Below are 144,179 nucleotides of genomic sequence, written 5' to 3' on the forward strand. Positions count from 1 at the left end.
AGTACTTATTGGTCTTTTTCTACCATAAAATCATAATATACTGTCATTTAAAGAGATTCAAAAGAAAGTAAAATTGGTTAACTGTAAAGATAAAATTTCTACTTTAATTTTTTAAAATTCAAATGGGCATTTCCTCCCATTTATACACTAGATGGAGCCATTTGCTTAAATTGGTTTTAGAAAAATTGAAAAGGTCCCAACTATTCCTGAAAATGGCTTCATCATGTTTCAGCTCCACTAGCACATGGAAATCCAGGAGCTTTGCTAGTTTTTAAAGATGTACTTATCCTAATAACTATGATGTACCTCACTGTAGATCTCTCTCTCTCTCTCTCTCTCTCTCTCTCTCTCTGTGTGTGTGTGTGTATGTGTGTGTATGTGTGTGTGCACGCACATGTGTGTGTTGGGGGATGTGTACATGTTTCCTGGGTTAGTGCAGTCATGCATGCAGTTGCATGCTCACACACATGTGGAGATCAAAGGTCAATGGTGTCTTTTCTCAATCACTCTTCAGCTTTGCTCTTTGAAACAGGGTTTCTCACCAAACCTAAAGATCATAATCCAGCTGGACCAACTGGCCAATGAACTTTTACATTATGCCTATCCCTGTCTCATTCCTCCCCAAAACACCCCACATGGACTCCACTATTGTCAGTGCAACAAGTGTTATAGACTCAAACCACAGCTGTTATTTTCTTGAATCTTAAGGAAACCAACTCAGGTCCACATGCTTGCATAACATAGCAGGCAGTTTCCCAAAAGTGACATTTCCTAGACCATCATTTTAGTTTTTTTTTAAACTTTCCTTAATGACTAATGATAGTAAACATGTTTTAAATAAGCTTCTTAGCTCACTTTATATCATCTTTGCCAAACTAACTGTCCAAATATTTTGCTTATTATTTATTGGTTTCTTAATGTTGAGTTGTACAAGTTCTTTATTTTACTATGAGACACAGAAATTCCAGTCTGTTGTGTTTCTACAAGATAAATAAAACCATATGTCTACACAAAGATCAATGTGCACATGTTTTTGACAGTGTTATTTATATGTACCCAAACATACATAAATAAAATTTATACATAAATAAATAAAAATTGCACATCACCTAGACAGAAGACAAACTGTGCTTCACACACAGCATGGAATAGTAACAGCAAATGGAAAGGAAGAAATTGATTGACACAAGATGGATCCTCAAAGTGCAATGCTATGAGAAAGAGAGTTAGAAGGCCTGGGCAGTCTAAGGGACCTCTGACAGTGGAACCAGGATGTATCCCTGGTGCACAGAAGGACTTTGGGAGCACATTCCCCATGGAGGGACACTCCCTTAGCCTAGAGACAGGAGAGAAGGCCTAGTCCCTACTCCAAACCACTTGACAGATTTTGTTGACCCCTCCTGGAAGGCACCACCCTCCCTGTGGAGTGGGGGGGGGATGTGATGGGAGGGTGGATGGAGGCATAGATGAGTGGAAGAGAAGGAGAGAGGGAGGAAGGGAAGTAGGGAACTGAAACGGATATGTAAAATAGGATAAACAAATAAATAAATAAAAGAAATTAGGCGGTACATAAAAAGAGAGGGGAAAGACTCAGAAACGGTCTTCAAATCATTAAACAGTATTTTTCTAAGCTGAGCCACAAACAGATAGGTACACAGATGTGTTTAACATTCCCCATTGATGGTTTCTCTAAAAAGGGCAAATTCCTAATAAACAGTCACTTACAGCTGGCATTACACTGGGGGCTTTGGCCACCTTTGCCTTTGTATGTTATCACATCAAACTGTGAACCACTTCAACAAAGCTTCCCCAGTCTTAGGAAGCGGAACACTCAAAGCTTCATGTACCCTGTGCTTATAAACCAGCCTGCTGGGTCTTCCTCAAATGTAGCAGCTGATGTCGAAGTGTTGTCTAAAGAAAGGTGGCACTAAGCACAAACCATTCAATGCAGTTCGAAAGGCGATGAGTGTAGATCAATAATGAAAACAGCTGTACAGGATTCACTGTCTTCCAGAGGTACTCATTGGCCTGGGGAGGGACTGGGAAAGGTACAAAATTGCTCTTAAAACTGGGTGGAGATTAACAACTCACGAATGCATAGGCATGGAAGAAAATGGTGTCTACATTCTACAGAACCAAGGAGGTTAGGTATAGATTAAGGCACTAGGGAAATAAATTAGATCACCATAGGAAAGAGAAATGGGCAGTTATGAAAAGATGGGGATGGTGCTGGAATAGGAGGCTCAAGTGAAGAGACTGAGGTGGAGGGAGAGGGGCATGGGGGAGGGAATAAAGGGAGAGACAGAAAAAAATTAAGGTCCATTGAGAGGTAATGTAGAAACCTAATGCAGTACCAACTTCCTAAAATATAAACATTTGTGTAGGTGATCAAAATAAAATCACCAAATAATTGGGGAGAATGACCCCTAACTGGTCATTTCCTGTTACCAAATGAAGCTTCTAGTATTGAAATAGAGTTACGTCTAATTGAGGTTTTGGGCAACAGTTTCCTATGGGAACCCCCAAACAACCCAAACTGTTGTCAAGGCTATAGATTGTTCTCTGCAAACTAGCAGCAAGTCCCAGTTGCTGACGACAACACCTAAACAGCTCATAGATCTTGGAAAGTCAAGCTGATGCCACATAGAGCTTTTCACACATATGTGCAATGGTCTTTGGTACAGAAAGGTACACTGCACACCACCAAAGGAGAAAGGTAACACTAATCAAGCCAAAAAAACCTTTGATTTACAAAGGTGTCTATTCTGCAATGTATGTTAGGACAATAGTGGTACAAAATTTGTGGCACTAAACAACCAACCAACAGAAGATGGAACCTGTACCTGAAGCTGCTTGTGTGACCAAGAACCTAAGGCTAGATAGGCCAAGGACCTAGGATAAAACAAAATTCTACTGTTGTGAACACACACAAACACAGAAGTAACATAGAGTCACTCCTAAAAACATTCTTCTATACTCATAGATCAATGTCTTGCTCAGCCATCATCAGAGAAACTTCATCCTGAAGTTGGTAAAAACATATAAGTCCCACAGCCAGACTTTGGGTAAAGAGTGAAAGCCATCATAAGAGTCAGTCTCAAAAAGGATGTCTCCATCAACTCCCTGGCCTTGGGGCTCAGGGATCCCCATGGTAGAGGAAGAGAAAAAGTATAAAAATAAAATAATATTAATTAAAATATTATTAAAACAGAAACAAAGAAATCAGATAATAGAGAGGTGCTCTAGACATACACAAACAAACAATAAAAAAAACCTATGTAACTATGTAAGCAGAGCCTTAACCATAAATTTCCAGTAGTTAGTCTACAGAGATAAGACTTCATCAACCTTTTAAGACTGCAGGAAGCCGGTCAGTTCTGAGAAGATCTACTTTTGTCCACTTTAAACATGTAGATGCCATAAAGGATGCCTTGACTAGATATGATGATTTTTCCTTACAGTCACAAATCTACAACTAAAAATGGTCAATTACATCAACAAAAAGACAGGTCATTCTATTTATAAATTTGCAAAAAACACTAATTTTATGAAAACTATAAATATTTAAAATTTTTGAATTGTATTTTAACTTTCTAGTGTGTATTGCTTTCTTTTTAAAATATTGTGTGTTTGTGTTATACTGAGTGTTTGTACACATTCATGTGTGTGTTTGTCCATGTATGTGAGTCTGAAACCCACCATGCATGTACATCTGATGTCAAAGACAACCTTAGATGGTGATCTTTGCCATCCTCTTTGGTTGAAACAGGGTCTTTCCTTTGTCATAGCTGCATGTGCCAGATTTCCAGTGATTCTCTTGTCTTACACAATAGGAGTGCTAAGACTACAGAGGCAGGTCGTTATGTCTGTCTTTACATAGATTATAGTGATTCAAATAAAGATCCACATGCTTGGGTGGCATTATATACGTTCCTCATCTGTCCAAATTTTTAAAGAAAATATTATTTATTTGCTAATCTGTCTTATCTAATACTGAAGTATTTTTCTGGGGCTACTTCAAAGGCAGTCAAATTCATTTTAAGCAAAGGAGGTAATGAGTTTTTATTTACAGTTTCCTTCTTTATCATTTGCTCTGGGTTACTGTGTGAACCAGAGTATATACTCTGTCATAGCACAAAGCCAATTTGTCTTCAACCTAAAACTCAACTGTTAATTTTTATTATAACTTTTGCATTCCCTTGAAAGTCCTTAATGCACTAATATATATGACATGCATATTCAAAGAATCTTACTGTTATCATTTTAACATCATCTAACTGTAAATACATATTCAACCCCTAGCTAGATTGAAGAATGCTTAATAGCTATAATTTAATAATTTAAAAGTAATTCTTACCAAAATCTGCATCATACATGTAAAATACTATTTTAAAATCCTAATCTGGGGCTAGCAAATGGTTGGGAGTGTGGGGTGCTTGTCCACAGAGCTGCCAATCTGAGTTCAATCCCTATACCCCACAAGCTGTCATGAGAAAACTGACTTCTGAGAAATAATCATGCGTGAACACAAACTGTGCCCACAATAAAAATAAGAAGAAAATTCCTCATTCATAAAACACAATCAGAAATTTTTCATAAGAATATTATTTATTGTAAAAGTGAAGATCCACATCAGTACTTTTCTGCTATATTTTCTCTTCTGAATTATGGCCTGGCCACGAATCTTAAGACATCTTCAAAGGACAGACTGCTGTCCTTAGAAGACAGACCCTCACAGCTTCTCCAGTCCTGCAGGTTAAAACAAAAAAGTCAGTCAATTTTCACATAAAACTAGGTTATAGATTTCTCATACTGCATGTTCAATTTAAGGAGTGTCAGTACAATGATTATTTCCTGTTCTACCCTGTCTATTGCCTGCTGTGGTCATCGATGGAACCACCCTTCCATGTGAAGCCACATAAGTTTGTAACTTCTACTAGTGAGACAACAGTGAAAACTGGCTTGTGTGTTCTTGCCATAAAAAAAAATAATTTTATCTAGTATTTGGAAAATATAAGGAAATGCTGCGTTGTAATATATGAAAAAATAAAATTTCTTTAGAAGAACATTTTAACTTGTGAAAACTTCCATATGTTGATTGATATGTATTGTATAATTGCAAAAAAAAAGACAGAGTTGTGATTAAATATACACTGAAGAATAAAGTAAAAAAATTAGGGAATCAATTCAGGTAATAAGCCACTGTTAGTAAAATTCAGGTGAAGGTAAAATATAGAGAAACATGATTAAATTAAATTTTATGTCATAAAAGGAAAAGCAGAAAAAAATGTGTAGTGCAAATGTTCTGGAGCTTTCTCTGTCAAATCAAAATGAATGTAATTTTGTATCTTAAAAGGCTAAAGTAATACTTTACATGATTTTAATTTTTAAATTTTCATTATATGATCTATAGTGAGAGATGTGATTTAATTTAAAGGTTTATTGAGAAACAATTATTGATATTCCAAATAAAAAGTAACGAAAATAGACATTAGGGGCTGGAAAAAAAATGTTCTGTAATAAAAGGAAGTAGCTACCAAGACTGGTGATCTTAGTTCAGTTCTTCTCCACATACATGCTATGGCACACACATACAAACTCATACACACACACACACACACACACACACACACACACGGGGGGGGGGGTGGATGAAGAATCCTATGTGTTGAGAGGACATGAAAGTAATTGGGGTAATGAAGGGTAGATATGATAACATTTTATTTTATACACACAGGAAATTCTCAGAAATAAAGTAGAACATTTTAAAATAGACTCCCCAACTGCCTATGTCAAGTAACTAATAATAGAGCCTTGAAGGGTTAAAATGTGTATATTTCCACATTTCCATCTCATGCTAGTCTTTCAAGTGTTATCTTCTTATTAAAAGCATTAAGTGTACTTTCTAATTTTAACTCTAACACTAACTATGTAACTGGCTGGTTTGATTTGTTTTACTTATTTATTTTTTTATGTCACAGGAATTGGGCTACATTCAGTTCCTTAACATTTAGCAATGTCTGAAGTGGTTTTTGGTTGTTATATCTGGAAAGTCTGATTGCAACCTGATAAATAAAGGCAAGAGATTCAACTTAGGTCTCAAGGTGCAGAAATACTGCATCACCATAAGTACAAAGCACCAAGGGCTAACAATGCAAGCACCAGAAAGCTTATGAAAATGGAAAGGATACTATCCTACTTTCTTGAGGACACTCATGACTATCACATATTCATTTTGATGTTTTTATGTTTGTTTGCTGCTTATTTATTTATTTTTAAGCAGCATTACTCCTTATCAGAGAAGTTTCTTTGTACAGTGAACAGTGGTGGTTAACCCAAAAACTTCCAACTGGCCAAAGTGTGGAGAAGTACCAATGGAGTGTTCAGCCACAAGTGGAACATCTGCATTGTACCATAAGCCCCACAACCAGGCTCGGGACCACCCTGGAAGAGGAAGCAGAACGATAAAAGAGCCAGAGGTTGGGTGGTTTAAGGGGGGACCATAGTGAAAAATGTCTTCATAACATAACATGACCACTGAACTCATGAACGTATAGCAATGGTGGCTGCCTACAGAAGATCAGTAACCAGTCAATATTCCAGCATGGCATGGGAGGCGGTCCATGAACCCCATCCCTAACTAAAGAGCTGTAGACAGTTCATGGCTTCTGGAGAGGGGATCAGTCTTCTTCAAGGGTTGAGCTTCTTGAGGGCCAGTCATGCTCTCGTGGATAGCCTAACATACATATGTGCTGCACAAATTGGATCGGAGCGGTTATTAAATAAAAACAGAGGGCAAAATATTTGACAGGGGGCATACGGAAGTGGGAGCTGAAAATGAGAAGAGTTAAGAAGGAGACTAACAGGGGACATAAATATGGTCAAAATATCTTGTATTCAATTCTCAAAGAATTAACAAAAATCATTTAAATGAGAATACAAAAGTATTCAGTGTGCACTCTGTACTTCCAGACCCATCTCCCCATCTCACCCTTAGAAATTCAGCAGGCCACCTGGTGCACTCTTTTCTGCCCCCCTTTCCATGCTCCCATCTACCGTATACCCCACAGACATTCCACGTGTAACCTCACTCCTCCTGGTCCTTGCTTCATCCTAGCCCTAAACTCCAGCAGGCATCCCCAAATAACCCACAGGCCACTCCTTTGAGAAAATGAGGTAGGCTTCCCGGGATCTTCTCTTCCAGTCCCTTACCCCAGGACCAATTTCTCAATCGCATCCCCTGATCTGCAGCGAACATCTGTGACAGCCTTCCCTGCCCCCCCTCCATTATCCCATCTTCTGTACACCCAAATGATCTTCCTCTTATTACCTCTTTCTCCCTCTTGTCCAGCCCCCCAAGCTAAGAAGGCATCACCTACAAACCAAAATGCTGCTCTTTTAGAGCAGCAGAGACAGGACAGAGATCCTCACTTCTTTCTTCTCCAGAACCAATCTGCTACTCTCACACCCAGCTCCTTAACAGGCAAACTGCTTTTGTCTCCCTCTCCTCTCTGACTCCATCCCCAGCAGATCACAAAGCCTTTCTCCTCCAGCCTTCCTTTCCCCAGCTAATCTCAATTTCTCAGCCTCTAACTAAAAAGCCATGAAACAGGTAATAAACAAATCCTTTAAAGAAACAAAGGAAATATAAACAAACAGTGGAGCATAATGAATAAAACTGTTCAATTCCAGGAATTGGAAGCAGAGTCAACAAAGAAACCCAAACTGAAGGAATTCTGGAAATGAACAATTATGGTCTTCACAAAGAAACCACAGAGGCAGCCTTTGCAAACATAATAAGAGAGGTGGAAGAGAGAACACCAAGTGTTGAAGATACAATAGAAGAAAATGATACATAGGTATAGATTGACCAATGGAAACAAAGTGAAGACCCAGACATGAATCCACAAACCAATGGGCACCTAATTTATGATAAATAAGCAAGAAACACTCACTGGAAAAATGACAGCATCTTCAACAAATGGAAGTGCTCAAACTGGGTGTCTGCATATAGAAGAGTGAAGATAGATCCATATTTATCACCCTGCATAAAACTTAATTCTAAATGGATGAAAGACCTCAAAATAAAACCATGTACACTGCAACAGGAAGAGAAATTAAGGAATAGCCTTAATCTCATTGGTGCAGACTTGGAAAAGACTTCTTAATCAAAATACCAATAGTACAGGTACTAAGATCAGCAATTAATAAATTGTACCTCATGAAATTGAAATTTCCCATAAAGTAAAGGACACCAGTAGTGAGACAAAGCAGCAGCCTACAGAAAGGGAAATTCCACATCTGATATAGGAATAACATCCTAAATATATGTATATTCCAAATAAATAAAAAGAAACCTCAAGAATCTAGATGTCAATAAACTGAATGATCTTTGGGATGGAGATGGCAGCAGGTGAACTGGCCCAACCCCTTAGAGGAGAGCTCGCCCCTGAAATTGGGGGAAATGACCTCACTGGGGAGCACACTACACATGACCCTGTGGTCAGAGACACATATGAGACCGTGAGCACAGGAGAGTTTACCCCTACCATGCTTCTCCTTGACCGCCATGCTGTGGCATGGGTGAAGGAAAGACGCCTTCTCCCCTTTATCGCTGGCTAAGTGTGGGAGCAAGGGAGCTGGCCCCAGAGTCACAACAGTGAGGGAAAGTAACCCTTCCCCACACCAACTGTAGCACACAGGAGACCAGACACTGCATCCCTCCTGGACAGCACACTAGAGCTGATTCTGCTGTCAGGGATGCCAGTGAGCCAGCCCTAAATGCATGAGAGCAAGAAAGCTGATCCTGCCACCCCCCCCCATATTCACTACAGTAATCAGGTTGATGTTATACTTCTTATTATTATTATTATTACTTGGTTTTGATTTTATGTGAGGTTGAGAGGGCACAGGGCAGATTACTGGGGATAGGAAGATAAATGGAATCGGAATGTATAATGTAAAATCCATAAATCGATAAAAAATGGTAAAAAGTGATCCTGTTGAAAAATGGGGTAGAGATACAAACATAATTATAAGGGAAACTCAAGGGGCTGAAACACCCTTAGCCATCAGAGAAATGCAAATCAAAACTACTTTGAGAAAGGATCTTACACCTGTCTGAATAGCTAAGATCAATAACCCAAGTGACAGCTCATGCTTGGAGAGATGTGAAATATGGGCAATGCTCATCCACTGCTGGTCAAAATGCAAACTTCTACAGATAATATGGAAACCAATATGGCAGTTCTTTAGAAAGTTGGGAATACCCAAAGGACGCTTCATCCTCCCACAAGGACACTTATTCAATTATGTTCATTGTGGCTTTATTCATAATAGCCAAACACTAGAAACTACCCAGATGCCCCTCAACTGAAGAATGGATAAAGAAAATGTGGTACACTTACACAATGGAGTATAACTCAGATGTTGAAAAATATGACAACATGAAATTTGCAAAGAAATGGTTGGAACTTGGAGAAATCAACCTGAGATAAATAACTCAGACCTAGAAAGATAAATATGGTATGTTTGCACATATATAAGGATAAATGTTAACCAACTACAATCTGTAGACACAAAGAGGTTGTCAGAGAATTTTTATTGCTGTGAAGAGATACCATGACCATGGAAAACATTTAACTGAGGATGGCTTACAATTAACAGCTTTAGCTCATTATCATCATGGCAGAAATCATGGTGACATGCAAGCATACATGGTACTGGAGAGGTAGCTGACAGTTCTACATCCTAGTCAGCAGGCAGCAGGAAAGGGTAGAGTGATAAGAGGCCTGACTTGAGCATCTGAAACCTAGAAGCCTACCCCCAGTGACACACTTTCTCTACCAATGCCACACTGCCTCCAACAAGCCACAATTGGTAGTGACACTCCCTATGAGCCTATAGGGCCATTTTCACTCAAACCCTCACAGAGGTTATATACAGAAGAAGGTGTTGCTGTGAACAGATTTTGTGCAGTGAGCAGGGAACTTATGGGGATGTGAAAGTGAGGATCAGGTGGGGAAGGGAGGAGACTGTTTAGTGAGGGAATGTAGGAAGAGATGGCCGGATTTGTGGGCACTTGGGGGACAGTATTGAAAGTCCATAGGGCAGTAGAAACTCCCTTAAATATAGGAAAGCAAATCAAAACACGTTTCCTAATCATAGGGAAATCATAATTTGCCATTCTTGTCTCAAGGGGGTCTATGATTTTTCTATCCACACACTGGCAGAGGGGCCCATTTCCAAGGACAACTACATACAACTCACTGAACACAGAGAAGTTCAACTAGTGCCTACATGGAGCCTTTATTCCTATGTTCTGGGGTCTTTGGTCTGAGAAGGTACATTGTAGGCTACCAAAAGAGAATTGTAAACACTAAACCAGCCACAGACACTTTGGCCTACAATCAGTCCTGTCTGCAAGATATGGTAAGGCAATGATGTCATGGAAATATTAAAATAGCCAACCAATGTCTGATTTGACTTAAGGCCCACACCATGAGACAGAATTCATGCTTGACACTTCTTGGGTAAAAAGAAACAGAGACTAAATAGCCAAGAGACCAAAGGTAAAGCAAACTACACTGAACTTTAAGAAAGTATAAATAAAAGGACTCCTATTTATATTCTGCTACACTCAGATATCTGTGCCTTATTCAATCGTCATCAGAGAAACTTCCTCCTGCAGCAAAAGGGAACAGATGCAGAGACCCACAACAAGACTTTACTCAGAGAGAGCAAGATAGACACAGACAGAGCCAGACACAGAGAAAGACACAGACAGACAGAGAAAGACAGAGAGAGTCCGTGAAAACGGACAGCTCTAAATAGGTGTCACCATCAAATCCCTCCCTTCTGAGGCCCCAGAACCCAGAGAAAGAGTGTAAGAGCCAGAAGCGATAGAGGAAACTAGGAAAAGTGTCCTCTGCATCAAGTGAAAAATTTATATGAACTCAGAGGCTACAGCAGGAAGCCCAGGTCCTACACATGTCAACACCAGGTCCTCAATCTATATTTTCAGCTTAACATTTTTGCAGGACATCTGAGTATATGAAGGAATGTCTCTCTGATTCCTGTGCCTGATTTGGGGGGCTCTTTTCCTTCTGTTGGTTTGTCTTGTCCATCACTGATATGATGGTTTTTCATCTTATTCTATTTTTCATGTTTGGTTGTTATCTCACAGAAGACTGCTTATTTTCTAACCAGAAACAGACACAGATGCATCTGGAGGGGAGAGGAGTTGGGAGGAGCTGGAAGGGGTGGAGGGAGGGGGAAATGTAGTTCAGGATAGATTATAGAGAAAAGAATCTATTTCCAAGAAAAGGCAAAAAAAGACCTACAATATCTTTTAAGAGTTAAAAAGTATATGTTTCATAATAGCTTCAATAATTTTAACACAGACTATGTTATAATGCTCATAATAAAACTTATAGGATTACATGTGGCCCATTTTTCAATGTAACTATTCACTATTAATGTTTTCAAAGTTATCAATATGATATTCCATTGACAAAGAGAAAACATTCAGTTCTTACCCAATGAAGAAATCAGTTAGAAATTACTGGTTTTTCTTTTGTACTTTCTTTTTCTTTCATTACAGGATTGACCAGGTTCTCATTGCTTGGCTTAACCACATCATCAAATTTGTAAAGGGCATGAACACCAAGAAAGGATGTGGCTGATTGTAACAAAATACCTGAATAAAAAAAAAAATAGAGTGCAACTGTATCTTTAACAAAAGTTTTTTTTAAAAAAAATTCTATTTACCTCAAGAAAAGATATATAGTTTACTTCTAAAAGTATTAACTTCCAAATTACAAATATAATTAATATTACAAACTTATTTCAAATTAAATAGTTAAAATGTTTACAATTTTTCAGTTTGAGGAGGTCCCATTTATTAATTGTCGATCTCAGTGTCTGTGGTACTGGAGTTATGTTCAGGAAGCGGTCTCCTGTATCAATTTCTTCAAGGGTACCTCCCACTTTCTTATCAAGGAGGGCCAGTGTGGCTGGATTTATGTTGAGGTCTTTGATCCATTTGGACTTGAGTTTTGTGCATGGTGATAGACATGGGTCTATCTGCAGTCTTCTACACACAATCATCCAGTTGTGCCAGCATCATTTGTTGAAGATACTTTCCTCTTCCCATTGTATACTTTTAGCTGTTTTGTCAAAAATCAGGTGTGCATAGGTGTGTGGGTTAATGGCAGGATTTTCGATTCAATTCCATTGGTCTACCTGTCTTTTTTGTGCCAATAGCAGGCTGTTTTCAGGACTATAGCTCTGTAGTAGAGCTTACACTTAGGAAAGGTGATACCTCCTGAAGTTCCTTTATTGTACAGGGTTGTTTTGGCTATCCTGAGTCTTTTGTTTTTCCATATAAAGCATTATCCTTTCAAGGTCAGTGAAGAATTGTGCTAGGATTTTAATGGGGATTGCATTGAATCTGTAGATTGCCATTTTTACTATATTATCCTACCTATCTAAGAGCATGGGAAATCTTTCCATTTTCTGGCATATTCTTAAATTTCTTTCTTTAAACACACAAAGTTCTTGCTATATAGGTCTGGGACCTCCTCACACTGAGAAGCTTCTGTAAGGCAAAGGACACAGTTGACAGGACCAAAAGGCAGCCCACAGACTGGGAAAAGATCTTCACCAATCCTACATCTGACAGAGGGTTGATCTCTAAAATATACAAAGAACTCAAGAAATTAGTCAAAAAAAAAAAAAAAAAAACACCAAACAACCCTATTTTTAAAAATGGGGTACAGAACTGAAGAAAGAATTCTTAATAGTGGAAATAAAAAAGCTGAAAGACACTTAAGAACGTGCTCAACATCCTTAGCTATCATGGAAATGAAAATCAAAACAACTCTGCCCAAGTTGGAGCAGATCTTACTAAGAGGTCCTAGTTGTCCAGGGGAACAAAATGCAAGTGCTTTGGGATCCTGACAGCTTCAAAATCAGTCTCAGAGGAAAGCCATGGAGACCAGTCTGCAATGTGCTGCTAGGTTGGAGGCCAATAAGACAGTTTCAGTCTGCAGGGGAGGCCAGCAAACAGTTGGCAGGGCAGTTCCATCAAGGGAAGGCTCTGAGAAGCGGGGGAGCCGTGGCAGGCAATTGTATGAAGCTGTGAAAGTGAATCCTAGATGTCAGTGGAGACTACAAGATTTTGGAGATGCTGGAGCAGTGAGATATCTACTGGAGTGAGCAGAAAACATGAAATGGAACAACACATACTGCTATCAGCAAAGACGGAGAGTTAAAGCCATCTAAAACCCTTGACACTTGCAATGGAGCTTTAAGACTGACATTTTCCCTCCCAAGTCTTGCTTTGGTCTGTTATTTCCTCACTATGTCCCCATTACCCACACTTCTAAATAGTACTGTATATTAATCTGTTGTTACAAACTGCAAGTATATCATTGGCTTTTTGACTTTGTGTGGGACTGCAATTAAGGGAATGCCTTGAATCTCCGAAGAGACTTTGGTCATCCAAACAGTGTTGGGCCTGGTGAAGTGTATGAAGACTTTTAAAAGTAAACTAAGTGCATTATGATGTAGCCATGAGCTTATGTAGTAGTTTGAATGAGAAAGTTCCCATAGGTTCAGGGATCTCAACACTTGCTTCCTGGTTATTAGCGCTCTTTGGGGAATGGACCAGCCTAAATGGAAGAAATGTATCACTGGGGATGAGGCAGGGACACTGCACCCTAACATCTCTCTCTGCTTTGTGTTTTTTCAACAAACAATAGCTCTGTAGCCAAGGCAATGACGTGTGGAAATACATTTGGAAAAAACTAAGTAGTTTCATGAGATTCTCAGTAACTGAAAAATAACATATGTCTAATATTACCATAAGAAGAGAAAATATGAAGTTTAATATTCAGAGAGACATTTGATGATGTTATTTACAACTATAATGATTTTTATTCTAAGATACATAATATTCAATATTGTAAAACTGAAAATTTCATAAAGGAAATAAATTTGGATCGATAAATGTGCAACCAAAATTAGTTAACAAATTGAAATTATACTAATAGTTACCATTTCTTAAACAATAGCACAGAACTCCAGTGCATTTTGCACAAAACTACATGGGTTAAGATAAATTACATACTACTACTTTATAAATATTCCCTACAAAATTGTATAAGCTCTCACTTAGCAAAAAAAATATTTATTCATGGTTAATTATTACCTTGTTAAAAACAATTTCAAATTCTAAAAATCATTTTATTTATTTAGATTACACAACTTGGATCACTTACATAGTCCCATCACTATGTAGACCATTTTTGCCTTATTGTAGATCCAACAACGTTCTTTGATTCCACATTGATTAATGTTCCAGTAAATGCAAGCCTGAGATGTTGACAAGTTAAAAACCAGTGGTGCAGGGATGGATCCTATGAAACAGTCAGTGACTATAAGTTCTTTATAAAAACACTTTTGACCAAGGTTAGAATAACTTCTTCTTAAGACACACACATACACAAACATATATGCACACCGTGCACACGCCCCACAGGATCCTCTAAACACATTTTTAAAAATTCTGTAATAGTGTTTTAGACATTGGATCATTAACTCTGTCAATCAATATCCCGAACCCTGCATGTTTACAAATGTCAGTAGTTTGAAGTGATTTTATAATTTTGTCTTTGTTGTTGTTTACAAGGTATCTTAAAGCAGTTGTTGAATGTGCATGGAATAATTTGGAGGACTTGTTTAGAACAAAGACATTAAACTGCATGACTTTGTGACTTCCAGGATCTTTTAAGATGAACAGCTATGATATCTTTAATGAGTGAAAATGACTTGATGTTCTCTGATTGCATTCTGATGTATATGTTTCTCTTCACTTATTCCTGGGGAATATATTCCAAGATTCCCCAATGGCTGCGTGAAACTGATCATGGCTCAGAACCATACACACACATACACAAGCATGCACACATACACATTAGTTTTGGGCACACTGTGATGCTGTCAAATTAAAACACATTGTCTGTTTATGTCTTCTATTTTTATTCATCTTACAAACTGGTGAGATTTCATAAATCTATAAGTCTTAGCTTTGGATCCATCCCCTGTTTCTCCTATCTTCCATATCATTTCCATCTTTTTAAAAGTTCAATTCATTCTTTCATATCCCATGAGTTTTATAATTCCCTCTTATTTCTTCATGAAGCCTCCCTGGCTCCTCTCTCTGCTGCCCCATCACGCACTTCCTGTCTGAACACTTGCATTGCTTGTGTTCACACTGTCTACTTTGTCTCACCTCCATTCTACTATCTCTCCTTTCCAAATGCATCCCATTGAGCGGGTGGACATTTCTAGCTTCCACAAGTATGCTAGGTTAACATGCAAATTGTGGGAAGCTAGGATCCATACACGAGAGGAAACATTCAGAACTGTGTCTTATGACCTGGGTGATCTCACTCAGTAACATTTCCTTCAGTTGTATCCATTTGCCTGAAAGTTTCTAAACGTCACTTTTTCTTTTCAGATGAGTAATATCCATGTATTGTGATGTATGTATATCCATATATACATCTATACATTCATTGTGCACTCATTAGCTGGTGACCATCTAAGTTGACTCCATTCCAGGTTGAAATGGTTATAAAATTATTGAGTGTGCAAGTATCTTCGTAATAACATCATTTCCTTTGGTTATATGCCTAGCAGCGGTGTATCGGGGTCATGTGGTAAGATCTACTTCAGAGTTTGAACAGAGTATTGTTCAAGACTTGTATTATTAAATGAAAATGTCAGTGCCAAGTATAGTTTTCCTCTCTTTTGGTTACTAGCCAGGGAGGGCTTAGAGGCACCTGAAGCAATATAGTCTGCTGTCAGTGATCATAGTGATGATAAGACCCTGTTACTGAAGAAACCACAGGGACACAGAAAATAACGCTGTCTAGCTTACATAGTGTTATAAGGTGCGATGCAGCTTGATGGAGGAGAAAAAAAAATAAAACAGATCTTACTTAGCACCATATCCTGCTCCAGGACCGACTTACCAGTCTGGTAGTCCCTACAGTGCAAAGTGGCATGACTTTTTATAAGGTCAACCAATCACTCTCTTATTAGAATCTGAGTCCTCTTTGAATGAGGAAATTCATGAATAGTGCTACAAATTGGTCAAAAACCATAACTGGGGAGAAATATTTTAAAGAACTCATTTTGTTTGCAGCAAAAAGGAGTATGAAATTACATAGGATGTTTTGTACAATCTTCAGAGTTACTGATACGAGATAATGAAGATATTTCAGGTCCAAATGCATGGCTCTAGCTGATGCAATATAATTGATGCATGTTTTGTTTAACACGATGGCTTTTATTTCATTTAATTTCTCTCTGTATTTGACTGGATCCTAAATTTTTCAAAGTAATCTATTATTAATTAGACATTACTGTTTACTTTTAGGTTTAAATACATATATAGGTAAATTTATATGTCAGAAACAAACAATTTGGTACATTGAAAATACATACCACAAAATCTCCAAATTGTGTAGGTTATACCCAGGCTCAGTGAATTTAAATGGGCAGGTGCACTTCTGAAAGCAAAAGTAGCAGCATTACTTATGGTTGGGACATGCTATGTTTATGTTTTTAATATATACATATATTTTATACATAATTTATTCTACAATTCTTCAGCCTATAGACATCTTTCCACTTTCCCATTCCTTCATTCTCAATACATCAGATCCACCTGAGCCTCTCTTTCCTGAAATGGCTCAGCTCTTTTACTCTCAATTTAACTTTGCTCAGGCTGACAGGCACAGGATTGTTTAGAATTTGTTTCGCATTTGTGAAGTCTACTCCACACTTTCCTAGTTTGTTTGTTGTGGATTCTGCACTCCACACATTATGTCAGTAATGGTACCTTGAATGAAGAAGAAAGTTCTAGTCAAGTCTTTGTCTTAAGGCTTCTTCTTCATAGTTACTAGGGGTGACTGGGTGCCACAGACAGGTGCCTTCCTTACAGGTGTTTCCATCCGACCCTCACTCCCTTGAGTGCAAGGTGGCTGGGCACCACACCCTGCAATGGCATTCCTTACATACAACCTACATCTGGTTACAGCTTCATTCAGCTTCACTGAAATAATGCTGATTTCTGAGTGTTTGCTCTTCCCTATGTTACCTGTATATTCATTACTCAAAACTTTATTAAATGGCATCATTTTAAATAGGAGGTGCTCACCCACAATAACGCAAACAACTCTAATTAGTCTAGCAAGTCACGCACTAAAAGAGATCCCTGAAGAAGGGGCTTGTTGGGAAGAAGAGAAGAGCAGATTAAATAGTAAAAAACAGCTAAAATGCATTATATTTTAGTATGAGAGAGTTGAATAATAAACCAGAAGATCTGTGTATTTATCACTGATTAGATAAAATGTTGAAGAACGTAAATGATGTTCAGCTATAAGTCAGTACCTTGTAAAGAACCTTTGCTATCTATTTCCTTGTATCAAATCTTTAGACACTTTAGACAATGTATTATGATCTTTGCATTATTCTTTTAGTCTCTCTTTCATTAATTGCAGCTCAGAACTCATGTCTTTATTTCTTTTCTGTATTTCTCTTTTTCCCTCTATCTTCCCTCTTTGCTTTGCTCTTTCTCTTTTTGTTGTTTGATGTTGCTTTAGGCTGTCTTCTAATTCCCTTTAAGGCTGACCTTGAACTCTTGATCTGCCTGTATCTACCTTCCCTATTCTGAGATTAAAGGCAAATAACGATGCACCTAGTTTAGGTACTGCTGGAAAGCAAGCCCACTGCACTTGCCAGGATAGTTTACACATTTCTGTCTCTACTTTTACTCCACAGATAATTGAGATGATTCCAGAAATGTACTGTTAGGGTTTTTTTTGTTTGTTTGTTTGTTTGTTTGTTTTTTGTTTGTTTCATTTTGTTAGTTAGATTTTACAGGATAATTAGGATGCATATATACTTGTTAAAATAAATTTAAAGTAATGTCCTTTTATTCCGTTCCTAGAATAAAAAAAATGTTATGTGAACTTAAAACATTTTGTACGAACAGGTAAGTAACAATTGTTGGATCAATTTAGAATAATAAATTGAAATTGTAAAAATGCTGTATTGTTTTATGGATGACTCTAATGTTTGCTCATAGCTGAGTTTTTAATGTAGAACTAGAGATAAATACCCATGCCAATGAATAAACTTTACACTCATCTCTCTGTTAAAATTTAAAATTTTCCTGTTTATGGAAAACTTCAGTTTGTTACTGGTGAATAGATACATACCTATATTTTCTACAAAATTAGAAAGTAACATGTGAAATATAAAATTGTATACACTTGTTTTTAAATTAATGTGAGAACAAATATAATATCGATACATGTTTTGCAAATAATGAAAAAATAAAAGTAAAGGAATTATAACTATGTATGAATTTTAATGTTACAAATTCCTTCTCTTTATGTTTAGAGCTATAAAACACAGGAAGTCATTTGCTGTAATAATCTGAACTATTTCTAAATGTTTCTTATGTATTAAGTAAACAATAATTACAAAAATTACATACTTACTGGAGAATAGTCAGGGTGACAGGTATACTAGGCAAATTAGAAAAAATTATTGAAGAAAAGAAAAAGGCAAAAAACAAAGGTAATGCGTGACACTTGTTACTACATTTTCCAGAAACGGCATCAACAAAATCACCTTCAGTATCTGCAGTTGTCAATCCTTCTTTAATGCAAGAACAATTGTAGTATGTCTGTGAATATTGAACATAAAAAAACAGTATTTCAGAAACATGAGACAATAGCTTTACTATTATGAAAATAAAAGTTAAATCAATAGCCAAAGGGAGACTGCACAGTGTTTTGTTTATGTTAATAATTTCTAATTTAGTTATATTAAAATATAATCATGTCATTTTTTTTCTCTCCCACTGCCCCACTCTAAAGCCTTCCGTGTGTCTCCCTTTCAAATCCATAGCCTGTTTTTCTTGATGCAATTTGCTCAGGCAGTATCATATTATTTGTGTGTATGGTTTTGAGGCTGACCATTTGGTATTTGACAAGGAGAAGATGTTCCCCTGCTCTCAGCAGTCCATAGACAGGGCCTTACTATGTAACCCAGGATGGCCTGGAATTCAAAGATCTGATTGCCTCAGCTTCCAGATTACTGGGACCAAAGGTGTTTTAATTGCAATCATGTCCAGTTAGGACTGCTGAGTTTTAATGAATGTACTCATGTTAGACCTGCCATATGTTAGTTAGAAATTAAATACTAGTTGTAAATCAGAAACATTCTACATGTAAATCAATTACTTTATAGGAGTGATGATATATAGTCTAGGTGGTGCATTGTTTATGATCGAATAAAGCTTTTGTGAAGGATCAGAGGGCAAAGCTAGCCAGAGCTATAAAAGCTGGGCAGTGGTGGCACACAGTTTAATACCAGGACTCAGGAGACAGAAGCAAATCTATCTCTGTGAGCCCAAGGCCACCCTGGGCTACATTCAAGTGAATCAGTCTAAAAGAGTGATAGAGCTAATGCCTTTAATTCCAGCACTAGAGAGGTATTTAAGAAAGAAGCAAAGGGTTTCATGTAAGATTCAATTTCCAGTCACAGGGAAGAAAGGATCTCCATTTCAGCCTTGGAAGAGGTAAAAGCTACTGGCTGGCTGATCTACTTCTCTGATCTTCAGCTTAAACCCCCAATATCTGTCACTGGCTTTGTATTATTCTTGCTACAATGTGTAGGTGTTTGTGGGTATATAATTGTTGTAAACGAGGAAGAGTTCTACAAATTTAAGAATTCATCTTATGGATTTATCAGTGGATAGGGCTATAAATTAAGAGCAAAAAGGGTATGCAATGAATAATATTCAACTATATCCACAATTTGAAATATGAACAATATCCTAACCATGAAAGATTATATAACGATGTTATTACTTTGCTTTGTGTATAATCATGGCATGAGTTTTATTAAGCACAGTAGACACATTGTTTCTGAGATCAAATATCTCAAGAACACACAGAACAGCAATTGTAATCCCAGCCCTGTGGAGAAAAAAAGCACACACACACACACACACACAAACACACAAACACAAACACACACACTAATGCTAAAAATACTTACACAGTATTTGGAGATTGTCTTAGTTAGGGTTTTATTACTGTGGAGAGACCTGATGATCATTAGTCCATTATCATCACAAAGAGGCATGGCACCATGCAAAAGAACATGGTGCTAGATGAAAAGCTAAGAGTTCTATATCTTGACCCTTAGGAAATGAGAAGTAAACTAAGTACTACATGGGGAAGCTTGAGTATATTAAACCTCGAAGCCTGCTGCTCCGTAGTGGTACACTTCCTCCAACAAAGCCATGCCTACTCCAACAAGGCCATACATATTAATATTGTAACTCCCTATGAACCTATGGGGACCAACTACATTCCTACCACCATAGAGATGAATAAATACTATAGGAATTTATTAGGCCACTTAAAATGCACAGAGTTACAAAACAATAATTGTAACAGAAAAAAACCAACAAAGTAAATATAATGAGAATAAGTTTAAAGATGACCTGGGCCTGAATGGTTAAGAAAATAAGAGTATAAAGTTACATCAGCCTAGCTGATGAATTAGTAGACACATTAAATAACATAAAAAAATATCCAAGGTAAAATTTTCACTCTGCCAAAGTTATTAAATGTCTGTGTGTCAAACAACAGTTTAATTTGAGGGAATTTATTGTAAACAATGTAACAGAAATCAGTTTGTTAGTTACAGAATATTCTACTTAGGAATGCAAGCAATTACACAACAGAAAAGAAAAATGTTTATATAATGCATGTGTAGTTACTATGAAGGAAAGAAAAATGCTAGGCAAAATTGTAGGTTGTATTTGTGGAAACACCCTTGTACTTAGCAGAATCGGAAACTGCAGAAATGGTGGAGAGCTATGTGAGAAGAAATGTAAAGAAGGTATGGAAGAGAGTTACATTGCAACCTAGACAGACGTTACAGATGAGAGAACAGCAGCCAATCATAAAGCAGTGATACAGAATATGATTAAGATTTTCAGTGGCAAATCATAGGGAAGGCTAGGACAGAAAGGACATGCAAGAATCAGAAAACAGAAGACAGGGTGTAGTCAGGTGGTTCCAGTACTCAGAAGGCAAAGGCAGCTGTCTCTTTGTGATTTTAGTACCACCCTGGTCTACAGAGTGAGTTTCAGGAGATCCAGGGCTACACAGAGAAACCCTGTCTTGAAAAATCAAAAACAACAATAAAACCCAGGATGAATCCAGCCTTCTGTTTAAACCAAAAAGCACACCTCAACATCAAGAATAGCTATTATCTAAAGGGAAGGAGTTGGAAAAAAAAATGAACAAAAGAATCAAGTTGATATAGCCACTTTAATTTTTAACAAAATGGACATCAAACCAAAATTAATCAAAAGCAATGGTAAAGGACACTACATAATCATCAAGGGGGGGAAAACAACAATGAATGGCATTTTAATTCTATATATCTATTCCTTTTCCCAGAGACGGGATCCCACTGTGGTAAAAGAAATACTACTGTAGCTTAAAACATATACTGACCCTCATACATTTTAATACTCCACTGTCACCAAAGACAGGTCATCCACACAGAAGCTAAAAAGAGAAATACTGGAGCTACATACCTTATAAGCCAAACGAACCTAACAAATATTAACACTCAAATAAAAAAGAATGTACCTCCTCGACACCTCATAGAACTTACTCCAAAACTGACCACTTACTGGGACAAAAATAAAGCCTCAGAAGATACAAGAATCGTATCGTATCAGACCACCATGAAATAAAGCTGGGTATCAAAAACAGAAAGAACAAAAAGCTTACAAACCCACTGACATTTCACAACTCTCAGCTAAAATGAAGCATGGGTCAAAGTAGAAATACAGAAACTGAAGACTCCCTAGGAATCAATGAAAATGACTACAAAACATATCCAAACTTATAGGACACAATGAAGGTGGTGGTTAAGAGGAAAGTTCATACCATTAAGTGCCTACATAAAGATTTTATACTAACAACAGCACACCAGAGAGTTCTAGAACAAAGAGCAGTAAATACACCCAAGTGGAGTAGGTGGCAAGAAATTGTCAGACTGGGGGTTGAAATTAATGAAATAGAAACAACAAAGAGAACAATAAAAAGTATCAGTAAAACAAATAGTTGATTCTTTGAGAAAATCAACAAGATAGAAAAACCCTTATCCAAACTAACTAAAAAAGAAGAGAGAATTTCCAAATTAGTAAAATCAGATTTGAAAGGGGGATGTACTCAACAGATAGCAATGAAACTCCAAGAATCATAAAGACATAATTTAAAAATGTGTACTCTACCAAACTAGAAAAACCAAAAAGAAATGGATGATTTTCATGATAGGTGCCATTTGCAAAAGTTAAATCAAGGTCAAATAAAACATTTAAATTTATCTTTAACCTCTAGTGAAATAGAAGAAGTCATTAAAAGTCTCCAAGCAGTGGGGGGAAACAGGGCCAGGCTGACAAACTCACTTATTCCTCTCTCCTTCGGGAATGCAATAAGAAGAATGCTCCATATTAATGATTTTGCAATGATTGAAAATTAATGCAGCATGCCACAATGGATGAAGACTTTGAAAGCAAGAGCAAAATTAAATCTTCCTTCCAATTGTTTGTCCCTGGTATTTGTCACAGTACAGAAAATCCCAAATTGTGTCCTGTAACTGGATGTTTCTTTCCAGCCTGCTATTGAAGTCCCATGAGCCCCAAATGAGCACACAGAGACATATATTAATCACTAATCTGTTGGCCTATGGCTAGGATTTCTTATTGGTTCTCTCTGTCTTAATTGTTGATCCATTCCTATAAATCTATGTATTTTCATGTGGTCTTGTCTTACCGGAGAATGCCTGCACCTGTTATTCCTTTGGCGGCTGCGTGGCATCCCTTTCCCTGGCCTCTCTGCCTCTGTCCCCAGCATTCATCTCATCTCCTTGCCCCACCTATTTTTCCTTCCTGGCTATAGGCCAAACAGCGTTTTATTCATCAACCAATAAGAGAAACGTATATACAGAAGAACATCTTCCTTCAGTGTCCTTTCAGTGTTTGGATGAAACTTATCTCCCAGATAACATCCCCTGCCCAATGAAAAGTTTCAGGCAGAAAGAAATAATAACACAATAGATCATAAAATATAAGAAAATGAACAAATCTTGACAGGAAGTAATAGTAACAGTGTGTGCCATTTAAAATATATAAACACATAGGAGTAGCACCTTGCACAGCCACTGTGGCAGATCCTCCTGAAGCTCAATATACATCTACCACAAGATCCAGATATACCACTCGAGCATATACCCAAATATGTCTACATCCTACTACAAAGACACTTGCTCAAACATATCCACTGCTGATTAAAAAACAGCTTAGATGTCTATCAACAGATGAATCATACATTGACACAATGAAATATTACTCAGTGATAAAATAAATCATAGAAATTAATGCAATGGCAAGCAAGTTACAGTCTGTAGACTCATAGAGGTTAGCCAGAGAGTCAGGGACTGGGAGAAGGGGAAACAGAATACATAAATATGGATTAATGGGGTGGGAGGAGCAAATATGGAGGATGAGACAAGAGAGAATTAAGGGAGGGATTGCAGGGAAGGTCAGCTACTACTTAGGGCATTTGAAGGCTCACAAGCAAACATTATACAGTAGAAATTTCTTAAAATATAAACATGTTCTCCCCTGTCCCCTTCTCTATCTTCTGTGTCCCTCCCCCACCACCCCACCCATGCTCCCAATTTACTCAGGAGATCTTGTCCTTTTTTTCCTCCTTCTCAGGGCGGGGGGTTGTATCTTTTTCTTAGGTTCCTACTTTTTTCGTAGAATTTCTGGGGTTGTGGATTGTAGGCTGGTTATCCTTTGCTCTACGTCTAATATTCACTTATGAGTGAGTACATACCATGTTTTTCTTTCTGTGTCTGGGTTACCTCACTCAGGAAGATTGAGTTGGGGGAAGAACATAGTAGGAGAGCAAGGAAAAAGATAGCTTAACAGAGGGAGCCATTTTGGGCTTAACAAGAAATGTGGCACTAGGTAAATCTCTAGAATTCACAAGGATGACCCCAGCTAAGAATCTAAGCAGTAGTAGAGAGGCTACATTAAATGCCCTTCCCCTATAATGAGATTGATGACTGCCCAAATGCCACCATAGAGCCTTTATCTAGTATCTGATGGAAGCAGAAGCAGATATTCACAGCTAAGCGTTGCGTATAACTCCTGGAATCCAGTTGTAGAGAGGGAGAAGTGATAAGCAAAGGCGTCAAGGCCATGCTGGAGAAACCCACAGAAATAGCTGAGCTGAGCAAGTAGGATCTCATGAACCCCAGTCTGACAGCTGGGGAACTAGCATAGGAGCAAAACAAGCTCCCTGAGTGGGTGTCAGTTGTGGGGCTTGGGCAGTCTATGGCACCTCTGGCAGTAGAACCAGTATTTATCCCAGTACACAAATGGACTTTTGGTACCCATTTCCTAAGGAGGGAAACTCTCTCAGCCTAGATACACAGGGGAGGGCCTAGGTCCTGCTCCAAATGATGTGACAGTCTTTGATGATCTCCCATTGGAGACCTCACACTCCCCGAGGAATAGATGGGACTGTAATGGGTGGATGGTGGGAGGATTGGGGGGATGGGAGGGAGAGAGAACTGGGATTGGTATGTAAAATAAGATTTTTTTCAATGTAAATATAGTTAAGATATAAAAGAACCTATATCAAAATAATAATAATAATAATAATAAACATGTATGAAAAAGTCCCAATGTAATCACCAAATAACAAGAGGTGACAAAGTCCAACCTATTTATCCTTCACCTCCAAACCAATCTTCCAGTTCAAAAAATTGATTTCACATGGAATTTTTGGCCTAAGAGGCCCCATGAAAACTCCCAAACAACTAGGGCCATTTCCAAGGCAATAGTTTGCTCTCCACAAATTCTTGGCAAGACACTCTTTCTGAAGACAACACTTACAGGGTTCACTAAATGTAAAGAAATTAGCTGGTGCCTACCTAGAGGCTTCACCCCTATGGAATAGGACTAATGATCATGGTACTATAAGGTACTCTCCAGGTCACCAAAGGAGAAAGTAAACACCAATCCAACTATAATTCCTGTGACCTACAATGGTGAATTGCCTGCCCATTCTATGAGATAGAACAAATTCCCCACACTTCTTAGTGGTTGTGAATGTGTGACGTCAGCCACAGACCCAGGGGGAAACCTAATATTATAAGGAACATAGCCACCAAATGACTCCTAATAACAATCCGATATACACATCAGGGTCTTGCTCAGCCATTATCACAGAAGTTTTTTTCCACCAGTAGATGGGAGAAAATACAGACAACCATGTCTATGCCTGTGAGCGAGGGCCCTTGGCATATTCACTCCTAAATGGGATGCCTACATCAAGTCCCTCCCCTGAGAACTCAGGGAACTCTGCAGAAGAGGAAGCAGAAAGATTTTAAGAGCCAGAGGTGAGGGAGTACACCAAGGAGATAAAGTCTTCTAGACACAACAGTACGGTTGCACAAATGAACTTACAAAAGCAGTAATAGCATGCAAAGGGCTGGGCCAGACCACTTTACCAGCTCTGAAAGGGAAAGTAGACACTTACCCATACTTGACCCAGAGGCTATCCCAATTGACAACCACTTGTAAAGGAAAACATAGCTATTTTCCAAACAAGTCTCATTGGGCATTCAAACTACTCTCAGTGGAAGACATCATGCCCATCAGTAGATGGCCAACACACACACACAAACACACAGACACACACACACACACACACACACACACACACAGAATGATATTTTGGAGAGTTGTTGCTGTTATTGTTTTAGTCTCAGAATACTTTGGGGAATTTAATTATTTACTTGTCTATTTTTTTTTACACACAGATATTTTACTTACATAATATGGTTTTCAATTTTGTTTCTATGGGTTTTCTGTATGTGTGAATGAATGTCTCTCAGTATCTATAAATGTTTTTTGTGCTTTTTCTTTGGGCATTTTTCTTCACTGTTTGTTTTTCTCAATTTTGGTTTGTTTTTTTTTATTGCATCTTCCCATTGTTACTATTATTGTATGCCTGCTTGTTCTCTAAAGACAGAGAAAAGGGAAGGTTGCATATTTAATTGGGTATGGAAGTGAAGGATCTAGTACGGACTGTACTAGAGGGAAAACTGTAATCAAAACATGCTGTATGAAAAAATTGATATTCAATTTACAATCATTAAAAATGAAAGTATAGGCATGCCTACAAAAATTAAATATATATAAATGAATAGAATTTAGGAGAATATTCATTTATTATAGCCCTTACCATGCAACAAGAGGAACCGAGTATGAATACACTACACCCATGGGAAAAGTAAATCTATAAGGCTAGTTTTATATGGTGGATCCTGAAGATAACTGGGCATTCAGCCTAATCACACTAATGCGCTCCACATCCATTGACAGATCCTGTCTTAAAAGGTAAAACAGAGAACTGATGAAGAGATTTATCACCAGCTTCTAGCTTACACACACACACACACACACACACACACACACACACACACACACACTGAACTAATTGAATAAACAGGATGTATATATCCTACATTCAAAACAGCTGGACAAAGCAGCCTTACAGACTACAGCCAGGATTTCTGCATCTTCTTTGAATCCCCCATGACAGCGCCCCTTACCAGCAGGAAGTAGTTTGGAAAGAACGATGCCCAAATTCCCAAATATTGTCTATAAATGTTTGTTTTCATTTAAATGGACTTGGTTATATAAAATAAAAAAAACTATACAAAGTTAGAAGAAATAGTTTAAAGGCTATCATAAGTGTGGTGATATCATTCTGGAACAAACCTGTCAAAGAGTCAGAGAATGGAGCTTGCCACTAGTTAACCATAGAGGTCTAGAGGTCTGTACAGACAGGCAGCAAGTGTCGTAAATAGATGGTCAGTAAGAGGATATAAGCAGGCACAAACAGGAAATCGCTGTCTTCTCTTCGTAGAGGCTTAGGAGGTAAGGTCTCTCTGACCTCTCAGCATTTCCCTTTATATCTGACTCTGGCCTTCTATTATCTACACCAATTAAGAACTTCATTTTTACACCTAAGAGCTCCTTTCTGTCCCTAAAAACATTTAGTAATGTTTGGGTCACCCAAGAGAAAAATCATAATTCATTTTAAAATAGTCATTACAGTTTACATGCCAAAAATGCTTTTGTAAATGAGATATACACCAATAGCGTCTTACTCTTACTGTATTTCACTCATCTGGATCCTCCGTCAGATGCTTTTTATTTGTATGACTTGTCCTATCAATTTCTTATGTAGGATTATGTTACAAATTGAAATGTGAAAGAAAAAAGTCTTCTTAAGTGTCATATACTGTCCTATTTGTACTAGGTGGTTTTATGTCATGACTTGATACAAGCTAGAGGCATCAGATAGGAAGGTGCTTCAACTGAGGAAATCCCTCCATGAGATCCAGCTGTAGGGCATTTTTTCAATAAGTGATCATTCGGGAAGGTCCCAGTCTATGGAGGACAGTGATATCCCTGGGCTGTTGGTCCAGAATCATGCCCTGTTTGAGTTCCTGTCCTGACTTCCTTAAGTGATAAATAGCAATGCTGAACTGTAAGCCAAATATACCCTTCCTTTCCAAACTTGCTTTTTGGTCATGGGTGTTTCCATGTCAACAATAAAAACCCTAAGATACTTGACACACATTTTTCTGCTCTGCTTTTCTTTTGCTCTCCTGTACAAACTGTGACAGAAAGCCATCATTGTCCTTTGGCACCTAAGAGATCCCTTAATGCTTTGGGTGACATGTAAACTAGCTCCTCCACTGATAATACAACTTAGGTCTCTGGTAAGCTAGAGAACCTGCTGACAGAAGTTCTCGGGTTTGCTATTATCTTTGCTATCTTACAATAAAAGCCAAAGAAGATAACAAAAAAGAACCCGCCAAAGATACAAGATCATAAAGGAAAGTCCAAGGGTTTTTATTACAATAATAAATAAAAACAAACAAACAAAAAGAGTTAGCCTCTTGTAGGAGCATAAGGTGTGATTTCAAAGAGTCTACATTAGTAGTATGAAGAAAAGACTTTTTGTTTGTTTGTTTGTTTGTTTGCTTTAGTAAACGCAGTGTTTCTCCTTAGTTTTGTCGAAAGCATTTTGCTGTTTCAGTTCTTTCCCACGTGACACTAATGCGGGTTCCACACATTCTTCAGTTCCATCCATATCAAAGTTTTTGAAGCACATCCTTTGTTTTTGTCAGTTTTGCTTGAGAGCAATTATTTCCATCAAAGATGATTGTCTTTCTAGACAACTTCTGGCAGCTATACTCTTCACTGAAAATGTTTCATTTTTCCCCACTTCTAAGTACACAGCGTGTGGATATTTTGTAGAATCTTTCCATATTTTCAATGGATTATGAATTAATTGTGCCTCATAGAGATATAAGAAAATTATGAAGAACTCCTTGAGATGAATGCTCCAAAGCAGGATTCCCCACAAAGGAGAGCTCAGTAGTGATACTACATTGAGCCTCTCGATGAGTCAACATTTGCTGTAGGGTGACATGACAGGTGTCTGCAGCTGCACTTACATAACTTAACAGAGTAACAAAAATAAATGGGTACATGTATAAAGCAAGGACTTACAGTAACTTAAACAACTTGTAAAGATGGGAAACTATAAGAGTAATTGTACTTTTTTATTCCATTTAAATTTCTCCCATATTTTGAAGACTTAAATACCATTTTAACATACAGAATTTTAGGGGTGATTTTTATGAATGCCAAAATCTCTCTTATAATACTTGCTTAAAATGAATATTAATCAATAAATATACTTATTTATTGCTCTCTTCCCTTCACAAAAACTAGGAAAAAGAGAGAAAAAAACCCACAGTATTTTAAGTACCTATACCCATAATTTTTTTTTTACTAATTAAAAGGTAGAAACTGAAAAATAATGTAATTAGCAACTATAAAATGTTCATGGCCAGATAATTCAGTCAGTGAATTATCCACATAAAAAGTCCAGCATGGTAGTGTGCTTGTAACTCCACTCTTGCAAAAGCAGAAATGTGTGGATCCCTGTGAACTAGTTGGGAGAGCAGCAAGTTGGTGAAAGACTATCTCTATTCTCAAGCTGGACTGCTCCTGAGGAATGACATCAGAGATGGTCCTCTGACCACCACTACTTCATTCACATATTTTGAGACTGAATACTTTATCCATTTTTAAATACCAAATGCTGTTGCCATCCATAGTTGTGCATGCAATCTTCATGTACACACACATGAACACATGCACCAAAATGTGAACACACACAAAATCAAAAGAGATAGAACCCCACAAACTTAGACAAGTGGTAGGAAAGGCAATTGTTCTCTACAACAGAACAAGGACTATGGAAAATGAATATATTCTGGGCATTGGCAGGAAGGAAAGAAGTAACAAATTTCATGGACATACCATAAGATATATAACTAGAGGTTTAAGGTATATTCAATTCAGTTAAGTCATATTTCTCTCATGTAGAATGTGGCTCTGCATGTTCTACATTATCAGATATCTTCCATGAAAGCCATGTATATATGGTAAGATCTAGTGCACAATCATAGAAAAAAGGCAGTAGGTGACTGGATTCGACACACACCGCTAAAAAAAAAAACTTTACTGTAGAGCAGAAATAAGAGAAACTGCAGGAAAGCACAGAGTAAGCACATTTGAAGGAAAGATGACTCACACAATGGCACTGGGCAACCTTTTGGTGTGTGAAAGATTGTGTTCAAAATTCAGTGAGGCACTCAGAAAACATAAACTAGCTTTGCCCTCTGGGCTGCTAAGATTACAAATGAGGAAAGTATAACAGAAACATTTTAGAGAGGCGTAAGAGTAGAATCAAATCTTCTAATCATGGTCTACAAAGTGAACATGGTCCTGGAGAAAAAGGTGCAAGATTAAAAGTTACCTTTTCATTGTCTAAATTTTTAGAAGCCTTGCAGCCTGCAAAGCAGGGAGAGAAATATTCAGTGTCATCTCTTCCACAAATGGAAGCGTAGATGGAGCTTGGGCATTCACATTTCTCATTGCATGGAGCTGTGAGGTTTCCCAAGATACCTGACCTGTGAAGTTGAGATGAAATAAATTTATGACACTATGATTTAAATTATTAATGGAGACACTAAGATATGAACGAGAGCTGCAGATATGCTCATTTCAATAATTACTTTGTCACAGATTTACTGAAACATACAAACACAATAAAATACAAATTTAAGGGTGCACCACTTGGTAGTCCAGGAGAAATAGCTTAGCTCTGTACAGCACTGCCTGCTTATCCAGAGTACCAAAATCCCATTCCTAGTACCTTCAATTCAGCTCACAACAACCTGTTACACCAGTTGTATGGAATATGATACTCTTTTATGGTCTGTACAAGTACAGGACACCTAAGTGGTTCATATAAATACATGTCAATGATATTTGTTTGCTCTTACATGGACATGTGCTTCCACGATTCTTGTGTAATATTTAAATTGTGTGAAGGGTTTTATGTCACTATTTTAGAATTATTTTACACGTGTGTTTGTCTTGCTTCAACGTATATTTGCACACTGTGTGAGTATATCAACTACGGAAGCAAATTTTGTCATTAAATTCATAAGAACTAGACTTACAGCACCCCTCCTCAATGTGGGTGCTGGCAACAACACCTGGGTCCTCTTGAGCCACCTGTGTGGCTACCCCAACCTTTTTGAAAGCTTTGCTAGAAATTATCAGTTTTCCAAAGAGGTTTGTTGTTAGGACCACAAAGGTCCTTGTACTCACAGGTCACCAGGGAAACCAGAAATGTTAAGCACACAGGATTGTCCTCTAAATGGAATGGACTTATAACCTGTTCTTCCATCCAGAGTGCTGGGAATTGGAGGTGATTAACAGCCCTGTGATCTGCATTCTCCATCATGCAGGCTATATCAAACTCTCACAGGATCAGAAGTAATCCAAATGGATATTACCTGTGCAGCCAAGAGCTCTCCCAAGCTCCTACAACTAGAACAAGAGTGGCTAATAGCCTATATGATAGCCACATCTTCTATATGACCAAGGCAATACCAAATCCTTCCTTAGGTCATTACGATAGCATGGGTAACCTGTCTCTGTAACCTATCTTCTTGGAAGAAATGGCATGTATTCTGAGTTGAGTTTCAATGAAATTATGCTTCCTTTTGTACTGGGGATCCTGTCATACCAGGAAATTGGGGTCAGCATATTTTAACACAGTATGATTGAGGGGAAAGTTTCCAGGTTGACAAAAAAAAAAATCCCATAAGAATGGAGAAAAAATAAATCCCAGTCAATTATTTAAGAAAATGGGGAAGGGGAGGGAAGAGGAGAGGGGGGTGAAAGGAAAGGGGGAGTAAGGAGGAAAGAAGGAGAGGAGAGGAGAGGAAAGAGAGAGAGAGAGAGAGAGAGAGAGAGAGAGAGAGAGAAATTAGAGACAAATAGAGGGAATTTCTGCCATACACAAATTGGCAGGGCAGACAGAATGAGCTCCACAGCTGCTCAGATCCCAGGCCAGCAACATGGGTTCAAGGGCTGACCCTCCTGCATGATTTGACCAAAGCTCAGCGCTCTCCCTCTGCATGCCCCCTCTCAGTCCTTCCTGTGTAGAGCCCACTAGTTCAGAGCAGCAACACCTGAGTTCCAAGCAATGGCAGATGGAGCTCAACTAACTTCTGCATGAGCCAAGATGAGGGTGTCACAGTTTAGTTTTTTGTTTGTTTTTGTTTTTCTCTCATGGCAGGAATAATTCATGTTCAAAGGTTCCTTCATGTGAGACATAGAAAAAAAAAACACTAAAAAGTGGCCAACTTCTAGTGTAGATACAATTCTGAGTAAGACATAATGCCCTTAATTTGCTTGATGCTGATTAACATTCCTTAGGTATTGATCATTCAGTTTATAAAGGACATTCCCCTCTCCTGATCATCAAATTCGTACTTAAATGAGTGCTTAGGTTCATGCTAGATAAATTAAAACACAAATTAAAATTTTTATGACTAAGTAAGGTGGCTATCCTCTTCACTACTTGACACTACTAAGGGTTTGACCCTGCTCTTTAAGTTGCTTCTTCGAGATTCTTGGTTAAAATCTACAAGAAATTTAACATGTAAAACACAGCAGGAAGGTTGGCGGTCATTATTAACTTACCTCATGTACACATAAGCGCATGAAGGATAGAGATACAGAAAATGGAAGCCAACCTAACTTGAGATAAAATACTGAAGAAGGGTTGTGAATGTATAAAGTGTACAGTTAATGGAGATATTTGTAATGATGAACTCAATGGAGTTTTGTCAACAGAAGTTGGAAAGGATGGCATGTGAGTAGCTTGAACACAAAAAAAAAAATGGAAAAGAGACAGAATGGCATCACCGACCCCAAAGTTTGATTGATATTGACAGAGTTGGTCTGAACTGAGATTATCATTTTCATGTCTTTGAAGTTCATTCCCCTACTTGCATGACACCTGCCGGGTCCCCCTCAGTTAATGATTGTATTTCTGCTAGTGGTATACAGGAGACTGAACTGTTCTCTATATTTCTCTGTAACAGTATGAGCTCAATGACTTAGACATTCTGATGTAGGAACAATAGTTACGATTGTGATGTTAGATTCACATTTTTCTAGTGACTAATGATGATGAATTCATTTCTGCATATTTGCCATCCCTGTGTGTGTATTTGATGAATGTATCGTTTCGGGTTGTTTGTCCCTTGTTACGTTATTTTTCTTATTATTAGGTGTTTTGTATGATCAGAAACAAATGCTTTATTTTATATATATTATTTTCAATCATCTTTTTAGAATCCGTGGCTTGATAAAAAAAAGAAATTCAAGTTCTTGAAAGCCAGGAATGATGGCATACACCTTTAATATCAAGATTTTGGAGACAAAGACAGAGGCAGATGGTTCTCTGTATGTTCAAGGGCAGCTTGGTCTATATGGTGAGTACAAAAACAACCAGGTTTACATAGTGAGACCCTATATCAAGCACCTCCACCCCACAAAAAAGAAAAACAGAAAAAGAAGTCCTTGAAAGGGCATATTTTAATTTTTATGAAGTCCAACTTGCAATGTTTCATGGACTATGTGTTTTGTGACATGTGAAAGAAATCCTTGCCAACTTCAAAATCAAAATGGAATTTCCATCACATTCTTAGAATATTATATGTTGCATTTATACTTATGGTTCATTTTTAATCCCTCTGTACAGTATGAAGTGGGGATCCAAGGTAATGTCTTTACATATAGGCATCTAATGGTCCCAACCAAATAGCATTTTTACATCTTTAAATTATTTTTATTATATTTTATTTGTGAGTATGCATGTATCTGTATAAGAATACCTCAGTGGTGTGGGTATCTTCAGAAACAAAGAGCATGTCAGATCCCCTGAAGCTGGAATAACTGTCATTTCTCAACCAACTGACATGGGTTTCTGGAACAAACTTCAGGCTTTATGAGAGAATAAATACCATGCATTCTTAACCCTGAGCGATCACTCTAGCCTTGAAAGTAGTATTTATATATGATGTTTGCTCTTTAAATACTTTGTTTTTGAGATTATAATACAATTACATCTCTCCCCTCCCTTTCTTCCCTCTGAACCGTACCCACTCTCCTTCAAATTCATGCATTCTTTTTACATTAAATATTATTGTATTCATATATGCATATACAAAAATATCCCTAAATATTATAAAGTTTGCTCACTCCATATAATGCTGTATAGATATTTTAAGGGCCAAGCAGTCAGCTAATAGCATTTTTGTAAATGGCTCTATAGTCTCTACTTCATTGTTCTGCCCTGGCAAGGATCAACAACATGAGTTCCTACATATAAAATCTCTCCATTGTATTTCATTAATGCACTTTTATCACTTTCTCAATTAACATAATTCTACAGTTCGTAATGGAAGCAAATAGGGTTAGTCTTCTAATTTTGTTATTTTTTATTTTTTGTTCTTCTAGGTCCTTGAAAATGAATGGCAATAAGATTTTATTACTAGCATCTACAAAGGACAGCCTGATGGGATTTTGTTGTCAGTACACTGAATACATAGCAGAAACTTGGAAAGAAGTCTAATGCTCATAAAAAATGGATTCTCCTGTTCAAGAACATGGGGGCAGCTTTACTTTAAAAACTCTCTAATTATTTTCTTCAAGATATTGTAATAATCAGTAATTGGTCTTCACATCTACTTTATATCATTGATAATAATATTGTAAATACATTCTTTTATAATTAATATAAGAAACTCATGTTCTTTTATAATGATGGTATTTCTACTTGTTTGTAGGAAGCTTTTTCTGTGCTGGTTTAAAACTCCTAGCCATGTAGTAATTATGCAAATGGACAACCAGTGAGCTACAGCTCCAGTCACAGTGAATCATGGATCCTTTTATATTTAGCTTCTATTATGTAACTATCCTAAACACAATATATTAGTTCTAGTGCCTTTTATTTTTTTTAATCATATTGTCTTTAAATAAACTTTTCCTAGTAATGTTCATTCAAAATGCCCTTTATTTTTCCTTAGTTAATTTAGCAAAACCTTCTGTTAAATTTGAAAAGAAAATGTTGAAAATAAACATCATTGCACTTCTGACTGGTTAGTGTTCCATCCCCTGAGTATACTCTATCTCATTTAATTTCAGCCTAATATACATTAGACCATTTGCAAAAACTAAAACAATATGAGACTGAATTCTGGGTTTGATAAACTACTAGGAAACTCATCTCATGCATGAACAAAACAAACTATTACTTTCTTAGTGGCCACAGCCACTGAATTCGGGGATGGGGCCTTTTGAGATCCCCCCCCCAAATCCATGTTGGAATATTTTGTAGAGATCTTCTTTCATCAGCCATATTGGTAAGACTTCATGAGTGGAGCTCCCTGTCATATATAAAGGATATTATCTTATATACAAAGTGAGATAGTATTCACTTTCATTTGCTTGTCAGATGAAATAAGTAAGTAAATAAATAAATAAATAAACTCTAAAGAATGGACAAAGATACAGACTCACTTACTGAAGGAGTTGGAAAACTCCTAACTAGAACATGAGGAAAATTAAGAAGTATAGAGTTGGGATCTGACATATACTTTTAAGAAATTTGTCAAATTATAGTGTGTAAATTCACAATAAGTTTTCAGTTCTATTTGGTGCTGTTTTGAGCAATAAACTGGTTCAGAATAATTAAAGCAAAACAAGACAAAACCTTGAGGTCACAGGACCTTCATCAGCCCTCATATTTCTCTAGTCCATCTTTTGTTCTCCAGTATCACTGTCAACCTTTCTACACCTGAGTCCCTTGGCCCAGGAGCATCACCATTCCCTGTGAACTTACAAATTCTCAGACATGGAAGCAATTGTAACAATGGGAGGCAGCAATCTATGTTTGCCATGTTTTCTAGGAAATCTGATATTAAAGTTGAGAAACAATAGTTTTTTAAAGATAAAAATATAAGCATTCATAAAAGAGACTATACCTAATGCACATAATCCTGAAGTCCAGTCTCTTATATTGTGAACAGAAATCTCTTACCTCCCCTCATTTTTCCTGTGCTCTTTCAACTAGAAAGAAACATTTTCATAATTTTTTGCATCAAAAGATATACATTGATCATGTTTTTCATGTTTATAACATATCATTTATTCATACAATAAACAAATGTATTCATAAACTTAAAGATAAATTTTATCTTTTTGGTAAATTCTATCTTACTGTAAGGCAGAAATATAAATCCTATTTTTCCTAGCATACAAGATTCATTATACATATATAGATCTCTTACAGACTGGAGGATTATGTGAAATTGAAAGTGGTGCCTTAAATTCTGTTTCCAGTTGAAAAGGAAATTTCCCAGGAATATATTTTTAAAACTTGTAACATTGTTCTTAGGTCTGAATGTCTGCTTTACATACATTAAATTTGTAAGTATTCATAATGTATCACTGAGCTAACTATTTTGAATCTCATAAAGATTTTAAGGAAAGACAACACCACCATACTTGTTTAGGCTTCAAACAAAATTTTATCTCTACCAGCTGAATCCTATGACTTGGTTTCATTGTTGTGGTTCTTAAGGGAGTATATTCTACACTCATGACCTTTTGTTTGTTGTTCTGTGTATGTGTGTAGACTCTTTGAGGTATGTGGAAATCTTTACTAGGGGAAAAATAACATAATTCTACTTTAATTCAATTTTATTTGGTGTTTTGGTGACTAGCTTCTTGAGATCTTTGTATATTTTGGAAATCATGCCTCTGTTCGATGTGGGGTTGGTAAAGATACTTTCCCGTTCTGTGGGTTGCTATTATATCTTGTCAACTGTGTCCTTTGCCTTACAGAAGCTTCTCAGTTTCAGGAGATCCCATTTATTTTGAAAAGTTATCCTATGAATTATAAATAAATTTCAAATACATTTGTAAAGAAGTGCTATGTTCCTAACATTTAGTATTTATGCATATGCAGGTCAACAGCACTATTGCCTAGGCATTGAGTAAGTAACACTTATTTTATTTGTAATAAATTTGGATATTTGAGCAATTTATTTGGGAATTTTATTTGTTTATTCCCCCCCAAAAAAATATTAAAGATGAAAATTTTTTCCATTTTTATGTTTGCTGGAGTGAGGAAGCAGTTAATATTTTTGTGTTCAGAAATTTTTCAGTTGACCTGTCATTAACACTTCAATCTCAGACTTGATTTTTTTTATTTTACAGATATTTCTCTCCTGCACAGTACAATTCTTCCACAAGATTAAAAGTTTTTGTGCAGAATATGATTTTAATTTTTTTAAGTTTGAAATTATCATTTTTTCAGGTACAGATATATTCTGTCACTATATCTATGAATTCAATACCTTCCTCTAAGTCCTTAGGATAAATTTGTAAGAGAAGTGAAGTTAATGGATAGCTGCAGTAGCAGTATCAGTTTGCTGTAGGCCCATTGCAGTTGAAAGAACTACTGCTATCTTTTATCATTTCACTTGCTTAATTCTTTGACTTTCATTTGTGTTTATGCTATACAATATTTGATATTAATCCAGGCCAAGCCCTTTGAGCCTTTGCATATTTAAATTAAAATGTCCGTACGCATGCTTATATGTAGTTTAAACTCATCCCTGATGCCTCCAAGAATGCAGACAGATCAGTTCAAGAACACACAGTCAAATCACAACACATATATGCTAATAACATCTCGTACCTGCTACATAACTAGCACCAAGTTTTAGATTTGATCCTAAATCATTTTTGAATACATGACAAGCCTCTATGTATACATACCATTAATATGAAGAGTAAAACTGTGCTTTATATTTCACTTACATTTTTAAAAAAAAAATCTCAGACTTACATAAATATATATGATTACCAAAAATATCTCCCTGATTATGATTGAAAAGTCTAGTACGCATACATATTTACCCATCATAATCTTCATTGATTCCAGCAAATTTCACAGTTTCACACTCTACAAAAAGGATTAACACAAAAAGCACAAGTGCTACAGTAGATGTCACCACTGTAAATCTTAGTTTGTTTTTACAGTTCATTTCCAATCTGTCAATAATTAAACCTCCCACAAAATGGCCAATGGCAAATCCTGGAAGTATAATCAAGCCTGAGAAAAGGAAAAGAAAATATTGTTATAAAGTTATCTGTTGAGAATACAGAATAACTACACATAGGTGACACTTCCTCTAATCAAATACAGGTTTTGAAACAAAGCAAAAATATGAAAAATGTGGAATCTGAATACGTCTGAACTTCATAATATTTAGGGTACTATGCATCGGGATGGAGCACTAATAGGTCTACTGAATTAGGGGAGATTGGTGATACGTTGTTACTGCACACTGGACATGTAGTGTAATCAGGAATGTAGTTCATACCACATAGAAGTTAAGATCTGTTTTATTGAGAGATATTATTACTTAGCTGATTGAAGTATGGCTTATTGAAAGACAAGTGAAATAACAGGCTTTCTCAAACTATAAGCTATATAGTTTGAGCTATATAAGTATATAAGCTATATAAGTATAGCTCAAACTATATAAGTATAAGCTATCACTTTTCTACTTTAGTGTAAATACGTAGAAAGAGGAAATCACAAGAAGAACATGAGCTGGAAGAAAAGTAAGAGGACTCAGAACAAAAAAGTAACCTCACACACAACTACAATCCAGTGTATACCAGAGGATATAGAAGAAATATGGAACTAGAAGAAATGATCCTGAGTGAAGTAACCCAGTCACAAGAATATAAACATTGTATGTATATAAACAGTATGTACTCACTCAAATATGGATTTTAAACATAGAGCAAGGAGTCACCAGCCTACAACCAGAGAAGCTAGAAAACAAGCAGGACCCTAAGAGAGACATACATGGTCCCTCACAGAAGGGGAAAGGGGCAAGATCTCCTGAGCAAATTGGGAGCAGGGAGAGGGAACTAGGAGGAACAGAAGGGGAGAGGTGGGCATGAGGGAGCAGGAAGATTGGGTAGGGGAAAAATAGAAAGGAACAACAAAAGAGATACCATAATAGAGGGAGCCATAATAGGTTTAAAGAGAAATCTGCCACTGGGGAAATGTCTAGAGATCTACAAAGATAACCCCAAGTAACAATCTAAGTAATAGTGAGAGGCTACCTTAAATGTCCTTTCCCAATAATGAGATTGATGACTACCTTATATGCCATCCTTGAGCCTTCATCTAGTAGCTGATGGAAACAGAAGCTAAACACTAGCTGAACTCCTGGAATCCAGATGCAGAGTCAGAGAAGTGATGAGCAAAGGGGTCAAGACCAGGCTGGAGAAACCCACAGAAACAGCCGACCTGAACAAGGGGAGCTCATGGATTCTAGTCTGATAGCTGTGAAACCAGCATAAGACTGACCCAGACCCCTGAACATGGGTCTCAGTTAGGAGGCCTGAGAAGTCTATAGTCCCTCTGACAAGGGAACCAGAATGTATCTCTAGAGCAGGAACAGACTTCAGAATTTCATTCCCCATGGAAGGATACTCCCTTAGTCCAGAGACATGGGAGATGGCCATAATGACTTGACAGACCTTGATGATCCCTCATGGAAGGCCACACAGTCCCTGGGGAGTGGATGGAGGATGAGATGGGGGAGTTTGTTTTTGGCATGGGAGGGTGGGAGGGAGAGGGAACTGGGATTGATATGTAAAGTAGGAAAAACATGTTAAAGAAAAGAAAAAGAAAATTGTCAGGGGGGACCCTAAAATTCAAAAGAGAACAGAGAAAAATACCAATAACAGCACATGCATAAGATTAAATCATACCATAATGAATACATACAAGTGAAATGTTCCATAAAAATGCAAAAAAATGAAAGAAAACATGTTGTAGAATACTAATTTAAGATGTATTACATTTGTTTATGCTGTTGAATACAGCATTCTTTTATGTCGCATTTGTTTAACCCTGTGTGTTACTGTGCCTGGTTAAAACACCTCATTGATCTAATAAAAAGCTGAATGGCGAATAGCAAGGGAGGAGAAAGGATAAGCAGGGCTGGCAGGTAGAGAGCATAAATAGAAGGAGAAATCTGGGGAGATAGGAGGATGCAAGGGGCCAGTCACACAGCTACAAAGCAACCCGGAAGTAAGATTTACAGACGTAAGAGAACATGAAAAGCCCAGAGGCAAAAGGGAGATGGGATAGTATAAGTTAAGGAAAGCTGGCAAGAAACAAGCTAAGATAAGGTCAGATATTCACAAATAAGAATGAGCCTCCACGAGTGAATAATTTGGGAGCTGGGTGGTAGGCCCCTCAAAAAATAAAAGAGGAAAACATTGAGTTAGAATATCTTCTTTTTTCTTTTTCTTTTGATGGAATCTTTGTGTGTGTGTGTGTGTGTGTGTGTGTGTGTGTGTGTGTGTGTGTGTGTGTGTTTCATATTTTACATATAGATCCTGGTTCCCCCTCCATCCATCCCTCCCTCCATCCCTCCCTTCCTCTCTCCCTTCCTCCATCCCTCCCTCCTTACATTTTCCCACCCTCCTATGCTCCCCGACCACCCTCTCATCCCATTCCCCACCATACTCCACAGAGAGGATGATGCCTTTCAGGAGGGATCAACAAAATCGGTCAAGTCATTTGAAGTAGGGACTAGGCACTCCCTCCTGCCTCTAGGTTAGGGGAGTATCCCTCCATGGGGAGGGTGCTCCCAAAGGCTTTTCATACATCATGGATCCATCCTAGTTCCTCTGTCAGAGGTCCCTTAAACTGCCCAGGCCTTTTAACTGAGACCCATGTTCAGTGAGTCTGATTCAGTCCCATGCTGGTTTCCCAGCTCTCAGTCTGGGGGTCCATTAGCTCCTCCTTGTTCAGGTCCACTATCTCTGTGGGTTTCTGTAGCCTGTTCTTGTCCTCCCTCTCTGCATTTGGATTCCAGTTCAGCTCAGTGTTTAGCTGTGGGTGTCTGCTTCTGTTTCCATCAGCTACTAGATGAAGGCTCCATGATGGTGGATAAGTTAGTCATTGATCTCATTATCAGGGAAGGGCATTTAAGGTAGCCTTTCCACTGTTGCTTAGATTGTTAGTTGGGATCAGTCTTGTAGGTCTCTGGACATTTCTCTAGAGTCAGTTTTCTCTTCAAACCTATAATGGCTCCTTTTTTTATGGTCTCTCTCTCTCTCTTCTCTTACTGCTATCAGATTGCTAAAATTAGAAATACCAATGACAACTTATGCTGGAGAGTATGTGAGGATATGGAGAAAGGGGAACACACCTCCACTGCTGGTGGGAGTGCAAACTTGTACAGCCATTTTGGAGATCAGTATGGCGGTTCCCCAGGAAAATGGGAATAATCTACCACTCTTAGGCATATACCCAAATGATCCACATCCATGCAACAAAGACATCTGTTCAACAATGTTCATAGCAGCACTATTTGTAATTAGCAAGAACCTGGAAACAACCTAGATGCCCCTCAACTAAAGAATGGATAAAGAAGATGTGGTATATTTACACAATGGAATACTACTCAGCGGGGGGAAAAATGGAATCTTGATATTCACAGGAAATGGATAGAACTTGAAGAAACCATCCTGAGTGAGGTAACCCAGTCACAAAAAGAGGAATATGGTAATTACTCACTCATATATGGATTGTAAACATAGAGCAAATGATCACCAGCCTATAATTCACACCACCAGAGAAACTAGGATACAAGGAGGAACCTAAGAGATTCATACAAGATCTCTCACAGAAGGGGAAAGAAACAAGATCTCCTGAGCATATTGGGAGTTGGGGGTGGCTGTGAGTGGAGAGGGAGCTAGGAGAAAGAGAAGGGGAGGAGAGGAGAGCATGTGGGACCAGGATATTGAGTCAGGGGGAGGAATAGATGAGAGCAAAAAAAAAAAAAAAAAAAAAGACAGAGACATTTTCTTTTCAACAATTGTGTGTTGTGTCTCAATATTTAAGTAAAGCTTCAGTTAAGTAATTTATATTGCAATTTCTTCTGGTTATAGCAATGTTTGTCTCTTCCTATATTATATAAGTGCAGACATATTTTTTAGATAATTTCCCCTATCAGCCTTGTTCATATTTACACACTTAAAGCTGAAGCGTGCTGCCCTTTTTTCTAATTCATTTGCAAGCATAGGTCTTTATAATTCAAAGTGCCATATATGATAGAGATTGTATCTCTGCCTTCAGAGAAGAGACAAGTTACCTTATGATTTTAGATGACAAAGATGATCCTCATTCCAGAACTAAGAGGGAAAAATGTCTTATCTGATGTAATAGTGTCCCCTTCTGAAGCAAAGGACAAAAATGACTAGTGACCTAATTTTTAAAAGGTTGAGTTCTCTATCTTAGGGTTTGATTTGGCGTTTTATTTTGTTTTCATCTTCTATGTTACAGCTCACTACAAGTATAGATATTGCCTAGTCTCTTTTCCCACCACTTTTGGGAACTGTAACTCTAGAAAAAAAAAGGGGGGTACTTCTTTTAGAATTGTTGGACAATGAAGCCTCACAAATCTCCCAAGCATCACTGATGACTGCCAATTTTCTTGGTTACTCACTGATCTTGAAAATAAATCCATGTTGTTGAAGACATCAAACATTTGAATTATAAAACACGGACCAGTCAAACTGGTACTGACATGGACAATTCAACCCTGCTGGCTAGCTTTCATTATGTACAAGTCTCTAGAAGTGCTACTCGAGGAGCACAGTAGTTATCAGTCACACCCAGCTGTTATCCCCGAGACCTAGAATAATGGCTGTGTGGAAAGATGTGCCCACTGCTATAAGAGTAGGATGAATGCTAGGGAGGAAAAGAGCCACTTTCTGAATGCACGGAAGTCCATTCACCAAGACAAAACTCATGCTTTACACTAGTACTGAGCAAAAACCCTGTGTTTAAGCAGGCCATAATCCCTACGAAAGAACCTGCTGCTATTATTCTGCTAGTTGGATATAGTATTAAATCAACTTCTAATGATGTATTATTATTCCATTGATTAATGCATCTCTCAACAAACACCGGAGAAGATTCTATCTACTGTAGATGGTGATTAGCACAGAGGCCCACAATGGCCAAGACACAGAGAGACTAAAGAACACTCAGCATGGAATGGAAGATATACGCCGCAGCCCCTCTTCACAAGGTTTGGGGGTCACTGGGGAAGAGAACACGGAAAGAGTGTAAAAAGTCACACAGTGGTCTTATGAATACACCGAGGCGATGCGCGTCTGAAAGCACAGCAGTTGCAATAGTATCCACAAAACCTACACAAGCCCAAGTGAGACCATCCTAGAATGATGATAGGAAATGGACAAGAACACTGAGTCCAAGCCATGGAGAAACTGTTAGCTAGCTGCTTGGAGTGCTAGATAACATATCTCTAATGAACATATCTTAAGTTATCAGCAGTTTTCTCTTAAGAGTCTACCTTGAGGCATCACCAGGCACATCACTTCCTTGAGCTACAGCTCTCTGTGACAGGTAGTTTTATGAGACAAAAGACTCTGAGGAATGGAGGAAGAATCTTCTAGGAGACTTTCTCACACAACTAGAGGCCAGTGACTTTCTACAGTGGGCAGCTTCTCAAAATGCAGTATAGTTTACTACAGGATGCTTGACAAAATCAGAGTTTTGGCATAGAAGACTGAGAACTCTGCAGAGGTTGTGTTAGTTGAGTCTGAAAAAATTGCTAGAGAAACCAAAATTGCATTAAAGTTCATCTTTATAAGCCACGGTAGACTACTCAATTGCTAATATATCTATTATACCTGGGTGGATGCATCAGGATACTTGAAAAGACCAATATGTAAACATATGCGGAAACCTGATGCTGGAAAAGGAAAATCTACTTAATAATCTGCTTATATCAAAGCTTCTGAACTTGTGAATATTTGTTTTTGTTTTCCCCCATATACTTTCTGTTCATTCCTTCTTACCCTTTTCTGGCCTTCTGTATAGTTAAGCATTAATGTATGTACTCTTTTTACTATGGTTTCACAGGTTACACTAAATGCCTGCTTGGCATTTTGTTAGTTTCTTTTGTTTTGTTTTTTATTTGGTTGCTTATTTGTTTATTTGTTTATTTGAGACAGGGTTTCTCTGTGTAGCTCTGACTGCGCTGGAAGCCAACTTGGCTTTTTATAGGCTAAAATGAACATTTTTTTTCACTTTTCAATTATTTCTAGAACCTTTTAATATTTTCTTTTAGAGTTACTATTTAGAAGTCTTTTAAAGAGCCAAATTCTCAGTACGCTTTTAAGGACAGACACTGATGCTTCCCCATGGAAACCCTTAACCTTCCTGGGGAGTAGAAGGGAGTTGGGATGGGGGAGGTGTGGGAGGATGGGAGGGGGAGGGAACTGGGATTGATATGTAAATTAAGACTATTTCTAAATTAAATAAATTAAACAAAAAATTGTTAATAATAGCAATTCCTTTTTGCTGTCAAAACAGAAAAAAAATTTACAAGTATGAATTAAGGGATATGAAAGGGCTCCTGCCTGCATTGTGACATTGTTTAGAGGTATTAAGATGAAATCTAATGTAATATCTGTTAGTATAGTAACAAGTGCATGTACATGAACAGTGGCATTTAAAGAATGAAGAGTGCCAACCACAGCATAATTGCAATGCATAAAGTTTAAAACAATGTGAATCTGAAAAATGTAGTTTCTGGTGAAAGAAATAGAAGATTCCATAGGACATGATGTGAATAGTTTATAGAACATGACCCACAAGAAGAAAGATATAGAAGCAGAAAAAGACAGGACACATTGTGGCTTGAGAAGCCTGGCTTCCTATGAAGAAGGGGAAAGGAAATAGGCCTGTAGACTGCAGGCAGGAAGATAGTGATCAATAGAAACAGAAAAGTGAAGTTTATGTGTTAAAAATATTGCTGTGGTGCAGCATGTTCATGTGTTTATAGTTTTAGTAAGTGGCATCTAAGTACACTTTACCTGTGTATTCTGCTTACATTACATATTTCTTAAATATACATATCACACTTAAATATACACAGTGTGGAAGTATAGAAATCTGCGCAGTAAGAAGGAAAAAGAATCTACCTGTGAGCATATTGGCAAGTGAGGGTGTTAACAAAAACTGATTTTCTAAATAAACGGGCACAAATGATGTAGATCCCCTAAAAGTCAGGTTCTCTGTGGTTTTGCACAGTGAGTAACATATCAGCAGCGGGTTCCTCAACAGACACTGAAACAGAACAAATCACATCACAATGATTTCATGTCTTCCCATTCCAACGATAAATCTGCAGAAGTGGATTCCTATAGATTAAAAAGAGTTACGTAAACAAAGTTATATAATTCTATAATAGGCATATTCCATAAGAGATTTGTAATTTGGTTGTTCTATACAGCAAATACAACTTTTATCTCTGGATCCACTAGCATGTTGAAAGTACTTCTTGGTGTCTAACTGGGTACACTCATGATTTTGTATTTACCTGACCCACTGGATGAGAACTTTCTAACTTTGTGTCATGTGATTCCACTTTATCTATTGATTCCTATAGAATCAAATATCTATGTCACCTTCAACTCCCCAGTGTCACAAACATGGTTACAATAAAAATCCCTATGCATACTATTTTGATCTCCTCTGAATTGTATGTTCTTGGAAGACATTTTTGGATATTGGGGATTATGAGTAATTTATTTCACTTGTTGCTCCAAAATTTTCCTCCGGTTGTATCTTTTTATAACGGCACCTCAATATCTCAGAGTCCAGTTTATACTCTCAGATTCCTCAGAGCAATTGCTCAGGTTTGACCCTTGCAGGCATGTACCATTACATCACTAACTCACTGAACATGGGAAGGTCTTACAATTGCCAGCAAGGCCACGTATGAGTGTTCCGAAAACTATCCAGTGATAACACAAAGGAACCTTGAGATAATTCCATCCTTCAAATCGTGAGCACTTTGGTCACCCCATGTGCTGCTGAGAGGAATAAAGCTTCATACAGTTTTGCACTAGTAAGTAAAACAGTTCTCTGTCACACTACTACCTTTTTTCATGCAGCAACAGATATGTGGCATAGAACATATAATTAGAAAAACTGATACCCTAACCTTCCAAAATGTTGTCATACAGAAATACAAAAGATAGTATTTCCTTTGTGATTTTATATTTTCAAATATAAATCTGCATTTTGGGGGGTCTGCAGAGGTGTCAGTTGGCAAACTGCTTGCTTTGTTCAAGGACCTAACCTCAATCCCCAGAACCCATGTAAAAACTGTCAGGCATAGTGCCACACATTCATATCAGTGCAGAGAGATGGTGATGGCAAGTGTGGTCCCTGACACCTACTGGTAAGCTACACAGCAAGTAGCAGTCTAGCTAGTGTGTCTCAAAAAAGAAAATAAACATGTATAGTACCTGAGAAATGTCACCTGAAGTCTTTTAACTCCACACATATGTGTACTCATTTGTATGTGAACCTGAACATATGTGAATACCTACATACATACACATGCATAAACACACAAACTTGTGTGTTTCATCATATAATTTAGAAGTTCAGTTTGTGTTCTATTCTATTACACATCCTTATAGATTTGATAGTTTTTCTAAGAATGCCCTATTTGTTCTAAGTATTAAATTCATTATTTTTTTTCTTATTTTACATATTGATTCCAATTCCCTCTCAAAACACATCCATTTGCTATATTTCATTCCTATTTATAGCTTTTGGGTTACTCCATGATGGTAGAGGGGTTTGGTTAAAAAATGAACAAGTAGGACATTTTCTTACTATTTCCTTAGCTTGATGGCAAGTGATGGAAAAATCCTTTGCTGTTCACATGGTGATTTTTTTTTTATGGAAATCCGAGGCCACCAGCACATTTCCCATTAATTACCAATCAATTGTATCATTGCCTTGTGCTAGAGGACCTGGCAATCCTGTATGGGATCTGATGTGTGAGTCCTATTACTGATACATTCTTGTAATTGTATAAACAATGAAGTAACTTCTGTACACAGTCTCAATATGTAAGACAATTCTTTATGCATATTGAGATTCAGCAACTATATTGAGAGGTTCTGTAAAATCTCTAAGTACCATGAGAATGGCATACAATTCTGCCTTTTGTACAGAATTATAAGGGTTTTGAACTACTTTATTTACTTTTCCTGATTTATATCCTGCCTTACCTGATTTGTTTGCGTTAGTGTAGAATGTAGGAACTCCAGAGATTGGTGTTTATCTTACAATGTGTGGAAGGATCCAAATTGTCTTCTTTATGTATTTGATTCTTTCACTTTTGGGATAATTGTTGCTAATTGTTCCCAAAAAGTTACTGCAAGCTCTCTGCCAATATTCATTATCATTCCTTAAGAAGAAAATTTCCTCATTTGTTAAAGGTAGTATAATTTCTGCTAGGTCCCTTCCTGTCAGTTGACAAAGTCTTAATTTACCTTTTAAAATCAAGTCGGAGATCTTTTCTATGTATGCTTTTAGTTTTTTGTTCTGTTTATGTGGTATAAATATCCATCCTAATATGATATCTTCCCTCTGCATCAAAATCCCTGAAGGATATTCTCTAGATGGTAATATAATCAGAGCACAGACTAGTTTGGGATCCACATGGTCCACGTGTGCTTCTAGTATCCTCTTTTCTACCCATTCTAATTCCTTTTCAGCTTCTGCTGATAGTATCCGTGGACTATTCAAGTCCTTAACCCCTTTGAGGGCCATTATCAAGTTTTTCAAATCATGCCATTCTACTCCAATAATGGTCTGTAGTTGAGAAACCTCTCCCAGTAATTTTTGAATATTATTAAGAGTCTGGTAACAATCTCTCCTGATCTGTACTTTTTGTGATCTAATTTTCTGTAGACTTATTTTATATCCCAAGTAATTGATTGAATCTGTTCTTTGTATTTTTTTCTGGTGCAGTTTGTAATCTCCAGTGAGGTAAAACTTCCTTTACTTCCTCAAACATTCTTTCAAATATTTCCACATTAAAATCAGCCAACAATATATATTCTATATAATGGTAAATTATGGAAACTGTTTATGAATTATCTCCAAAGGATTTTGCACAAAATATTGGCACAGGGTGGGGCCATTTATCATTCCCTATGGCAAAACCTTCCATTGATATTTCCTGACTGTCTGAGAATTATTGTAATTAGGTACCATGAAGGCAAATTTTTCTTTATCTTTTCCTTGTAAAGGTATAGAGAAGAAGAAATCTTTGAAATCAATAACTATAATAGCCCATTCTTTAGGTGTCGGAGAAGGCAAGGGTATTCTAGGCTGTAGAGAGCTCATGGGCTGGATTACTTTATGGATGGCTCTTAGGTCTGTAATCATTCTCCATTTACCAGATTTCTTTTTTTATAACAAATACAAGATAATTCCAAGGGCTAGTGGATTCTTCGATATTTCTAGCATTTAGCTCTTTCTGAACTGGTTTTCTAAAGCCTCTAGTTTCTCAAAGGTCATAAGCTATTGCCCTACCCAGACAGGTACATCTGTTAGCCATTTTAAGGGTAGGGCTTTTGGTTCCTTTGTTTGGCACTTGTGTTCTGTTTTTGTACAGCGTGGATATTTGGTATCTGTCTGTCTTGTATAGTACTTTGTAATATTTTTTCTACAATCATGAGTTCATTTAAGGTGCACATCTAACTGAGGAGGAATGTTAATCTGTGTATTCCATTGCTGTAATAGATCACAACTCCATAAATTTATCTCCATACAACCACATATGGTCTCAACCTTCCTCTCTACACTTTCGGTCCTATACATTCAATCCATCTCCTGCTCTGTTTTACCTGAGATAGGGTTCTGAACCCTAAGAATTGAATATTTACCTCTTGCAGGGGCCATCTTGGAAGCCAAAATTTACTAGTTATGATGGTCACATCAGCACCAGTTTCAAGGATCCCTTCTACCAATCTGTTATTCATTCTCACTTTTAATTTAGGCCTTTGAATATTTATAGAAGTTTGTCAAAATATATGGTTTTTGTTTACTCCACTTTTGTTTGACTCACCTTCCGTAGATAATCTGTCATCCAGAGCGGTATGATTATTTATGATAGGCACTAGATTTTTTTTAATCCTCCTGGGAAAGACTGACCTCTGCAGTGACTGAGAATATCCACACCCCCTTTCCCAATTGTAAAGGGTTTCCTTGCTTGTCTCTGGTCAATCTACATTCATTGTTCCGGTATCAGCCTTCTCCACATCTTCTACATAATCCAGAAGGCTGAGGCCTTTTGTTTGATTCATTCCTAGAGTGTTATTTCTAGGAGTGCTTTGCCTACAATTTCTTCTTAATGTCCTATCCTACCACAATTAAAACATCTGGTATTTTGATGTCTTTTCAAACCTTTGAAGATTGCTTTTCCTACCCAAGCTTCAGTGCCACCATAGTTAAGACATCTGTTATCTTGTTGTCTTCTCAAACCTTTAGATATCATTTCTCCTACCCAAGCTTCAGTGTCATGGTGGATATACTCAATGTTGGCTGTAAACAGGACCCATTCATCTGATTTTTAAGGGCCAACTTTTTAAGGGCCAAAGCACTTGTTTGCATTGTGGATTTACATTCTCATAAGCTAATGAGTCTATAAGTATTCACCTAGAATCTGAGTCTGCTACCTATAATTTTATTGCTCTATACAATCCTTGTAAAAATACACTCCTCAGATTGGTATAGGATTGTATTCTCTCCCCTGGTTCATGAACCTTATCCCACGCATTCAAATCTGCTGTACTACATAGAGACAAGATGTGTTCATCATATGCAGCTTGAGTTTCTGGGTCAGCATAAAGATCCTCACCAAGAATTTTATATTGGGGATCTTTATAATCTTTCTTTAGGGTTACAGAGATGGCTCAGCCATTAAATGCTAGGCTCACAACCAAAGATAACCTTTCTTTAAACCCTGAAGTTCAAGAGCTTTTGCTTCTTCCCTCCATAAAGCCCTCATTCTAATTGAGACAATTTTTCTAGGACAGCTGATATTAATTGATCTCAGTCCTTAGGGGTTACCTTGTTATTCCTTGCCCATGATTCTACTAATTTCTTCACATATGGTGAGTGCATGCCATAAGAGAATACTGCTTTCTTCATTCCTTTTAAATCTTTCATACTTACTTGTTCCCACTGACATGCAACAAAATCTTTTGGGTGTTGGGTTTATTTTTTTTCTGATTTTTCAGTAAGAGATACAGGGAAAGCCATTGGGGATGGCATAATGACCTTAGGCAAGTCTTCCCTGAATTGTGTAGGAAATTTTAAATCTCTTCCATGTCCTATTACCCGTACCTCTTCTTCAATATTCTGAATCCTTGTTACTTGGTGTCCTATGGTTTGTACAAGTTACTTATTCTTTGCTCTAATCTCAAACTCTTTCTTTAAGAATATTATATTGATTACAAAACTAATCACCATTATTAGAAAAATGTATACTTTGGTTAAGTCATGGTCCTCTTCTAAGATCCCCTCCTTATATGAAACTAAAAGATTCCTAAGGTCCAGCTCCATAAGGTTATATGCCATTGGTATGGAACAATTGATCTCAGTTATTATATCTACTTAAATTGGGTAAGATATTGTAATTACTCTAGATATAATCCTGCTGCCCTGGGACTTTGAAGCTTTTAGTTGCAGATCTCAACTTGTAATAATTACACCTGGCCAGTAGGTGGTGCACAGATGAACCACCAAATAGTGTCCAGCAGCAGGAGATCCTTCTGATCCTGGTCCCTGTAGAATAGTTCTTAACAAAACTAAAGCCAGTGAAATTTGTTAAGTGGAGGAATGAAAGGATCTTTGCATAAATTGCCAGGACTGCAGTGCCAACAGGTCTTGCCTCTGATACCAGATGACTGGAAATCAGATGACACAAGCAGGGCAGGGTGGGGGATGGGCAGCAGCAGGGGTGATTGCAGTCTTGGGGCCACTGCATGGAGATATAGGAGTTGCAGTGCAGACACAAACATCCCAAGCTGTGGTGTGTCCCACTGGTTTAGTCAAGGGACCCTGCCCGTGTTTGGGTTTGGGTCAGCAGAAGCGACTGCAGAGGCAGCAGGGGGCAACTGGTGACAACAGCTGGCACTCATGAGCCAGCAAAAAAAAAAAAAACTTCAGTGCAGATGAAACTGCAAGAGACTGCCGGATAGTTGGGATGGGGGGAGAAGCAGTGAGTTACAGATGCCTAACTCCCCAGATCCTGTGAAAATCCAGATTTGGGGGAGGGGGCAAGAATCTGGGTAACGATAGGCTGATGGACATTTATTCATTCAGGGAGAAATCACTTACACCAGAAATAGACGACTGCCAAAAGGTTCCCATCCCAAAGGTGCCTCCCAATACACTCTGTCTCCAACCAGGAAGCAAGAGAGCAAGCTGGAGTCCAGGACCCCAGACCTAATCTACCCCGCCCCCCCCCCCCGTCATGCCCCACATGTATCTCCACGCCCCAATGGGCGTGGTCTGTGCAACAGGTATGGGCAGGGTAGATATCTCATACAAGCCTCTGTAAGGCAGAGGTCACAGTCATGTGGACAAATCAGCAGCTTACTGAGTGGAAAATAGTATTTATCAGATCCACATCCAATATATCAAGGAACTAAACAGCAAAAGAGAAAGAGTCAATTTTTAAAAATGGGGTACCAATCTAAACTGGTAGTTTACAACAGAGGAAAGTCCAATATCTCTGAAACACTTAAAGAAATGTTCAGCATCCTTAGCCAACAGGGAAATGTATATCAAAATGACTCAGATTTCATCTGACACCTGTCAAAATGACTAACATAAAAAAAACGCAAATGGTAGCTCATGCCGGGGAGGATGTGGAGCAAGGGGAATACTCCTCCATTGCTGGTGGAAGTGCAAACTAGTACAGCCACTATGAAAATCAATATCGCTATTCCTCAGAAAGTTGGGAATCAATTTATCTCAACATTCAGCTATACCACTCTTAGGCATATACCCAAATGATGCTTCATCCTACCAAGGGACACTTGGTCAAACATGTTCATTGGTGCTACATTCATAATAGCCAGAAACTGGAAATAACTTAGATTTCCCTCAACAGAAGAATGGAGGAAAAACGTGGTACATTTACACCAAGGAGTATTACTCAGCTATGAAAAAAAAAAAATACATAATGAAATGTGCAGGCAAGTGAATGCAACTAGAAAAAAAAAAAAGTCATCCTGAGTGAGATAGACAAGACCCAAAAATGGTAAATATGGAATGTATCTGTTTATATGTAGGTATTAGCCAGTAAATAAATGAAGGTTATTTCACTTGCTGTCAGTACTGTGTCTTAGTTAACTATAAAACTTCCACTTAAAAGAGATCAAGTGGTGTTGGGGCACATGGAAAGGGTAGAAGGGAAGAAAGAGATGGGGGAAAGGCCATATTATATTTTAATTTTAAAATAAAAAATTTAAAAGTAATAAAATTTTTAAGAGTAGAACAAGGAACAACAAAACAACAAAAAGAGAAAAAGAAATAATGGAAAATTGGGAATACAGAGATATAATTCTAATTTGAGTTGGGATAGGAAAATTCAATTGATGTTATTTCAAAGACTTTTGGGAGTTTTATTCATAGTGTAAAATTCAGTGAAACTTAATTAATTTGTATTTGAAATTAGAACCATGCAATCTATTTGCCAGAAAATAATGTTATAAATAGAAGAAAAAATATTCACTGTTGGAAACTGAGGCTGTATCTATGCTCAGTTAGGGAAAGATCTTGGCTGAACTCTGGCTTTCTCTTGGCTGTACATTTAGAGACTTCAGTTATTCCACAAAGGTTTGATGATTTAGTAACTAGCCCTATTTAGCAAGATCAGCCTAGCATATAACCACTAACCCCATCACCATGGTAACCTTTCTTGTTCTCATAACTCCTGATCTTTCCACCCATGTCAACATCCATTCTTTGTGATTTTCTATATTCTGTGTTCACCTGGTCCTCAATTATTCTTCTCACCTCCCCTGCCCCTTTCCTTTAAGTTGAAGTTTTGCAGGTCGAGGCAATTCGCAATAGGATTAGAGTGTTGGGAGGGGCTTTCTCTGCATCCTGATATCTGTTACTGTGGTAGTCCTATTTAACATCAATGGAGACACGGTATTTTGTATTCAAGCTTGTGACTTTTTGTGTGTGTGTGGGGGGGAATATGTGATGACAAGTGGATTTCTTTCGATTCATGAAATTTTTGTTAAGTGCCTTCTTTCTCAAAGGAAATAAACATAAAACAAACACATAAAAACAATGAAAACTAAATCAAAGTTCTATTTGTGTGTCATCAGGTTCTGGCACTAGACAGGTCCCTACCAATGCCAAATCAAGGGCTCTCCCTTTCCATTACAAGGGAAATTAGCAATTTAATTAAGAGACTTCAAAACTTTCACCCAAATTTAAATTAAAGACTTTGTCATTGTCTTAACTGTGTAAGAAAATTAAACAAGTCACCTTAATAGGCTTCACAATATAAAAGTATTTTATTTTACCTGAACAGCCTGAACCATATTCTTCAAACTAGATCCAAAGTGCACATTTTTAAGTCTCTTGTCAAAGGAGGGAGGTTCCTTTTCTTTCTCAAGACTTAGCTTGTATGCACCTATAGGTCACAAACAAAACAATCTTTTGATACATCCATTTCAGTAAGAAAATGTACATCAGAATTTGTACGTATTACAATAATTCCAATTTGTCATGGAGAGACATGTGAGCTATTTTAAACAGACTAAAGCCAATGCCTATTTTAGGGATGCAAATTCTTCTAGAGTAGGGCTTCACAAAAGACAATTATTTGATAATGAAAATTTCACACATCTGCACTGCCCAATTTTGCAATCAACCACTATGCATGTCTCTTTAATTGCTGGAAGTGTGCCGAATTAATTAACTCTTAATTTAATATAGAATTCCATAGTCCCACTTAATAATTAACATTTGGTTAATTATTACTTCATGCACAGCCTGAAAATACATATAAATGACATAGATAAAAACAGATAGATAGAGGGGGGTTTATTTCATAAGTTCTGTTACTCTAGAGAATTCTAACTAAAACATTAGGGGAATAGATTTGAGTATACTTCACTTTTAAAAGACAGCTATACACTTTAAATATAAAGGGTATTTTAAAAAGAAATAAAGAGTGATACAAACATATACTAATGAAAATGTAGTATACAAATATATGTTCTGATGTGATGTTTATTGATTTGGTTTAAAAAAAAAAAAAAACTAAGATACTGTTTCATTATTATAGAGAATTACCAGTAGGAGAGACATACTCACAAAGAAATATAGTTTATCTGTACTTTGTGAATGGGAGCTGATGGTAAGAATTGCTTTAGTTAATTACATTTTTTTTTTTACTTACCTGGTAACCTAGATGGGAAACATAACAATGGTAAAACTGTACACCATGAGAGTAGAGCAACTACTAAAAATCCGCTCCACCAATTTTGCTGAAGCTTTCGAAAATGATTCTCATTTACACTTGAACAAAGAAAAATAGAAAATTTAAGTTAGGATTATTTAAAAAAAAATCTTAATTAGTTGGGGGAGAGAGAATTTTCTGCTAATATGCATTCATTTTTAATTTGTCACTACTAATTTTGGGGTTTTGTTTGCGAGGGTCGGTTGTTAGTATTCAGTTGTGTGGTGCCTTCTTCCTCCCATCAGATCCCAACTTTCCCAGTTCCCTCTCCAGTGACACTACTCAGGTGGAAGAAGTTCCTGCTTGTTCCTACTCAAAATCATCTCCATTGAAAGTTGTGCCCCTGGAAACCAGGCCTTCCTTTGTTACCCTGCTCCTTTAAATCTTGCACCTGGACCTCTGGGGCAAGAAGCCTTGCTCTGAAGTTGACCAGCTCCTCCTGTATATGGCACCTGACCCTTGAAGTCACACATCATCTGAAGTCCCTTCCTTTGTGTTTCTTGTGCTCAGTATATTTGATCCTTCTTTGGTCTTTCCATTTCTACACAGGACCGTGTCACTTTCTCCTAAAGCTTCCTCTGCTTCTCACAGAGCTCTGCAGCTGGCAAAGGCAGAGAGAGAATAGGAATGTTCCTGTGCTGGGATTTGCTAACTTTCTCTTTCACAGAGTGACTATGAGCTATCAGCATCTCTTGTCTTTAATCAATACCGAGGCCACCTAGAACAGTTTTCAAAGTTAACAAAGTATTTTGCTTGTCTGTTTTTACCATTTGGGAATAAGATCTACAGAAGTCAGTGGACACAATTACTACTTTGTTTGTTTGTTGTTTGTTTGGTTTGGATTGGTTTTTGTTTTTAGTTTTAGTTTTTTGTTTGTTTGTTTGTTTTGTTTTTAAGTAGGATTTCCTGTGTAAACCTGTCTGTCCTGGAACTAGCTGCATAGGCCAGCCTATCCTTGAACTCTCAAAGATCCATATAACTCTCCCTCTTGAGTGCAGGAATTAAATGTATACCACCACCAATCAGTTTACATTGTTACTAATCTTTTCAGGTCCACACCCATGGAAAATCTTAGCCAGAAACTAGAGAGAAGACTCAGCCAGAGATCTGAGCACTGAATGCCCTTGGAAAGAAAAGGGTGGGTTTCCAATACACACTTGGTAGCTAACAATTCATTTTCACAGGATTCAACACCTTCCTCTCTATTTAGTGGTCACTCCGCACATATGATGCAGGCATACATACTGGCAAGACACTCACACATATAAATACAAATAAATAAATCTTAAAAAAAAGACCCAAAATCTTCGCTAACCAGTTACATATACCAGGAAAAAGTCACTTCACAAAAGCTTTCTTTGGAGGATCTGTTTTCCCAAAAGACTTGATAAAGTCATTAGACTTTCTCTTTCATATAGAGTGGAAATGTTCACAGTGTTATTCACTGGGGAGACATTACTTGGGAATATACGTCCTGAAGAATTGGGCTCTAACACCAGTAAAGAAATGGAGGGACAGAGCGAGCCAACAATGAGCAAAAGTGGCCAGGAAGAAGTCTGAGCACTCACTGTCAGACATATGATAAAAACTCAAATATTCAGTTCTTAAAGAAATGTAAATGAGCAACAAATATTTGAAAAATATTTGACATTCTTAAGGACTCCAATATATACAGAAGACCAGCTGAACACCCAGTCTTATGAGCTAAAAAGCTACTGACCTTCATCACAGGCAGCCTTTGTAGGATTAGTCTGACCACAGCCTGTAAGACGTTCTAATAAATCCCAAAGTACACTTCATTTTTAAAGACAACTATGCATTTTAAACATGTGCCATGGCACATGTGTGTTGGTCAGAGGAAAGTAACATGAGTAAATTCTTGAATTCTACCATGAGAGTCCTGGGAATTGAACTCAGGTTGTAAAACTTGACAAGTGTTTTTTTCCAAAATGAGTCATTTCTTCAGTTCTCTCTGTATCTTCTTAAAGCTTATTTGAGTTTCTATAAAACAGATATTGTAAATTATTTGTTGAAGAATTAATTCACATTGCTTTTCATGTGGATAGAATGCCTTGCATAATTTTGATTTGTAGCTGAGGTCATTTACAATGAAGCTCTTGTTCATGCAACCTTCAGATACTAATATAGTAGACATTTATTGCAGATTTTTCTTTAAAAAGTGCTTATCAATTTTTTTTCAATTTTGCATGCATGTGTATGTGTATCAGTATGATATGTGAAGAGGTCTGAGCACAATTGTCAGAAGTTTGTATCCTGTGTGCTCTGCAATTTCAAAACAGGTCTTTAGAGTTGGTGTGGCAAGCATCTATGTACAATAAGCCATCTTGCTGTCTCTAGTCTAATCCTCTACTATTTTTTTTTACTGCATGTGTCTTTTACATCATTTATCTTGATACCATTCATTTTCCCATCCATGAGAATCTACCGTCCACCTTTGTACCCACCCCAAATAAAGCAAACTTTAAGAGAAAAGGGGTGAAAATGAAAAATATCACCATGGAAGCAGGAGTGTGACACAGTGAGTAACCTTGTCCTTGTATCATTATTTACAAGTGTTCATTGAAAAGTGTCATTGGTCTGGCTCAAGGCCTCTGGTTTCTATCATACTGTAGATGCTGAGCCCTCACTGAAACTCTTCTTGGGTATCCTGTTGTTGCACTGTGTCATGGAGATCCTGGGGCTTTCTGTCTGTGGGTCAGGTTCCCTTGTGTGCTCTAGCAGACCATTGATGGGATTGATGTTGGGCTCAACCAACTCATAACCCTGGATCTGGACCTGGGCAACTGCAGGGTTGGTCTGCCCACCAATTCTCTCCTACCCTTAACACCAGGATAAGTTCTCCAGCATTCCCTAGCTAACTCACCTCTGTAGCAATGACAGAGGGGTGGAGCCAGTTCTAATCTTCTTAATAAAACTGTCTTTGTCATTTGCTTTTTAAAAATTCTACCAAAGATAGTCTCTGGGTCTGCAGTCTGTAATCACAATGTAAAGGCTATACAGTACCCTAGATTCAGGTTTTTAGGATTCTGTTAATGCAATGTAGCTTTTCAGCATTACAAGGGATACATAGATACAAAAATTCTCAATAAAATTCTTGCAAACTGAATACACATGCACAACAAAAAGATCATTCACCATGATCAAGTAAGCTTAGTCCCAGAGATGCAGGATTGGTCCACATACTTAAATCCATAAATATAGTTAGCCACATAAATAGACTAAAATACCAATACCACATGATCATCTCATTAGATACACATGGGGCCTTTGACAAGATGCAACAATGCTCTATGATAAAGAGCCCTAGAGAGACTAGAGACATAAGGGACACACCTCAACATGACAAAGGTGGTTTACATCAAGCTCACAGCCAATATCAATAGACATTGAGAGAAACTCAAAGCATTTCCACTAAAATTTGACTATTCATTGTAGTACTTTGAAGTCCACCCCAGAGCAATAAGACAACTGAAGGAGATCAAGGAGCTACAAATAGAAAAGGAAGAATTCAAATTATCTTTACTTGGAGATTATATGATTTTATGAATATGACCTTAAAGACTCCACCAGGAAACTTCTAAGCCAATGAACAGTTTTAGCAAAGTAGCAGGATACAAAATTAACACAAAAAATTCAGTAGCCTTCCTAATTGCAAATGACAAAGAGACCTGAGAAAGAAATCAGGGAAACAACACCTTTCACAATAGCCTCAAAAGGTGTACTGAGATCTCTCAAACCAAGTGAGTGAACAACTTGTGCAATAAAATCTTTATACATTGAAAAACAACAGATGATATGATCTCCTATGCTCATGGATCAGGATTAATTAACATTCTACCAAAATGGCTATCCTACCAAGAACAAACATCAGATTCAACAAAAAGCCCATAGGAAAAAAAAGCTTAGGTTTCATACAAAGAATAAAATATACCTGAATAATGATAGAATTGCTGAAGGTATCACCATCTCTGATTTCTTGTTACACTGCAGAACTATAGTAATAAAAACATCATGGTATTGACATACACACAGATACACTGGTCAATGGAGTCAAATTGAAGAACCAGATATAATTTCTACTTTTGTACACACACTGTGTACCCACAATGGGTTTTTGGTTTGTTTTTGTTTTTGTTTTTGTTTTTTCTCTAAGAAATCAATAGTACACACTGGAGAAAATACCATCTTCAAAAATGCTGGTGGTAATATTGGATAACTGCATGTACAAGGATGTAAATAGGTCCATATCTGACACTTCTTCATACAACTCAACTCAAAGTGGATCAAGGACCTCAACATAAGATTAGTTATAATGACCCTCACAGAATAGAGTGGGGATGAGGGGGGAATAGGCTTGAACTCATTGACACAGGAAAGGACTTTATGAACAGAACTCCAACAGCATAGTCTCTAAGGACAAATTTAATAAAAATGGGACCTCATGAAGTTGAAAATCTTTTACAAGACAAAGGACACATAATCACAAATTTACCAATTATGTCAGATAGAATGCTAGTATCTATAACTATGTAAAGAACTAAAACAATGAACATTAAAAAAAAACAGTTGGGGCATGGGCGAGTGGGAGGGAGGGAAGGAGGGAGAAAGGGAGGGAAAGAGGGAGGGAGGGAGGGAGGGAGGGGAGATGGAGGGAGGGAAGGAGGGGAGAGGGAACTGGGAATATACCCAAAGGACAAAAAGTGACACTTACTCATCCATGTTCATTGCTACTGTACTCATAGTAGCCAGAAATTGGAAAGAGCCTAGATGTCCATCAACTGATAAATGAACAATGAAGAGAGACGGCACATTTATGAAATGGAACATTATTCAACTGTTAAGAATGAAATTATGAAAGTTGCAGATAAATCAATGGAACCAGAAAAAAATCATGCTGAGTAGATAACACAGATTCAAAAACACTGTGTGTGTGTGTGTGTGTGTGTGTGTGTGTGTGTGTGTGTGTGTTAGCTATCAAGCATTTTAAATGTGTACTTCAATAAGAATAACCCAGAGGTTAGGTATTTCTTAAAGGACCAGGATGGAGGAGAGGATCTCCCAAGATGGGAAATACAATGTGATGTAATGTTATGGACAGATAAGAAAGAAACTAGAACAAGAGGGTTAAATAGGAAAGGGGATGGTGGAGACAGATAAAGGAGGAAAAGTGGGGAGAAACATCTAACACTAAGAACTATTTGAAATCCCATATAAAAACCCACTACTCTAGACATTTCCTAAAATATATACACATATGAAAAAAAAAAAAAAAACTCCAAATGGATTCATCAAATAATTGAGGAGACAATGCCCCAACTAGAATTTATGTCATCACATCTCAGGATTAAGTTAAAATCTTATTGAATCATTTACCAAAGGCATGCTACAAAAGCCCCATACATCACAAGTTAATACCAAAGCTATTGGTTGCTCTCCACAACTTGATAGTCAAGCCCAATTGCCAAAGATAGCACTTAACTTATGTCATCAAACATGGAAAAGTTGAGCTAGGGCCTAACTAGAGACTTTATCTCTACTTATTAGCATTTATGGTACTGGAAGATGCTCTACATGCTACCAGAAGAGCAACAAGCATCAATATCAACAACCTATAAACCTTGTGACCTACAACAGTGCCCTTCCTTCAATTTGTGTTACTGCAATGGTGTCACCAACATTCTGGGAGTAGTCATGAACTTTGTGATTGAATTTAAGGTCCACTCCATAAGATGGAACCCATATCTGACACTGCTAATGAGGCCAAGAAACTGAGAAAAGATAAGCCATGTACCTAGGAGAAAACCTAATAGTATTGTTCTGCTAAAGGACTACAGCAATCAATTGCCTCCTAATGGCACAATATATCCAAAGATCAGTGCCTTGTTCAACACACATCAGAGAAGCTTCTTGTAGTAGAGGGTAATTAAGGCGGAGACCCACATCTTGATTACGTGGAAAAAGTGAGAGACTTGGGAGCACTCATTACTGAATGGGATGTCTTCATCAAACCCCACCCTCAAGGCCCAGGACTCTATATGGAAGAGAAGGGGAAAAGACTGTAAGAACCAAAAGTCATCGATGACTCCAGGGAAATAGCATCTTCCAGACACAATAGGACTGACACACATATGAACTCACAGAGACTGTAGTAATACACAGAAGATCTGCACTGACCCAAGATGGGGTCCCAACACTGAGCAGGGGAAGGAGACATGAAGTCCCAGTTCTAAACATGAAAATATTTCCAATAGATGCCCATTTGTAAGGGACAACAAGGTTTCTACAGTAGAGCAGCACTGTGTAAAACAGCAACTTTCCAGACCTGGTCTCATGGCCAGTAGTAGTTACCCAACACAAAATGAAGTCAGAATTTTTAAACATATTTTTCCTTTTGTTTTGTTTTATCTTTTAGTTTTGTCTTACTATTCTCTTGCTTGTTTTCTTTAATTTTCATGTTTGTGTTTTTGTGTGAGGGTTGTGTCATTGTTGGGTTGTTTTCTCAGTGAATAAAAGAAAAGGATACAATTTCCTCATGTGGCTAGGAGGGGATGAATTTGGTGTAAGGGAAAGATATTATCACAATATATTGTATGAAGAAAACTTTAGTAATAAAGTAAAATGGATGAAAACTTCTATACATCCTGCACATAATTATTACTATAGTATTATACTGAATGAATAATGCATGCTTTTAACAACAAGACATAAAAAAGTTAGTGAACTTTTAAGTAATGGTTTTAGTTACATTTCAAACGGTGAAAACACAAATGTATGTTGTAAATATACATTAACCACTATTACATACATTTTTCTAAAACTTTTAATAACTGTGTATTATTTATGAGCTATCATACCCCATTCAGCAAATCTTCTACATAATCTGCACTAAATAGAAAAGCAAATAGTATAACTTACTCTCCATCCAGATTTTCCTGCTTAGGAGGTTGCCGTGATCCTATTGCAAAACCCGTCATGTATCCTAGCACTAGGGCAGCATCACTGATAGCTTGAAAATGAACACAGCAACAAACAGTTTCATAACTCGCTCATTCAAACCACCACTCAACAGTCTGTCATATCTGAATGCTTTTCATGCTAATCTCTATTGCTTAAGAGAGGGGAGGCGGGTAGGAAAAGAGGGGAAGAAATGGGAGGAAAGTGAAAGAGAAAGACTGCAAATGTTTTCAGGAACTGATTCTAAAAAAAAAAAAAAAAAAAAATTAGTAGGGTAGGAGCCTGGTGGAAACTTCATGTAATGGTTGATGCTAGTCTTATAGTTTGATGCCGCAACCACTGCTCCTTTAGGAACAGCCAGTCTGCACTGTTGTGACTGTACATTCCTTCAAAGAGTCCTGTTCTCATCGAACAAAAGGTCATCTGCTTTACTCGGTGTCTGACTATGACTGTTTATCATTCCTATGACAGTGCCAGAGCAGAGTGCCATATAGAGTATTGTCTGACAGTACAACTGGGTGGTACATCCCTTACCTAACCAAGTACTTAGAAAAATGAACTTAATAGTATCTCATTTAATCAATATATTTCATGAACATAAATAAACTATATTTCCTTTAATATTTAACTATAGACATTTACAAAGTAAGTACAAATCAGGATTGTCTTTTAAAAAATGATATCTAGGTATCTCTGGGAAAGCATATCTCTGTTCTGGCCTACCAGGACCACACTCCATTGATGGTTATTAGGTAAATTATTACGGGATGAATCAATGTTTACTTAAGGACACAATTCACATAAGGCTTTGTAAGTGGAAGAGATGACACTGTGATCAACTATCTATCCTTCATTTCCTCTACCCTGTCACCTCCCCACCCCCACTCTCTCCCAGAGGGAAAGAGAAACAAAGAGAAAAATCTAGCTACATAAGATGTACATGCATTTTCTATTCCACTAAATTTTTCCAGGGACATTCAGATGATTGGTCTTGTATTCCAAAAACTCAAAACTAGGTAGACCAATGAGATTTGCACTTGTGTTTTTCACACAAGTCATCACTGCTTGGTACAGTGTTATCACATTCCTGTATCAGTATTTATGTATCAGTTGATACCTGCAGAAACCTAATAAATATTCAAAATAGGCAATGCATATATGAAAGAAACAAACTTGCCTAGATAGAGCCCAGCTGAGAATGTGGGAATGTGGTCGAAAATGAAGGTCAGGCCAAGGATATAAATAGGCATCCCTGTTATTCCATGGAGGTACTGCCCAAAGATGAAGAGATAGATACATTTTGATCTGTATGATAGCTTCGTTCCCCAACAATCTGACATTGCTCGGTGCTGTTCATCTACGCACAACTCTTTTGAAAGATAAGAATTATATTTTACTGAATTGAACTCAAAATTAATTGTACAATTAACTTACAACTGCTACCACAACACTTTCTTTTACTTAATATTTTTGCATTGAATGTAGTCACACAGCCAATTATCATATTCTAAATAGAAATAGCACAATAAAACAATACATGTGGGCATGCTGGAAGAGACACACAGGATAAATGAAACTATGATTGTTTATATGCACAGGATTGCGGGTAATGGGTTGGTTTTGTTTAGTCACTGACACCTTGGCTGGGCCTCAACTGTGGAAGATACAAGAAATAGATTTATCTCCCAAAGAAAAACTTTAGTTCAATAAATCCCTAACACAAAATATCCAGGAAATACGGGACACAATGAAAAGACCAAACCTAAGAATAATAGGTATAGAAGAAGGTGAAGAAACCAAACTCAAAGGTTTAGAAAACAAAATCATAGAAGAAAACTTTCCCAACAAAAATAATGACATGCCAATGAAAGTACAAGAAGCATACAGACACTAAATAGAGTGGACTACAAAAAAGTCCCCTCACCATATAATAACCAAAGCACCAAACATACAGAATAAAGAAAGAATATTAAGAGCAGCAAAGGAAAAAGGCCAAGTAACATATAATGGAAAAGTTATCAGAATTACACATGACTTTTCCATGGAAACTCTGAAGGCCAGCAGGTCCTGGATAGACATTCTACCAACACTAAGAGATCATGGATGACAGCCCATACAATTATACCCAGCAAAACTTTTAATCACTATAGGTGGAGAAACCAAGACATTCCATGACAAAACCAGATTTAAACAATACATGTCAACCAATACAACCCTACAGAAAGTTCTGGAAGAAAAACTCCAACCCAAGGATGTTAACTACTCCCACAAAAATATAGACAATAGATAATCCCACTTTACCAACAGCCAAAAAGAAAGAAAAAGAGAGAGGGAGAGAGAGAGAGAGAGAGGGAGAGAGAGAGAGAGAGAGAGAGAGAGAGAGAGAGAGAGGAAATCCACACACAATACTACCACCAATAGCAAATCCAACACAAGCAAGAATTAACGGTGAATGGTCATTAATGTCACTTGAGATTAATGGTCTTAACATCGCCTATGAAAGACACAGGCTAACAGAATGGATACGAAGTCAGAACCCATTCTTCTGCATACAAGAAACATACCTCAACTTCAAAGACAGATGTGTTACCTCAGAGTTAAGTATTTGGAAAAGATTTTTCCAATCAAATGGAAACAGATGTAGCAATCCTAACATCTAACAAATTGACTTTAAACTAAAACCAATCAAAAGACATGATTTCATATTCATCACAGGGAAAACCCTTCAAGATGAAGTCTTAGTTCTGAACATCCATGCCCCAAATGCAAAGGCATCAACATTCATAAAACGCTACTAAAACTCAAATCGCACATAACAACTCACACACTTATAGTGGGACATTTCAGCATCCCACTTTCAACACTAGACAGGACCACCAAACTTTTGGGACACTTTGAAAGTAGTGCTAAGAGGAAAGTTCATAGCATTAAGTGCCCACATGAAAAAACTAGACAATAGTCACACAAGAAAATTAACAGAACTACTGAAAGCTCTAGAACAAAAAGAAGAAATCACACCCTGGAGGAGTAGACTTCAAGAAATAAGCAAATGGAGTATAGAAATCAAAGTGGAAACTAGGAACACAATACAAAGAATCAAGGTAACAAAGAGTTGGTTCTTCAAGGAAATCAACAAGATAGACAAACCTCTATCCAAACTAACCAAACAGCAGAGAGAAAATATGCAAATTAACAAAATCAAAATGAAAAGTGAGATATAACAACAGACACTAAGGAAATCCAGAGAATCTTCAGGTCTTACTTTGAAAACCTGAATTCCACAAAATTTGAAAACCTAATGGAAATGGACAATTTTCTAGATAGATATCATTTACCAAAATTAAATCAGGAACATATAAGCAGAATAAAGAGATCTATAATCCCTAATGAAATAGAAGCAGTCATCAAAACTCTCCCAACCAAAACATCCCAGGGACAGATGGTTTCAGTGCAGAATTCTACCAGAAATTCAAAGAACAGCTAATACCAATACTCCTCAAAGTGTTCCATGCAATAGAAGCAGAATGGTCATTGCCAAACTCTTTTTACAAAGCTATAATTAACTTGGTACCCAAGCCACACAACAACACAATTAATAGAAAGAACTACAGACCAATATCCTTCATGAACATTGATGCAAAAATACTCCATAAAATACTAGCAAATTGATTCCAAGAATGAATAAGAGACATAATATCAGGGATGCATTGATGTTTCAACATACTAAAATTCATCAATGTGATCCACCATATAAGCAAACTGAAACAGAAAAAGCACATGATCATCATACTAGACGCTGGAAAAGCCTTTGACAAAATCCCACACCCCTTCATGATAAAGGTCTTGGAGAGATCAGGAATAGCAGAAACACATCTAAACACAATATACAGCAAACCAAAAGCCAACATTAAACCAAATGGAGAGAAACTCAATTCCTCTAAAATCAGGAACAAGACAAGGCTGTCCACTCTATCCATATCTCTTCAATATTGTACTTGAAGTTCTAGCTAGAGCAATAAGAATACAAAAGGAGATCAAGGGAATACAAATTGGAAAGGGAGAAATCAAACTTTCACTATTTGCATATGATATGATTGTTTGCATAAGTGACCTGAAAAACTCTACCAGGGAACTCCAACAGCTGATAAGCACCTTCAGTAAAATGGCAGGATGCAAGATTAACACAAAGAAAATTCAGTAGCCCTGCTACATACAGACAATAAAGGGGCTGAGGAAGAAATCAGAGAAAGATCACCCTTTACAATAGCCACAAACTACATAAAATATCTTGGGGTAATGCTAACCAAATAAGTGAAAGACCTATATAATAAGAACTTTGAGTCTTTAAAGAAGATAACAGGAAATGGAAAGATCTCCCAAGCTCTTGCATAGGTAGGATCAACATAGTAAAAAAATAGCAATCATGTCAAAAAAGCAATTTGCATATTCAATGCAATCACCATCAAAATCCCAGAACAATTTTTCTCAGACCTTAAAAGAACAACTCCCAACATTAGATGGAAAAAAAAAAAAAAACCAGGAAAGCCAAAACAACCTTTTACAATAAAGGAATTTCCAGAAGCATCACCATCCCTGACTTCAAGTTCTATTATAAAGCTGTGGTCCTGAAAACAGCCTGGTATTGGTGCATAATAGACAGGTAGACCAAATGGATCAAATATAAATTCAGCCACATTGAACCTCTTAGAAGAGAAAGTGAGAGGTACCCTTGAACGAATTGGTACAAGCAACTACTTCCTGAATTTAACACCAGTAGCACAGACATTGAGATCAGCAATTAATAAATGGGACTTCCTGAAACTAAGAAGCTTCTGTAAGGCAAAGGACACAGTCAACAAGACCAAACATCAGTCCACAGAATGGGATAAGATATTCACCATCACCACATCTGACAGAGGGCTGATTTCCAAAATATACAAAGAACTCAAGAAGCTAGTCACAAAAACACCAACTTACCCAATTAAAAGGTGTGGAAAAGAAAAATAGAGAATTCTCAATAGAGGAATCTAAAATGTTGAAAGACACTTACAAAAGTAATCAACATCCTTAACCATTAGGGAAATACAAATCAAAACAACTATGAGATACCATGTAACTCCTGTCAGAAAGTCTAAAATCAAAAACACCAAAGACAGTTTATGCTGGAGAGAAAAGAGAACACTCCTTCACTGCTGGTGGGAGTGCAAACTTGTTCAAACTCTTTGCAAGTCAATATGGCGGTGCCTCGGGAAAGTGGAAATCAGTCTACCACAAAGTCAGGAAATTCCACTCTTAGGCATATACCCAAAAGATGCACATTCTTGCAACAAAGACATATGTTCAACTGTGTTCATAGCAGCATTATTTCTAATAGCTAGAACCTGGAAACAACATAGATGCCCCTCAACTGAAGAATGAATGAAGAAATTGTGGTACAATTACACAATGGAGTACTAATCCATAGGAAAAAAATGGAATCTTGAAATGTAAAACAAGCTGTTTTCAAAATTAAATTTTAAAAATATATATGATAAGGAAAAATTTTGGACAATAGTGTTAGAAATATACTCTAAGTACATTTCAAGTAGATCTTATTTACTAGGAAAAGTAAAATGATTGCAAAATAAACAATATCAAACAGCATGAGAAAGCCACTATCTTTACAGATTCAAATGGTATTCATGGAGTAGCATCCAACTTTTACAATGGTAAGAGTAACTTGGAAAGTTACTCGTTTTGTATGTGTGGACATATTCCTGTATCTGAACTTATGTGGGTCTGTGCTACAAAGAAAATGAAAGAAAAAATTAAAGTATCTAATCAACTTCTCAAGAAATTTATAACACATGTAAAAGTATATAAAAGAAATGATTTTACAAATTATCCCACAATGTTCTTTCCTAGGGTCATCTCTTCTGTGGGGTAAATCAGAGAGCCAATTAATTAGACTAATGTACTTAGTCAATAATATGGCTACATAAACAAGGAAAGGATACATAGACACACATCATGACCTATTTTAAATTCCTTGAACCAATTATTTCCATATTGATTTAGTCCATGATAATATATTTCAAAAAAAATCTTACCTTCACTTTCTTCCACTGTTTTTATAATTTCATACTCGTAGAAAATAACAGCAAATACAATTGATGCAATTCCTAATATAAAGGCAGAAACTGCCATCCATCTTGACCTGTTCCCTCTGCCTCCATAGTGTGCTACAAGTATGGCTACCAGGAAAGATGCATGATAATCACTGTAATCCAGTATGTATCTCTCTGTCTCTGACAGAGACAATTCCTTGTCCAATTTTCTAAAACTCATATCAACAAGAGAAAATACAATACCTAAAAATTCAAAAGAAAGACAAAAGGCAATATAGTACATTTCAATAGACAAAGCATATATATCACTGTTGTAATCATTCAAAGAAGATTTTACACTGAAGCTTATTTTATAGTACTATGAATGTGTAAAACCTATATACAAAAAGTGATTCATTAATCTTCCACAAAATATTTTTACTTGAATATTAAAATCTCTTTTAACTACTTCTATAAGTAGCTTATTAAAAATCAATTATGGTTTTATCATCCTATCCCTCCTTTTAAATGTACTATGTATCAATTATGAAGAATTAATAATATAACATATGTTTACACATTTTTAAATCAAAACTATGAAAACATTTGAAACACAGCTTAAATTCCTAAATATAATCTTGTTCCAAAGCTAGAATTCTGTGCTTGAAGGTTAACATTTCTGAGCATTTTCAATCTTAAAGAAAAATGTGTATTTAATTTAAATTGTTTCATGTTCTTGAGTATTGAATAGGTGGTAACATTATATGTATAAAATCACCATCCAGCATGTAAGGAAGAATATATATATATATATATTGAAACAAAAATAGCTTGATACAGGAAATAACTACAACTATATTTCTTGGAGGGAAAACAGAAAATAGTTGCAAATTAAAACTCTTATGTCTGCAAAGGTGCTGGACCGAGAGTTGTTGCTTCACTACACCCAACTGCTGCTGTCCAACTGCCTCAGACACTGAGAAGCAGCTGATCGCCTGCTTGTCTGTTGCCCTGGCGGTTGTCACAGCTAGACCCAAGTAGCACGTGCTGAGGAAACATTCAGGATTGCTGCTGATAGGATGTCAATTCCCTATTTTACCTCTAAGAACTTCAGTCACTCGAGATTGGTTGCTTCTGCTGCCCAAACCACCAGCAAAGCAGAAAACCATAGAAAATTCTTGCTATACGTTTGATAGATGCCTCTCACTGGCAACAGATAAGTGTGAGAGCCAAGTGGTGGGCAAAAAACCACCATCGGAGTTAACTAGAACACTTGGTAAAGGTAAGTTCAGAAGTGAGTGAGACTTTTTATAGAAATAAAAATTATTAGTATAAATTTAAAAGTCAAATAATACAAGAGGGAGAAACAGGAAGGAGAAGGCATCGTGTGAATAAAAACGCCCTTTCTGCTTCCACCCACTCCCACCACCAGTCCCACCCCACTCAATTCAAAGATGAAAAAAAAAAAAAAAAAAAAAAAAAACAAGATGCATACAGAAACCTGTAGGAGTGTTTCACAATTGTGAATAGAAACCACCTCCTGCTGCCAATATTGTCTTCAACATTCATCTGCAAGACGTAGAACCCAGAACTGGAGTTGGTCATCAAATAACTAACAATACCGCCTTCTGATCAGCTCTATATCTGGAGACCAGAAGCTGATACCATGGTGTCCCTTGGACCCTGCAAAGCAGGTGGCCAAGGACTGGCGGCAAGGGCAGCGGATTTGGCTAACTGATGCCTCATCATCAACCCTTTCCTTCCTGCAGTATGCCAGCCTCCTCTACCTCACTACTGCTGTCAGGAGAGCAGCTCTGATCCTTCCACTTACCATGAGCTGTGGCCAACAGAAAGTACAGAAACAGGAAGCAGTCAATGTTGTTGAAACGTTGAAGAGCAGGGAAAACTAGAGGCCCCAAGCCGAAGGGCCCCTCCAGGAGAGGTTCTGGTAACTTATACGAACTTAAAGGAACAGGCTTTTTGTCCGTTGAGAGATGTTTAAACTTCAATACTGCACTTGGAATTGTTATCAGATAGGTGGTTATTTTAGGGGAATTCTCAAGCTCCATGTTGTCCCCGCCATCAATCTCTTCCTCCAGAGCCAGAGCCGGAGCCAGAGCCGGAGCCAGAGCCGGAGCCAGAGCCGGAGCCAGAGCCGGAGCCGGAGCTTTCTTCCTTGCGTCCCTCTTTGTTTCCGGCTCCTCTGTCATAGCTTATCTGATGCAGCTCTGTGGAGATTGCAGGTGTGTTTTGAGGCACCTGTGCACTCCCTGGGCTCTAGTGACTAACACTGCTGCTGCTGCTGCTGCTGCTGCGCTAATCTCTGCAGGGAACGTTACTTCCAGTGTAGAAAGCTAACGTCCCTACAGAAGGGTTGACTGACGTGGCCAAAGTTCCAAGCTTGTGTTTGATTTTCTCTGTGTCACAGAAAAGGAAGGAAGAAGAGAACAGGGAAGGAAAGACCGGAAGAGGAGAAAGGAGGTGCATATGATCAAACTATGTTGTACAAAACGTTCAAATAACTAATAACAATAATTTATATTTATTCTTTGGGTCCTTCACGTCACGTATCCTGATCCCATTCATTCCTGTCCCTTCCATCTGTGCCAAGGCCCCTGCACTCCCCCAGCCCCCAATAAAACAAAATTCTAGGTAAAAATAAAATGAAAAAAATTAAAAATCTCATCATGGAAGCCACAGTGCAACTCAACAAGTTACAACATACACCCCTTTGTCCATACATTTCTACTTGCAAGTCTCCTTGAAGAGTCATTGTCCACATTTCCCATCTGTCGGAACAGGACCAGATCAAGGGATCAAGGGCAATGACTTGGTCTGCCCCAATATCCATTCTGTCTATGACCTGCTTGAGACCGTGAAGAGACCGGACCAGCAAGCAGACTCAAAGCTACAGGACCTCTACCACACAGAGCAGCAGTGGGATTTCCAGAACGTTCTAGTGCACAGCGTTGATCGTGTAGTGGATACCACGGGCCTCGAACAAGACTGATGATTCTTCACAATGAAAATATTTTTAAAAGAAACAAGGGAAAATAAATGTTTAAGCATAGCACAGGGGCTATGCTTAACATCTCCAGTGTCTCCAGGCTTGCTTTTCCATGATGTCTCTACAAATGGATAGTCTCACTTGATGCAAATTTATTGAAGTATTGAATAAATAATAAAATCAGGATAAATGGGAAAACATAATATCTACTGTGGTAGAAGAGCTGGGAAAACAACCAAAAAATCAGAATACAAGGAATAAAGCTATGGACTTGATGAAAAGTTTTTACAATGAGAATGAGTTGTCCTGAAAATGCATCCCCTTTCAAGAACAGGAAGGTTTATATTTCATTATAAATGAAGGCATGGGTCACAACACATTCATTGGGGTTAAATATCTTACTTGAAAGAAGGACCATGGGTTATGGTGTGAAACTTGCTTTCTATAAAAGTGAAATTTCAGATCAGCTTCCTTGTTAGGATGATCCTGAGTCATGTATATCTAGAGGGTGATGTTTCAGAACAGATGAACTTATCTTTGCTCTTAGGACATAGACATGTTGTCAAAATTCATGAAGCTTTTGAATAATTATGCCACTTGAAGAGTCATCATGGTATGCTAGGAAAAGTGACTGAAGCCCAAGCCAGCAAACTTACATGCATTTCATTGACAAGAAAATATTACTTTTCTTACATTAATAGGGTCAATGTGTCATCATAATCAATATAGGAATAATGGTAAATGCGTAGTTGACCATTTTGTTATACTCAGCATAGATACTCTCTCACATTGCTTCAGTATATTAATAAGCATAAATGAAGTGAGATTCTTAGGGACAAAATATGTGGGATGATGAAAATTATTATTTTTGTTCTCTGATACCAGACTTACAGAGCCTAAAAGACAAAGATAGCTCTGAAAAAAAAATCTCTGGAAATTTTATTTCTAGTGAGAATATGGAAATCCAAAGAAAATACTACCCCAGCCTGTCAACAGTAGTTATATAGATCAAGAAAAAATAGTCTATCAGGGGTCCAGCAAACAACTGAATTTGTAGTCATCAGGTGAATTCATTTCAAAGTATAAGAAGCTTTTAGGAAGCATTACAGGGGATATATGTATCATTTTGGAAAGACACACAGAAGGAAAGAACTATCAGAATAGGACTGTGGGAACAGTTGAGGTTTTAAGGACCTCTTCAAAGGCAAAACCAAGAAGAGACAAGTGTATACTTGGAGAAACCCCACAAGAATCAGGAATGGGGGATAGCCCATGCTAATTTAGCAGCATTTGTCAGCAATTAAGCATCTGGTGGTGATAGACATGCTCTAAGGAAGAAAAATGTTGGCCTTCTCTTACCTTTGTGTTGCATTATTGGTCCCTTGGTACATACAAAGCAGAAGCACTTGGCCTTTTAAAACAAGCCAGGGTACCCTCATGTGCTCTAGTCCCAGGCAAAGCATTTTTCTTATGAGGAGAAAGAGGAGCATCAGGACCGGATTATCTATCTGTGGTCTACTCAAAGGTTCCATGCCACCATGGGAGGTGATGGAAATATAAGCTTTGGCAAAGGAAGAGAGAAAGAAATTTCATTTCATCCCAAGAAATTCATCAAAAGAATACAAGGTCTGGCCTTTTGGTCTAGACACTCAGGTCTTTCTGAAATCCAGATTTAACCAGGGGAATCATGTCCAACTTCCACAAGTGGGGAAAAAAAATATGACACGTGAACAACGCAAAGAAGTAATGGCATAGGAGAAGCATACCATTTGTGCAGTACACAGACAGTACCTGAAGAAAATCTCAGTTAGCACAGTAACGCTAACAAGATTTCCTAATGCCCCAGGTTTTACCAGAGGCACAAGGAAGTTCATTCCCTATTAGACGAATTTGATGTCTGTGGTTCACTGGCAATGATTAGTATAGAAACTAAATCCCAATTAAACTCATCTTGAACATCCATAAACATATATAATATCTAAAGAAGTGCCACAACTATACACATGTAAATGTCTCATTCAGTCTTCATCATTCTTCACATACACAGACTGGAAACTTGTGTTAACTTACCACATACACTTGTAGTTTAGGTAAATACCCCATTTTGGAGGCACAATTGACACACGTTTTAAGAAACTAATGAAAGATTCAGAACCCTATATGCAACCACGTCAGTAAATAAAGCAATAATCACAATAAGACAAAGAAAACCATAGCTATGCATATAAATGTCAGGATGTGAACCCCTCCTTTCTGTGGTCCCTTTCTACCATCTCCTCTAGCCATTCCCAATCCTTTTTGTCAGACGCCAAGACCTAGAAACAATCTCAATCTGAGACCCCCCCAGTAAGCATACTGGATAAGAACTTGGTAGGTAATTTTTGGTTTTCTTCTTGGCTTCCATTATAATCTTGACCATATCACTCTCATTCCTGCATCAGACTATTTACAGATGCCCTCATCCCCATCTACCTCTATTCTTGGGGGATGCTATTGAACCTTAGAGCAGACCTAGCCTTCTTCCTTCCTGTGGTACTTATCAACCCCCCCTCACTTCTAGCCCATACCCATTCCTTTTTGTCAACCTCCAGTACGTAGAAAGCCTTTCTATCCAGGAGTCCTAGTGGTACAATCAGGATGAGACTTCAGTTGGTTACTCACATACCTGTCCTCCATTACAATCTCCCTTTTCCCATACCCAGATCTGCAACAAGCTACTTGTCTGTGCCCCATCTATTACCTCATCTCCATTTACCAAACTACAACTCTTGCTATAGACACAAGGTTCCCATAGTCATTTTATTCCTGATGATTCTTCTTCCTTCTGTAATTTAATTTCAAGAGGCCCTTGTCCCACCACTCCTCCAACTTCCTAGGCAACTCACCTCTTAGTGTGGACTAAAATCTCCTTGGTTCTTTCCTGAAGCTCCTCTATAAATTTTTCCTAACTCACCTCTATTTTACTGTGCATCCAACTAATCTGAAGAAGCACTATATACCAAGGAAACCTCTTGCAACTACACCTTACTAGGACAAAGAGAAGACAACAGAAACCAATGAATAAAACACCCACCTAACAAGGACAGGACTAGACATCAATACTCAGGATGGCCTCAATCGTTGTAATATGAAATGCCCAGACACTAACCCCAAAACAAAAATATTTAATATGCCTCCATCAAAATCCAAAATCTATACTGTAGGCATTCTCTGGTAAGCCAAAACCCAATAGAGCTACAGAGATTAATAGAAATTGGTTAATAGTTAAGAGAGAACTAGCCATGGACCAGTTAATAATTAACACATAAGTTTCTACGTATTTACTTGGGGATGAACAGCTCTGGGACCAGGTGGGAAAAAAACCCCAATTTACAATACACCTTTACATAGTTAAAGTAATATCTCACATCATAAAGAAATGTGGCACATGTTCACATTGTTAAAATATTCCACAACAACACAAGTTCTCAGGACAACAGATTAAGTTTGCCATTGACCCACAAACACTTGTAGAACATCATTAAAGGTTCATGTTCACCAGATGCTGCATGGTCGGTATACAGACCCTTCTAAAGTGACAGTAAGAAAAAAGGCAGAAAGTTATTTCATGTTCTATAATACAGTAGATGGAACTTAACTACACAAATGCATACACTACTTATTATTTAAAGAGTGCTTACGCAGTTAATCCAATAATATCTTTACATTTAATATTTCTATCTTTTTACTGAATTCAGCTTGCAAATCCTGTATTGTCTACATGATTTAATTTTCCCTAGGGATGCAATGCCTGCTTGGGTTTGGGCCTGGAGCATTATAGAGCAGGGGTAGTGGCAGCAACTTGGTGTCACAGGGTATAGGATTAGCCACAGCAAGAGCGTGTTCCTAGAGAGGAACCACATGGTGGGGTGAGTTATATTTACCAACATGTCTCCCAGTTTGCCTCCTGCATGGCTTTGTCTTGGAGAGATATCGTGGATTAGCAGCAAGGACAACAAGGGTCCTGGGTCAGACTGTGAGTGAGAGTTTGCACTTATAAAATGTAAAGGCCATATTTCATGGTGTGTGTGTGTGTGTGTGTGTGTGTGTGTGTGTGTGTGTGTGTGTGTACTTTTGCATATGGGGCTTTTAAAACAATAATTAGTTGTGGAAATTCTTATTACCTTAAATTTCATAATATACCTCCTTTGAGAAACATGAAGAAAATTACTGCTGTTTAATCTATGAGTTTCCATTGATTTACGGTCTTCCTTTCATCGATGAAAACATCAATTATCCAAGAGAGGTCTCCTTTCCAAATCCCTGCAGGCTTCAGCTTTTCATCTCTTCTATTTTTAACTGTGAACCATGGTGCCCTCTGCTGGATAATCAAAAAAGAGAAGATGAGTTTTGGTAAATCCAGTCTTCCATGGTCAAATAGCAGTAGGAATTCTGGTTATCAACGAGACAAGGGATATGTAGGGAGAGGAGGAGGATCTTAAAAAGTTGATGGAGGGGAAGTATGAACAAACTATGTGTGATAAAAATTTTAGGAGTTGGGTTGCCAACTGTGTGAACATCTTTTTTGAGGGCTGTATCACTATTTGAGAAACCTGTGGAAGTAAACTTTACTTAGAAATGAGTTACCCCAGTTGATCCGTTTCACATGGCTTTCCTTGATGCTTGGTTCGAAAGGAGCTGGCAATGTTTGATGATTCAAACAGACACAGTTTTTAAAATCCTGCTTCATGAGAAGCATCTCAGGAGAGATAGAGAAATGCTGATTTGCTCCAGAGGCCTGGAAAATCTGGTACCTGACAGTCCCTGCAGCAGGGTTTGTCCTGTGCAGTGACCCCCAGAAACGGAAGCTGTGGCTCTGGTCACACAGTGTTAACCCTCTGGTTAGTGGTAAGCAATGGGGGCGGAGTCTGATCTCAGAGCTGCGCCACTGAAAAAAGCCTTCACCTTCAGCCACTAAACTTCACCAGGTGTCTCTTTTCTCCCCGTCGACTTCTGGAGAGAAACCTTTACTTCTTACATCAACAGGATGTGGCAAGGGTGTCCTGAGGTAATGTGCTTGGACTTTCTGTGTGGGAGGAAAGTTGTAACACTTTGAATTCATTTAAACAAATCCTCATTAGAAGACGTGAATCAGGATAGAACCTTGAATAATCTACACCCCAAAGAGCAGAGACTGTGGATGCAGTCACACGGGAAGCATGGGACCACTGCCCATTAGAATCTGTTAGTGTTTTTGCCAGTATTGTGCCAAAAATGCACATATAGTAATACTTACATTAGGGTAAAGGCTTATGGTCTAAAATCCTGTGATTTATTATAGCTAAGCATACTTTGAATATATGGAGATTTTCTTCTATCAATGGGGTACAGAAATTATTTCTTACAGAGGTTAGAGTTGCATATTTTTGTTGCTCAATATTTTAAGTCATTAATCAAAATTACACCAAATGGTTTGTTATACAAGTTGGCATACTATAGAAAAGAATCGATCTATTAATTAACAAGCAACACATGTTAATATACTGTGAATATTTGGGGTATCACTCTAATATTAAACATAAGCTCTATATCCAACACTTCGAACACTATGAATTTGAACTAGATGAGACACAATGTAGCCCTTGACTACTTATGGCCAAAATGGGAATAGCATCATGATCTTGGCCAACACTGATCTTCAGGGACAGAAGCTGCTAGGAAACAGAAACATGAGGCTTTCCAACCTTTTGGGATGACCATTCTGAACAGAGGGTGAAAGCAACTGCCAAGTTACAATGTTTCCTGAAACAGGTATCCAAGGATAAGTGCACATCCAGACCAAAGTGAAGCTCTTTGAAGCCTGATTAGATGATGTTTCTCTCCCAAGTCCAGCATTTACAAGAGAGATGATTGTGTCCCCATCTTCTTAGAAAATCATTTAGTATCATTTACAGAAAACACTATACTGAGTATTTAAAAACTCTGTATAGTGGAGAATGTAGAAATGCTTATTTTTCAAAAGTAGATCCCTTCTAAAATTTACTTCTCAAACTATGTACAGGAGAAAATAATGCCATGGTCCCAGGAGTCCTAATTCTAAGATACCCTTCCAACTTTTTGCCCTTTGAATACTGGTCATCATATCCACCCATTAGGGTTATAGTATCTGTCCTCAAAGTCCTTCCATCTAATTTTAGAGTTTCTTTTCAAATTGTAGACTATCGACTGTCGATTCCATTTTGTTTCCTATATTAGCTCTCATGTACCTATCCAGAGTTTTGCATGCTATGAAAATAGGTAGAAACTGCTTGTACTAAGTTACTTGAAAACAATGAATTCATAAGTAACTTAAGCCCTCTTATAATTGCATAAAGGAAATTTTGTCCCTTTTCTTAATTAATGAAGGTCTTCCTGTCTTTGCTCAGTTGGGATATGACATACATATCATGTAAGATCAATAGGAATGCATCAATAATTAACTTTGGAGGGCTTGGGAGATGGCACAGTGGATAAAGTGCATGTCACACCAAGAGACCTCTCTTTTGAAAGAAAATCACAACATGAAAGACAATCTGACCCTCGTATTCATACAAACATTAATTTACATGTACCTCCACAGATACACACATGTACTCATATCCACACATATCATAACTCTCATATACACAATAAACACACACACACTATATACATATAGTGTGTGTAAACTTCTATAACATAGGTACTGTGTACTTAATGATCTTGTATGTGTGTGTGTGTGTGTTTTTAATGTGGCACATGTTAATGCTAAACTAAAGTTCAAGGAATAAACGAGCAGTTGAATAAGGGATATGGAGTCAAAGAGCTACAAATCATGTTCTTCCACATTCATTTTTAAAGCCTTATCCTTACTGATTCTATTTTTAGATATTTTTTATTTTAAAAGATCTTTTCTTGTTTTCTATACCAATCCTGCTCCCACTCCCTCTCTTCCTCCCGCTCTCCCCGCCTTTCCCCCAACCCTACCCCATCCACTACTACTCAGAGAGGGTAAGTCTTCCCATGGGGAGTCAATGAACTCTGTCACATCACTTTGAGGCAGAACCAAAGCCCTCCCCCCTATATCTCAGCTGAGCAAGGTATCCCTTCAAAGAGAACGGGCTCCAAAAAGCCAGTTCAAGCCCTAGGAATGAATCCTGGTCCCACTGCCAGTGGCCCCACAGACTGCCCAAGCCACACAACTGTCCCCGACATTCAGAGTGCCCAGTTTTGTCCCATGCAGGTTCCCCAGATATGCATCCAGAGTCAGTGAACTCCCACTAGCTCAAGTCATCTGCCTCTGTGGGTACCCCCAAAATGGTCCTGACCCCTTTGCTCATATTACTGCACCTCCCTCTTTTCGACTGGACCCTGGGAACTTGGCCAGTACTTAGCTTTGGATTTCGGAATCTTCTTCCATCATTATAATACAGGTAGTCATCAATCTGATTACAGGGGACGTCCCGTTAGGGGGCCCTCTCTACTAATGCTTAGGGTCTTAATTGGGGTTATCTTTGCACCATATTTATTTTTATATTGTTTTACTTGACTTCCCATTCTGGTGACAATGTATCCAAGATATAACATGGCTTAAGAGGAGGGAAAGTCTATTTTGGCTCCTGGATCCAAAGGTTTCTATCCATATTCAGCAGGCTCACTTGCTTTTAGGCCTGGGGCAAGACAGGACACCATCAGGAAAAGCGCTAACAAAGAGATGGAAGAAGGCGAGAAAACAAGAAGTCCCCTTAAAGGCCATGTCTCCACTGACCTATGACACCTACAAAGGCCTCATGGAGTTTCTACCAGTTCCTAGTAATGCCATCAACTGGCACCCAAGTCACTCATGTCACTCGTGTGTGTGTGTGTGTGTGTGTGTGTGTGTGTGTGTGTGATCATTGATTTCATGGGACTCTCAACTTTCCACTTTACATCAGAGCAAACAAAGGTTTTCAGTCTTCAACCTCTGGGACTTACCCCTCATTATAGAGTGCTTTCTTCCTGTTCTATCACCTATCAAAATAATGGTATTTAGAACGGCGTTTATTTCACTTCGCTTAAGTATTTCTTTGTCTTTTTCCACCACAAAATCATAAACTTCCATTCACAAAGATTCAAAATAAAGTAAAGATGCCTCAACAACTGTAAGGTAAGACATTTCTGTTTTGAATCTTTTCCCTCCTGTTTATACACTAGATGGAGCCATTTTAGAAGAGTTGAGGAGGTGACATACTGTTTTCTAAAACAGCTATCTCAATTTTTGCTCCACCAGTAGCACATGCAAATTCAGGAGGCTTCATTCTCTGCCTGGTTGGAACTTTGCTACTTTAATTTTCATTTCTCATCCATCCTAATAGCTATACTGTTGTACATCATTGTAGATCTTACTTATTGGGTGTGTGAGTAGGTTTGGGGGGATGTGCACCTGTTTGTGTGGCTGAGTGTATCTGTACATGCAGGTGAGTGTTCACACATACAAAGTATGAGGTCAAAGGTCAAGGATCTTTCCTAAATCACCCTGTTCTTCGAGACAGGGTTTCTCACATAATCTAAATCTCATAATCCAGCTAGGACGGCTCACCAATGAACTTTAAGAATATGTCTCTTCCTGTTTCACTCCTTCCCACCTTACCTCCACCCCACCTTGACTCCACCATTACCTATGGTAACTTATGGTAACTCAAGACTGAACTGATCCCCCCCCCCCCGCTACCCTTGGGTGCTAAGGATACCAAATCAGGTCCCCGTGCTTGCTTCAGAGGAAGTTTTCCAAATGGAACATCTGCCTAGGCCATCATTGTAGTTTCTGCCTTCCCTTAATGACTAACAATGGTAAACATGTTTCAAATGGGCTTTTTACCTCACTTTACATCACCTTTGCCAAACTACCTGTCCTAATATATTGCTTAGCATTTACTGATTTGTTTCTTAGTGTCAAGCTGTATAAGTTTTTTATATTACTATAATACATAGAAATTCCAGTCTGTTGTGCTTGTCCAAGATAAATACAACCATATGTCTACACAAAGATCAATATGCACGTTTTTAACAGTGATATTTATATGCACCCAAAGTAAAAATTGCACAGAAGCCGGAGAGCAGACAAACTGTGCTTCACACACAGCATGGAATAGTAACAGCAGTGGAAAGAAAGGAACGGAATGAAACAAGATGGATCCTCTAAGTGCAATGCCATGGGAAAGAGAACAGGCACAAAAGAGAGCATACTTGTCATGACATTCTTGAAAAATATACAGGGACATCAGAGGTTTGATTGGGGTTAGAGAGAAGAGACTGAACAGAATAGGGCAGAGATAGATTTGGGGAGAAGTACCCTATAGTGGGTTTGTAATAGCTATGCAAGTGTACATATCCTGGCTGGTTTACACCAGCATGGGCTGTTGTGAAAAGAGACATCAGCTGAGAAAATGTTCCACAACATTGTTTGTGAGCAAGTGTGCTGAGCTATTTCTTAATTAGTTGTTTATGTAGGATGGTCACACCACTGGAGGAGGGCAGTGGTTAGTGGGTGCTAAAGAAAGCAAGCTAAATAACCTATGAGTAGTGAACCAATCCTCCGTGGCCTCTGCTTCAGTCCTTCTGGTTTCCAGCCTTCAATGCCTGTTCCCTAATGAGGACCTGACCTGCAGCCTAGAAGCCATGTAGAATTCTTCGTCATGTTGTTTTGGTTATGGTGTTATATCATAACATCAGACAGCAAACTAAGATGGTATGCTTCTGAGAAGTAATTAACTATGCATTTTAAAATGGATGGCTTATTCCAATTCCTTGCTGCATTGTTAAGGGATCTTTGATTGTTTCATATTGAATGTTTTAATATAAATTAACCCAATATGTAGGAACTAGGTTTCATGCTGTATTTTAAGGATGTGTGTTAATAAGATTTTTTCCAATAAAATTGTTTGCATGTGAGAGGTTCAAATATATTAATATGGCAAGGATAGTGATTGTGTTTGTAATAAATAGCTCAAACAAAGTCTGTGAAATAACATGGTGATCTTTATGAATCAACTATCCACACATCTTATTAATTCATAATGGGATATATTTCTTACTTCTTAGCTTTTGGCCAAGGTCAAGTGGAGCATAAATAGATGCTGTTTTTGTTTATAGGTGAATAGCATTTTATTGATAAATATTAAAGAACAAAAATATAGTTATTAGATGAACATTCCAAGCTATAATTTGTATATGAGAATACACATGCATATGTATGTATAAGATGTTTCTTGTAAGTCAAATGAAAGTAAATCTATACTTGTAGGGTACATAATAAATATAGCTCCAATGTTTCTGTTATGCCTCAATATTTATAAGTAATTTTCCTTTGAATATGCTAGTTAGAAACTTTCAGCAATATTTGATGTAGAGTAGGATGTGAAGTTTTTAAAATGATAACACCCAGTGTATCTTAAATAAATTTTTTATGGTTGGCACTATAAAAATATTCACAGAATAAACTCATATTTAATTCATGCAATGAAAACAAATCTAGAGTTTGGTACTCTAACATAGCCAAGAAAAAGACTAGCAGAAAAGCTTCAACAGAGTGACAAAATATAAAAATACTATTGATGTTTACAATAAATTTATAATCTCCAGCATTATAGAAGTATATAAAGTAACTGGACTACAGAGGGGGATAATTGTAATAAAGCCACAGAATCTTAAGGTACCTAGCAGTCCCTGTTGGCTGTTAATGCGAGGACTCCTACCTCCTATTAACTGTATGAATCAACAGCTTCAAACTGAGATTAATTCTATTTGTTCGCATTTTGATGTTGTTTTTATTTTAGATGGCTTTATGTAAATCAAATCCAATTTAGTAGCTTTGACATAGTTACAGATACACAGCAATCAAGGTAAAATTTAGAATACTATCACCTAAAACTGCTTCATACTATTGTAACCATCCTGCCTGACCTTTAGACCTACGCAAACACTAAGCTATTCCGGACTTCCACATGAATGGAATCCTATTTTAAGTTATCTTTATAAACAGCTCCTTTCCCTTTTAGGCTTACTTCTTATGGCATGCAACTGCCTCAAGAAGACACACACCCAAAGCTCCAGCACTTCCAGGGATTCTTATCTGATTATTCTTAAGTCCATAAATAGGATGGAAGAAGGTGTTTGGAGAAGACAACAAATCAGCAGCAACAAGTGGCAATGGAAAAATGTCAACTGTTGAAGAGCAGAAAGCCTTTGGTGTAACTGGAACAAAGGATCAAAGGATCTCTCTGCTCTTTACTGGATCTACAAAAAAAAAAAAATCATCTCTTTTATTATGAGAAGAGTAAATGAAAACAATCTAAACCATCTATGAAAACAATCTCAATTCTTACCCTTCTCACCAGACTTTCCTGGGTTTACCTGATTAAATCTTTTTTTCATTGTGTGTGTGAATATGTATGATGCACTCTTGAAAGTTTGCTGTCAATTAGAATATTATTTGCTATAAATAATTGACATTTTCTTGATCTTAATTGTTAAAATTTATTCTATTTTTTACTGTATCTGGATATAGAATCTGAGTAAATTACGATGAGCAAATACAAATTCATGTTCTCCATCCTCCTATTTTCAATAATATAGTTTTAGGCCTAAATACCTCTTAGATAGAAACCTACCCCTATTTGTGGAAGACAGAATACAATTCCCTATGTTCAATCTATGTTTGATGTGGTGGTTATAAGGGTAAGTAATATGCTTTCAACTGTAGCACTACCGGACTGGTTGTCCCATAAATAGTTTCTATTCATGTTTCCATGTTCCTAGAAATATCCTCTCAGTCACAGAATCATCTGGATCTTAGTAAAACTGAAATAAAAACAATATTTCACAAAAAAATAATTTTATTTCTGATTATGAGCCTAGCCTCTAATGGATGAGCCATCTCTCTAGCCTATAATAATAATTTTAAAATGCAGAACCTTGCCTTTCCCCATCCACTAGACAGATACATGAAGTTCTAATTGTAACGAGAACCTATTCTCTTTGATTAATCTATGCAGAAGTCTTGTTGTAATAGGCATATACAGAGCAGAAATACTTAAACCATCATGTGGGACTTTATCCAAAGAATTTGAAACAACTGCAATAATACATAGAATGTCAAGAATTATTAGGTGCCCAATATATTACATAAGGCTCAGCACTCACATAATGAGGCATATTCATTCTACCCTTAACAGTCTTACTTTACCTTTCAATTTTTCTAAAACACAGAGCCAGTAGGAGATTAGATTTTTATGCACATGCATGTGTGCATGAACACACATACACACACACACATGCCCACAATCATAAAGTTATTGCACTCAACACTATTGATCTATGATCTATGAGCATCCCATGTGGTAAAGTTAAATTTTCCTTACCATGTGCACATTTAAACATAGGCTAACTGGAAATAAACCAGAATGACTGGGAATGAAGTGATAAAATACCTACTATATATTTTGCTCTTTACTGAGATGTAATTATTGATTATAATTCTCCTGGGATTCATGCCTGACTCTATATAACCTTGTCAGAAATAACTGAGAAAATGCCAGCCTCTCTTTGTCCCACAGGACTCACAATAATGCTATACTTGTAGCATCTTTTTTTAAAATTATGTCAGAATCACGGAACTCTCCTGGCACCAGGTTCTGTAAAAGACAATATGCTGACCAGTGAAAAAAGGAGGAAAGGTGTGATTAATTGTACAAAGAAAAGAATAGGAACATAACTCTCCCTTCTGACAGATGTTCCCGTTGATGATACAGAGTCAGGGAATAGCATTGTTAGAGATACCTGTCGTTGTTTCTCCTGCACCTCTAAATGTGGCATTAAATCCATATTGACTGAAACAACCAGAATTTAAATCTCAGTGGAAAATGTATCCTCAATAGGAAATTAAGTAAATAAAGAAAATTTGTGGATAATTCATAGACTCATCCAGTGGAAACTGAGCAGAGATGGAACCAGTGTGTGTTCTACTCTTCAGTGAGTGTTTTCTAAATTGTTTGCATGTGATATAGGAAATGCTAAAAATAAAGATAAAAGGCAAAGTCCTGATGAGAATAGACAAAAAGGAATAATTGCTGCATCTGATTTTACTTGTGCATATAAAATTTCCCTATAAAATAGCTAATAAATGGATCAAATGGATGTGTATGGTATAGTCAGAATAGAGTTTAATTAGTTAAAGAAGAAATTATAGCTTATATCATATGGCCCCTTGTTTAGAATGCTTAGTATGTAGTATGTATTGGAGATTTCAAAAATTAAAATTTATATTATAGGTAATGCTCTTTTAATTAATCCTGTATCATTTATCTTATTCCAGTACCATTCTGCTAATGAAGGGCCAAAAGTAAACAAAAAGAAACTCTAAGACAACCTTCCTCTTAGTACCAAGTAGACTTAGTTAGTTCCTGGAAACTGCGTTTGGCCACAAAGAAACTCCAGGATGCTTAGTCTTTGGAACTATGTATAACAGACCACCTCCAAGAAATGGACAAAGACACAGAAATCATATAATGTTCCGTCCCAGCATTAACCAATGAGAACAAGCCACCTGCAACTAACAGACAAAGCCATAGAAACCACCAAATGTTCCCGTATGTAGCCAACAAATCAAAGGCATAGACAGACCAGTTACCCTGCCAAAAATATGACTCTGAGAAATTCCCCTAATTGTTCTTCAAATGTCAACCAATCAGGATTTGACCCGTGCCTCTCCCTACTTACTGATGTAACCCTATGATTTTTGACTTCAAATATTTGGCCCAGTGGGGCAAAGTTAGAGCAACTGCCCATAACAGCAGCGTTAACATCAAAAAGGACAAATGGGTTACACTCTGTTTCTCTGAATGGCCTCCATTTAATGCCGGATGGCCATCTGGGAGGTGTTTTCATTTAGATCTCATTTCCAGGATCGAGATTGTTTTTAGGCCATGAACAGGACATACTGATCAAATAAATCCCTTACATCGTCACCTGGCAGGGACTCATCAGTTGATAGGCCCTTCCCCTGGGTTAAACTGTCTCTTCCCCCACCTACTCCCTCTAGAGGCTGCATCAGCTTGCTAGACGGAGTCCCTACTGGTAGATTTGAACAATAAAGCCATGCATTTGCAGTACAGTGAGTCTGCCTCCTTGGTGGACCCTAGAGGTCTTCGTGACTTGGGCCTAACACAGAGGAGTCTCTTTTTACTTATTACTAGAAGGCCACATCATTTCATTATACTTGCTCCATTAGCACCTTCTATATACCCACAGACTCTACACCAGCTATGGCCATGCAACATTGCACATTTCTCCATGATAGCCATGCCTTGTCTAACAAGTCCTGAATCTCAGTGCTGAATAGATTCAACACTTGCCTTTATTTAGCTCAGAGATAAGCATAAGGGCTCTCTCAATGACTCAACAGTCTCCTCTTAAAGATGGTAACTCTCATACTACAACTTCTCAGTTCACATTTTGTAGCTCTTGTTTCCTATTTAGACTCTGATTATTATTCTAGATTTGCTATTTTTCAGTTCAACCATGTAGACCATGCTTTCTTAGCTTCCTCAAATAGAATTCTTATACTAAAATTTCTCAGATCATATTTTGTAGTTTTTGCTTCTGACTAAATTATTCTAATAGTTCTACTATTGTGTTTTTAAAAAAATAATCCGTATGAATTATGATTTCTTATCTTCATAAAATTGAATTTCAGCCTGTTTTCAACTGTGCCAAGCAAAGGGGTTTTAGAGGGAAGCATTAAAAGAAATAGCTGAAAATAATTAATTATATTATGGGCCCAGTAAATATGTTAGGCAGGAAAGGTGCCATCCTGAATTAAACCTATAATTCATAGTACTAGCTCAACAAAACATTTCTTTATAAAGTTTGCATGTTATTATCAGCAAAAAATATAAAACTTCAACCATTTAACCAAATTTACTTTTAAAATAGCAATAGAAATTCAAGATTCTACTTCCAAATTTTCTGAAAAGAAATGGACAGAAAATTGTTTAGGGCTGGAGAGCTGGCTCAGCAGGTAAAAGTGCTTGCTGACAAGCCCAAGGTTGTTAGTTCACTTCTCTCCCCACAGCCAAGTACAGTGAAAGAGTTGACTCTGACCTCCAAAGGGCTGTTGCGGCATGCTACTCCTCCCTCAATAAATATATAAATAAAATTTAACTGGTTAAAAGATTTGCTAATGAGCATTGAGTAATAAGACCTCACACACTATAGTTAAATAGCAATCACCAACACAATATACGTTAGACTGGCAATATTAACAGTCTAAACTGTTCCAGAAACTAATGTGAAAAAGATTCAGAGTTTGTGTACAGGAATCACCGTCATCCAGATGGACTCATTGGCCTGGGAAGGGACTGGAAAAGGTACACAATGTTCTAATTTAAGACATTTAAAACTGGATGCAGATTAACAACTCGTGAAGACAACGGTATAAGAGAGAATGGTGTCTCCATGTTGCATATGGAAAAGTCAGTCATACCAAGGTGTTCAAGGAGAAATCATTTTCTATATCATGTAGTGTGTTGGAAGAAGCATTGAAAAATCTTTTATCATCTGTTTTCTCTGCAGCTCTTACACAGCTCTATTTATCCAAACAGTGGTTTGACTTCCTTGTCCTCTTTTCCTGGAGGAGAATGATGGTTGTTTTCCTGGGATGCACTTGCTTCAAGGACTCTTAGCTATTTCACATACAGAACTATTTCTCATTTACAGACCAGCTTAAATTTTATATCCACAGCTAGCATTTGCTTTCAAGAAGTTCCTTTAATATGACATCCTCTTTTTTTATATTATAACTCTTATCTCTTTTTTTTCAGTTGACTACTTGTATGTTATTCATCTTCATCTCCTTCAAGTGAGCTCCATGATCATAAAAACCGTGGCTCTCCTATTCATTGTTAAAGTCACAGCACATGAAATAATGTCTACCACACAATAGATACTCAGAAAATACTTGTCAATTTATAGATCTCATTCATTTTTTACTTTAATTAGGGATAGAAAGAAGAGAAAGCTAAAAATGAATTCAGAATGTTCAACACAATCATATCAAATTTTAACTCAAATTCTTTGAGTGAGTAGAGACTGTGTATGCATATAGAATACTCACATGCAATCCAGTAATCCTTTACCTGCATCAGCTACACAAACCATTAAAACAAGACATATAAAAATGTATATCTTTGCAGTCTAAGGGACCTCAGACAGTGGAGCCAGGATGTATCCCTGGTGCACAAAAGGACCTTCTGAACACATCCCCCATGGAGGGATAACTGCCTTAACCTAGAGACAGGAGAGAAGCCCTAGTCCCTACTTCACATGACCTGTCAGATCTACATGACCCCAACTGGATGGCATTCCCCTACATATGAAATTGGGGTGTGGGGATGGGAGGGGAGGGTGGTTAGGGTGAATGTGAGAGGACAGAGAGGGTAAAAGTGAGGGAGGGAGGGTGGGAGGGAGAGGGAACTGGGATCGACATGTAAAATAATAAAATAAATAAAAAATAAATAAAAAAGTATATCTTTGAAGAATTAACTACATTATTAAGTGGATATGTGATTAGTAATCTATATATTTTATTGCACACACTCATAGTAATTGTAAAAATGAAGCAAAACATTTAAATGTATGGGCTAATTAAAAACCACCAGTAATCTGGTTCATGTGGTATCATCTTTTCAAGGAGGAATTACATTTTAAATTACTTCTGAAGTGCTAGGTAAGCAAACAAGCATCCGGAGGTTTAATATGTCTGTGTCAATGCCCTTGATGATTGTTTCAAATCACACTGACACTGATTTGCCATGGTGGGTAATATGCAAATTGGTGTCTGGATCAAGCAAATCTTCTAATCTACAAACTAAAGACTATGCACATTTCTCCTTCCCTGTAACAATAGTGTCCACAAGAAGGATGTCACACTGATATTTATTTTATTTTTAAGGAAGCATAATGTCTTCTTTATACTCTCATCTCTTAACCAGTTGGAAAAAGCATTGGCATTAAAAGTTTTAATTAACTAAATAATAAATTATACAATTTTATATTATGGGATAAATTTTATTAATTATATTATTAAATACGTTTAATAATTAAACATATAAAACTTTCACTTATAGGATTTGGTAAATGCTAGACAATAGATTAAAGAAGTACCTCATGGCTGCAAAAATAAGATAAGACAGTAGTAACTACTCAAAGGGAAGAGGAAGGAATACGGTTGATATAAGGAGGAGCATCCATGAGCTGAGGAATGATACAGAAGAGCTTTGACAGACATATGAATGTGATTCTGGAAGCTGAGGAAATGAAAGCAAAGAAAAAAATCTAAAGCACCCATTGGAAAGCCTAGATTTGATGAAAATTATAAATCCTCTACTCAAGAAGCTCTACAGATTACAGACACTTTTCATGTTGCATATAGACAATTGACGCCTATTTAAAATGAACAAACTGGTACCCAGGACCAGCTAGACAGGCTGAAGTCGGTTACCAGTGCTTATGAATGTCTCTGCTTAATTTATGTTAGGTTGCTTTGGCCAACTGGCCCAAGGAGTATGTAATTTTTGCTTTTCATTGAACGTGACGTTATATTTCTGCCAATATAATCAATACTGTATCAAAGTCAAGCAATAAAGGGGAAATGAGTTCTCTCTCAGTTTGGGAGATGTCCCACTATATTCTTCAAGGCCATAATAACTTGAACACCAGCCACAAGGCCCATCTTGTAGTGATATATAAGTGAAGCCTTTCTGTCTGGCTTTAAAGGGAAATATACTATAAGGCTTTTGTGTCTGGCTTTGAGTGAAATGTTTCAACAAAGCCTTTGGGTTAATCAGTAGAGAATGGAAAATTGTTTTGACACTATTTAAACCTTGAAGAAGTGTCTCTCTGGAGAATCTATACTTGGTGTTATGTGAGAGCTTGCAGCTGATCTTGGTCTGACCTTAATCCAAAGCCACTCCTGGCAGACCTGGAGTTCTTACGTTTGGTTGTTGCTAGCCATGGTTAAAAGGGACTGAGATCTATGGATTGTCTGTTCTCATGGACAGCAAGAGCAAGGCATTTGTTACCTTTCCCAGCCCCAATTAACTTTACATATGTTTGAATAAAGCACCTGGAGTGTGCTAGCTGTGTTCATCTTTTCCAAGAAGATTGGACTCCTCTGTTCCTTTGGATAATGAAGGCTTAGCATCTTGGCGAGCTTCTCTTTCTACTGCAGCACCTACAATCGACATCAGGCAATACTATCTCAATAGCGCTTCCCAGTAGCACCAAGCATTTCATATACAGGTTTTGGGACATTCCAGATTCAAACCATACTGAGTATTCAAATGATCTATCTGCTAGTATCTTCACATGATACATGTTGGTGGAAGGTAAATGTGTATCCAGGCTTGAGCTAATGAAAATAAACCTCCTGTTTCATATGTGCTTTCTCTGTTTCAGAGTCTCCTAGGTAGCAGAGGACTCTGATATAATGGATAGCAGAACTGACAGACATCCAATTTAGTGACATAAATCAGGTGTAAATTTGCATTGTTTTGAGTCATAGATTTAGACATTTTCTTATTCTACCTCTTACATTACATTGAATAAGTCTGTTTTGCAACAATAAAAAAACCATACACTCTTATTTTCAAAGAAATCACTGCATGACAATAAGGGCTGATGAGCTTGTCTCCCACAAGACTGACTAAATTTGCAGATAACAATGCCTGGTTCAAAATCTGAAACAAATCTTCTTAACCTGGATCCCTGTGTTCTTACTGTCTTGGAACACACACTGCCATTTTCAACACAAGTCAGAAAGTAGAGTGACTATCAGTTAGTTGCAAGCCAGAGCAAATGCATCCGTGTTTGTCCAGCCCTGTGCTGTGAATGACTAAGTAAAGAGCACGCCAGAGTGAAAGGAATGTACAATGTATGAAAGGGTCAGTGTGTACTGACATGCCTGTCTGCTTCACAGTCACATGACCCTGGATCTGTGACTCCAGACCTGGCTCATGTATATAAGTAGAACCAGACAATAAACACTAATAAAACTTCATTTTCATAGTTCTGAAGCAAGCAGCACACCTTTTTTTTCCTCAGTATTTTCTACTTTACTGCAGGGTGTGTTAAGGCCTCCTGTGTTAATGAAGATGGGTTACTTCTGTCTTCCCACGGAGAACCAATGCACAGATCTACTGTAGTGTGGCACTTTCCCATGTGCCGCTTCTTTTCTGGTCGTTGTTGTATACGCTGAAGGCATCATATACTCTTCCACACCCCCCCTTTTCCCTAAGCTGCAATATATGGCTTACAATTGGGAAACATCCTTTATCACTTTTAAAATTCTGTTACTTATCTTTTTATATATTGTACAGATTCAAATAAATGTATCCAAAAAATGCCCACCATCATCTGGGGAAACAGCCATCCATACAACTCGGAAGGTTCATAAAATGACTAAAATGCCCATGCTTTAGCTGATTATATTCACAGCTTTAAAGATAATAAAACTTTTAAGGCAGCAGTTTTATTTAAGAAAATGATTATAGAGATGCTCAAATACTCAGTTTTAGCTTTACCCACAGAAGCAGTTACGTTTACATTGTATAAAACCGTCATTAAAGAACTTGCAAGAAGACGAAGAACTAACAATGTCTAAACTTTTCATTTCTCGGGGGTGAACATGATGTCTCATTTCTGGGTTGGAGCTGTAGTTTGATGTTTTGTATAAACATTCTGCAATTACCTAGGTAAAGAAACACAGTACCTGTGGTTGGAGTGCTTTGAATAAAATGACCTCCATATGTTCATATATTTGAAAGCATCAAGCACTGGCACTACGTGAAAGGGATTGGGAGTGTGGCCTTGTGGGAGGAAGTGTGTCAAAAGGTCAAGCCAAGCCCTGTGCCTTTCAATCCAGGATCTGGATGTGGAAGTCTCAGCTCCCAATCTGTTTGTACACTGCCATGCTCCCTGCAATGAGGACAAGGGACTAACCCTCTCAAACTGTAAGCCAGCCCCGGTTAAATGCTTTCTTTACAAGAGTTGGGATGGTCATGATGTCTCTTCGGGGCAACAGAACCCTGACCAAGACAGTAGTCATGGATGCCGAAACTCCTTTAGGAAAGAACAGATTCTCTAACTGATTTCTAGGCCCATTTTGACTCTAAATACTGCATCTGATGTTGTCACTTTAAATTGCTCTACTAGTCACATTGCTCATAAATGGGATTCATGGGTCAAATACAATAAAACTAAAGCTGAGAACATCGATGTCTAGTGAAAGTAATTGTATGTACATATTCATGTGTGTCTGTGCTTATGCACATGTGCACCTGTGCACAGGGAGGCCAGAGCTATCCAAGATTGTTCTCTTTGGGTTATTTTTTTTAACAGGGTCTCTCACTGAACCTGAAGATCACTGACTTGCCAGCCATCCCCAAGGATCATTCTGTCTCTGCCCTACTATGCTATGGCTGCAGGTATATTCCCTCCCCTAGTTCTAGATTTCTCATTTTCTTTTCATGAGAGCTTGGGATCAGAAGTTGGGTCCCCATACATGTGCGACAAACACTTACTGAGTCCCATCCCCAAACCCCATGTAATTTTCATTTTATTTCTTGAGATACCAATTAAATATATTACCCACCATATTATTATTTAATTATTAGTCATATAAGACATGGGATAATTTACTCCGGGAAAATCTATGCTAAGGTATATACACCCCATTTGGATGATCTTTTATTTTCTCAGAAGCCCGCATTTCAAGAAACTGAAAAGTGTCCTTCCTTCAGGCTCTGGTGTGCTGAGAAATCAGAATTTGCTGCAAACTCTCTAGAAGTTCTATATCATTATAATTATAAAGGACTCATCCTTTCTATCTTCTACCTGTTTTCTCACTTCCAAACAACCTATGCCGGCCTGAGAAATAGTCATGAGGAAGGAATAACTAGGAAGATGAGACTCTGCTCTCAGTGTGGGAATTTATTATAACTTTTTGCCTGATGGGCAATATGAAAACTATCTCAATGCTATTAACCATCCTCTTACGATCATGGTTGGTTGGGTGCTGTTTGGCTTTTTGTGGGGGGGGTTTATTTATTTTTATTTTTAATGATACTAGTAACTCCTAAGAACAGAAATATCCCAAATACACCAGGGTTAGAGAGACATTCAGCATGATTATTGCTTTAATATTAAGGGACTACTCACCAAGTTTCCACTTATACTCTGATTGTGCTTTCCAAGTAAAAAAGAAACTTGCAAGTTTGGGGAGAATTTAGCTTGACTTACCAGAATATTTTGTAGTTATTAAATACCAATTTGTTACTTAAGTTATTGCAGATTGTGAGGTATTTCTTTCTTCATTGTTAAGAAGAGCAGACAAATGTCCATATGACAATGAGCCTCAATGTCACCTAAACAGTTGTGTGCAAATGTCATAGGATTAACGGGAGGGTAAAGATTGGTCAAATATCTTAGGCTGCTGACATGACCTACCATATCTATCTTCAGCTGAGGCAGTGAATGTTCTGTGTGTCTCTACTTAGGCTGTTCTGCAGAAGTATATAGGAAAGAAAATCAACACATTCTCAAGGAAAAGAAATATGCTACCTCATTTGAGAAGCAATTAGATTCTGGATGAAATATAATTGCAGGTTACAGATTAGTGAACAAAATAATAAAATATTGCTCTTCTCACTAGAAAGAAAATGATTACTGCAAATCAAAATTAGCTATTATAGTCTGGCTAACACATAATTTCAAATTGCAGATTACTGAAAGGAATGATGAAATATTTCTCTTTTCACTATAAAAAAATGTGATAACTCTAAATTAAAATCAGGAGAATAATTTAAAGTTTGTGATCGATGAAGAAGCATGAAAAACAAACTGGAAGTTACTTCCTAACTAAATGAAAAATTAGCATTCTATTGGATAGATGAGTGATGTATTATTCTAGGTTTTTCTTAACTCCAGCTACACCTTCTGAAAGGAATTGGTTGTAAAAAGGAACTCTTATGACTTAAAATGTAGAATTTCCAGGAGGAATGGACAAGCCATGCCTCTGTCTAAGCCTTATTATATTTTGCCAATTACTTTTATGGTACTTACAGGTAATGGGTGGTGTCCCTTATTGTCTTAAGCAGTCTTCTCATCTTAGTCCAATTCATCTGCCTTAGTACATTTTATCAGTGAGCATTATACATATTTTTGGAAGTCTATGGAATTATAACTCAATCATCACATTTTATCACTTGTCTTTACATAGTAAATTCAATTAAATTAACCATTATTGTTTAGTGTATTGAGTCATTTTAGAAATACTATTTAGATTTCCTTTAAAAAAATATTTAAAGTTTTTATTTATAACAACCTGACACTACTACTCACTTTCCCCATCATTGTGACCAAAATCTTGTCAAAAGCAAATTAACAGCAGAATTTACTTTGGTTCATGGTTGGAGACAGTTTTATGAATCATGGATGGAAAGGTACCATGGTGGGAGTGACTTGATCCATGGGCTGACCAGGAAGCAGCAAAGGGTTAATTTCAGTTCCCAGCTGCCTTCTTCCTTCTCACATTTTTATTCAGTCAGGGCAGAGTCATGGGATGACACTGCCTACATTCTGAGTCAGTCTTCTCTCCCATTTAAACATCCCTGGAAATGCCTCCCCATGCAAAGGTTGTCTTATTAATGTCCTTGTAATATCTCAATCTAATCAGTTGAACAGAAAATAATCCATCCCAATGACTCTTAATACTCAATAACTCCTTAGGAGTTTGTCTCAAAGCAGGGGAATCGTGTTATTGAAATATACATATACATATATATTTTTTAAACAGACATTGATATGTATTTTAATATAATTATGTTGAAAGTAGTAAGCTGAATTATTCCCTATTATAAAATATATGTGTCACTTAACTAACTGGCATCGGTACACTTTATGTACCTTCTTGTCTTTTATGCACTACGATCTGCTTAGATTCTCAGGCAGTAGAAAGGAATAAGGATAACTAATGCCTGGTTTGTTCTCTTCCTCGCTCCTCTGCATGAGCAAAGCTGTATAAAAGTTTGACCTGAAGACTCCAAAACAAGTTTGCTTATACAAAGCTGTGATGGCCTTCTGCAGATTCCAGTTCCACTTCTCTACTTGTCCTTACAAGATTTCTAGCACTGAAAGTTTATCCCAAGCCTTTCACTTAGAAAATCTGTAGTAGACACAAAGAAAAACTAACTTTGACAAAGAAGTAAAGACCAAACCTCGTATGTGCTTGTTGGTGGGAATATAAATGAGCATGGCCTCCGACAATTAAAGATAGAATTTCCTCATTATCGAATCATCCCACTTTTAAGCATATCTTCTACAAAAATGAAATTAGTATATCAATGAGATATCTGTGGTCCCCTCTCTACTGCAGTGCTATTCACGGCATCCCAGGTGAGGAACAAACATAGCTAATTGTCAACATAAACAATAAAGTAAATGAGGTATATAAAAGATACAAAGAAAATATAGTGTATATATTTAGTGTACATATTTAGTTCAGTCACAAAAAGAAAAGGAAATCTTGTCATTTGCATCAATGTTTGGGTTTAAGAAGACAATACATTAACTGAATAAAAGCCATGATGGTGGATGCCCTCCTGTATATATGTTTCTCTTATTGTTTGATGAATAAAACACTGATTGGCTAGTAGCCAGGCAGGAAGCATAGGTGGGGATACGAGAGGAGGAAAATTCTAGGGAGAGGGAGTTAGAGAGAAGCCACCAAGGAGGGATTCCATGTAGTCGCTAAAGGAATGATATGCTGGAACCTATGTAGAAATACATAGATCAGTAGTTGTGGGTTAATAATTAAGAGAGAGCTAGTCAGTAAGAAGCCCTAGCCATCGGCCAATATTTATAAATTAATATAAGACTTTGTGTGTTTATTTGGGGCTATTTGGCTGGGGGACCAGGCTAGAAAGAAACTCAAGCTACAAAGTCAGGTGCAGAAAGACTAACTTTGCATATAAGGACCAGTTTTAGAGTGAAGTTGGGAATTCTGGTGGCTTACTAATGTTGTAGGAGGTTCTCCCCTAAGAACCATAACCTCACTATCTCCAGTTAGCTAGGTTTCTAGTACCAGACATGATTTCCTCCCCCAATGAATGGGCCTGTCTTAGTGTTCTATTGGTGTGAAGAGACACCATGACCAAGACAACTCCTACAAAAGAAAACATTTAACTGTGTTTGCTAACAGTGTCAGTGGTTTAGTCCATTATCGTTAGTAGCTGAGAGTTTTACATTCAACCCACAGGCAGAGGGCAGAAAGAGAGAGACATTGGGCCTGTCATGTGCTATTGGAACCTTTAGGCCCACCAAGAGATCACATCTCTTAGAAAAAGGCCACACCTCCTAATCCTTCCCACAGACCACCAACTTAGAACCGTGCATGAGCAAAGGTTCTAAACTACTCTCCTGACCATCCCCCACTTCCGACACACACACACACACTCTCTCTGAAAGTTTAGTCCAGTATTTATTGCCAACCATTTGGTCATTTGTATCTTCCAGATTTAATAACCTTACTTTATTTTAGTTTCAGTTGAAAAATTAAACTCTTTCTCTTCTAGAAATTCAATCTCTGTAAAGAATTTGAAGCTTTGCTTACATTGTTTGCCCATTCCTGAATCAATGTTCACTGTGAAATGAAACCATTCAATGGTTTCCCATGTATACGCAGAGAGAACTAGAGGACAGTATTTAGCCTCATCAAATGAGAGAAACAGTTTACAAAATATGCGGCAACAAGAACTTATGAGAGAGAATGAAAGAAATTAATTTAGAGCAGAGTTAAATTCTCGTTCTCTTTTTGATGATTTTGTACATTTTTAACCTCAGATTGAAAGCAATTGCCAATAGTAAGAGTGTTCAGAGACCTAAGGTTTAGCATATGTCATTTATATATATATATATGATGGGGTATGTCTTTAATTTATATGTTTCTCTTATTTTGTTGATGAATAAAAAACTGATTGGCCAATAGCCAGGCAGGAAGCATAGACAGGCTACCAGACCAGAAGGCTGGGAAGAGGAAGGCAGAGAGAGGCCACAAAAAAGACGCCATGCTGGCAAAGGAGTAACATGCTGGATTACAGGTAAGCCACAGCCTCATGGCAATACATAGATTAATATAAATGGGTTAATAATTAAGACAGAGCCAGCCAATAAGAAACCCCAGCCATCAGTCAACAGTTTATAAATTAATACAAGTCTTTATGTGTTTATTTGGGGTTAATCAGCTGCAGGATCAGGTAGGACAGAATTCTCCATCTTTACACACACACACACACACACACACACACACACAGACAGACACTTTAGTTACAAATTAGAAGTCACTAATCAACAGTGTTTAAATGTAGGACATTGCCACTGCTGGCCCTATAACTCTAGAGAGGCGAGGAAAAACAACAACAACAACCCCAAACTTTATCATCTAAAAACATCAGGCAGGGCTGAGATGGAGGACAGGTACAGATTGCAGGCATTAACATGAGCCAACAGATAAGCAGGTTAGAAATGTACAAGTAGAAAGACAACCACTTCCCCATCTTGGGGATAGTTAGTGAATAGTGATGGGTTTCCACCAGGCAGATAAGGCAGAAGGGCATAGGTTTGAGTAAGAGGAATTTGTATGTAGATTGTAGCCAGTGCAGGAAAGAACATGAGCCCTAGAGTGTTTGAGGCACCTACCATTCGAGATTATAAAAAGCGTTTGCAAGTGGAGTGAAGAATGATTATTTGATTTCAGAGAGAAAAGTGAAGATCTGAATGGTGCTGAAGGCCAGACTAACCACTTGCAGCTGTGTGTTTGGACTGTTTGCACTTCTGTACATTTGAGGCCATAGCACATGGGAATGGACTGAGCCTGAAGATTGGTCAAGAGTGTAGGAAGGGAATCAAATAGAGTGTAGGGAAAAGATGTAGAAACTAAGAGCCAGAGAGTCTTGAGAAATGAGAATATATTTGAAGATTATATAGAGTTGTTTTGTTTACTTTTGTGAAGATTTAACTCTGTAGAGAATTAGAAGCAGTTTTACATTTTTTAGCTCATTATAGAAATAATATTTCAATGTTTCCCATAACCTATTTTCAGGTTCTATCCTAGCACATAATGCAATTGAAAACTATCTTCCAAGTAGAGACCTGAAGGAGTAAAGTTTTGAAGCCACAGAATAGGGTTTCCATTTGAAAACACTTCAGAATGCAGACACCTGAAAACACAGTGGTTTGAATGACAGGAATTTTTTTCTGTGACATGACAATCTGGAGCAGTGTGGGCTGTGGGCTGTCAGTTCTGGTCTCTAGGGCTCTGTGGGTCCTAGATGTCAGGGCTTCTCAGCCATCATTAGTTTCCATCTCTAAATTTAAGGGAATTCAATCAGTTGTCACACAGTTCCAGGTGGTAGCACAGGAATGAACAAAGAAACAAATACCAAGTACTTCATTGGTAAGGAACAGCAACAAAGTATTACATACCTTGGCCTGTTACACCTTATTGATGAGAGCTCCATTCTTTGACTGCCCATAATGGTTTACTATGAAGAGCTGGGGGGGTAGGTTGGAGCTCTTATTAAATAAAGGAAATTGTACATTAGAACTTGATTATCAACATCATCTACCGTCATTTCAATAAAGTCTTAACAGAGGTCAATTATTATTCAAAATAGTAATAATAATAATAATAATAATAATAATAATGAACTAGCTTTAAAGATAGACTCTACAGACTCTACTTTCACGAGACACATGGTGAAGTAAATGAGTCCAAGAAACAAATTGGGAAAGTGTCTAGAGAATCTTTACGAAGTTCTCAGAGAGAAAGTACTACTGCTTGATGGGAGATGTCATTCTCTAGATATGTTTCTCTTACTGGTTAATGAAAAGAGCCCTGTTGGCCAATAGGAAAGAAATATAGGTGGGACTAGGAAACAAGGAGGATCCTGGGAGATGTAGTAGGAGAGTCTCTACATCTTGACTACAATACATTTGATTACCAATGCTGCTCAATTAATCCAATGTATATATTTTAAAAGTGCTTTGACTTCAAAATTTAAGTTTAAGAACAGGTTACTGAGAAAAAAAAATTATACTTTTGTTTCCACAGAAAATGAAAAGCTATGGATTCCTTCCAGACTAACATGATGTGTTCAATCAAGACCCCCTGAAGCAGTGTCCCAGGTGATCCAACATTCAAAACAGCTGGGACAAGGCAGCCTTGCAGACCACCACAGCCAGGATTTCTGCATCTTCTTAGGATTCCCCAAGACAGTGCCCCCTCCCAGCAGGAAGCAGTTTGGAAAGAATGATGCCCAAATTCCCGGATATTGTTTAAATGTTTGTTTTCATTTAAATTGAGTTGGTTATAAATGGTTAATGACCACAACCAATCTTTTTTTAAAGGTAAATAGGGGATTATTGGCACAGAAATGAATTTTTTTTTTGGAATGGATTTTCATTTATTGATAAAAATTTAAGGTCAATTTTGTGGTATGTATATTTATCCTCTTGTTTAAGAATTGTGTTTATATTTTAAAATGTATAATTTAGTACATATTATAGATAGTTATCTATAATAGTCAAAATATATAGTGTTAGTTAGGTTTTCTAGATATACAGAGATGTATTTGAGATGGATAGGCTTTCTTCAAACCTTTCAAAGCCCTACATACAGAATATGGCATTTAAAATGGTTTAGGTTTTTCTTAACAGTGAGGCACAAGTGCTTCTGGCAACACCAACTGCATCAGAGAGGAAGATGGACATCAAAGAAACTCATTATGGAGTTTACTTGTAATATGGCAAGACTAGCCATTTGGGCAAGATACTGCTCTTGTCTAGACTGTTTGACTTTATGCTATATAAACTGGGCATGCAGGACCCACAGGAAAGTGACTGCTGAAACAAGATGGACTGTTACGAGTAAGGTTTTTCCCCGCCAGTCTGGTCCCACAACCATGCCAGCCCCAATTAACACACAGAGACTCTGTATTTGATATTATGCTGTTGGCCAGTTACTTGTTTCTTATCAGCTAGCTCTGTCTTAAGTATTAACCCATTTCTATTAATCTAAGTATTTCCGTATGTTCCCATCTTACCGAAGAGTGGGCTGGGACCTGTGTTGTCTCCAGTCTCTACATGCTGACTCCTCCTCACTCCTTCCTCGAATCGTCCTTGTCTCCTAGTCCTGCCTATCTTGCTTTCCTATTGGCCAACAGTGCTTTATTCATTAACCAGTATGAAAAACATATTTACAGAATGACATCCCCCACCAATGGACATTGCTGTAGGGTTCCTGCTTCATGGAAGAGTCTACCAGACATTCTTCAGGACACAGAGAAATTTGACTGACTAACTGCCAACACAGGTGGAACAGTTTGAAATTTCCTGCTTTGCTGAAAAGTCTGCCAGACACACTATGGCCTATAGGCTGAAGGTGGAACATTAGAGAAGGACTTTGGGTGACTAACCAGACAATGAGTTGTCTCTGTCATTTCTAGAGTTTATATATTATCCCTCTGTGGTCTTTGATGAACTGGAAGACAGATAGTTATGGTAATAGTTTTCCTTAATTAGAATTAAAGGTAAGTTACATATAAGACTTTAGACTCACAAAGATAGAATAAATACAATTTTTTTAAAAAATCTTGATAATGTTAATGGACTAAATATTGTTAACTACAGTTCTTGCTTAATAACTGTTTTGTTAATGCAGTTTTACTATGTTATAAAGTTAAAAACCTTTTTATTTTAGACAGAAAAGAAGACATGATGGGAGATGTCATTCGGTAAATATGTTTCTCTTGTTGGTTAATGAATAAATCCCTGTTGGCCAATAGAAAGCAAGATAGGTAGGACTAGGAGACAAGGAGGATTCTGGGAGATATAGTAGGAGATTCAAGATGGAGGGACTTGAGAGAAGAAGGTCTAGACCCTTTCTCTCCAGTAAGATAAGACCACGTGGAAACACTTAGATTTATATAGATTTATAGAAAAGGGTTAATATTTAAGACAGAGATAACCAATAAGAACGGCTCATCTGAAAAGCTCAAGAATAGACTAATTCTTGAATTGGTCTTTGAGCAAAACCTTTCACAATTATGAGAGCCTACTGGGAAATATGTAAATATGTAGGATTTTTTTCAGTGCTATAATTTAGTTATAGACATGGCTTAAGCCTGTCCCCCAAAATTCATGTGCTAAAAGTATAGTTCTAACTGTAGCAGTGTTAAAGGGATCATGTAACCCCACTTAATTTCCACAAAAAAAAACATAAGCTTTATAAAAGAGCACATCAGCCCCTTCCATTTCTCTCAAGGCTCTTGTCTGGCTATGTGATTGCCCCCTCTGATCACATATCTCTATGGTAATAGCATCCAATACAGGCCCTTACCAAAGCCAAGAGAACTGATTTAACTGTTTGTCTTTTTAAAACCAAAGAGAACAGACAAAAAAGTCAGCAGTCTATAGGTCTACACAACGAGATGATCTTGGGAATGGTGTGTGTGTGTGTGTGTGTGTGTGTGTGTGTGTGTGTGTGTGTGTGTTAGTGCAGAGAAATGAATAAAGAAGTAAATAAAGGTGATCCATGAAGGATGTATAAGGACAAGTTTGTGAATAACCTTATAAGGAACTGCTTAATTATAAGACTTTGAAGGATTTTAACTAGGATGTAATGAGGCTGATTAATATTTTGGGAATTTCATTTTGGCTGAAACCTCTTCTGACATGGGATGTTAGGTAAGAAAAGTTCTTCATTTTGATCTAACTCATATTTATCAAATATTGTCTTTCTGCCAGATGTATGCTCACTTCCCCTAAAGAAAGCCAACATTCAGTAAAATCAAAAGTCTGTTACCTGGAAACACTTCACATTTTGGTAACTTCTCCCTTTGGACGTACCTTAGTCTTTATAAAACAGAAAAGCTAGACCAGAGGGACAGGATCTTTAATGAAATGGTACAACCTTCTTCTGATACTGGTTCCAGTTTCAGCCCTGTTAAGATCCAAGTCTCCTGCATTCTCACAAAAAATAGAAAGGAAAAAAAAAAAAGATTCAAACACAAATGAATTCTGAAGGTTAGAAAAATTTACACCAAATCAACAAAAGCATAACTGATCAGGAAGTAGATTTTTCTATCCCCTTGATCATTCTGGAATCCATGGGTGGGCCTCGCTTATTTATGAATACAGTGTAAATGACAGTATCTGATAACCAGAAATTACTTTGCATAATTGCCTAAGATGAAACTAGTTCCTTGACTTTGCACATTTCTTTCTTTTTTATATATAACCTTTTAATTTAAATTTGAAACAAGCTTATTTTACATGTCAAACACAGTTCCCATACCCTCCAGTCCTCCCCTGTTCCCCCCACCAACCCCCATCAAATCCCCTTTCTGCTCCCCAGGGAGGGTGAGGCCTTCCATGGGGAGTCTTCAAAGTCCCTCATATCATTTGGAGCAGGGCCTAGGCCCTCCCCCTATGTTTAGGCTGAGAGAGTATCCCTCTATGTGGAATGGGCTCCCAAAGTCCATTTGTATACTAGGGATAAATACTGATCCACTACCAGAGGCCCTATAGACTGCTAAGTCCTCCCAACACCACATTCAGGGAATCTGGGTTGGACCTATGCTGGTTTCCCAGTTTTCAGACTGTTCCCCCTTCCTTGTTCAGATCAGCTGTTTCTTTGGGTTTCTCCAGCCTGGTCTTGACCCCTTTGCTCATCACTCCTCCTTCTCTGCATCTGGATTCCAGGAGTTCATCTCAGTGCTTAGCTGTGGGTGTCTGCTTTTGCTTCCATCAGCTACTAGATGAAGGGCTTTGCACAATTTCTTAACAGTTCTCATAGGCAAAATGAATTTAAGTTGGAAATTTTGTTATTCCATAACTGCATCTGGCTAAACACTCCAAAATGTTCAAAATATTCAGTATCTTAAATCTTTCTCTTTTGCTTACTGACTGTATCAGCCAATTCCTTTAAACTTATTGTGCCATTGAAATAGATGGAAGGGGGAAATAAAATTTTACAACTACCTTCTAAATGCTAATGTGATGTCTTGGCACCACCAGATGGCAGTATTTAGTTTTTTAAACCATATTTGCAGTCCAGCAGCCAAGTATTTAAAGTAGTTTAATATGAATGAATAATCTCATCTTAAACAAAAGAATCATCAACAGAATGGTCTAATGTCGTTTCTTTGTTCTAGCAGCATCCATCTGTGCAAGCTGTTCCTTCCTTTGAAATTTACTGAAAATTAAATATGTATAAGACACACACTGGGACAATGAGAGAATGGGGCTACAAGAATCTGTATTTGGCGACAGATGGTTTGAAGATGAATACGATAATCAATAATGATGATGCCTTGGCTATCTGAGCAGCTGTCCTCCTACAGCTCAAACGCCTCTCTCATTATCTCTTTACTGTCCCAACACTGACTTATGTCACCTGTTGGATACCTTCATCTTTCTGCTTTCTTTGCTTCCTTTCTGTTTTTGTTTTTCATCTACAGATAATAATGAAGTTCCTGACACAAGAGAGCAACATTCTTGCTTGATCACACACCTAAGGAAGCACCCTGCAAATTGTTTTAGCACTGATTTTTAAAAAAATTTCTTACCAAGAACATGTAAATTGATGATGGAAGAGGAAGATTAAGGAACTTGGAAATACTTGTTCAAGAAATTTTGCCTCAAGAATAATTCTCTGTGTGTGGATCAAGATGAATTATTTATACAAGCTTTGAGTTTGAACTAAATTAGAGAATACTGGAGATTCTTCTCTTTAACTGATATTCTACCAATTTCTTCATCAAGCTCCAAGACTCTTCACTTTGAAAAGATGCCAACGATCTTTGTTTTTAAGAGAAATCAGACATAGTTTACATACTTGTTAATATAAAGAAAAGTTTAATCTTGAACTCCAATCTTAACTGCATTTTATTAATTTGTGTGTGTTTATACATATGTCGTAGTGTAAGTCAGAGGACAACTTGTAGGAGTTCATTCTTTCCATCCACCAATAGTCTTATGGGATGAAACTCAGGTGGGTCAGCCTTGGTGGCAATTGCATTTACCTACTATGCCATTACCTGTTGATTAACTGCCTTTAAGTGGGAATACAGTTGTGTCTCTGTCTCTTTTGCCTGAATTTGGGACCTTTTCCTCCTACTTGTTTGGCACATCAAACCCTGATATGAGGGTTTGTGTCCAGTCTTATATCTTATATCTTGGACATATTGGGTGGATATCCCTGGGAAGACTCTCTCTCTCTCTCTCTCTCTCTCTCTCTCTCTCTCACTCTCTTTCTCTCTCTCTGGAACAGATGAGGATTTGGGAGGGGTGGGGAAGAACCTGGAGGAGTAGAGAGAGGTGAACTAAAGTCATGACATAATGTATGAAATCTGCTTCATAACTGGTATTTTAATACAATTTTTAAATAGCAGTATTCTGGCCACTTAAGGTGTGTCTTCCATATACATACACAATGTCTCCAAATCCAGAATCTAGAGCTGAGTATATGGCATATTTATCATACAGCACACAAGAGTTTGAGGTAGGAGGAATTTGAGCTCAAAGATATCCTGGCTTTATTATTATTATTATTTACTTAAATTTGAAACAAGGTTGTTTTACATGTCAAACACAGTTTCCTCTCCCTCTCCTAATCCCCTAATCCCCTTTCCCCCCAAACCCCAACCCATCACCTTTGTGCTCCCCCAGGAAGGTGGGGCCTTCCATGGGGAGTCTTCAAAGACTATCATTATTCCCCAAAGTACATGAAGCCAAAAGGATTTTCAAAAAGCTTATTGATTGCTTATTTATGTTCTAGAGACTGCCGTAAGCATAAAATAAGAGTTAATAATAAAAAAAAAAAAATAAAGAGTAGAATAGAGCACAGACTCTCACAGAGCTTCAATTAAAAAAAAAACTTTTGAGAAAGCATTAGCTAGTGGGTATCAAATAAGAGAAGTAGTAAGTATCATGTCTGTGAGAATAGGAGATCCCATGAGGACCAACCTCTTCCTTCTTTTGGCAATTTAACTTGCCATGACAATGATGTTTGCCATATAATTATTCACATACCATCTCATTCTGTTCCCATAGGACTTCAGGCCCAAACCAGATTATTTTCATGTCATGAGGAGATTAAGTAAAATGTCTTGCTCAAGTTGAAATAACTAGCAACATCGTGCCCTTTCATTCGAAGCCCAGTTTTCCCTTTATACATTTTCATGAAGCATGGCATTGTCTTAGAAGAGACAACCCCTGGTGCACATCTACAAGATGTCCAGAGTTCTTTAGTCCAGTTCTGCAACCCAGGGTCAAAAGTGTGAGCAAGAGCATACCCTTGTCAGATTCATGTAGGAGAGGGAGGATGAAGCCTCCTTCCTAGGGGTGAGGCAGAAAGCTTTTATTCTCTTCTCCACAAAGGACATGTTGCTGATCCCTCCAGAATACAAATGGGAAAAATAAGATGATTGTTCTTTTCTCGGTAATGAGATGGGTGGGTTCTGAATGTTAATGGTAGCCTAAGTCCGATGCAGCCTTTGGCACAGCCAGATATATAGGCATGCCTCTCCAAGCCCGCTCCTCAGAACAGACCCTCCAAAGAACAAGAGCTCCTGCATGAAAGGCATGGGAGCATGCAGCAAATGCCAGAGGCTTATCAAAGGAGTCGGCGGCCCTGGAGATCAGGGCTCCCTTTAGAAGTTGTTCTCTGAACTAAGGCCAGGCTTCTAGCCAGTTTGCCTTTGGAGTCATGTCTCATGACAAAAGGCAGATGTGTCAACTCACCATTAACGAACTCAGGATCCAGCACATCCATTAGCAAATTTCTTGCTTTAAAGCAGTTCTGGGAGCAGAATGTGTGCCAGGTAGAGTATTGGTTGGTTTTCAGCATTGCAAATTCAACATCTATCATCCGTTTACAGATAGCAGCATGGTATTCGTTTCTGCCCAGCTACACAGCAGACTGAAGGTTATTAATTGCTCTACTCTGCTTTCACTCTCACTCCTCATTTTAGTTAGAAAACTAAAATTTAGAAAAATCTCTGGTATGGACAATAATTTTAAACTACGGGACAGAGGGGTTACTGTTATAACACAACATTCTTCCGAACTGTTTTGTGTGGGCAAAGATTGTTTTAAACCAACATTAGCAAATAAACAAAGTATTCTCTTTCTTCAAAATTTAAACTTTAACCTAAATTCTCTCTCTCTACCTCTCCCCCCTCTTTGTGTATGTGAATTCAGATACATTGGATTTAATTTTGTTTTGATTTTTGATGTAGGGTCTCTCACAGGCTTGCCGCTCATTGATTACGTTATGCCTGTTGAAACATTAGAGTCATTGCTCTCCAATGCTGGAACTAGAGTACACAACATCAAGTCTGAATTTGTACATGGGTTCTAGGGATAAAAAAGGCGAGCCCTTTACACACTGAGATATCTTCCCAGATTACTCTCAATTCCTTTTGTAGAAGATGTATTGGTTCTGTGTATGTGCACATATCTCTATGTGTATATAATATGGTTCATAAATCATTAGATCCCCCAGTATCTCCATGCAATATAAGCATGAAGAAATAAGCTTGTATCCCTTGACCTCAAAGAAAAATCCCTGAGTGTAAGCAAAAGTCTGTAACCATCTACTCAACAGAAATGATCCACTCCAGGTCCAGTCAGAGGCCCTGTATCAACATTATAGTGGAAAAGCAATTGAAAAAGACATCCAGTGCCATATCTATTTTACACATGTGCACACACTAACAATCTCTCTCTCTCCCTCTCTCCATATCCCCTTTTCACCTATAAATCCTATTCTTATTTTTCAACAGATTAAAGGAGCTCTGCTTTCTATAGCAAAAAAAAAAAAACCTGTATCAGAACATCATTAATGCCTAACAACAGCAGACATTTTTCACTATGTGTATTCAATGATAGTCATCTCTGGAGTATTACAGACAGGATCCATTAGCTTATAGAAAAACAGGACTCTGATTCAGTGTGACTCATTTCAGGGTCCATTGGTGTAGTTTTGCTTTGTTTTGATTTTATTTCCTGGTTTTCTATGGATAACCCATCATAGATATCACTAATAAAATCAGGTTAATGAGATGAAGTATAATTGGAAACAGAATAGTCCCCACGAAGGATAAAAGGGCAAGAAACAAAGCAATAACAGGAGAAGGCTAGGAGAAGCTTGGCAAGTTTCAACCTGCAGTCAGAGTTCTTTTTTAACAAGGTGTTTATGAAACTGTCCAAGTCTTTTGTGGGTCAACTAGCTACTGCTTTTGAGAGTTTGTACAAGATTATATAGGTATGAGAGGGCTAGGGAAATGATTTTGTTTGAAAAAAGGAAAAACATAAGACAACAACCTAGAAAATTATAACATGAATGATTTGTTAACTTAGCTGGAAAGAATAGTATGATGACCCAAGGTGGAGTGTGTGTGGATTGCTCCTGGGGTACAACACCTAAGGTTACTCTATGGCCTCAGCATGCACATGCATACTGTGCACAATCACCTTTATACATATGTACACCTACATACATAGGAATATGTGAGCACACATATACACATACACAAAAGATCCTGCATATCACCTATCAACAGTATAGGAAAATGATATATAAATGGCAGATAAAGAACAGGATAAATTATCAAGCATAATTTGAAAAATGAGATCTTTTCTTCTGCCAAGTGAAATGTCTAGATAAGGAGCAAAGGGGGGTCAGGAAGGAACGACATGCCCCACCAGGAAATCATGACTTAGTTACATGTACAGACTTGGCATTCAAAAACTAAACTTAAATCCTCATTCTGTTTCTTTTGGGTAAAAGGATTTTGGACAACTTGTAGTCTTTCCAAGATTCATCTTCTCAATCTGTAAAACATGGTAATAGCATCATCTAATAGAAGGAAATAATTTTCTAGAATGACTGTTCAATTAATGAAAGCATCGGGCATGAAGTAATTTATTAACTCATGTGTCTATCCCGCAAAGTGTGGGCCTGACGTATATTTAGTATTTCACATTCTGACTTTTACTTTTTTCTGGGTAGTGCACATGGATGTAAATTCCGAGAAAACAGTAAGGAAGAATCAAGAACACCTTGAGCTGGGCATGAGACAATGGTTTTGGTTGCCAAGAAGACAGGGATTTGCCCACTCTGACTGGAGGGATGTGCTGTTCAGCTTACTGCAGGACTGGTCAAAATGCTGAAACTAATAAATAGCACTGGAAACAGTAATGACCACGTGAGCGTCACTCTGGACTTTGGCCTCTTTAGTATTTTCTGTTGCTGTCACAGATATTTGCAGGAAAAGAAACCACATACCTGCTTGTGGACAGAAGTACTGCAGTCATGTGTACATTTTGCATTCTGCAATGAATGAATATATCAATCACATGAACTGAGGGATAAATCAGGTATGGGTGCACCCTTTTTATCAAGTGCTACACGGCCGTCATTATATACTGGGTTCTGAGAATACAAACGCATACGCAGAGCTGTTCTTGCCTTGCTAATTGAAAAGCTCTGACAGGAAAATACATAAACAAACAAACAAAACATACTTAAGGTTAGAGAACTATTGAAGTACACACATAGCGCCATTACTACACAGAGAATGAAAGTGCCAGAACCGGCTTGATAGATAAAGTGATGTTGGGAGTTGGTGTGAAAAAGGACAGGGTGTCCACAGCAAAGGGAGAGCATCAGCTTCCACCCTAAATCTCACACAACACCAGGGCTTGATACCCTGACTGGGACAGCCGATGCTCTAAATACCTCACTTAGCCTTTCGTACCATGCACAGCTCTCCTAAGAGCTGTCACTCAGTGCTCAGTTTCCTTACCTACCTTTAAGCAGGGTTTGATGATGTTTCTGGGAGTATGCCTGACTGTACTAAATGAGTTAATATAAAGGCAGTTCTGACTGATAGGGTGATTATCACCATCAAGCCTGGAAGAGATCTTCAGAAATATTTCATTGAGATTGTGTCCAGACATGCTTGAGTTTTTCTTTGATTTGGGTAATGGGAAGTAATTATTATTGCTGCATTGCATGTAAAGGTGAAAGATATCCCATGGAATTGAATAAGACTTTTTTTTTTCAATGATGATAACATTTGGCCGGGAACTAGAATGGAGCTGGCTAGTAGGTAAGGAGATATAGTAACCCTTAGAGAATTCAAATTATGACACAGCATCATCAATCTAGACCTATATTTAAAAACTATGGTGAAAAGATGTAAGAACGGCAGCATTTAATTACTGTCCTATGTGCCATGAATTGCTAAAAGACTTCTTGACCTTGGCATAAAAGATTCACATTTCTGAAAGAACCTGATGAACAGGATTAATTAGCAGGCACTATGAACTTGTTCCATGCATTAGGAATCTTTTTCTCTTCCTACTTTATTTTCTATAAACTACCCACATCAGATGTCCAGCCTCAACCATAATGTATTCTAAGGTTACTTCTTTTAATTGCATGTGAAAGGTTGTAAATGCCTCCATCTGTCAATGCCACAGCCATTAGTGACATCCGTGCCTGACGTGTAGCAGTGATTCTCCATCCGTTTGTGGTTTTTATTTCTGGTCTTATAAAGACCAATGCATTTGTAAAGTACAGTAAAAACAAAATGCTAGGTAAGCGAGATTACAAAATCAAACACACAAGACACAAATCTAAATTGCTTCTTACTATGTTCTGCATACATATATACTTCATCAAATTCACATTTGCTAACAGTTGTAAAGGCTTGCTTTTGAATGATTTATTTGGTTGGTTGGTTGGTTGGTTTTTGTTTTTCAAGACAGGGTTTCTCTGCAACGGTCCTAGTTATCATGGAACTCACTCTATAGACCAGGTTAGCCTCAAACACATAGAGATCCACCTGGCCCTGTCACGTGAGTGCTGGGATTAAAGGTGTGAGCCACCATCACCCAGACAGCCTTGTGTTGTTGCTTAGCTCCTTCAGTCACTTAAAAACCACAACCATCAAGTTTTCTTGTGCAGGTGATGATGAGATTTGTGCAGTTTGATTTTATCAAGTCTTTTCTACAAAGAGGATCTCTATATGTCTTTTCTAAAGATTTGGAAATAATGTTGTTGGAACAAAAAACAAGTTATTTATAATGGAGAAAAAAAGGAGGATTTATTACAGTGGCGAGAAAGTAGAAAACTCATTAATTTTTTTGGTACTACATTTGCATAGATTTAAGTCATCCTATTTCATGTAGCTGCCAAATGATTGCCTTAACAACTTACAGTACAGACAAAGACTAGAGTCATCTACAGTTGCTATGGGCATTTCCCTAATAATTATAACTCTGGTGCTTGTGCCAGTTGCCATATACAAGAAGTTTTCTAATACTGAGGATCAATAATCTTCCGTCTATGAAACAAAAGAGCATAGGATTCAACTTTTCTATCATATATATAAATATGTATTTTTACATATAAAAATATTTTTCCTTTGTTGTTTAAAGCAAGCATTGTTCAACTCTGAAATGGTTTACCTAGGAAGGTATGTACTCTTCTTTTCTGTATATCATTAAAAAGAAGACACATTTCTTCCCTGAAATGGTTTTGTAATCACCAACATAAAAGCAAGGCATTGGGAATGAAGGACCTCAGCACAGCAATGTATTGTTATATAATTGTTAAGCATAAGGAAAATTATCTGATGAAAACTATTTAGTTCCCTTCTCCTGGAAACAATGATGCTTCCACCTTCAACTCCTGAGCTCCTTTCAAGGTACAGGCTAGTGTCCTGGGTTCTCTGTTCTATTATGAGTGTCTCGAAATTACTCTCATTCCTCTTCTCCTACAGCCTTAAATTTACTTCTCATTTGCATGCCTTCTGTCACAAATGACTCCTGAAGAGACAGACAAAGATAGGAGATTAGGGAACTACTTTTCTGGACCACTAAATATTTTGTCTATAGGAGCAGTTATTTCCAGTTCATTCTTTCTCAACAGCGACATATCATAGCTATGGGGTTCAGAGATGAAAACCATCTGTATCTGCCAGCTTCAAGGGCCTTTGAAAAGATGAATACCTCCTCTGATATAGAAAGATTACCACTTAAGTATTCTATCTTAGAGAAAATATCCATCTTAGCAAACTCTAGTAGAAATAAAATATCCACCTTTGCTTGCACAGAGTGAAAATGTCCGGAAGGAGCCTAACACGAGGTTGGGAACTCAATGAAGCCTCAGAGTTTTATCACTACCTGCATTCAGTTTCCAATTACTGACCCAGTACTTGAGCACAGGCTTTATAGATTTATTGCAGCTGGGATGAGATGAAAGTGTGTTCCAAGAGTAAATTCAGTTCAACTCAACAAAATAGGTCACAGCATCTATTAAAAGAAATCTAGTTGTGTTGAGCAGGATGAATTACTGCCCTCCAGAAATCCCAGTCATGTTGAGAAAGATGTGCATACACAGATTATCCTAGCAAATGTCAAATTTTGATATGTGTATTCAAGAAAGTCCCAAATTCATGGAGAAGTTAAGGAGAAATTGATTCAAAGCATGAAAAATTCCTTGCATGTTGAAGTTTAAATATGAAGTACAAATGAGGAGGGAAGGCAGTCATGGAGGAATGTGTGTTGTTGACATGGGATGGGTATGGACGTGTTAAGAACCCCGAGGGTAGTGTGTCCTAAAAGTATTGACCACAGTTTCTCCCTGCTGGCTGACTATAACCCGAAACTGCTCCCCTATAAAGAACCCCTACCAAGATTAGCTAAACCTGCTTTTTTGTTCAGTTGCACATAATGAAACCACTTCCTCAATTCATGCGTGTAAAATAAACAGGCTGAGTTTCTGGGCTCCTGTTGATATATATGTCTCCATCTGAGTGCATGGCTCACCTGATCCCACCTTTTCTGCCCATGTACCCTGTGTCTGTCCTTTCTTCATTCCTTCATTTCCTTCATTGTCCTAACTAGGTCATCCCTAAATCCATGCAGCTCATAGTATACAAATCGTACTTTTTTACTGTAATATTAACAACTCATCATAGCAAATAAAAAACAAAATGCTTTAATCTGAAAACAAAACAAGTATAACATTCATACTAACATTTTTATCTACCTATATGTCAACATGATTATGCTTTAAAGATAATTTAACCAATAATGTGTATTCCTAGGTAATTCTCTATATAACATATAGCGGACATATTTCTCTGACATTAGAATTCTTATATAGTAGGTCTGTCTCATAAATGCCACATTTCCTCTTATTTCTAATATGGTCTATGATTACTTATAGCTTGATTCTGAGACCATGTTCTTAGTTGGAGGAAATTGTTAAATCTATAAAGATTCCAAGTCTTAAATATACTTTCTAAAACTATCAAATATCAACTGAGCAAATTAATTTCACATACTATTTATCATATCACTAAAAATAAATTTTAATCAATTCCTTATCTTCAGGATATTTAGATTATTTTCCCATTACATATAGCTCCATGATGGGCAGCCTTATGAATATTCACGCACATTTGCATAATTACATTGTTAACAAAACTCAGAATTATAATTACTGAATAAAAATATGTGCAAAGTTACAAGATGCTTTTTAAAAACATTGCCAAGTTCTAGTGCAATTTAAATTAGTGTATACTAATTTAAATATCTTGAAAGTATATGCAAATACCACGATTTTCTGGCTCCATTCTTGCTCTTAGCAAGTCAGTTTCATAAATGTTTTGGTACTTTGCAACTCGAAGCAACTGTAGGTTAGCATCCCAAGAAGTAACTGTAAAGATATTATCGAAGAGCACACAATGATTACTCTATGTCATTATCAATGTTACACCAGAAGTTACCTACTTGTGGTAGAATGGTTTAATAGTCTGCCTATTCAATTGTCTCAGTGTCTGTTTATATTTCATTTATGTTTTAAAGACATATTGTGCACTGTGTATGGAAAAAATGTATCTACTTGATGGGCTAGCTTCTCATTGTATCGTTCACCTTAAACACTACTTTCCATATTGGAAGTCCACTTTGTATTGTAAATATCATAAAGCTGGATCTTTTTTTTAACTTTGTCACACATTAAGAAACTAAATTTATTTATATTATTAACATTTAAGACATATTTTCACTTACATCTTACTTCTTCAGTTTTGTGACTCATGTTCTTTTCTATTGTTTTTGTTTTGTTCATTTGCTTTCTTAGGAGGAAGCTGGCAGTCAGGTCCAGAGCTACACACAGGCTAGGCAAGCACTCTGTCACTGAACTGTATTGTATCCCCATCTGGTTGTTTTGGTTTTGGTTTTGGCTTTTGAAAAAGGCCCTCATCATACAGCTCATGATGACCTTGAGCTCATAACCTTCCAATTCTTCAGCCCAAGCCTCCCCAAGTGCTTGTACCACAGGCACACACTAGCTAATTTCCTTTCAATCCTATGCCTATGCATTCTTTACATTAGTGCCTGCTGCCATTTAATCTTGGTCTTAAATTATTACATGCAATTAACTATAAATTGTTCTACCCAAATCCTCATTATTCTACATCCTGACCATCATTTAGATAAGTACGCTGGTAATACATAACTCCACCTCCCATGTTACTGTTCCACTTAAAATGTTATTAACAAGAACATTTTAATAAGGGATCTAGACTCATATTGCAACTACACAGACATAAATTCACCAATCGAGTTTGGAGTTTGTCAATTTCTGGGTTGCCGTTGTCCTAGTACATTGTGTGTGTTTTGCTCATTTTCCACTTTGCAAAATTAACTATGGCATGTTTATGGATTAGAAACTCTTTCAGACAGTATCTGAAATGATTGACAACTTGTCTAGATAGAAAGCAATGGACTGAAGATTTTTTTCTGAATGCATAGAAAAATACCTATAATGTTCCACAGTCTATGGTTCCATTGTATTTCTCACTCCACTAGAGGTAACTATCCAGTAGATTTAAACCCCCTTTTGTATCTTAATGTTTTGCTGTTTGACTTTCGTTTTTCTAGATTCATATTTATTGTTGTTTGTCTTACTTGGTTCTTACAGTTTCTTTGATCTTACGACATTATGTTTTTCGGCTAGGGAAAGTTTTAGGAGCCATCTTACCAAATACTGAATCTTTGTCATCCCTTGAACTCCATTTGTTGTCAATATAGTCTCCTAATTGTCTTTTCATTTTGAACATATATTACAATATCTGTAACCCAATAAAATAAAATAAAATAAAACTCCAGAATATTGGAGATACCAGCACCATGGAACATATACCAAAGGAACCTGAAGGAATAAAGAGGAGCTGGCCTAATAGAGGTGCCACAGGTGTATAGGATACAGGGCCCACTGGAGCACAGGTAGCAACTTAAGTTCCAGAGGATAGACAGGCAGGTACAGGATTTAATGTTCACATAGTGGGTATTTGTCTTAGTTTGGGTTCAGTCTTCCTTGGGTCTTCCCCCATATCTCCATTTTGGAATGAAAATGTTTATTTTGTGCCATTGTATATTGAAAGTATCTAACTTTTAAAATTATTATTACTTTAGAGGTGCTCACAGTTGGAGGTTTACCTGGAGTCTCATTGCACTGTAGGAACTGTAAGACCTGAGGCTCAGAAAAGACTTTGGACGTAAAAAAATAAAATAAAATAAAATGGTAAGAACTGGGAAAGTTTTCAAGTCAGACAGGTTGCAAATGGAATTATATGGTGACAATGAGCCTGTTGAGGCTGGGGTAGGATGCTAAGGTTTGGATATGAAATGTCCTCCACAGACCCATGTGTTTGACACTTAGTCTCTAGCTAGTGGTCTCCAGCTAGTGGCACAATTTAGAGAGCTCGAAGAACCTCTTTGTAGGGGCCTACAAGAGGAAAGAAGTGAGTCCTATTGCCAAATCGCCACATTTGCTTCTCCATTCATGGAAATGTGAGCAAGCAGTCACAAGCCACACCCATTGCCAAATCCTCTCTGCCAGGATAGACTGTATCCTCTAAGCTCTAAATCAGAATAAATCCATTCTTCTTTAAGTGGCTTTTGCCAGTTATTTTATCACAAGAACAAGAAAACTAATATATAAACATCTTTTTAAAAATAGAAACAATCTGAGTTTCATTTCTGTTGTGATAAAAACAATCTGCCCAAACTAACCTAAGATAATGAAGAGAGGCACACTTCATGTGAAAATTCCATATTATAGTTCATCATTATTAGGGAACTCAAGGCAGGATCTTCAAACAGAGTGGAGATAAGTGAATGCATAAGTGCTTATTTACTTGCTTGCCTGCTTGTTTGCTTGCTAATGCTCAGTTCCATTTATCCATTCACAGATTTCTGTTTCCCTGGACTAGGCATGGTGCCACCCACACTAGACTAGATCTTTCTACACCAATCAACTCTGACACCTCCCTACTTCCATTCCTTGGAAGGGAATGGTCCCCAATCAGACCTTCCATTTTGTATCCCAACAACCATCTGTCCTAATTGTTCTGCCCAGACACTTTAATCTAGGTAGGGTAAAAACACAGAGATCATCCCAGATTCACTGAGCTCAAGATGGGCCTTTCTATGTAAAAATGCTATCTGGGAAGGGAAGTGCTTCCAACATCCAGAACTCAGGCCCCAGACTTCATCACAGAGTCATAAGGAGTACCTGCTCTCATTTTAGGCACGAGACTGCCTAGAAGCTCACCCTATGCATACTGGAATTATTAGCATCATAGTTAGGAAACCCTGAAGTATAAAAAAACAACATAGGGCAGGGGCTTAGAATACTAAGAGCATGGAAAGGTCTTGATCCTCTCCTTGACAACTCTGAGCACATTCAGAATATTTTGTCTAGGATCTTCTGGTCTACCCTGGGGAATAGTGAGGTCATGGACTTCTGAATCCCTTTTGTCTAGTACAGAGTAAGGCCCGAGAAGTATGTTTAAGAAATGGAAATGCCTTACTCAAACATCTTCTTGAGAATTTTTTTTTCTTTCCTGGACCATCCTGAGTTTGTCTCCATGCTTTTAACTAAAGTCCACACAGTTTTGTGCATTATACATTGTAGAATCATGCAAGCTAAGCCTCCTGAGAACTGAAATATTCTTTCTCTTCCTGAAATTTCCTTCCCTGTTCAATCATATGCTCAGTTTACTTCAATATTTACAGAGTTGGTGGATGTTACACACTTATTGAACCAAAAGGTTATGCCATTTTTGAAATTCCTCTGGAAGGCATCTTCTTCCTCTGGCTACTGTACATAAATAGGTTCACTGCTCTGCCACTAGATCAGCACATAACTCAGACTCAAGTAGGTTTTCTGTAGCTACTTCACACAGAATTAGACCCTAGCTAACAGCTACAGAAGGTACCATTTTTCTAAGGATGAGAGCCACCTTTGATGTACATGGATCCTGGTTGGGATCACATCTGTAACATTTGATGATTTAGTTTAGTCAACTTCTGTTCTACTGATCTCTGATTTTCAGGGCTCATGGGATTAGATTGAACTCATATGGATAATCTAGGATAATCTCTCCATTTGAATGTCCAGAACCTTAATTGCTTCTGTAAATATCTTTCACATCAATACATAGATTAGTACTTGATTGAGAGACTTTAAGGAGACTTCAGGATCATCTCAATATCTTGATTACCGAAGTGACAACTGAAGACATGTGACAGGCAAAACAAGAATGGAACTTTAAGACAAAACTGAATTAACAACCTTATCTTCTTTATAGAGGGATCAAGATTTATATTAGGAAAACTTAACTCACAAACTTCAAGACTCCATATTTTTAAGAGATACAAACCTAAAGTATTTTCCATAATTCATGAAGATAATTAAGGTGTCTGGTCTTTTGATCCATACATACCACAGGAAGCTGAACTCTAAAGAGGAATACCCCATGTCTTCTTCCTTTCAAATTAAAATTCACCACGGCTCCAATCTTCAGCAATGTCTGTCACCATAAAAATGACTTCGGTGTGGTTCAGTTCGGCAACAAGAAGAAACTGGCAAGTGCTGTTCCTGGGTGTTCAGAGAAGAGACTAGCTGATGAGTTGAGTGAAGAGGTGAGATACAAGAGATGAGACTAACCCCTAGAGGGTCTCTTCTAATTGCTCTGAGATATGGCCCAAGTATTGGGAGTTTCTTTTTATTATAGCTCCCAAGGTGATTTTAACATTCTACTAGGGGTGAGAACTATCTTAAACTGTAGCTTGGTTTTCAGGAAAGTTTATTATTTCTTGAAGTGCAGAATTGGCTCAAGCGCCCGTCCTGTGGGAACCTCTAGGTTCTCACTAAATAACAGATTCCTGAGGGGTGGCATTCTCATGGGTTTTGCAGCTGTTTCTGGCTTCATCCCTTGAAAGAAAGAAGATATGTCTTCAGTTGTCTTCATCCCTTGAAAGAAAGAAGAACTTGCTATATAGCTATGGATGTCCTTAAATTCCCAATCTTCCTGTCTCTACTTAATATAGATGGGCACCACAATGCTATATAGCAAGTTCAAGACTAGTGAAATTATATATATCATATATATATATATGTATATATATATATATGAAGAAATATAATGTATTTTGTTTATCTTACTTGGGAATTGGAAAATAAAAACTTCAGAATTCCTTCATTTGTAGCAGAAGCCTTTCAAAACTTGCTGTCTTGCTAGACGGGAGTTCTTTGAAGTCAGCCTTGGTAAACCAGCATGTTCTTCCCACTCTCCACTCTGATAGCGTGTTATGGGAAAATGTTAGATTCCCCTCCCTGGGACCCCAAGGTAGCTCTGTGTCCTGAGGGAATTAATGGGAAGGTGAGATTGACAGAACTATTGCAAGTCAGCATTCGAAACGAAACTTGGAATATCAGTCAGAGAATCTCCTTGCATTTTCCAAGGATAGTAAACAAAATTATATCTTTATAAACTGTGTAGTCTGTTAGTGTTGTATAATAGGTTAAGAAAGTTTACTCCAAAGCATTCCTCAGATCACCATAATCTTGTTATAAAAGGGCAGGGGGAGAGGACTTTTCCTGTTTTACTGCTTTTTTTTGATGTCTGTTTTTATTTATCTATAAATTATTTGCATGATTTATTGTATTCTGTATTACATTTAACTTACAGGGTTTTTGTTTTGTTTTGTTTTTTAACACAAATGTAAGTGCAACCCAATGGTGGGTTGAAAGACATCTCTGTTTTCCTTTAGAACGCACACATCCTTCTGGAACACAGGAAACAAAGGCTCGTCAGTGAGTCTCTGTGTCTCTCCGTCCCCTTTAGACTTTTGACAATGATGAAACCTTGAGGAAAACAACTATTCGTAGCAGACCCTGGGGAAAGGGAGAGCTCAAAGAGTTTCTGGAGGCGAGTGCAAAGATGAGCAGTCATAGCAGCCAGGCTTCACCATGTGTTAAAGGTCACCTGTGACAACAAACTGCCCATGCAGATAGAAGAATGGCAGAGTCCTCTAGATGGGATAGATGTCCCAGTTAACAGTCAATTTGGGAGTCATATATGAAAATCAAGTATGAGTAAAATCATTTAATATTCGACAGGTCATTTTTGAACAGAATTTAAGTAGACTGTTACAATAGATCTAATCCCACGACACTTGGAATCACATTTAATAGATGAAGAGGATGTGACGGATTTGCAATGGTCTCTGCTGCTGACATTTGCATTACATGGCCCACCTTCCTCTGTTTCCCTGTAACAGCCATCATTTATTTTTGGTTGTGAGCCTAGCCTTTGACTGCTGAGCCATCTCTCCAGCCCCAGCCCCAGCCATGTATTAAAGATCCTTAGTGTCTGGGGTAGTAGAAGTGAGTTGGTTTACTCACATAACACAATATGGTGAACATGTCCTCATTCACGGGTGAGGCTTTCAAGGCTTAAATGTATTAAAGATTTAGTCAAGGGCAGAAAGGTAATAAAAGAAAGAAAATTTTTGTGTCATCACCATTTGACACTGGACAGACAGACTCGGGTCTAGCTGTATTTTTATCATTGCCCATGTTACATCAGTTTTCTGTATGTTTAAAGGACTTTCATGGTTATGTGAGAAAAGGGATTCAATCATCTGTGCCTGTGGAGTTTCATTATTTCACAAAACCAGAGAGAGCGCTGAAAATGGTTACAGGGAAGCTACAGGAAGCTGCCAGTGAGAAGGTTATATTCGAGATGAGTAACATTGTATCATTGTCTGAGATTTGCAGCCCCTAGACAGACAGACAGAGTTTTCTGGCCTGGATCAAACATCCTAGCTTCAGTTCAATGAATAATCTTAGAAATCCCAGGCCAACCTTAATCAGAGAAACTTCTTTATGCAGCATTTCAGTGAAGGCAGGACTCGCACCTCTGAAGGTGCTGGGAGTGAAAAGGAGATATTGATACTACCTCCTCTTAGGATGGAGGGACATCATGGAAGATTGAACAGAAATGGTATTCCAGCTGCACATGTTGATACACACCACAGTCACCACACTCTGGAAACTAGGGAAGGAGAATCATGAGTTCAAGGGCAGCCTGGGCTGAATAGCAAAGCCCTGTCTCAAAGAGAAATAAACAAAGTAAAAGAAGAAAAGGAATGTTTCCAATCACTGCCCACAAATTTCATATCTAAAGCCTTCCATCGCTGAAAACAGAATTTGACATTTCTATTTACACATCTCAGAAACCTCAAACTTAGCATGTCTAGACTTGAAATTGTTGTGTTCCCACTGAAAATGTTCTCTTCTGTTTTTCCCATCTCCTTAAGAGATGGCATGAGTTGACAGCACTTTGGAAGCATCTCTGACTCCTTCCCCATCTGTCCACACGTAATCACTGTGCCGTGTTGCTTTGCTATGTTAGCTATCTCTTTCAATAAACATTTACTAAGTGCTACTACCCGGGTGCTGGATTCAATTGGAAACATGCAGAACCCTCCCAGCAAGACTCCTCACCAGATGACAATGTTAATGATCCAATTCTAATTTTTTTCTATTTTAACCAGTTATATACCATGATGGAATTCGTTAACAAAAGTCCTCCTTCCCCTGTTTTCCTTTCCTGGCCCCCCTGATGGCCCCTAACATCCTTTCTCCCAGATTGCTTTCCTCTTTCATGTCTCTATACTGTCCCTTTGCTTCATTGAATCCCATGCTTCCTCACCACCTATTGTTACACTCTACTCATCTTCTGTCTAGACTTTTAGGTTTGGATTACAGTTACGTGTGTGTGTGTGTGTGTGTGTGTGTGTGTGTGTGTGTGTGTGTAGGATAGAGTTAGGATATGAGTGAGAGGATTATCTTGCTTACTATTATACTTTCTGTATACACCATTTTCCTGTAAATTTCATGATTCAATTTTCTTTATAGCTGAATTATATCCCACCGTGTATATGATACCGCATTTTAATTACCTGAAGATAGACACCCAGGTTGGTTCGACTTTCTGGTTTTTGTATATAGAACATCAATAAACATGGGTATGTAAGTATCTCTGTGGCGGGATATAAGTCCATTTGTTCAGGAGTGTTATAGCTGGATCATATGATGGTAATTCTAGTTTTAATTCTTTGAGGACCCTCCAAACTGATTTCCATTAATAGATAATACTACTTTGTACTCCAACTGGCAGTAAATCAAAGTCATTCTTTCCCCCATCCATTTCAACATTAGTTGAATGATGACACATGTCTTTCGGGTTGGTGGTCACATCAATGTGAGAGGTTCAATAAATTCCTCTGCCAGTTTTCCAGATTCATCTAAAATTACTTGCTACAAAGAGACCCCGTAATGTTACTGTCTGTATTTGAGATCTGGAATTCTCTCTGGAGGGTTACGTTATTAACACCTAGTTCCAACTCAGTCTCCTGGGAGACAGTAGGACCTTTAGGAGACGAAAGAGGTTGTTTGGGGCTCAGTGGTGGTTATCCTTGGAGTGGCTTGTGCTTTTTCAACTGGCAAGGGAGAGCCACAGGTGCATTTGACCAGGTGGCTTATATGATGTGAGGTCACAGGACTGCCATTATCTCCAAACAGTTACCTCCATAAGAAAACACAGGGTATGAAGCAGAAGAGGGATGGGATGGGATTCCCTAAGACTGAGGGGTAGAAATGTTTATGGGAAAGGGGGGGTCTGTACAAGGAAAAGAGGATGGCTAGAAGCACACAAGGGAGAGACTAGAGGATGCGACAGGCAGAAAGAGCAGGGTACAGGAGGCAACAGCAGGAGCAGGAGGATTTCCTGCAGAGTTCAGCTTATGTTAAGATTCTCAAAGTGTTCGTTAGACTGGGCCAAGTTATGTTTTAGGAAAGCAGTTTTAAATCAGGTTTTTGTTTGGAGGCTTCGCTCTATGGATAAAATTGGGTCTGGAAAACTGTGTTCCTCACCCTTGGCCTCACCAAGGTGTCCTGCAAACACACAATTTTCTTGAAGCCAGAAAAAAAAATAAGCTCATCATGGCAAAGTTTAAGACAAGTCAGAAATAGGGTATTTAAGTAAAATAACCTTATTTTGAAATCATACACTACACAGACAAAAGAAAAGAAAACTTATCCCCCAAAAAGCTAATTGTCGTTCTCTGGCCTGGCCTGGCCTGGCCTGGAAGAGCAAACGCAGACTTCGTATCCAAATGTAATTTAAGTTCCTAAGGAATGAGCCTCTGCCTCTTTTCCAAACTCAGCTCAAATTACTTGCCACAGAATGACCATAACATCTGATTTGGGTTCTAGAATACTCCCCATCAATTCACATATTAACACTTTTTTCCAGCCCAATCCACTGGGAGGCTGTAGGGTCATTAATAGGTCAGGTCTAATGAGAACTCTTCAGTTCACTGGGAATGCACTGTGACATCTTGGTCCCTACTGCTTCTTTTTTCCTCTGGCTATGAGGTAAGTAGCTTTCTTCTGGCACATCTTCCTGCCATGATATTCCACAAAAGGTCCAAAGCTATTGGGCCAAGTGATCTTGAGTTGAATAACCAAACTGTGGAACAGAATGAAGTTGTTTTCTCTTCACAGGCTGATGGTCATGGGTATTTTAACAGTGACATAGTTCTACCAAACACGAATGACACTATTACACCTCTACAAGGTCTTAGAGTTCCTGTCTACACCTCAGAAAATGCTATTTTCACAGCCTGGAAACCTTAAGCAAGCGTCCATTCATGTACATACATTTGTTGTTAATTTATAGTCTGAATGTCCATTTTGTGTTACAGACGAGAAAAGTCTTGTAAGGTGAATTTCTATAATCTTCGTGCTTAGAAGACAAGCCAATGTTCAGGCAACCTATTGAGACGTTTTCTCAAAACAACAAAACAAATTGTCTAAGAAAAGTAATTTCTCAAAGCTACAAAATTAAAGCCAAAATCAAGAATCTGGATTGTAAGGGTCTATTTGGTTCTGAATTCACACACTCAGTCATCTGTTTTCTCCTTGAATTATTTATGCTTTTTCCTCTCACCACCTACCTGGGATTAATCAAGAATAGAAATTGTGTTTTATTAAGCTTGTGTCACCAATAGCTAGAATATAATATGCATTCAATAAGTATTTGTTGAAGTAAAGTATACCGTATGTTTGTTTTGTTTTTTTTTTTTTATTTTTGAGACAGGGTTTCACTATATTGCATGGGGTGCTCACTAATATTGTCTAGCCTGGTCTCAAACTCATAGCTCTCTTAATTTAGTCCTCGGAAGTCTAAAATTACAAGAACACACAACCATGCCTTGCTGCAAACTATAATTTAAATGCAAACCATATTACTCTGTCTTTCCATTGGTAACATAAATATATTTTATTCACTTTCAGTCATTAAAAATTCTTTACCTGGAAGTGGGTAATGAACCCAAAGTTAGGAACACTGTCATTTTAATGCTTTAATACTTGACTAAAAAATAAAAACATTTTTCTTTTTCTGGACATACTTTAGAATGCAGAATGCAGAGTATTAACTTTCCAGGCCCTTAATCCCAAGTCTCAATTTAGCAAGAAGCTGCAGTTGAGGAAAAAGTTTTAATCAATGATTTCAAACAGAAACACTTAAGCTACCATCGGCATGTCTTCTCTATACTCTGAAAACAAATTTCCATGTGGGGTAACATCATAATCATAACTTCTTTTGTGAACCACTTATTCTGTGTGTGCTCTTCATGTACGGGAAGTTGACTGAATTACAGCCAGTACAGCATAAGTATTCTAGAGTTACTTCCAATGAAGAGAAAGAATTTGTTCACAACCATCGAACTGTCTTCCTAGATTTCCCACAAGGGTTAAATAATAGGTTTGAAGGAAAGAAAATTCCAACCAGGTGAGAACCTCAGTGGATGGGATGTACAGGTTCAGATTTAACCCATCAGCCTCAAAACCAGTATTTAAGTATCTCTTCTCCACCCCATGTCTCGAAGGAATCAAGATCAATACCATCCATAAGGTTAGCTACAATGCTCAATCTAGGAGAAACAGGAGTTGAGCAGGAAGAGGGATGATGTCTACCTAGAGATAACCAATCATTCAGAACAGCAGGGGACGCCTGGAGCTTCCCCACATGAGATCCAGAGGCCCCAAGCCGCTTTCCTGGAGGATTCCTGTCCCTCAAGGGCATTTTATTCCAGTAAAGGATTTTGCTAGGGATTCCTTGGGGTTTCTTGGGGGCATTTGTTTCTGGGGCTGGACTGAATCGTGTGTGTGAACAGACACTTCTGAGAAAGGAGATATGCTTTGAAGTACTCTAAATGCCATTTCCCAGAGGTACTGAAAATACTTCAGTCTTGGTATTTTGGTTAAGGGAAAAAAAAAAAAAAAAAAAAGAGGTGTAGGCAAATATTCCACTTCCAAAATGGAAAGTGAGATCCTTTGGGAGTGTGTCAAGTACAACTATTCTCATTACAATATCACAGCCACATGCCTGCCTTCCTCTCCTTTGCTCAGAGGGCCTGAGCAAAGTAAGAGTTTGTCCCCAGCCCACTCCGTTAGTACCCTCGGTGGTGACAAGAAAGTCTTCCTTAGGCTTTTATCTACTTATATGCATCTGGGAATACCCAGAGGGGAGACTATCTTATACATAGTCAGCCATGCCTGGAGCCTGGCAATTTCACTGCTTTCAGCTTTATAACTAAGAGGTAAGTGAAGTCCTTCCATTCGGATCTTTAAAATAAAAAAAAAAAGTCACTGTCTCTAGTGGCCTGACAGAACTTTGATGTCCCTGCTACCATTTGGAGCACCTCCTCACCTAAGCCGGTCTCCAGACTGCTTGTGCTCCAAACCCCCATGAAGACAGACACACCATAGACCTCAAACCCCCGTGAAGACGGACACTGCATAGACCCCAAATCCCTGTGTAAACAGACACTGCATAGACCCCAAACCCCTGTGTAAACAGACACTGCATAGACTCCAACCCCCTGTGTAGACAGACACTGCATAGACCCCAAACCCCTGTGTAGACAGACACTGCATAGACCCCAAACCCCTGTGTAAACAGACACTCTATAGACCCCAAACCCCTGTGTAAACAGACACTGCATAGACTCCAACCCCCTGTGTAGACAGACATTGCATAGACCCCAAACCCCTGTGTAAACAGACACTCTATAGACCCCAAACCCCTGTGTAAACAGACACTCTATAGACCCAATACTGACCTAACATGGTCTCCCCGCCTTCTGTTTTGTATCCGTGGTTCTCCCAAAGGTGTGCCCCAGACACCTATAGTACCAGCGTGACCTGGGAATGTGTTAGAAAAGCAAATTGTGTGTCCTGATCTCAGAATTTCTTAGTCTGAATGTCTGGTGGGAAGAGGGAATAAGTCTCACTATGTCTTACTTTTTTATTTTTATTTATTTATTTATTTTTAAGAAATACACAGTTTTATTAATGGATAGGTAACACTCCCCTTTCACACCTATTGGTTTATTCTTTTGTTGTTATTGTTGTTGTTTTTTATTATTTTTTCTTATTTTATATATCGACCCCAGTTCCCTCTCCCTGCCATTCTCCTCAACCTCCCCTCCCATCCCATTCCCCACCCACTCCACAAGGAGGGTGATGCCTTCGAGGAGGGATCAACAAAATCTGTCAAGTCATTTGGAGTAGGCCTCTAGGTTAACAGTGTTTTACTCATCAACCAATAAGATAAACATATACAGAGAAGAACCTTCCCCATCAAGTGACAAAGCTACAACTAAGCATTTCCTAACATGTAGTTGTCTAAATCATAATCGCATTGTAGGTTCGTAGATGGCTAACAAATATAGCCTATCAATTTACCATTGTCAAAGTTCTCAAAATACAGAGGGATTCTGCAAAATCAAACTCATTTGGCTTACACTTGAAATAATTATGGATCAGTGCTTTAATTAGGTCTGTGTTCCTCCATCAAAATTCTGGGCACACACTACACATTACTGGTATAATAAAAACCAAAACTAAAAAGAAATTTGTATTGTCGAAATTTTATTGACAAAGTATGTGATAGAGAGAGCAGGGAGTGAGAGGTGGGAGTGAGGAGAGATAATGGGAGGTGGATTTCCAAGCCCTGGTCAATATTTTAGCATATTAATTTCCTAAGAAGGCAATCCTTAACAACTTGCCCCACCATTTTTCAAAATAGGTAATACTTGTATGTGATGCTTTTACATCAAGTTGACACAATCTAAAGTCATCTGAGAGGAGGAAACCTCAATTGAGAAAATGCCTCCATGCTGTAGGCAAGAGTGTAGGGCATTTTCTTATTTAGTAGTTGATGTGGGAGGGCCCAGCCATTGTGGGTGGTATCATTCCTGCACTGGTGGCCCTTGGGTAAGTAAGTAGCAACACCACTCTGTAGGCTCTACATCAGCTCCTGCCCTATTTGAGTTCCTGTCTTAACTTCCTTTGATGATGATCAGTGATATAAAAGTAGAATCCAAATAAATCCTGTCCTCTTCAATTTGATTTCGGTCATGGTTTTTCACTGCAGCAATAGAAACACTAACACAACGCTTTTCCAAAAATTTTCAGGCTCTATTTCCTTTTCTATAAAATAAACCTGTATTACAATAATTTGATTTAGGAAAACAACTATGTTTCTAGCAGCACATGCAGTAGATGCTGGGGCTTAAATACATATCCTGTTTTTAGTTTAGTAATTTGATTATTTGGAGGATTTGAATGACTAAAATTTGCATAATTCAAAGAAATAAGGCAAATGTGGCCAATTACAGTACAAAAATTATTTACCTAGCACCCAAAAGAAATAGGGATTATTAAAAATATCCAAAAGATCTAAACCAGATATTAATGGCCAAACTGGCACATGAGATGCAGAGTTATCACACAGACTTCACAGTAAATGCTTTGTTTCTTTCCTTTGCAAACTCTTTAACTTCTCTAATGTTTTGTACTATATACAATGCTAGTGTCTTGGTGAACCTTTGACCTAGGGCTCATTCAATGCAACTAGCAAGTTCCTATAAGAGCAAGAGAAGAGAAAATCAAGCACAAAAGAAAGCTGGAAATGTAAGAAAAATTGGTTAAGTCCTAGAAGAGTCTCATAGTTTGTTGTAGTTCAATATATTTCCCCACCAAGTAAAACTTATGATTAGTACCCATTGTTATGCATTTTCCCTATTGTATATAAACACTAAACGGGATATTTATTAAGCATTTAGTTATAAGAGACAGTGGTACATTCATTTAGCATTCTCTATGCATTGCTGTCCATATAGCATCCTCCAAGAAAAGTTTAAAAACAAATCCAAATGAATATCTTTTTTAGTTGGGCCACTCTTATTTAGTTGTGACCCAACTAAAAAAAGATATTCACTTGGGTTGGCTTTTCAACTTTTCTTGGAGGATGCTAGCTTAAATGCCATTCTAGAGCCTTTGTCCAGCAGCTGATGGAAGCAGAAGCAGACACCCACAGCTAAGCAATGAGCTGAACTCCTAGAATCCAGTTGTAGAGAGGGAGAAGTGATGAGCAAATGGGTCAAGACCATGCTAGGGAAACCCATAGAAACATCTGACCCATGCGACTGGGACCTCACAAACCCCAATCCATCTGGGGAACCAGCATAGGATTGAACGAGGCCCCCTGAACATGGGTGTCAGTTGAGGGGCTTGGACAGTCTATGGGGCCTCTGGCAGTAGAACCAGTATTTATCCCTAGTGTACAAATGGGCTTTGGGAACCTATTCCCTGTGGTATCCTGGATAAACAAGAACCTGGGGAAACGATAGGCTGATGGGGAGAAATCACTTAGAAGTAGATGACCACCAGCAAGTTCCCATCCCAAGGATATCTCTGGATGCTCTCTGTCTTCAGCCAGGAAGCAAGAGAGAGCTGGGGTCAGGACCCCAGATCTACCCCCCCAGTCACACCTGCACCTGTCCCCATTCCCTAATGGGCTTGGTCAGTGCAACAGGTGCAGGTGGGGTGGATATCTCACTACACTGTGGAGGGATACTCTCTCAGTCTAGATACAGGGGGGAAGACCTAGGTCCTGCTCCAAATAATATGCCAGACTTTGATGATCCCTCATGGAAGGCCTCACCCTCCCTGAGGAGTGGATGGGACTGGGATAGGGAGATGGTGATGGTAATGGGAGGACAGAAGGAAAAGGAAACTTGGATTAATACGTAAAATAGGGTTTCTTTTTATTTAAATAAAAATTAATTTAAAAACAAACCCTCATTCCAAGTTCTGGAGCTCTTCAGAGCTGAAAAGCTAAAGACAGTTCAAAAAACATCATATTTCAAAAGCAGCACTGGGCTTAGTTGGAAAAGCAATAAAATCTGTTTTGTTTCAGAAGTATATAGCATCATGGATGATATTACCATCCAGAAACACTAAGCAGGCAAGCACCATTCTGTGTTATAACTACGTAGTCTAACGTGACAACTGCAAACCTGTCCATTCAACTTAATTTGATGTTTTGTGCAGACTAGAAGAAATGCATAGTAGGAGATCAATAAAGTAATTAAAAGTAAAAAGCTCTTAATGATAGTAAATGAAGCTGAGAACACAAACCCGGAACCCCATAACCTAGAATTATGACTCCAGGGCCATGGTCCATTAGCATCTGCTTCTTGGGTAAGAATGATTTTCCTTCAAAATAACACTGCTACATGAATTAACAGCTTCCAAAGGAACTATTTCCTTGGGTCTCAGTCCTGGAAAAATCTCATTGATCTTTGGTGAAATCTCAGTTATATAAGTAGGAAGTTATTTTTAAAGCCTTACCAGATGCTACAGTTCCTCTTCATTGCTCCCACATGGATATGCACTGTTTATTTAGAACTGAGCCAAAGGCTAGCTCTCAAATAAGAAAGTTTAGCAAGAATCCCTGACAAACCAAGGGGACAGATTTGCATGCAATGGATCTGTAAATATCCCTTCGGTTTTATTTCATGACTGTCTGCTTCCGAGCGACATGCACATGCAAGCACACAATTCGATTTCATTCTGGAATTGACACCAGGGTTTATTTTTCATTTAAATCACTTTTACAGTTTCTGTAGTAAGACTAAAATATGAACAGATAAACTGCAAACCTAGTGCATCGTTTTGTCAGGGAAAAAAAAAAGTAAAATAGTCCATATAGTCGGAAATAATCTTCTCATAAATATGGTAATTGAGTTATTCAAAGCGGAGCTCAGATTTAAAAGAATTTACTGCCATTCTGTATCTAAGGCTCTAAAGATTCTTTCTACTGTGTGGGTTTTCTTTAATGTGTGTTAAGATTCAGTCCATACTACCAAAGAATGTTGGAGAGGTGCTCAATTAGCAGATCTCATTGAGAAAGTCTCTAACTTGTGGGGGAAGAGGCAAATCTGAGATGAAATGTCAAAACAGCTTAGACTTGTCTGTTTCTCAAAAAGAGTGTCCTTTCTCCCCTTTAGTCTTAGTGCCTTGAACAATAGCTATGAGGTATTTAACAAATGAAGAGTCTAGTACAATAAACTTCAGTTATTAGATGGTTTCTAGCTTTTGAAGCAATTACCACCCCTCTTTGCTCATAAGTCAGTCAGCTTCCTTGCTGACATCATTCTCCACAATGAAGTTTGATTGTGTCACCTGGTACTACCCCAGACAGACATACTGTGATTAGTACACACTATCCTAACACTGTAATTACTATTTCAATATAGAGTTACCAAGATTACAATTTACTATCTTCACGTAGAACTACCTTGAGGTCTTAACTTTTTAAAAATAAATCACATAGACCAGGCAGTGGTGGCACATGCCTTTAATCTCAGCACTTGGGAGGCAGAGACAGACAGAACTCTGTGAGTTCAAAGCTAGCCTGGTCTAAAAAGATAGTTTCAGGACACCCTCCAAAGCTACAGTGAAACCTTGTCTCAAAACATCCAACAACAAAACCAAAAACAGAATTCAAGTAACACACAGCTTGAAATATCCTCATGCCTTTATAACGCTTAGAACAAATGTCAATCTCCTTGTCATAGTCTATGAAGCCAGAGTTTGCTTTGTGCTGTTAACTTTATCTCTAGCTAGTCTCCCTTGGGTCCTAGACTGACAGATGTCAGCACTTTAGGTAATCAGCTTTTCAATACTGACCTGGTAGCCTGTATCAAGCCAGTTCTGTGCTGCAGAAGTTAAGAATGCCGACAGGAAATGCCACTGTTTAAAGGTACCAAGATGAGGCAAAACTGGTAAAAACTAAAGAGACTTATCTCTGAAAGAGGAGACCCGCATTGGCAGAAACCAACATCTTTAGGTTTTACTCCCAGGTATATCTCCTAGAACAGATAGAATTCAACCAAAAATGGTTTTAGCTTCAGTAGTTTGTTACTGACACATGGAATAATGTGGTGATGGGGATATTACACAAGTGCGAAACTCTAAATTAAACTTAAATGCTTGGCTGACTTCAGGGTAACACGGAAAGTAGCTTTGGTGAAGACAACAGACACGTTAGTTCCAGAAGTTAGACAGCAAAGAAGTCCCAATTTAAGAATTATGATTCTGTCAAGTCAAAGTGGTTGATAAATACATCCATGTTTTAGAATAAAGGGCAATAAATCAGCACAATATGATTTATGAATAATTTAGATATCTGATAAAGAAAAATAAGTATGTATTCTTCAAAAGACGCAATTAGACCTAAAATCTTTATAAGAAACCCATGCAAAGTCTGGTGGGATTTATTTTATTTTATTTTTACACATAAAAATTTTGGGGAAATATAATCATTAGTCAAGAGAAAATTACAGTTAATAGAAAAATACAAACTAGATGTTGGGATTAACAGACAGCTTCAAAAATACCTGTAATAATACAAAAAAGATTTTGAAAGAAAAAATGGGTATAATAGCTAAAAAGATTAGGGAATGTCTGAAGATTGTAGTGATGCTTTTATATAAAATAAAGAAAATTATGAAACTGAAAAATACAAAACAAAATTTAGTTGGATGAAATTCTTTGTGGATTGAAGAAAATTAAGTGAACATGAGGATCATCAAAAGAAATTATTCTACAGCACGGGCGAGTGTTCAGCATGGACACAGTGTAAGGTCTGCATCCATGTCTGGATCATTTTTTTTAATGGGCAGGTGAGTCTGAAAGCCCTAGCACTTCAGAGCTGCTGACTGAAATTATCAGACTGTGGAAGGGTATGGCTGTACAGACCAAAGGCTTTCACTAGTTTTCAAGTGAATGTAGTAATAAATATCCAAATTTACATCTGGCAACAAGCATAGAAAAAAAAAAAAGATTCAGCATAATGACATGCCCATTTAACATTCATGGGATTTAACTAAAATAAAGGTGTTCAACTTTTACATTTTGAAGATTGTGTGTGTATGTGTGTGTGTGTGCATGTGTGTATGAGTGTATGAGTGTGTGTTGTATATGTGAATGTGTGTATGTGTGTATGAGTGAGTGTGTGTGTATGAATGTGTGTATGAGTGTATGAGTGTGTGTGTGAGTGTGTGTGTATGTGTGTAAGTGTGTGAGTGTGTGTGAGAGTGTGTGCATGTGTGTGAGTGTGTGTATGTGTGTGAGTGTGTGTGTGAGTGTGTGTGAGTGTGCAAATGTCTCAGAACTAGTTCCAGGTTGCAGGGAAGTTCTGCTGTGTCTTGCTGTTTCACCAACACCGCTGCCCAGTGGGCCTGGAAGAAATCAATCCCAGTCTTTAAATGTCTGACTCTAATTTCTATCAATACAGCAAAGCAGAAAACAGTTCAGTCCGATAAACCCTCAGAGGCTGATGCGGCAGCTCAGTTCTATGTATTTAAATAGAGTCATAAATATTTCATGTACAGAGTTCTTTCTAGTTTCAGGAGAAATGGGAAAGTGGTACTCCTGAGCTCCACAAGTTAGTGTCTTATTCTACATCCTAAAGTGAAGGATGGTGGTTCAGATAACATCAAGTTCATGTTAGATGGTCAAGAGGAGCCATGTAACAGAAAGCTATACTTTCTTTCTAGCAGGAAGATAATTTTAAAATGTTTTGTTTTCTACTTAGTAGCTATAGGGTTGGTTGGGACCAGAAGGACATGTCATAATAAGGCTTGGTAGAGTTTTGAGAGCCATTCTCCAAAAACAAGATATAGTATTTCTCATTAGGCAATGTTGCTGGAAAATGTTAGAAACATTTTCTGTCAAACATAAATGTATTATTAAAAATCACTAGTCTTGGCCTGGTGAGATGGCTCACTGGGTAAAGGCACTTGCTGGCAAGCCTGACGAACTAAGATCAAACCCCATAGCACACATGGTTGAAAAGAAAAAAGCTGATTCCCACGAAGTGTCCTCTGACCTCCACATCTGTGCCATGGTCTGTGCATGCATGAGCACACACACTCACACATGCACGCACATGCATACGCACGCACAGACGATGCTAAATTTAAAACTATCACTACTCTATACTCTAAGATTCAATATCTAAGCTTCAGTGTCTACTGCAATTTCCATCCTCCTTTCTTTCATACATTAACAACAGAGAACAAACAAAACAACACAATGTTTGTTGGAAAAATGCAGAAGCTCTTGCTGTAAGAGGGTCCTAGGTTGGGAGAGGAAAGACAGAAGCCTTCAGCTCTCACTAAACAGCTATGTATGGACCATGTTCCTAAAATCACTAAAGACTACAAGGAAAATAATTTCAAGCTAGTAAGAATTATTAATGAGAAAATTCTTATAACCTGAGTGTAATAGGAGCAAGTTAGGCATAAAAAGTAGAAAATATAGCCAGTTTCCTTCTCCTAGACTGATTAACATAGTACAGACCTGAGAGATCTTTATCCTGCACAAGCAAAATGAGGATTTATTTTTGGTAATATCAAACCCATATATCTTCATATCACCAGTGTACTCTGGCAAGACAGAGCCCAATATTGCAGTATTTTCAAAGAAGAGATACCCTTTACATTATTAAAGCCTTGCATCTCACAAGAAATTCAGGAACCAGTTTTCTAGCATTTTTTTTTAAATCACCTTTAAAACATTGAACCCTTCAAATGTGTCTAATTAGCATGAAAGCAATACATATGATGACATTTTAAACATAAACTAGCATTGAAATCTGAAGTCTAGCCAGATACATAGTTAAAATTGACTAAACTGTTTCAAATGCTATGTCTTTAAATTAATTTATGTTGAACACAGTGGGTACCAGAGTCAGTTCCAGTTGCTATGACAACAGACACTGAAAATTTAAAGATTCAGCAGTAGGCTAGATTCCCTGCAAAGAGGGTTATTTTACATTAAAATTACATACCACTGCAACAGTTTCAATGAAACATGTTAAACAGATACACATGCAAGCCATCTTTTTAAAATACAATTTAATTAGTGTATCAGAAACAATGTTTATCACTTTAGCTCACATTTCTCCTAGCTAGATTTAAGGAGCGAATGGAAACATAAATTCCAGACAGTAAACAACTAATTATTAAAATACTATAGTAAGGAAGGAAGAAAGATATCTAAATAATCATGTAATCAAAACACAATAGAATACCTGCCTGTAATATCTGTTTGCAGATGTACTGGTGGGCATGACATTCTCCCAAGACTTACAACAAAAACCACACAAAATAGGGAACCTGCAATCACATAAAAACAGTGAACTTCCTAGGTTGGTAAGATGCACAACGATTCTCTAAAGAGTATTTTAATTGGCTGTAAAATTACTGGATTTGAAAATGGTTATGTTTGTATCATTCCAACACAGTTTTAATGAGGTCAAGGCTCATCAGTTGTAACAAATAAACACACCAACACATGCAGTACCCCCCCCAAAATAGTCACCTTGTGCATATAAACCAAATGGAGGGAAACGAGATGTGAGAGTCTATCAGCCAATGCTTGCCAAAGATATTCGGGAGATGGAGGCTGCAAGAGACAGCACCTCCCATCTCTCCTTCCAATAGAATAGGAAGGAAGGGGGAAGACTGTTGTAGTCTGGCATGAGGCAGCGTGATAGAACACCATGATAGCACAGCTCCCTCTCCAGTCTTTGCAAATATTCTCCCACCCGCATTTATGAAGAATAGTCTGCTTCCCTGTCGTGTAGTCTGCTGACCTGACCTGTAATATTGTGCTGGAGCTGGCTCATCCTAGCCTCTCATTAAGTTGTCTCCCTCTGCTGTCCTTGGTGCCAATGGTTAATTCCATGTGAAATAGACAATTTCCTTTGCTCTGTTCAGTTTATAATTCTCAAATTAGATTCTTTAATCAAGTCTTGCGTTTAGATCCTGTTTGCAAGAGGAAGAAGTAAATGGGTCATACTACACAGAAAGGGAAGTTCCTTTCTTTAATATGACCCTTATGCTAAACTTCACGAGAGATCTCAAGTCTAAGAGTATTTGTTCCTGAACTCGGTCCTTCCACAGTTTACAGGAACACTTAAAAATTCTGTTCTGTTTGCCATTTAAACTCCTCTATTCCATGAAGAAAACAACTACAAAGAAAGAACACATTATTGAATGCAAAACACACGGTGTCCTTGGAATACAGGCTATAAAAGACAAACATTAATGAATCTGCATTCCAAATATAGTTAGGAGACTGGAAACAGAACACTTTTAATTAAGTCCAATATCGATCCTCTGCTCTGAAATTAGGGGACAGTAATTAGATTGGAAACATGTTCATCATCACAATAAAGAAACCCCATAATGAAGTAGAGGAAGAAAAAACATGGGATTAAAGTCACATAGGATCAAAATCTTTAAGCTCAACTCAGTTTTCCTTTGATTCTTTCTAAGCAGTATGAAAATAAAGAACTACTAAATGGAGTGAGCAGACAGCTACAAATAGTACACTGACTGTGTGGTTTTTTTTCAACCACATGTTTCTAGAATCCAACAGGAACAGCTTGTCCCATTAAACTATCTCAGTCTTCAAGAGTCCTCTTCAGATATCTATAGTCCTACAACTATTATAGTTCATAATGACTTTTCACACTTTTCTGTTTAACTTATCAGCAACACCATTTAAAGATGTGCTACATGAAGCAAGAAATTATTTATACCTAATTTGTACCTCTCAAAATCATCTCTTATCCATGTAGAATAAATATGGAAAGCAGTTATCATTACTAATTAGGTGTTAACAGTTGGAAAGACTGGGAAGTCACACTTTCTCTTTAATCCTTGAGAGGATAAAAAATGTTTAGAACAACTGTCAGAAGCAAGGCAAATGTCAGTGTCAGGGAGATGATAAGACCATCTGATCTGATCATGCAAAAACCAACAGTGTTGGTAAATACACGTATAAATATAATATAATATAGTATAATATAATATATATATATGAATACATAATATAAAAGCTTGAGTGTATCAGGAAACACATTGAGAAAGAGTAGAGATGTCTTTAAAGCTTGGATTTGCCAAGTATACCAGAATAGAGAAATAAAAAGGAAGGGCATTCCAGAAGACAGAGTCAGTATGATGGCACAAAGTGGGGACATCCATTCCAGAGACATTAAAGGGACATGTTGATGACCTAAAGTCCTGCCCAGAAAAATTTCAAACTCTCATCTGAGGAACATTGATGTTATTGTTTAAGTAAGAGCTGGAACAAGAAAAAGGCAAGCTGTGGTATGCTTTTGATCAAAATTCATGTGGCAGACATCTGTAAATAGACTGATGTGGGAAGCCATGACATAATGACAGAAGTTTTCCAAGTGGAATAAAAATATCTAGCCATAGGTTACAGCCAGAGTCCAAGAAATGGATGGTTTCAAGTCATTACAGAGAGAGCTGAGTATGTCACTGAGCACCACCCCAGCAAGTAGGCTGAAGAAGGAGGAGCTCAAGTTTCAGACCTAAGCCAGCCTGGGCTATGGAGACTCTCTCTCTCTCTCTCTCTCTCTCTCTCTCTCTCTCTCTCTCTCTCTCTCTCTCTCTCTCTCCTCTCTGTCTGTCTCTGAAAAGATTCAGGACAGAGGAAATGGTACATGTTATGAAAGCTTAAAGACATGAGCATAGTCCTTGGACCCATATAACAATCCTGGGCAGGATGGTGTTTGTTTACAATGCCAGCACTGGGGAGATAATTTGAAGAAGGAAACTTGAGGGCTTGCTGATCAGCCAGTCTAATGCAATTGCCAAGGTTCAGGCTCAAGCAATCCCATGTTAAAAGACATGGATGACACCTTTGAATGACACCCAACATTGTCATCTTGCCTCATATGTGTGCACACGTGCCCACACACACATGCACCACAGCCTCACACATGCATGTTCTCAAATCACATGCATATACACACATGCACTGAGAAACAGGCAACTATGGCAGAAGTGGAATAAAGTGTATTTAATAAAGACAAACTCAAGAGAGTTTGAGAGTTGAGAGCTGATGTCTTAAAGGATATGAAAAAAATCAAAATGAGAAATGTTAAACCATAAATAGTAATATCTTCGTTCTGCCTTTAACCAGCATGGTTTCCCTTTGCATTGCCCATCCTCACTGCTTCCCTAACAAGTCAAGCAAAAAGCAAACTAAATAGACCAATGCTTTATAGCTTAATAAAATCCAGAAAATTTAAATACTACCTGCAGGTTATGCTTATTCCAAAAATGAACAATAAAGCTTCTTCTTAATCTTACCTTCCCTCTCTTTTTTTAAAGATTTATTTATGTATGTATCTTATGTGTAAGGGTGCTTTTCTGCATATATATATATATCCGTGTGCCAGAAGAGAGAGTGGGAACCCATTATAGATGGTTGTGAGCCTCTCTGTGGTTGATGGGAATTAACTCAGGACCTTTGGAAAAGCAGACGGTTCTCTTAGCCACTGAGCCATCTTCCTCCAGCCCCATCTTCCCTCTTTCCGTAGTGCATTCTGGTAAATGAGTCAATGATTAGAGGGAATTCTATTCCTTGGTTATGTGACTGATGCCAGTGAGGAACTCCATGAGCCTTATTCTACCTTTTCCTGGGGTGTTTCCCAGGTTACCTTGGTACTCTCTGAGACTGACAATATAGACAGTAACTTTAAACTTGGGGTTTAATTCTTGTGATTCAAGTGATGTTCTTGCTCATGAATGGTGGATATACAAGTATCTATCAGGGACTCTTGTGTGTGTGTGTGGGGGGGGTCTGCTTGCTACTCAAGCCTGACACTGACCATTCAATTGGCAGCACTTGCTAGAATGTCACCTTCTCACACTGCACTGGGCCCTTATGTAAAGTCCCTGAATCAGTGGTGCTCAACCTATGGGTTGAGACCCATTGAGGATCAAATGATTCTTTCACAGGGATCACCTAAGCCCATGGGAATTATGAGATATTACATTATGATTCAACAGCAGCAAAATTACATTTAGCGTTATAGTTGGAAGTCACCACAACATGAGGACCTGTACTAAAGTGTTACAACATTAAGAAGGTTAAGAACCACTGCTATAAATAACAAAAAGAAAAAAAAAAAAAACAGGCTCGAAAAGCTTAGCTTCAGGGCCTCAGTAAACGGTCAAGACGAAGAGCACAAACTTTGTTTAAATATAACCATAACCTGAACCAGCATAGGGCAGTCTTTTCACTGTGGGAAACAAGAGTCTCTCCATCCTTACAGCAGCCTCATGAACACACCTGTACCTCTCTAGCCCAAATTCAAGTAAGTGATCATCTGGGCACACATTTAAATGTTTATGTTCCTAGCCTTATGCTCTCAAAAATATTCCAGACAGAGTCAGGTTTTTACTTACTGTAGTCATATGAAGCTTAGAGAGGATTTCCTCCATCACAGCATCCTTTGGGCTGCATCAAATCTCCATGGTGACACAGACTACAATCTCCAACATAGCTGTGAATATGACACCATACTAACAGCAGAGAATATAATGGCAATATGGCAACAGAGAAAAAAAACAAAGGAACTTAGAAAATCCCTCCTTGAGACAATAGCCAGGCTTCTACAGATAATAATTTGTTTTACAATCCTATATTTTGTGCCAGAATCTTGGGTAGGCTAGTTGGAAGGCCGGTAATAGGAAAAACAACAGAAAAATCACATAAATATTTTCAAGTATAACTCATGGATCTGTGCAATTAGCATTTCACAGCACTACTAAAAGGAATAACTAAAAAGACTTCAAAATCTCACGGGAGATTGCTTGAAAATAGAATCCCATTCAAGATACAACATTGATGCCAATTCTATACAAAAATTGAATAAATGTACTCATGCTGTGCCAAGGACTCAATCTGAGAGCAGAAACAGAGGGTTCACTGCTGAGGTCCACACATTAAATAATTCAGTAAATTTCAATTGACAGTGAGTTGATTATCTGACATAAAATTGAGGTTATTAAAGAAGAACGAGAGTAGGGCTGGGAACATTTTGTTCATGTATCTGTGTCTTCCTGTAACCTTTACATTTAGAATGAATGCCTATAACACTATTTCTTAATTTATCATTTATCTGTGATCCTTATCCAAAATGAAGGTAGAACTCATAGTCCACACTCCAGATTTGAATTCTAGAAATTCCCATTATGTTTTGGAAAATTATCAGAATTTCTGTAGGGAAAAAAATCTCTTTGTCTTTTAAGTAAAAGACTGTCTGCTGCTTCCATCCTGTTACAATCTGCGTGACCATGGGAAAGATACCAAAGACCTCCATGTACCTCATCTTTAACATAAGGATGATAGTATGGATCCTCACTTCATTGGATGATTGGATGACTCTTACACCTGTGAGAATAGCTAAAATCAAAAACACCAATGACAACTTGTGATAGCTAGCTTGTACAAATAAAGCCTGTCTGAAGGTCAGAGAATGAGGGAAAAGGGCAACACTCCTCATTTTCTGGTGAGAATGCAAACTTGTACAGCCACTTTGGAAATCAGTATGGCAGTTTCTCAGGAAAATGGCAATAATCTACCTGAAGCAATTCCACCATTAGGCATATACCCAAAGGATTCACATTCACATCACAAGGATATCTGTTCAACTATGTTCATAGCAACATTATTTGTAATAGCCAGAACCTGGAAGCAACCTAGATGCTCCTCAACTGAAGAATGGATAAAGAAAATGTGATGCATTGATGCATTTACACAACGGAGTACTTCTAGGCAAAAAAAGAAAAAAAAATTATATCAATTCACAGGTAAATGGATTGAACTAGAAGAAACCATCCTAAGTGAGGTAACCCAGATACAGAAAGACAAACAGACAAACATGTACTCACTCACAAGCAAATATTAGACTTAGAGCAAAGGATCACCAGCCTACAATCCACAGCAACAGCCCTAAGAGAGACATACATGGACCACCCTCTACCCCAAGAAGGGGAAAGGGACAAGATCTCCTGAGTAAATTGGGAGCATGGGGGAGGGTAGAGTGAGGGAAGAGGAAGAGAAGGGGAGAAGGGGATCGGGGAGAAGAACATAATGGATCCGGAAAGTCAAGTTGGAGGAAGAACAGAGAAGGAAAGAGATACCTTGACAGAGGAAGCCATTATGGGCTTAATGGGAAACCTGGCACTAGGGAAATTCCTAGTAATCCACAAGGATGACACCAAATAAGAATCTAAGCAATAGTGGGGAGGCTACCTTAAATGCCATCATAAAGCCTTCATCCAGTAGCTGATGGAAGCAGAAGCAGACACCCACAGCTGAGCACTGAGCTGAACTCCTGGAATCCAGTTGTAGAGAGGGAGGAGTGATGAGCAAAGGGGTCAATACCATGGCATGGTGGGGGAAACCCACAGGAACAGTTGCCCTGAGTAAGTGAGGGGCTCGTGGATTCCAGACCAACCACTGGGGAACATGCATAAGACCAAACCGGACCCCCTGAATGTGGATGTCAGTTGTGGGGCTTGGGAAGTCTATGGGGTCACTGGCAGTAGAACCAGTATTTATGCCTAGTGCATGAACGGGCTTTGGGAGCCCATTCCCTGTGGAGGGATACTCTCTCAGCCTAGATACATGGGGGAGGGCCTCGGTCCTGCCCCAAATGATGTGACAGATTTTGATGATCTCCCATGGGAGGTCTCAGCCTCTCTGAAGAGTAAATGGGGGTTGCGATGGGGAGATGGGGGGAGTGGAAGGAAAGAAGGGAGAGGGAACTGAGGTTGGTATGTAAAATAAGTTTGTTTTTCACTTAAATACAAAAATAAAAAAGAATGAAGCTCAAGTCAGGAATTGGTTGTAAAAAATTCTCTGAAAATTTCAAAATCCTATAGCCACGGTTCTATATGACTATCTTACTTCCCCATTAGTAGTCTTCACTGAGTCTACCCATAGCACTCGGTACTTTTTCACACCTAATGACACTCCCTGAAAACATTTTCTCCTTGGTCATAAGTGGACGCTCATCATCCCAATGCAATCAACAAGTAGATTTATAGTTACCCTTCACATAATGCAAATGAGAGATTAGTAGTTTCTCAGCTTTCCTAAGTCTACTGTGCATGGCCACTCAAAGTTCCAGGCAGGGACACACTAGTTTACCAGGGTAGTACCTCAAGCCATAACACACTTTTTGTGATTTCCTTTCCCTCCTGCTTTATCTGCCCACTCCATTTCTTCTGTTTCCTGGACTGAACTTCCTACTCTTGAACTCTTGTCATGCATACAGTGTGCGTCATGGAGAAACAGAATAAAGACAGTGTCTCTCCTTCTTTGTCTGCCCCAAGAGAAATCTCTAAAGGCTAAAGGCTGCATGAGTCTAAAAGTCAAGTGTGAAATGTTCTCATTTCTCCCTTTTCATCTTTTGATTAAAATTGTAATAACAACTTTTCCATTAATTAAATACAGTGCACAGTTCTTTCTCTGGCTGACTCATCCTGCTGTCTCTAGGCCACTGAATTCTGACTCAGCCATGCATGACTGAGATTCACACTGCCATTCTACCAGACCATTCTACCTAGATCTATGGTGTATAGAACAAACTCTATTGGGTAATTTTTATTTTTATATATTTTTATTAAGAAACAATCTTATTTTACATATCATTCCCTCTCTCTCCCATCCTCCCATGCTCCTCATCAACACCCTTCCCCAAAATACACTCCCCCACCTACTCCCAAGGAGTAGAGAGAGAGAGTATGTGTGTGTGTGTGTGATATGCTCTTGACTAAGCTTGTCCTCATACAGCTAATTTTCACAGCAGACCCTTACATGCCATTCCTTAAATGGGGAACACAGAGATTACATGCCTTTCAAGATCTACTCTGCATCCTTTCTAGGTAAGTATAGTGGCGTGTGCTGGGATAACTGGAGAGGATGAGGCTCCACAAGTACCTTAAGTGGTGTGCTTAATTATGGCAGGAAGAGATATAGTTGACACTCATGATTCAACCATTAAAGTTTATTGTGTTGACACCTGGCCCCTAGACCTAAATTTAAACTGTTCCCGACACTTTGTGAGAAACTCACCAACTTTATTAAATGAATGATAAAGGGACAGTGTTCAGTACATCGAAGGCCAGCTGAGTTTTTTAGTCTTCTTCATAACCTTGGCTTCTCATACTGATGAAAGTAACTGTTTAATTCCTAAATATAATCATTTACTTATAATGCATACATTTCTGTAATTCTTCTTACCCTGAGTATAGCTCTAGCTGCCTTACTCTCAGTTCTTCAAATCTCAGGTGTATCTTTTATAAAGGAAAACATAGTTGTATTTGTTACCTAGTAAGCATTACATTTTTAATTTTAATTAATTAACAGATTTGATGTTATCATTGTGATTTAGCAGATGGCCCTCTTTATTGTGATGCTCAGTAACAACACCCTGCAAACTAGATTATTAGAGTGGTGACACCTGTGACACATGCCATAAATCAATGGGGGTACACATCCCATTCATTCCTTTGTGACAGCAACAGGGTTCTGAATTCACAGCTTTTCGGGCATATGTAATCATACATGGCTACATAATTTGAGTATTTTCCTTTAAATAAGAAACACCTCTGCCTCTTGAGCACTAGTGTGCATGGCTATGCCTGGTTTCTTTTACTTCTCTTATGAAGAAAATAGAAAGCCAATTGCTTGGAAGGAAAAAGGGGAACCAATTTTTGTTCTGCAATTAATCATTCATTTCTAAAGGGGGTTCTTCTGAATGATTTAATAATAAAGTGTCTAGGCTTAGGGAGACTTTAAGCATTCTTACTTTTCCTATATAAGTGACTCTTTCCCATTAAATCCAACTAATCATTCATCAAGGTACAGAGCTACGGAACAGATAGGAAGAAATGGCAAGAGCCACAAATCCACTATTGCAGGCTGTTGCTGATGTAGTTACTGATTAAACCATAATACAATGAAAGATAAACAGAGTCTCAGACAACAGAGAGGCACGAGTCCCAAGCTGTTGTCATGGTCTGGCAGATTGTTACCCTCTTGGACTATACACACCTCCAGATGTCCTCCATGGAACCATTTGTGTTGCCTATGCTCATGAGCAACTGCAGCAGGGATGGAAGAAAAGGTTCCGGTAAGCTATGGATTATTTCCATTCAGCACAGACGAGGGAAAATGCATCTGACTAGTTTGGGTATATACTGAGTTGAGGCATGAATAATGAAGTGATACAAAGGAATTAGTAGCCATCCAATTACAGGAGCATCCTCTGTGAGAGGAGGAAGACCTAGAAAGGGGAGGTAGGACATGGAGACAGAGGAACGGCTTTACAGATTTCTTTCAAAAGAAAAAAGTTACCTGTTCCCACTTAGAGCTATACCAAACACCAACTACCATGTCCCACTAGGAACAACTGTAGTATCTAAAGTTGATGACCACCTATGCAGTTCAAGCCCTTCATTGTTTCAATTAGAAAAGAGAACCCCAGCTTTCCTACACTCTGCTACTTAGTATCTGAGTTTGGTTAGAATCTACAGGCTCTAATCCATGTATCACTTTTTTTGTTTTGTTTTGTTTTTGTTATTGGCCTTTGAGTATACAGCAGAGTATCTGAATTGTTTTACAACATTTTAGGACATTTAAAATGGTTATCTGTGTTAAATTTTGAGTGCATGCCGTTTTCCAGGAACCATACTAGATTTATGAAGAATAGCTCAATTTCACTGTCACAACTGAGAAAATCATAATGTCCATTTCAGTGTCATAAATGAGAAAGATACTGTTATACCTGCATGAAATGAGTACAACCACATTCAGTGATATTAAATTATATGCAGCACAAAAACAAACAATTAGCAAGGGTCCCAAAACCACCATTTGGGTGTCTGGATACCATTAGAATTAAGGGGCAGCTTAGAAAGACTGTAGCCAAAGATCCAATTACCCTATATGTTCATTCCCATGTCATAATTCAAGGTCATATCCCTGCTTAAACCATTCCAATGTGAAGGTCTCTTATGCGATCTGTTTTCATCTTTTCTTGCTATCCAAGCTTCTGACTTAAAACAGTATTTTAAAAAAATGCACCAAGCAATTCTAATTTTTTTGCAAAGATACATAGATAATAAGGGTCAGAGTGAAAACAGAGACCTAGGTCTTCTAACTTTTAGTTCTTCTAGGTCTGGCTTCCTTTCACTCTTTCTTAACATGTAATAGCTGTATAATAATAATCACCCAAATTATTAATTACAGTCACTCTTTTACTTTTAAGGACAGTTTCTGAAATATTGATTCCACTCTATGTAATGTCCTGAATAAAGTAAATAATTTCTAAAGAAAACTCTAGAGAAGGACAATGCAGGGAGCAAGTTATTGAATAATTTCATTTGTAGACATGAATATGTAAACATAATCAGAATGAAATTCAAAAACTTATTAATAAGTTTATTCTATGAATACAAGACTGATTTTAATCAGGCCACTGCTATTATTGAATATCTAAATAATTGAAAAGAAGAACCATGTGGTCATCTCAATACTTGAGGAAAATAGCTTTAGAATTAACAGCGGGTCATAATAAAATCTTCCAGCTAATGAAGGGACATCAGCATGTGATCATTTACCACAGCCTTGTTCACAATAGCCAAAGATCCGATCAACAAACAAATCGGGGAACAAAAGCTGCTATCTATACTCTGGAGATGAATGAAACACACTCTCTTTTGGCAACATGCAGAGAACTGAAAACTTTATGTTATGTGAAACAGATCAGAGAAGAATAGATACTGCGTATTCTTGCACGTGAAAACCCAAGGTTCAATCTTACCTGAGTAGAAAAGGGGACAGATAGAAGGGAGCACAGGGAGCATGTGAAGGGGATTACCAGAGAGAGCTTCTTCCTCCAAGGAACATGGCTATAGCTGGAGAGGAAAAGCATCTTCTGCTGTTCCCTAGCTCAGCTGGAAGACTATGGCAGACAACAGTTATATATTTCACAAGAGTTCAGAGAAAAACATGGCTGTCTATAGTACAAAGATATGATAAATGTTTGAGGTGAGAAATGCATCGAATACCCTGTTACAGTCATTTTACACACACACACACACACACACACACACACACACATTCACACATCAAATGTCACACTGCATCCCAAAAGCACATGTTGTCACTGCATGCCAATTAAAAAATAAAACTAAAATTCACCAAACTTTGGAATGCAATGGAATTAACTTCTACAGCTGTAATCCTAGAAATCAACAGTGAGTCAAAAGAGGTCTGAAAAAAAAAAATCATATGCTGGGCATTTCTAAGTTTTGTGATTAGTCTGTAAAAAGCATTTTTTTAAAAAAAAATTAGGTAAGATGATGTATAACAGTAAAGAAAAGATGAAACGTTCTATTTTCTTTTTTTTAATTTTTATCTAATATTTTTCTTATTTTGCATATTGATCACAATTTTCTCTCCCAAATCACCTTCCACAATGAAAATTTGTGATAATATCATGTAGGCCTATCCTGTCATGGTGTGGGTCCTTTGTAGGTCAGATTTGAAACTATAAGGCTTCCCTCTGACACTAGCAGTCCTGAGGGAGAGGAACTAAGGGGAATACAGAGGGATGTAACAATACCCATGAAAACCAAATTATATATTTTTCATAGGGCAGAATCACAAACCACATTTTATCATTGTTTTCTCATGGTTTTATCTAAATCATATAATTCAATCTTTACTGTTTGCTTTACAAGAAATAAATTACAACCTAAAGGTCAAATCAAGTGCTTCAAAAATGCAACCCTCTTTAGGGAGAAAGGAAAAAGAATCTCCCATTTATATTCATATGACTATTAATCAAAGGACACAGCTGACAAGACCAAACAGCAGCCCACAGACTGGGAAAAGATCTTCACCAACCCCACATCCAACAGAGGCCTGATCTCCAAAATATACAAAGAACTCAAGAAACTAGTCACCAAAACACCAAATAACCCTATTAAAAAATGAGGTACAGAACTGAAGAGAGAATTCTAATAGAGGAAATGAAAAAGGTTGAAAGACACTTAAGAAAATGCTCAACATCCTTCGCTATCAAGGAAATGCAAATCAAAACAACTTACTCCTGCCAGAATGGCTAAAATTAGAAACACCAATGACAACTTATGCTGGAGAGGATGTGGAGAAAGGGGAACACTCCTCCACTGCTGGTGGGAGTGCAAACTTGTACAGCCATTTTGGAGATCAGTATGGCAGTTCCTCAGGAAAATGGGAATCAGTCTACCATAGGACCTGGCAACCCCCCTCTTAGGCATATACCTAAAGACAGAAGAATGTAGATTCTAATGGGAGGAGGGGAGAGGGCCTAAGAAAAGTTGGAAGATGTGAAACCATAATGAGAATGAATTGTATGAAAAAATATTTTCAATAAAAGAAAATGGGGGTAAAAGATTGCAATAAAATGAACAACTTAGATTTTGTTTCTTTGTTTTTGTTTTTGCTTTCTTATTTTTTCAATTTCCTGCCAAGAAGAAGGGTAACTTCCAAACAAGCTCTGAATAATCCAAACAAATGAGTCACAGTCTAGCTAGTGAAAGTTTGCGGGAAATACAGGAATCCTGCAACCGCTCTGAACGCAGTACATACTTCATTTTAAGGCCAGATCACCCTCTTCCTTGTTTACTTGATAGTTTTTCTCAAGCAGTGTTCTATACAAATTTATTTGGTAAAAGACACTAGCATATTTTCCAAGAAAAAAAAATATTCCATGCTCAATGAAGTTTAAGCTCCATTCATGTCAAGTTCCCCTAGGCTATTTACAGTATATTTCTGGCGATAAATTCTGCAATAAAGATAAAGATGGAATATTCCCATTAAATATTTTCAAAGAAAGACTAATGTTCTATGAAAGAAATGTCAAATAAATTTGAAAAACAGAACAAAGACTAAAATGGTGTGTTGAAGATTTATCAGGGCTTCAGGATTCCCCATGCCTATTTTATAATCAAATGTTTCTGCCCAAAATATGTTCTAAATCTTTCAAAATGAGTGCCTCCTAAATAACAGATTCTCATTGAAAAGTTAATGACTGAAATGGCTGGGAATATATCACACA

The 144,179-nt window shown here is 37.8% G+C and overlaps 1 protein-coding gene across 1 annotated transcript; it reads right to left on the reverse strand.

The window, feature by feature from the left end:
• Positions 1-14,274: 14,274 nt before the first annotated feature.
• LOC127226598 (solute carrier organic anion transporter family member 6C1) lies at positions 14,275-69,424 on the reverse strand. The gene is made up of 12 exons (XM_051190668.1): positions 69,046-69,424; positions 67,218-67,478; positions 62,306-62,497; positions 61,090-61,180; positions 54,094-54,212; positions 53,213-53,322; positions 44,774-44,918; positions 37,637-37,832; positions 30,102-30,255; positions 18,579-18,766; positions 16,516-16,580; positions 14,275-14,420 (listed from the first exon to the last, which is right to left on the reverse strand). Exons 1-12 carry the CDS (start codon positions 69,422-69,424, stop codon positions 14,275-14,277), a joined length of 2,046 nt encoding a protein of 681 aa, XP_051046625.1.
• Positions 69,425-144,179: the final 74,755 nt, after the last annotated feature.

Source organism: Phodopus roborovskii, unplaced genomic scaffold (assembly GCF_943737965.1).
Source record: "Phodopus roborovskii unplaced genomic scaffold, PHOROB, whole genome shotgun sequence".
In the NCBI taxonomy this organism is placed as follows: domain Eukaryota; kingdom Metazoa; phylum Chordata; class Mammalia; order Rodentia; family Cricetidae; genus Phodopus; species Phodopus roborovskii.

What these genes read in the sequence shown, in the direction of transcription:
- LOC127226598 (XM_051190668.1), bottom strand. Translation starts at nt 69,424, where the DNA reads ATGACAGAGGAGCCGGAAACAAAGAGGGACGCAAGGAAGAAAGCTCCG. An exon ending in TTTCCCATCTAGGTTACCAG is followed by an intron (nt 53,323 to 54,093) that starts GTAAGTAAAAAA and finishes TGTGACCTATAG; the next exon opens with GTGCATACAAGCTAAGTCTT. An exon ending in CACAATTTGGAGATTTTGTG is followed by an intron (nt 14,421 to 16,515) that starts GTATGTATTTTC and finishes ACTGTTTCATAG; the next exon opens with GATCCATCCCTGCACCACTG.